A 113,755-nucleotide genomic window follows, 5' to 3' on the forward strand; every position below is an offset into this window, starting at 1 on the left:
CGCACTTTTCTTGGTCGCCAACAGGTCCTGCCATTTGTATCTGGGTTTGATGTGTACGCAGAATTGTGGCGGAGATGTATGCACAGGTAAGGTTCCCTAAGGGCATGAAAGCGAGTGGATGCGCATCATTCCAGCGTGCGAAGGTGGCTAACGGTGGCGCCTGGGAGGCTTGCAGGGCACAGACCTGGTAACGAACTCTGCGAGGCCAGGCCAGTAACCAGGTCTCCCCTGGATAACGGCAGTGCCTGAGGTAAAAATAGTCATTCTGGAACGCGAGGCAGCGATGGCGGCTGTAGAACAGCGAAGGCCGCAGCGCGCCGGCACCACTGGCAGCAGGCGGAGACGTGGCCGCCATGTTGGGCCCCGCCCCGCCCCCGGGCCATGCCGGCCTGAGGCGGCCTCCCAGCCTGCTCTGCGGGCGGCCGGGGCTGAGGCGCCCGCCCCGTGACCCGGCCCGCGACCCGGCCCCGCCGCGGCGGCTGGGCCCACTGCGCACGCGCGGCAGCGGCCGGCACGAGCGGCTCAGTGCGCGCGCGCGGCGGCCCGGAGGTGACGGCGGGGGGCGGGGCGGGCGGCGCGCTCGCGGCTCCTTTGTGCGGGGCGGCGCGGCGCGGCCGGGGCGATGCTGTCGGGGGGGAAGAAGGCCGCGGAGGCGGCGGCGGGCGGCGAGGGCGGGCCTGAGGCGCCGGTGCCGCCGCCCGCCGCCGCGGGGGCCCTGGGCTCCTCTGCCGAGAGCGGCGGGTCTGCGGAGCGCACTCCCCGCAAGAAGGAGCCGCCGCGGGCCTCGCCGCCGGGCGGTCTGTCCGAGCCGCCGGCCGCCGGTGCCGCACCTGCACCCGGCGCCGAAACCACCGGCATCGCCGAGACCCCCGAGGGTCGCAGGACCAGCCGCCGCAAGCGGGCCAAAGTAGGTGGGGTGGGGTGCTCGGGCTGCGGCCCGGCCCCGCCGGACCCCTCCGGCCTGGCGCCGCGGCGCAGTGGGGGTCTGGCGGGGGCCGCGGCCTCGGGCGGGACGTGCCTCGGCTGCTGGGCCCGCTCCTGCGGGGCGCGGCCGGCGGGCTAGGGGCGCTCCGGGGCCGGCTCCCGGGGGGCGGGCTGGGCGCTCCCTGCGCGGGGCCGAGCGGGCTCCCCGGCCTGGCCCGGCTTTAGGCGGTGCGTGTGCTGCGCCGGGGAGGCGGGTGCGCCTCCAGGATAGGCAGGCGGGCGTGGGAGAAGCTAATGCGGATCAGGATCTTGTTTTGTCATACCGCACCTTCACAAGGTTGGGGCAGAAGCGCACTTTCACGAAGGAGAGCGGCCTGCAACAGGTTTTGGAGCTTTGCAGGGCTGCCTGGTCAGATAGCAAGGAGTAAAGAAGCCCCCAAACCACCCCAGCATTGCGTCTGGGTTCTCGTGATCTTATTTTTGTGATTACTGCGGGTGTACGGATGCAGATTCTCTTGAGGCTTGTGTGCATGGAATGATGCTGGTGTTGCAAGACTGGTTACAGAGGTGATGCCCACATTCACTGTGCTGTTTGGCTTCCCCCAGCTACTGTTGGAGAGTTGAGCCAATGCTATGTGAAGGGTGAGATTTAGCAATAAATTTAAAAGCTGTAAACAGTGTCTAGTAATTTAGGCCAGTGGTAGGTAACTCTTGTAGGTTATTCTGAACATGCAAGAGCATCACCTTTTCTCATGAAACTTTTCATTGGTAACCTTGTTGCAGAAGACTGAAGATCTTTGTTGTGCGCAGAGCTGGCTGCGTTTGACAGGGAAGGTGAAGTTACTTTTAGGTGCTCTGTCTGTTGTACTGTGGCATTGAATGTCTTGCTTTTCAGAGCTGTTCTGTGATGTGGTAGCTGGACTGGCTCTTTGCATGTAGGAGCCGTTGGATGGTACAGCCTGGTGCATTTTTTAAACTGAAAGAGGATAGATGTATATCAGACATAAGGAAGAAATTTTTTGCTATGAGGATGGTGAGACGTTGAAACAGGTTGTCCAGAGAAGTTGTGGATACCCCGTCATTGGAAGCGTTCAAGGCCACGGTGGATGGGACTTTGAGCAACCTGATCTACTGAATGATGTCTCTGTCTGTGGGTTGGACCAGGTGGTGTTTAAAGGTCCCTTCCAACCCAAACCATTCTGTGATCTTCAGAGGCAGTGTATCTAGGTTTTTCTTGTTTTATAGTGGTCTGTTAACAAGTATGAGTTGGTGTACTATCTGTGGGTTGTGTTGCGATGATGTTTCTCTGCATTGACCATACCCATTTGCTAAGGTTGTTAATCTCTTTTTAGCACGGTATATCCCCATGGTAGCTTCAGGCTAGCACAGGGTCACCTTAACTATGAATGTTTGTGGTGTGAGCTCAGTTGGGGAGTGTGCAGGTTAAAAATAAACCTAGGTAAAAGCTCAGGGGTTTTTTGACTTGATCGTTTTCTGAAGTTGTGTGAGTTCAAGGAGGATGGGAGACTTTAGAGGGCCTTAGGGCAGAACTAGTTTGTGTTGGTTTCAAATACCTGTGATACTGCGCTTACAGCGCTCTGGGATCATTGTAACTTGCTTCAGAGAGGGAGTTCAAAAAAGATGCTGGTGGTGCAACATTTGCTCAACAGCATGAAAAACTGAATGTGCTTGGCAGGATGGAATGTAAACTTTGAAAAGGTAGCAGATGATGGAGTGTGTTGGTGGTTTACTGAATTTAGGCTTTCCTGTGCTTCCAAGTGCTACTTTGAATCGTCCCCATTATTGCCCTTTCATAATGACTGAACTTCAACTGTGAAAGATTTGTTATTCTTTTGATGAGAAATGCAGAGTTGTTTTTGTCATCTTATAGTAGAAGCTGAACTGTAGGATGTTGGAGGGTCACTAGCTGCTTTCTTTTTTTGTCCCATGGCTGCATATTGTGAAAAGTGCTTTTTTCCTTTCCAGTAGGTAGGTAAATTCAACAGCAATATACAAAGCTTTCTTACTTTGGAAAAAAGCTTGGTTTGTTAAACAGTATGAGATACATCCCTTCTAGGTTATTTCTTGGGGTTTTCTGTGTTCCTTTAAGTTGGAGCGAGTCTTTTTAGCCAGTAATATTATTTATTTTTGCTGGGGAATAGAACAAAAAATATGGCAATAATTTTTCATTATTTTTTTGGAGTCTTGTGTTGAGCCACTAGTGTGATAACCCAGGAGAGGAGGCAAATGTGATCGTCTGTACCAGGGCAAGATTTCCAGTAAACAGAAGACTGACTATCTGTGCAAGATAAGTCTCTGTACATAGATGGGTTTTTTTCAGGAAATCTCGTGTACAGTTTTGGTCACCCACATTTGACTGGAATTCAAGTTGGAATATATGGGTTGTACACAGAGGCGATTTGTTATCCCTCACTTCAACAGGGAGGTGAAGGAAGGGAAGAAAAGTAGAAAGGTTGAACGATCATACAGCAAATACACATAAACTGGGCTCAATATGACTGGAAAGCTCCTACTATCCATCAGTTAGGTACTGAAAACAATTATTTTTTTTAGTGGAGGTAAAAACATGGCACTTGCTAAGCTGTTGAAGGTTTTATAATATGGTGAGACTGCAGTAAGACTGAGTAAGGTAACTCAGGCCTTTTGTTTGAGCTGTAAGTAATTCTGTGCTTGCAATGTTCATTTTAGTAGTGAGACTTAAAAGAGTCTTCAGTGTGTTTATCCTCTATTGTGTTTTTTACAGGTGGAGTATAGAGAGATGGATGAGAGTCTTGCAAACCTGTCAGAAGATGAGTATTACTCTGAAGAAGAGAGAAATGCTAAAGCTGAGAAAGAGAAAAAATTGCCACCACCACCTCCACCGGCTCCTGCAGAAGAAGAGAATGAAAGCGAGCCAGAAGAGCCATCTGGTGAGTAGAGAGAGACCTTCTCCTCAGACACTACTTACCTGTTCTATTGCCAGAAATTAAGCCGGGTCAAGTGCAGCATCATGGATCCCGTGTCTGGTTTTGATCTGGTTTTGAATGATTGTCTCCAGTGTTTTCTTTGCTGGCCCCATATGTGGAAGGAGGGGAAAACCTCAGAAAAGCAGCCTGATAAAGGTGGGAATATGCAGGATCTAATTCTAAACTAAATCAGACCTCTCATACTAGATGCTTACAATCCTTACTGACTTGTCTTTGGAAGCTTATTGACCAGAATAGCCTCTTTGGCACTTTGCTGCCACACCTGCTCATGTACCAACAGTCACTTATTCCTCTGAGAGAACAGAGCTTAGACTTACTGGGGGAGGTTCTGTGCAGGAGAACAGATTTAATCTACAGTGATTCCTGTGGCTTTAAACTATAGCTCTAATCAAGTTCTGGTTGGATACTGTATGCTTAAATTTTAGTGCTTTCCTCATTCATTACCTTTGACAGAGTTGTAAAGCTTCACTTTACATTGGAAAGTTTTTTTTGATCGGTCTTTTCAGGAAGCATCTTTTGAAATGTATGGTATTAGCAGTACCCTGTCCATTCTTTACCTCTGTTGTGTTTACAGCTACCACCGTTAGTTAGGTCTGGTGTTGATCTATCACTTTACTATCTACAAAATCATGCTTTTGCAAAGTTCAGCTGTTGGAGAGATTTCATGAGATGGTGTGTGTGCTAGTTGATTTTAGGCAATAGCTGAAATCTAGTAGTAGGTAAACTTCGGCTGCTTCATGACTGATATGAATAACTGCTGGTCTTCAGTTCTTCTCCTCTTAATTGGCTTCTTTTTGGCTGGCAGGTTTGAGATGTCAGTTTGTGCATACTTATCTTCAGTTTCAGAAAATATATTAAAAGCCACAGTTGTGTTTTATCTCTTAGGACTTGCCCCTGTAATCTCTTTTCAGTTGTGGCTGTTGGCTTCTGGCTTGATGCAGGAATGCTGTAGCTCATCTGTTTGACTGAAGTACTTGCAATGATAAAAATCTTCCCTACCCCTAGTTGTAGCTGATCTATCAAAAATGGAATTTTAATAGGTGTAATGAAGCAAGTATCTTATGTTCACTATTGAATTAGCTTAGACTTAGGGTTTAATCCTTGAGACCTAATAGTAGCACACTTCTGATATTTCTCAGATGCCATTTTGCGCCTCTGAGAATGATTATTGAAATCAGTTTGAGGCATAATCAGTGAATTAGTGTTTTATCCCATGAAGGAATAAACATGGAAGATAGGCAGTGATAGACTCATGCTGTCCTATATACACAACAGTCTGTTAAGCAGTTGTTTTGCAAGCACTATGTTTAGTAGTCTAAATATAACCAATTTTAAAACAAGCTCTATTCAGCTGCCTAGAAATAAGTCGATTTCAGGTTGTCATATCCTTTCTCCGTTCCTAGAAATCCTGTGATATGTATGAAGCAGTGATGTAGGAAGACAACAGATTTTCAGTTGTCATTCTATAGCTAGTCTTGAAACTGTATACGTTGGTGGATCTCCCTATCTTTATTAATGCAAGCATCGAGAGCGTCAGGTCATCTTATGCTGTTGAGCCATCATATGGCTGTTGAGGTGCATTGAAACTTCTAATCTAAACAGCCATTAGGGGTAAGAGGCATGGAGTCTGCTGTATATAGAAGCAGTGTTTATAACTGAGGTCTTCTCTCTTTGTCACTCCTTTGAAGCGAAAATACAAGTGTTCAGTAAGAAATATTAAGTAGGACAGTAATATTAGAGCAGGATTAGTATTGAAAATTTAACAATATCCAAAAAGTTAGCTGTGTATTAATGTTAATTTATTCTCACTGCAGACCTTAATAATTTCCTTTCTATGTTTAAAGCCTGGAATCACATAGGTAATGCAGCAGATGTATAAAGCTGTCACGTTATCGATTATGACCTTTTGTGTTGAAAAGACTTAAAAATGTAATAGTGACAGTAGCTGGTATTTCATTAGTCCATCCTCACAGACAGTTTACAGTAGGAGGAGGTTACTAAGTATCACACTTCAGGTGACAGTGAAATGCTGGTCTTGGTGTGGGTTCCATGAATGTGTTCAGCTGCGGGGAATTCCAGATGTTTTGGCTATGCAGATGTTTATAGTCTGGATTTGCAAGATTTACTGGATGTTTTCGCAGAGCAGTTTTAAAAGGTGTAACAATATTTCACGATTAAGATAATTTCTTTATAAAGTATCTTCCCTCTTTTTTACTTGAGAAATATTGTCTGATAACAAAAAGCTTTCAAACTCACTTCCAGTGCTGAATGACATTTGTGGTGGTTGTCCATATCCCTTTTGAAATCAAGGACCTTGCTTCTTTTTGTTTTTCTCCTCTAAGGATCTTTTTTCTTTGCCCTCACCAAATTGGATTTTCATTTATATAGCTTCCTGAATGTTTTCCTTACCAGCTTCTGTCTTTTTAGTTTTGTCAGTATTCTTACTTTGTGGTAATCTTATGTTTCTAGCTGTTCTTTTCCAAGGAAGTTTGAGACTGATGATCATCCAGGTTAAGGGCAAGTGAACAGTCAAACGTAGTGGTGCTCTGCTTCTGTCTTTCTTCTGGCTTTATCTGTTTTCCTAATTAAATTGAGTACTTGATGATAATCATGTGCCTACTGTTCTTTATTTTAAGACTATTGTTGATTGTATGAAGTGGACTCCTTTTTAAACCTTCTTCCTGGTTGCTGTTCAGCTCATGGTCCATTACTGTGTTACCTTGAGACTTTCGGCAGATTCCGCTGCTGCACATGTTGTGTTCAGCTGCAATAATTTGATGTTAACGTGGATCAGCAGTTTGCTTGCAGCTTTGTTCCTTTGCAGCTGGAACATGACTTTCTTATGGGGGAGGAGAAGCAACCTCTACTAGCAGGGCTTGTTTCCACACTTCAGTACTTAGACTGGGTAGCTTTTAGAATGGTATCCAAGCAAGCAGTAACAGTGATGCTTTTTTTTTGACTTAACGTTGAAAATGGCTTAGCTGTTATTAACAGACGAGGAAAATAGTGATTTCTTTTTGTAAGTAAACCAAGAGCAATTTTATCCCTTGTACTCGTTGTGACTGCTGATTCAGGCATAATGAATGCCACAGGCTGATTTCAGCATTTTTTCAATTTCTTGACTTATGGAAGGTTTTCATAACTTTTCCTGCAAATTTATGGCCTCTGGTGGAGTGTAAATATTAATGTTTGAGTTGTGTTAGTCTCTCCCAGAATGGAAGCAGGTCTTGTAACGTTCCCAGCAAAGTACTTAGTGTAGATGAAGTGAGGAGTATTCTCTTGCTATTTCAGATACGTTAGTTCATAGAATCCCAACTTTGGGTCTTCTGTCTGAGGCCTGTCAGAAGACAATTATTTGTCACAGTCTCTCTTGTAAGTTTCTGAGCTTCCCTTTTGGTAGACTGATTATGTAAAAGTACTGACTATTGCTCCTCTACTGTAGCTGAGTGAAAATGTCTTTCTTGTTTCAGTTCCTATTTATCTGTAGATGTGTAATCTTACAACATTCCAGATGTTAATCCAGGTTATCAAAGTATGAAAACGCTTGGTTTGCTTTCTGTGTCTTGCTTTAGGAGTTAAATTTGTAGTTCAGATGAAATTCTTTTAAGTTAGTGTGTCCCCAGAGAGCCTCAGATAACATTCTGGCAAAATTGTCCACCCAGTCCTAAACTCTAAAGAGTAGCTGTACATGTGAACACAGCCTCAGGTTAGACCTTACTCTTCCCAGTTTGGAGATGACACCTTGAGCAGTTGTGCTCTAGGAAGTGACTGTTGAATTAGCTAACTTGACCTCAGCGGTTTGTTCAGTGGGGGTTTGTTTGGACTTTAGAAAACAAACTTTGCTGACTATTGGAGCACTTGGTTTGAAAGAGCCTCGGTACAGGTGCAGCTGCTGAACAGCGCTCAGCCGTCTTTGAGTTTTCAACAGTGTCCTGCGCTCTGGAGGTGACAAGACTTCAGGCAAACATCTGACTGGAAGAGTAACGCTTAGGAGCTAAAACTCAGAGCTAGCATCTCCTGTGAAGATGAGCAGTGTTCGAGGTGACCTGTATTAGCTTTGTTCCTGCAGACGCTGCAGCTGTATTCATCTCTGTTCTAGAAATGCCCTGCTCCTGGTTGTTGTAGTCCTGTCAAGGCTGCTGTTTAGGACTTAAATGCGGGCTAAGGTAATTTTGAGACTTCCTCGGATCTTTCAAATGAGTGTTTTGCCTTTCCTCATGTTTTCAGCCCTGGATACATTGGAAGACTGATGTCTTTCGGTGCTGGGTATTGATCACATCACTGATCAGTGGTATTGATGTGTACTTGGCTTCGAACGTGGACATAGTTAGAATGCTGTTGGTGTGTCAAGGGTACTGAAGCCAAAATAAGTGGTCTGAGCCTTTCGAAAAATAGTTCCATCATCAAGTGTCAAGGAAGGGTTTATGGGGGGGGGCGGGGAAAAGCAAGGCTCTCTTGAAAGAGGCTTTTCAGAGTGGTTCAAACTATCCCCTTGCACATGGAGAGACTTGGGAATACCAAGGGCGAGATTATCAAATTCTTATGGTTTGAGATCCATAGAATCTGATGCTATCCATCCACCAGATCTTGGCAGTAAGAAATGTAATCCTATTATTCAAATCCTAGCCATTAAGTTGATCATACGTATTTAGCCACCAGGAATGCTACATATTGTGTACTTCTTTATTTCCCATAAAGTCTGATATAAAGCGTTCCAGTAACATGGATAATTCTTTAGAAGACCACAGAGTTCGATGCCCTGAATCTAGGTTCCAGAAGATGGGATTCTCAGAAAATGGGTTTAGTTAGTTGGTGAAATTTAATACCTAAAACGCCAACTGCCGGGCCTTTATGTCCAGTATGGTTTAACTTATGGAGTAAGGTCCCTCAGTTCTCCTCTTTCCTTCCACAGGGCAAGCAGGAGGACTTCAAGACGACAATTCTGGAGGGTATGGAGACGGCCAAGCATCAGGTGAGGGTGGCATTTGATGCTTGCCACTTAGTAGCAAGAGCCGCCAAGTTAGGGATTGATGCTTGCAAGTGCGCATGGGTGTGGTTGTCCAGAATTTAGCAGGAGATGCAGGAGCTGTTTACCCACCTGTTAAAAAAGTGAGGGGTATTTTCAGATTTCAGTTGAGGTCTGTACCAACTGTGGAAAAGGACGCTAACCTATGTTGAAATGCCTCAGGCCGATCTCTCATCCCTCCACTCCTCTCCAGGTTGAGAGGAGTCCAAACATGCAAAAAGACATTTCTTACCTAGCCAGTTTCTACAACATAGAATGATGCAGAAAGCCCTGGGCTTCAGCACAGTAGAGCTTTTTTCTAATCTGCTGAAGAAACAGTGTGGAGTACCTTTTTGCTCCTTTGTTTTTTTCTTTTGAAAGGGTGTCTGTCTGAGCTGGGTGCCGGCGCTTAGCCCAGGAGATTTACCTGTTGGGGGGATTCATAGTCTGCTTCTCAGTGGACTGGATTGTGAATTGCATTTGACATTTGACCTAAGTACTGATGCTAGCAGTATACATTTATTGCTTAATTCACAGAACTGGTGTCTTTACTCTTTAAGTACTTAGAGTGCTACTGAAAATCTTCCTCCAACCCTGCCACTTTTGCTCTCGCTTGAGGATTGAGGGTTAGGGTTTTAAGCAAAGGAGCTGAAAGCTCCAAAACCTATTCTGTACCTCCAAGTTGCTCTTTTTGGAGCAAATATAACTTCAAGATATTCATCTGAGAGTACATCCTTGCTGTTCTAAGCAAAGGAGCCTAGTTATGTTTTGGATCTTGCCACTTGCAGAGAATTTCTGATTATTATCGATTACGGGCTTAATGATGCATTGCCGATTTCATTTTTAGGCAGGCATTGGCTCTTTGGAAATTCCGCATATTTTGATTTTTATATATATGCTGAGGGTATGCTTTAACAGTTGTCCAGTTCAGCAGCCGAAAAGCTTACCTTCAGAGTGTTCTTCATCTGCACATGTTTCAGTAAGTCTTTAAATGAGCAGCATCCCTTAAAATTTCTTCACTAGGGAAGACAATCGAAACTTCAACACATTAGTTGCTAATGCTGAATGTCAGGAAGTGGCAAGTGTGTGTGCGAATGTGTGTGAAGAGGAGATGAGAACCTGGTACAGGCAGACCCATTCCTGCAGTCAGGAAAGAGCTGCCTGCCCCAAGGAAAGCAGGTGTAGTTCTGAACCGGTGCTCCCTTTAAAGTGTTGCTTTTGTGAACCACAAGCAGTAAGGGTGTGGGGTCGGTTGGATTTAATCAGCCTGAACATGACTTAACCTTGAGTTGTGTAGTTGCAGAAGTAAATTCAAGGACGTTTAGTTCTTATAGGATCTTCTGTTGGTTGGGCCAAATACAATGAAATCTTCGCTAGTAACAGCTAAGCTATTTCTAAATTCTGGTGTTAAATCTTATTATGGTGGGGGGGGGTTGTGTGTTGGGTTTTTTCTTTCTTTTTCTTTTTTTTTTTTTTTTTTTTTGTCTTTTCTAAATACTGGTGCTAATCCGGAGCTATTCTGACATTTTGATTTTCAAGTGGTGGTATTGCCATAGAAGACATGTGGTGTTGCAAAAAAAACCAGCCACCAAAAAAACCCACCTTGGAGTTCTTTCCAAGGCTGTTAGGAGCACCAGTTTCTCAGGGTTCTCAATTTGAAGAAATAAATCAGAAAGCTTTTCAAGAAACTGGTGGATTGCCTTAAATCCAAGTCTGAGAGTTTCCTGGTAGTTGATCACTGCGTGACAGTTAATGCTTTTTAGCAGATACCTGGAGAAGGCACACACATTTTAGTACAAGCCTGTAAGATGGAGTGAGGCTCAGCGTTTCAAATCTTTAACTGGCCATTCTCCGAAAATTGTGCTACCGAGTGAGCTTTTTGCTAACGCTTGATGATCTAGAACCTTAATTAAAATTTGTTAACATGAATGAAATATCAGAGATTTGGTAACTTTGGTTTGATTTACAGGCACAGTTTTATGGAGTTCGTAGTTTAGCATATGTACGTGTTCACGCAGTTGGTCCGATTTTAGACCGAAGGACAACAGAAGGGCTGGGGGATGTTTATTGCTGGAGAAGCTGAACTTCTCGCATAGCTAAATATTAGTGTCAAGAAGGGGTGTGGGTGTGTCAGCTTTTCCTGTTGTTAATTTTATTTTACTTTCTTGCAGTGTTCTGTAGCCTCTATTTTTCTCTTGTAAAATTCCTGTAAATTACTATAGACAGTTTTCTTTACCTTGAGTCATCACACAGTTAGATCTTCTAATCTTTGCTTGTGAATGAATTTTTTTAGCTTCACAACTATTTCCGTGCTTAAATTTTTTTTCTTCACCTTTGGGTTGTAAAAATGCTTGAAAATTAAAGGTGTGTGTAGTTGCACCAGAACTGAAAGAAGATAATTCCTTTCCTCAGTACAGCGACGTGTACCTCTCTCTGCACATGAACTTCAAACTTTCAGTTGTCTTTGTTAGTGTTACACACAGCAAGCTTATGTTATCTTTGATATTTATTATAATCTTTTGAACAATTCCAGTTTCAGCAACATCGGATCTTATTCTTACCGCATTACCTGTATTTTTTTTTCCCCTTGGGGATATGTTGGCTTGTATCTTTCCAGATAGAACATCCTCTCCTGTCTGTCCTGATCTTAAGTCACTTTCTAGGACGTACAAGATTTATATTGTTCTTGCTGTATTTCCCATCTCAGTATTTCATTTTGCTCACTGTGCTTGCAAGATTTGCTTTCTGCACTCGTGCTGTAGCACTTTATGTAGCTGTGTCTTGATTTGTTGCTTTATTTATAGGCTAACATTCAAATGAGATTGAGGAATGTAGAGTGCATTATTACATAGCATTAGAGTACTGTATTATTACTCCATTGCTAGTGTTTGGGTTGATAGAAATACAGGTGCCTTTATGAATTAAGTCTTTCCATAAAGAAAATGTTTCATGTATATGTTCAATGTTAGTCTTTTACATGTGGAGCATTTAAAAGGAAAAGTCAGAAATCTGTAGTTGTTGATTGTAGGCAGCACTTGAGGAGGAGGCACAGGAAGAGCACACGTAGGATTGTATTTCATTTCGCTGCCTGTTGTGAATGTATAAAATATGCAAAAGGAGAGGTTAAGACGGTTTCCTCTAGCTTGAATTCAGTGCAAATGAAACCTTGAAAAGCGGGTGAGAGGGGACTGTAGGCATTGTGCTTGTATCTTAAAGATCTTTTGGCTTTGAATGGGTTCAGAAACGTTTTTCATATTGTGGTAGAAACTGGAAACCATACAAATGGAGGACAGCATCTAAAGCAGTTATGTTTTATTTATATTATATACTTTCTTTATGAAATAATATATATTATATTGATATGTGCCTCAGCTCCCCTTATTCTTCAGGGTTGTTCTGTTTTGTTTTCCCTCTGTAGTATAGCTTTTTCATTAACCCTAGATGATACCTGTAATGCAAAGAACTGTTGACTTGGGAACCTCCATGTCTTGCAGAAGTAGGTAAAAGGACTAAAAGTATGATACAAAATTGGCCACTATATCACCTCATGGCTAGGTGCACTGGCTAGGAAGGGTAGTATAAAAATACTTACTTGGCAGTTCCTTTTGCAGTGCCTGTAGACAACTTGTCTTTTTATTGTAGGTGTGGAGGGTGCCGCTTTCCAGAGTAGACTTCCCCATGACCGTATGACATCTCAAGAAGCTGCCTGCTTCCCTGATATAATCAGTGGGCCACAGCAGACTCAGAAGGTGTTTCTGTACATCAGGAACCGCACCGTAAGTTTACTGTGAAAGTATTGATCAAAAAAGGGTAGGATGTTTGTGTATGTTATAAAGACTTCTTGGCAGTTCTCATGTCTTAACAGTTGGAAGGTTTGTTGATTTTGAGGTGGTGGGGTTTCATTTCTGGCATCCTATCATACTCTTTAAGTTGCTAGGGAAGGCGTTACCCAGTTCTTGATTGATGCAATGCTGTGAGGCAGCACGACGAATCTGTAGTATATTTACCGTATCCAAAACACAGTCTTACCAGCCATCAAAACTACATGATTCAGCTAATACAGCTTTTAAAAAGGAAACAAACAGAAAGCTGCTGCAAATGCTCTGTTACTTAATCTCAGCTTAAAGAAGTCTCTGTGGAATACTTAAAAATAATAATCAAATACATTGTTGCTTAGAATACGCCAAACCTCTCAGCTTTTTGTGGGGTTTTTTCACTTTGCATAGCACACAGTTGCTGTAATATTGAGACATCAAGCCAGTCATGTGGCTTATTCTGAGAACCAAATAGTTACTTTGCCAGCTTTGATTTCGTAAAAGAAATCGTAATAGTAAAGAAATGAAACTCTGCTTCTGAATGTTTGTAGCATTTCTTCCCAATTCAAAACTTCCTTACAACTTAAAATACAGAAAGAGGGGGCAATATTCAAATAATTCACTGGGGAGTTGATTCACTTGAGTTCAGGCAAGCATGCCTGAAGTTTAAACCTTAATAGAACTTAAACAGTAGTAGCTTTTGCAGATGATGCTTTTAAATTGTGACAGTGCTTTTAGGTTCCTTGGCACACAAACACGGTTCAGGGCTTTTACCTGTACTTAAAAAAAGAGTGTTTTAGAAAACTTAAGTCATGTTAGAAAAATTAACAGTATGAAAGCAAGAAATATTTCCAAAATTGCTTTGTTACCACAGTTAAAAGATAAAACACCTTATGTATCATTCAGTTTTTTTCACAGACTTAAGACAATCAAAGGGCATCACAGTGTGTAACTATGGTAGCACCCAATGCTTAATAACTTAAAGAAGTTATTTGAAATTTATGCATGGTGGACATCTTTGTGCTAAGAGTATGATTTTTTTTGCTTTTCCTCTGAAATCTCCCTCCAATTAAACCTAAGTTGTAACTTTTGGGAGTCATGAGATGCATAAAAACAGACCAAGTCAAGCCAGAAGGTTTGAACAACATTTTGCTCAAAATGATGGTGAGTAATCCTTTTACAAACACATTAGAAGCAGAAAAGCCTTCCACTGAAACTAGTAACGGACTGGGATTTAAAGGAATGCTTGGAAAGGGTTAGCACTAGCAAAGCTGCATTGCTGGTCTTTGATCCTTATTCACTATGGAGGAACTTCGAGCTCAGTTCCTGAGCAGGAGCCCCTTTCCAAGGGAGTTGTGAGGGGATCTTCTCCGGTTGGGATACCAGAGGTTGTAAAACGGCAGATGGAGCAGATGGTAATATAAACCCAGTGCTCAGCAGAACTCAGGAAGAGCTGTGAACTGCAGTGTGCGGTACCAAGGGATTTGAAAATACTGACGAGGACAAAACCACGCAGAGTTCCCGGAGGTTAGAGGGCTTAGGCTAGTAAGTCTGGTATTTCCAGTTTGCCTGGTAACAAATGGAATCAAGAATTGAATGAATGACCTTGTAAGTAAAAACTTATTTTGGAAGGCTCACAGTAGCTTTCATCTCAGTCCATCCAGGTTCTTCTAAAGGACTCATGACAAAGTGAACAAAGGAGATCCGTTTCATGTGATCTATGTGAATCACCCCCACCCCAAAACAAAAACCAACCAAACAAACAACCCAAAGCAGTAAAAGCTCTTGGTAAATTACTGTTGGTTAAAGCAGATAATAAAAATTTACAAAGCAGATTCTGTAGGATAAATAATCTGTTGTGATATTGCAGGGTAGTTGTGGTTTGAAGCCTTTAAAATCTTCTAAGGCCTTCACTGTTCTTTGTATTCATAGGGGGTCTAAAAATCAGAATTTGTAAAGAAATGGTCATTTTCTGCACATATAAAGTTATTTTGGGTAGTAAAATGAGAACTACAAAAGATAAAGACTTACGAGTAACTGGGCGACAACATAGCAGATAAAAATGAATTTTAAATAAAAGTAAACTAATGTGAATAATGGAAGTAATTTGTTTATATGTATATATATACATACACATAGAGATTTATATATAAAAATACAGATTGTGGGCTTTTCACTCTTCCAACCGAGAATGAAATCTTAACGTTACAGGACTTAGTACTACAAAATGGTTAGTTTCACACTTGGAAACTATCAGAACATTGTTTGAAATGACTTGGAAAATGAGTAGAAGAAAGTACTGTGCTAAAGGTGAAATTCGCTTCCACTGGCTTCCCAAATTATATGGAAATTCCTCCATAATCTTGCCTATTCATTGTACTTGTATGATTTCTACCTTGGTATCCGTGAGGAGCTGTGAAGTTTGGTAGTGCAATTGTAGAGAAATACCCAAATAAATGACTAATTCTGGAATGTAAAATGGTGTGGAGATGCTCTGTATGACCTAGATCTAGGCATTGAACAGTAAAATGTTATTTATTAACTGTTGCTGTCCGTGCCATGAAGTAGGAGTTCTGTTGGGAAAACAGCTGTGAATCTATTATTCTGTGCCGCCTTTTTTTTTTCTAGCATGAAGTGACATAATTAATATTTCACAGGCAGCTCTTCCTGCTTGGTTTTTGAACTGTAACTGTCCTCTAAATGTTTTTTCTTGTGTATGCATGGCCAGTGTAGTCCATGGTAGTGTCTTAACATCAGTGGTGAAAGATGGATTAGATGATTAAAGGTCTGAGATAAATAAACTTTGTAAGACAACAGGTACTTCTGTAGCTTTTACAAAAATAATGTGAAATTTGATGCTGAAGAGTCAGCTGCGGGTGGATGTTGTATGTCCAATTAAAATATCACACATATTGCACTTAGCATGCAGGTGGAAGGAAGGCTGTACATCCAGGCATTCTGGCACTTCTATTTTGTAGCTTTTGTTCTTTCAGTGTATGTTTTCTTGTGTCTGTAATTGGGAGATTGCTAACTTGATGCACCTTGAAGAACACTGGAAGGCAAAGTTCAGTGTGGCTTGGATAGCAATGCCAGAGTTTAACTCATGAGAGGGTTTCATCTCCTTAAATGTATTTGGTAACAAAACACACACACATGGAAAACATCTCTTTGGTATTGCTTAGTATAATGTGTCTTACTGTTTGTTTAAATACAGCTGCAGCTCTGGTTGGATAACCCAAAGATTCAGTTGACATTTGAGGCAACTATCCAACAATTAGAAGCACCTTACAATAGTAAGTCAAGTCTTTTACTGCCAAAACCATACTTTATGTATCATTGCAATTGTTTTTCAGTCTTAGTTGGGGAAAAGCTGCTCGGGATCAAGAGAGGACTTCAGATGCGTCCTTTTGTTCTGTGAGCATTCGCGTACAGAATAGGTATTGCAGTATGCTTATGTTTCAGATTTGTTAGGGTTCATTCGTCTGGTAAAGAAACATATCCCTAGCAGAATTCAAAAAAGCTGGTAAAAAGTGGGTCGTGACAGTACTTCCCTGTGAGTGAATTCTCATGCAGCTTTTAAGGTTCACTATAACTTCATGATAGTTTGCAGCTGTGAGATTTTCTTGAGCATAAGTTTTCTGGGAGGCATTAAAAAGTTACAGGCAGCTTGAACATGAGGGCTGTGTTGAGAGAAGGCAGCAAAAGAGCAAGGAGATACTGCGTGCAAATGTAGGCCATGCCACCCTTCTCAAAAAAGATCCCAATAAAGTAGAAAAGGATGGAGGAGAGCCATAAAGAGAAAGTAATTAAAGAAGAATATAATGCTGAAATGAATGCAGATACACTGTCAAGTATTGCAGAATAGTTAATTACTGTGTTGATAAAAATGTTGCTGGTGTGTTCTGTATGCTTGTGAATATGTTTTTAGTACATACATGCTGCCGAACGTACAGAATAACTTTAAAACATTACAATTTCTTAGGTGATACGGTGCTTGTTCACAGAGTACACAGCTATCTGGAGCGGCATGGTCTAATCAACTTTGGTATCTACAAAAGAGTGAAGCCCCTTCCAAGTAAGAAACTTGAAAATTGTTTCTAATTAGAGTTTTGTTTTAATGTTCTGTGATTTCTTAGGACAAATTTTTGAGTGGTTTTTTTAGGATTGCCGTGCTGAGGGTGGGGGGGAAAGGGCTGGAAAGCCATCTGGCTATAGATGTTCATGGTTTTTATTTTGGCATGGAGAAGCCTTGTGTTAAGTAAATCACTTTGAGAGGGAAAATGTTTGCAAATCTTCTGTAGATAATTTGGTGACTGGCTGTCGCTGTTTAATAAGTTGTCTTTTTCCTCGTTTGAATAACAAAAGACAGAAAAAGAATACCATACTGCATCTGTTACATGCTTTTATGATGCTTGAATTTTACAAGTGCTGAACTTGTCTGTCCTTTCTAGGTTTTATTCTTCTGGGACAGAAAGAAATAAAACTATGATACTTTGTCCCACAGTAGTAAGAATCAGTTTCTTCAAACAGTTGTCCTTCGGAAGTATTTTTCTTCCTGTTTTCTTCCTTGTCACAGATGCGCTGCTGTTGTATTTTTCTTGTACCTGTCTCACTGAGAGAAATGGCAAAGTGTTTTACTGTTGCCATATTATGCACATAATTACTCCAGATTTATTTTGGTGGTATTTGTTTTGTTAAAGTTTTTTCTGTCAGAACGACTGATAAGAAAGCTGTGTTTTATTCTTGGTATCTCTTAAATGCAACTTTAGCATGACTGCTTGCAATGTGCTAATGCATAGATGGAGCCTGTAGCTTATTTTTCCCTTTCTTTAGCCAAGAAGACTGGAAAGGTGATCATTATCGGTTCTGGAGTCTCTGGTTTGGCAGCAGCTCGCCAGTTGCAGAGTTTTGGAATGGATGTCACAGTTCTGGAAGCCAGGGTATGGGTTTCTGTGCTCTCTTACTTCTACGCGGAAACTTCTCCAGTAACCACATTCAGTACTAGGATGAGGCTGGGTATCCCAGCAGCATGCCCAGGATGGGTAAGCCTGTGTGTAGTTACAGCCAGCTGGGATGTATTGCTGCGTACGAAACCTGTTCTTACTCTGTGTTCGCCAGTGCTTTCTCAGGGGTGGACAGGTAAAGTCAGGTGCTAGTGCCATATGCTTGCACCGGTAACAGGCTGTAATCTTCTTCCTTTCATTAACTGGAGCTGGTTTTTCACTGGAAAGCAGAATGGAAGTCTGTGTTTCAAGAACTTGCCCATTAAATAGAATCGTTTCGAATTGCTATACATCAGGCAGGATATTTTTCTTGCATCTTTTCCATCTACATTAATGCCTTCCTTGTTTATTACTGCCTGCTTCACAGAGGCTTTAAAGTTATACAGAGCTATATTTTGTAGTGCGTGAACTAGCTGATTCCAGTAATAGTGTTCTTTTATATTCATTTGTAAGTGGAATTTCCTTCTTTTTAAAGTCAAAGGGTTTTTTTATATAATCTAATCAATAATCAATTGAGAATAGCTCATTTTCTCACATTTAAAATACACATGTTAAATACATATTTAAAATACGTTAAATATGTATTTTGATATACATTTGAAATAATGTGTTTTACATTTATTTTATTTATTTACATATTATTCAATATAGATACCATATATGTATTTACATATTTATTTTTTGTGTGATACACATTTAAAATAAATCCATTCACCAGTTAAATTGGAATTTATGTTTTATTTCCTGACTTCAGTTTCCTTTGTATATTTACTTCTGACATTTTTCTAGCACAGATTAAAATAATCTTCTTAAGATTTTATTAGAGAAACGTTTCAGGCTCTTAATTTTGAGACCTGATGCTCTTGTTGCTGGGGAGCCAGAGCTGCTGTCTCTGTGCTCCACAGGTTCCATACAACTAGAGTGAAGGAGAGTGCAGCAGACTTAATTGTTCAGTCATTTTTCTCTAGGCTGCTGCATCTGTTCTTGAAAGTCTGTATTTATTTGTATTTTTATTTTTTTAGGCTGTCTGGTGTTTTCTTGCATTATGATTTCAGTGATTCAGGTGATAGTTTCTTTGCATCCACTCATTTTCTGTAACCTTTAGACAGTTTACAATCTTCTGAATTGCTGATTTAATTACTAAAAATAAAACTTTAAATTTTTATATGGATTGGTAGCTGTTTGGGATCTTTGCCCAATTGTAATTGATACTTATCTCCAATATCACCCTGCTAGCTAGACTGAGAATAGGGAAAGGTGTCTTTTCTTTTCCTCGTTACATTTAATATGGTAGGAAAATTAATGTTATCCTTAAGTCCGTAGTGTGGGTCAAGAACCAAAAGCTTTTTTTCCTGCTTCTAAGTTGGGCAGTTGATTTGTAGTTATCTTCTTGATTGATAGCTGGCTTTTCTGTGGAGAATAGATATAAATAATGGGTTGATGGTTTTTCTAACCCTAAAATTTAGTTTTCTCAAGCATGGCTGTGGCATTTCCTATGTATCTATTGGATTTTGTGGTAGGAAGTGGAAGGGATTTAGTATGTAACAATCTATCCAGGGACAATGAAGGATTCATTTTAAAATTGTAGTAAATTCTACTGTAGATACAGTTAAATGTGTCCAAATTAGGTCAGGCATCTTTTTTCTTTCCTTTTTTCTTTTTTCAAAAATGCAGCTTAAACATTTTGTTCCTTAACTTAGGCAAATTAATTGAGATCAGGTGTTCCTTTGCTGAGGCTCTTAAGTGAGTTATATTGCTGAATGTTAAGGGAGTTTAATATATTGTGCTTTTAAAAGGACCGAGTAGGAGGAAGAGTTGCTACCTTTCGCAAAGGGAACTACGTGGCTGATCTAGGAGCAATGGTGGTAACTGGACTTGGTGAGTTTTTTCCAAATAAAAAGCAGCGGGGAAGAAAATTGTGGGACAAATGTTACAAATCTGAAACCCGATGCTATTTCCTTTCATGACCAAAATAATTGTATATTTTTAACTGTTAAAAAATAACACGTTCTAGTTCAGCCTCTTTGGCTGAATCTTCTGAACAGATGGCAGCCCGCACTAAAAGCTGGGATTTTTGTTGGTGCCTGAGCTCTCATTGGTCACTGAAGTCACACAGGCGTCTTGTCATGCCATCAGACTGTTGTAGATCCATTCTTCTTTGCTTGTGCTGGGTGGAATTCTTTGGTCTTTCCTTGGCACGCTGTCCTTTCGTGTGTCTGTTCCTTTGCCCGGTTCCTTTAAGGTGGTATCTGAACCGGGTTCACCACACTTGCTGAGCAAGCCTTCCTAAAGCTGCTTTACCCAGCTGCCAGTGGCTTCCCAGCTCAGGTCTGTGAACTCAGTTTCTTGGTAACTCTTGTAGTTGTTCCCTTGGATCTTCCAAAGTACAACCTGAAATTGAACATGGAGCAGTAGGAATGTAGTGAGGGGATTAGATTACTAGCTAAGAGCAAGGTAAACAAGAGCAAATAAATAGCAAAGTTATGGGATGGGAGAGACCCCAAAGAGATGGAATATGTTTTTTCATTTACGTGGGGAAAAAAGGGAGAAAGGGGGATGAAGTGCAGAGCCATAGATAAAGCTGAAGTCAGGATTTAAACCCCAAAAGTCCTTTCTCTAAGTGACTTCAAAAATAGTTGTAAAAATAATGGCAAACAAGCCATGTTTCTTCCTCTTTAATGCTGGTTTATGGGATGGCATCAGTTACTGATACTGATTACTCTGTTAAGAAGAAGTGTGTGTCTTTTCCTTCCCTCTGCTGTACCTACAGAGAGGCTTTGATGTGTAGTGGTTCTGGTTGCTTAAAGTTAATGCTTTCTGCCTTTCTTGTGTTTCTACATGGAATCTCCTAGATTGTTTTCTAATCTGTTTAGTTACATGTCTTCCAGGTACAGTTGGTGTACATGGTTCGTCTTCATAAGTTGTATTCACTAATTCACTTGCCTGAGTTCCACTAAGTTTTTAGGGACTGAATTCTTCAGGTTCCATGTCACCACACTTTCAAAAGCTCCTGAAGTTACTGTGCAGCTCTGGGAGCTTTCCTTTCTGCTTGCAAATGTTTTGAAGTTGTATCTATAGATATAAACTCTCAATCATACTAAGGTTGCTGCCACCTTAGGACTCTGCTTTTACAATCAGCCCTTTTTACATACTATCCTTTAAGTGTTGGTGGGCAGGTGTGCTGGGTTTTTTTCCCCATGACCTTGTTGCAAGGATGGCTGTGAAGAGTAGACCTTTGGCAGTGTTACACTGCTTTAGTGGAATGCATTCACTGGAGTTGGTGTGTTTAGTCTTTGAAATAGCTTTAGCTGTGGAATTTTTATTTAAATGCTGACAAACTTTGCAGAAGTTCTTTGTTAACTATACAAAATATTTTCCAGGAGGAAATCCCATGGCTGTGGTCAGCAAACAAGTGAATATGGAATTGGCTAAGATCAAACAAAAATGCCCACTTTATGAAGCAAATGGACAAGCTGTAAGTCTGATACTGTTTTCATCAACCTTTTAATCTCAGGTGCATTTGTTACCATGCTGTTACTAGCAGGAGATAGCTTCCAGGAAGAGGGACAGGGAGAAATGAAAGCATGTGTCCATTTTTAGGCAGTGTAGTAATATCCTAGCATATCTGCATGTATTCTTCTAAAACCTGTTCTTTCTGTGTGAGTTTTTAACTTAATATGTTCTTAACTTTATTTGTTCTTCCCAAATTTATTACTGTTTTTCCTTACAGTTGTCTGTCTTCTCTTTGAAACAACTGACTGCTGTGCTGGCACTCTAGCTTTTGTTGTTGTTGCTGCTACTCCTTTTATAAGCTCATTCTGGCTATTCATCTGCTGCTTTTTGAAGAACTGACTAACCAATTCCAGCTGGTTGAATGCATTCAATAGTTCAGCAATAATATTCTAGAGCTGGGATTCACAAACCTAATTAGCTTTATTTCTACTGTAGTGTCAAGGAACTCTGTTAGAGAGAGAACATAGTTTAGTGGCAGATCATAGTTTACTGCTGAATCTCACACGTGCATTGACTGGAAGTGTTCCTACATCCTGAATGTTAAAACATGGTACCAAGAGTAACTTCTAAAAGAAGACAGATGAGGATACTGGTCTTCTTGTTAGAGGCCTGTAAAAGTGATCCTTGGCACAAACCTGCTGTAACCTGGCACCCGCAGCCTTTCTTAACTGTATGCAAGTGCAGGGTGCTATAATAAACTCAGGGAGAACTACAAAGACATTGTAGACTGTTCTAGCAGTCAGTCTGCTCTCATGTTGTGAAGCCAGTCTCGCATGCAACATGTTTGCCTCTGCACTGCTGTGATTCTCTTAGAAAGGTAGTTCCATTACAGAGCCATCAGATAGGGAAATTACTTTAATGATGCAGTATGTTTCCAGGGAGATGCTACCTGCAGAATAGTATGCAAGAGTAGTGGAAGAATCCACAGCTTACTATAGGCGGTTGGAAAAGTTGGCTTTTTACATTTATGTGTACCTAGAGATGAAGTGTGATTTTTTTATTAATTGTGAAACTCAGTGTTTCAGTCTGGGCAGATGTCAGACAGGAAGGATCTACAGAGCTAGAAGATGATAACCATTGGCATCAGAATAAGTGGCCAGCTGCAAAGTGGTAGAGGGAATCCTAATAGAGCAGTGAGATGCTGATATAACTTCCCAGTCAACACAGGGTATACTTGGAGCTAGGGGTGAATAACAGTTGGCGAAGAGCCATATATACGATGTAAGAGATAGGCTTAGCACTGTTAACAGCACCACTCAAGCTATTGAATACCATCATTCTGGAAGTATCTTGCAGTGCTTCCTCCGTCATCCTAGGAAAGTTGCATTATAGTTCTTATTCACACCGAAAACACCAAAAGATAAGTTGCTGTCTGTCTACTTCGTGGAGCCATGCTAAGCCTTCTAAAGCCCTGTGATTGTGTAGAGCCATCCTACCATCAGAGTGGTCTTTTGTCCCTTTGGCAAACTGGTGGAGCTTTGATGAACATGCCTTCCAGTAAGGCGATCTTTGTGTGCCCATAAATTGGTTTACTTTCCTCGTGCAACACAGGTTGGTTGTCACTGTGATTTGCCAGCTGCTCTTGTAGCTCTTTGGCCTGACATCCTGGCAAAGCGACTTTGTGTCGTGCAAACCTTGGTGTCTGACTGTTTGAGAGAGTGAAGGGTACTACCTTTCTTTTTACAAAGGCCATTCAGGTACTTTTTTGCTATACTCTTGAAGTGCTGCTCTAGTTTAGGGTATGTGATACTTTGGTTTTTCTGAGCACTGGTCTAAGAATTTATTTGTACTCTGCCTTTCTCATTTCTCTGATTTGGGAAAAAGTAGCATTTTGAGTTTGTTATAAGGTGTCGTGAATTTAGACGGCACTAGAGAAGGTAACCTGTGTCATTGCTCTGGTTTCTTTTAAAATTTTCTCTGTGCTGCTCATGTCTTGTCACTGGGGCTTTGAGTTTGGTGGCCTGTATTTATTCTCTTATTTATGAATAGGCTATTAAGAAGGAAGTTTGTTCTTTTGACTCCTAGGTTCCAAAAGAGAAAGATGAAATGGTGGAGCAAGAATTTAACCGTCTGCTGGAAGCCACATCCTATCTCAGTCATCAGCTGGATTTTAACGTTCTCAATAATAAGCCTGTCTCCCTAGGTCAGGCTCTGGAGGTTGTCATACAGTAAGTGACTTTACTCTTCGTGATAGACTTTCCTATTTTGTGGAGGATTTTCCAAAAGATACCTGAAACAATTGTGATGCTCTTAGAGTGAGCATTAGCTACTTAACACAGTTGTTTGGTCTCTGCTGAGTTGTTTGTGTATGTTCCTTGGTTTTTGAAGCAAAATATGCCAAAGATGGTTAAAAGAGCAAACATCTTTTCCTGAAAGCTTCCTGAAAGTCACTACTACAGTAACTGATAGTGGATAATTGACTTAGTATGAATTGGTGGACATACAGCAGACCGCTTATATTACAAATGCCATTAGCTTTCAAGTAACATACCTTTTAATAATAGTAGGTAACTTCAGACTCATGTTTTAGCTAGTCAAGTATGCCTCATTTACAGAAACTTGTATTAATTTTCCAATTGCCATACAAGCATTTACTAAAATATCCCTTGATGTGCTTATATTGCATTACACGAATTGGATTGTGGTAACGAGTTTTTTCAATAATGTGAGGATTTTATGCTGAACTGACTCTCACTTCTCACCTTTTCCAGGTTGCAGGAGAAGCATGTGAAGGATGAGCAGATTGAACACTGGAAAAAAATTGTGAAAACACAGGAGGAATTGAAAGACCTTCTTAACAAGGTCAGGTGATGACGTTTAGAACAAGAGGATAGCATTGTGTTCCTCAGAAAGGCAAAAAATACAAAAACTTCCATGGAAAAATATCAGAAAGCTGCCATTGATGCTGTTCTTAAACATATCTGTTCATTTAAGACCTGCCTAGAACCACTGTTGTGGCAAAGGAGTCTCTGTTTTTGAGGAGCACATACCTGGCTCTGCAGGAGACTGTAGCACAAATACAGGAAAAGGGGGAGGACAGACATGATATGTTGTGTCATAGCTTCCTTTAGACACGTTGACAATGAGTGAGGCTTTTGGGGGGTTATTTTAAAATGTTTACCTTCTTTACCATAAATCTAATTTGTAGTGTAGAAACAGTATTTTAGGCCTACTTACAGTGTTTTTCGTTGTGGTAGATGACACATTCTCCATGGAAGTTTCTCAGACTAAAAATGTCCTAAAAATAGGATGACTCCCATGTCCTAAATTATTTGTAGTGTATTTTATAAGAAATCTGATGTTGAGTTTAAGCCACGTTCTTCTGGGGCTGGTGGCATTTATCATGGTTTCTTGCATATAAGTAACACCTACCAAAACCAGGAAATCTTTTTGGTATAATGGCATACCTTGAGATGAGTACGCATTTTACACAGAATCACAGACTGATTAGGGTTGGAAGGGACCTCTGGAGATCATCTAGCCGAACCCCCTGCTAGAGCAGGCTGCATAGTTGGCGTCCAGGCAATTTTTTAGTATCTCCACAACCTCTCTGAGCAGCCTGTTCCAGTGCTCCGCCACCCTCACGGTGAAGATGTTTTTCTTTATATTCAGATGGAACTTCTCGTGTTTCAGTTTGTGCCCGTTGCTACTTGCCCTGTCACTGGACACTACAGAAAAGAGCCTGAACCCGTCCACTCAACACTCACCCTTAAGACATTAGTATGCATTTATAGAGTCCTCTCTCTGTCTTCTCCAGGCTAAACAGGCCCAGCTCTCTCAGCGTTTCCTCATGTGGGAGATGCTTCCATCCCCTAATCATCTTTGTAGCGCTCTGCTGGACCCTCTCCAGCAGTTCCCTGTCTCTCTTGAACTGGGGAGCCCAGCACTGGACACAGCAGTGCAGATGCAGCCTCACCAGGGCAGAGTAGAGGGGAAAGGCCCCCTCCCTGGACCTGCTGGCCACGTTCCTCCTCATGCCCCCCTGGATACCATTGGCTGTCTTGGCCACCAGGGCACACTGCTGGCCCATGGGCAACTTGCTGCCCACCAGAGCTCCCAGGCCCTTCCCCGCAGAGCTGCCCCCCAGCAGGTCAGCCCAGCCCGTGCTGGTGCCGTCCCTCCCCAGGGGCAGGACCCTACATGTGCCTCTGTTGAACCTCAGCAGGTCCCTCTGCTCAGCTCTTCTGACCTCTGCCCAGGTCTCGCTGAATGGCAGCGCAGCCTTCAGGTGTACCAGCCGCTCCTCCCAGTTTGCATCATCAGCAAACTTGCTGAGGGCACGCTCTGCCCCCTCATCCAGGGCACTCAGGAATAAGTTGAACAGGACTGGACCCAGCACTGACCCCTGGGGAACACCACGAGCTACAGGCCTCCAGCCAGGCTCTGTGCCCTTGGCCACAACCCTCTGAGCTCTGCCATTCAGGCAGTCCTTAATCCACCTCACAGCCTGCTCCTCTAACCCACGCTTCCTGAGTGCATGTATGAGGATGTTAGGGGAGACAGCATCAAAAACCTTGCTGAGGTCTAGGTAGACAATGGCCACCACTCTCCCCTCATCTACCCAGGCAATCATTCCATCATCGAAGGCTATTAGCTTGGTCAGGCGTGATTTACCCTGGTGAATCCACGTTGCCTACTCCTGATAACCTTCTTTTCCTCCACATGCTTAGAGATGACCTCCAGGATGAGCTGTTCCTTCACCTTGCAGGGGTGGAGGTGAGGCTGACCTGCCTGTAGTTTCCTGGGTCTTCCTCCTTGCTATTTTTGAAGACTGGAGTGACACTGGCTTCCCTTCAGTCCTCAAGCATCTCTCCTCCACGACCTTTCAGAGATGGAGAGTGGCTTAGCAATAACATCTGCCAGCTTCCTCAGCACTGGGGGGTGCATCCCATCAGGGCCCATGGATTTGTGGGTGTCGGGTTTGCTTAAGTGATTTCTAGCCCCATCCTCCTCAACCAAGAGAAAGTCTTCCTTTCTCCAGACTTCCTCTCCTGCCTCTAGGGTCTGGGATTCCTGAGGGCTGGCCTTGGCAGTAAAGACTGAAGCAAAGGAGGCATTCAGTAACTGCCTTCTCTGTATCCTTCTTCACCAGGCACCCACCTCACTCAGCAGTGGGCCCACATCTTCCATCGTTTCATCCTTCTGCTACTGATGTACTTGAAGAAGCCCGTCTTGTCCTCGGTCTCCCTTCCTAGATTTAATTCTTAAACGTAGTAACTTGCACAAAATCTGCTTTCCCTCATACTTCTTTTTTTCTTTTCTTTCTCCCTTTTCCTACTCCACCTGAAAAAGATGGTGAATTTAAAAGAGAAGATTAAAGAACTTCATCAACAATATAAGGAAGCATCAGAAGTGAAGCCACCTCGGGATATTACGGCAGAGTTCCTTGTGAAAAGCAAACACAGAGATCTGACTGCACTTTGCAAGGTAAAGGACATACATACAGGACTTAATTTTTTAAGTCAGTGGTTTCTGAGGACTTCAGCAGCCAGATAAAATTAGTCGATTTAAATTGGCTCAGTCCAATCCCACACTCTCAAGAGAGTGTCATTGATGGTAACTCTGGGTTTAATGCTGATAACAGGGCTGCATTAAGTACCTTTAGGTACCTGTCCTTGATGGCTCATGATGGAGAGTATTAATGTGTTGAAGGCTTAATTTTAGGTAACAGTCTGTGCTGGCTCGTGTCAGACAGCATTTAGTGTTTTGAAGGCTAAATTTTAGGTCAGAGTTGGTCTTTATAGTACTGCTGGGTCTCACAATAGTCGGGAAATAAAATTAGGTTTGAAGAGAGATGCTCTTTATCTAAGATATGAAAGGTGGTTTCCTGAGTGAAAGACTTCTTTCTATCCAAAGGTTATAATTTACAGAGCTCTATTTTGACAAGCAAGAGTTAGTCCCCACCCCTGTGTGTACCTAGATGTAGATATAGGCCTTACAAATGAAACCTTTAAAAACTGTGCTTTCTATGATAATGAGAGACACCTTGCTAACCCAAGGTAGAACCAAGGATTGTTTTTCAGCTGCTATTTCAACAGAAGATAGGTACCTTTATTTGGAAGCTCAATGTGTTCGTGTATACTTAAGTAGTAGCTTTTCTCTTTTGTCAACAATGAACAGCTTTGTGCTCTTGTCACTATTTTTGGACGCTCCGAATTATTCTGCCTGGAAAGCTAATGTCTGTTGCTTTCATTTCTAAAGTAAGTTTTCAATGCTTTTTAAAATAAGTAAAAAAAAAAAACAACCCACCTCTGAAAGAAGCTTGAATTGGATTATGTCTTTGCCTTTTGCATGACTGCTGCTGCTTTGGATGTCTCTTATGTCCGATACTAGCTGTAGTCTTTTAAGAGAGAAGGAAGAATAGAAGTGAGATTTTGTGGAATATGAAAAATCTCCCAGTACCATAGGAATGCTTAAAATACCAGGACTATAACAGACCTTCATGTTCCTCAGATCTGAGTGTTTAAATTCCTGAAATATTAGCATACTAATCTTTTCTGCAGTGTGGCACAGACTTCTGTATATTTGAACGGCGGAAGGGCAAATTATGCTGGATCAACTGTTGAAAAAATAACGAACTTGATTTAAATTCCACTAAAACTATTAATCTTCCACCGATTTCTCTGGAGATTCGGTCTAGTGTGCTGCTACATGATGCCTTTTAAGTCCTTTTTTAAATAAACTGATTTTAATCTTAGTTTTTAATCTTATAAGGAGTATGATGATTTGGCTGAAACACAAGGAAAGCTGGAAGAGAAGTTACAAGAACTTGAAGCCAATCCACCAAGGTAAAGATACGAACTATAAAAATAAATACTCAGGAAAACAGTTTTACTGTTTTTCACTGAGTTTCAAAAATGCTGTGATATGCTTTCTTTCAATTATGGTAGTTCAAGGGGTTAGGAAGGTACCAACATGAAGTTTGAGCTCCCTTGGATTTAGAAATCATCCTCATTTTTAGAGGTGACTTGGACAAACAAGGTGGTTCTTGGCTAGGATGCCTTTCAGTAGAAATCCTTACTGCAACCAGTGCCTGATCTTAGGAAGGCTTTGAGATTTGAAATCCCCGTCAATGACAGCATACTAATCCCACATATTTTGGCAGAATATTATTATTTTGTGCTCTGTGTATTATACTAGCTTTTTAGTCATCTTCATTATAAATGCCATTTAAGCCATTATTTATGTAACTTATTTCTAAAGTTAAGTTTCTAGCTTCACTTAGAATATTTTACGTGAACTCTGCTTTTAAAATGTGAATTTGTTGGGTTATGATATTCAGCTTTCATGAAGGAGGTCTGAATGTTTGAAACAGAATCTGCTTGTGTTCTTTTTTAAGTTTTTTTGATTCTCCACTAAAGAGGGAGGGACTCAAACAAAAATGGTTGTGAACAAATTTTCAAAAGCAATGCATGTGCTACATCCTGCTCTGGCAAACTAAATGTTGTCTTACTTTGGCTTTTTGGTTTTTTTTTCTAGTGATGTTTATCTGTCATCAAGAGACAGGCAAATACTTGACTGGCATTTTGCAAACCTAGAATTTGCTAATGCTACACCCCTATCTACGCTGTCACTGAAGCACTGGGACCAGGTAGCTAAGTACTGTATTCATTCAGCAACACGCTAAAAGCTTAAGCTGTGTTTATTTCATCCTCATGGAAGCTTCTCTGTGTTAACAGTTTCTAAACACTTAAGTGCTATCTGTTTTTATGTAGATGCTGAGCTCTTACATGATTGTTATTTGCTGATGAAATTCCAGACAGCTTTTTGTTAGTGCCAAAATGATCTCTATTAATACTGTCTGCTGAAAGTTCCTATACTTACTGCTTGACTAATAAACAGAGAGGGTTTCAAATTCATTCAACTCACTCTTGGAAAAAAGTTTTTGAAAAAATTTTGCCACTTTGTAGAGTTGCTGGTTATTTTCTGTTGAATCGTGTGATTTTATTATAAATACATGATTTTGTGCATCTTCATTTTAGGATGATGACTTCGAATTCACAGGCAGTCACTTGACTGTGAGGAATGGGTATTCCTGTGTGCCTGTAGCCTTGGCAGAAGGGTTGGATATTAAATTAAACACAGCAGTTCGACAGGTTCGCTATACAGCATCAGGTAAATGAAATCACCTCCTCTGGAAAACTGCTCTGAGGGAGTATGATCACAGAAATTAGATTTCAGTGCTTCTGGAAGCAGATGTGAATATTGATCCCATAAAAACCCTCCCGTTATGCATTTTGGGTTAGATAAACAGACACATATCTTATTGTGATTAATTGTGTAGGATGCTTTTGCCTGCTGGCCTATTAAATGGTTGTTTTTCTCTCCCCTTTCCAGGCTGTGAAGTGATAGCTGTAAACACCCGATCTACTAGCCAGACTTTCATTTACAAATGTGATGCTGTGCTGTGCACTCTTCCCTTGGGCGTATTGAAACAGCAGCCTCCAGCGGTACAGTTCGTGCCGCCTCTTCCCGAGTGGAAAACTTCTGCAGTGCAGCGTATGGGGTTTGGCAACCTTAACAAGGTGACTTGGTCATTGCGGGAGCGGCAGCGGACCAGGGGTTGCCATAGGTAGAATCTGAAACGCGGATGGGATGTGTGGTGGATGAGGGGAAGAATGGGCGGTTTTTTCCCACTGCCGTTTTGCTGGATTTTGATGCTGAAAATCATCTGAAGAACTGTAAGGACCTCTGTTTCCCACACAGTTCTTCAGTAGTTAAATTTCAGAAGTAGGTTGACTCGGTACGTCTGCTGTAGCATGTCAACCAGCGCGTTTGTAAATAGGAGAGCATACTAACCTGTGGAAGGCAGTAGAGCTATACACCTTTATGTGTTAGGTATATGGAGTGTATAGTCATCACATTTTCCTTTCTTGACCTTTCCAGTGCTAAGCAATGAGTCTGATTGTCTTGGGTTTTATTTTTTCTGTGTGCTCTTCCTAAATCTGGATGCTTTTTGGTTTTTGTTTCTAGGTTGTGTTGTGTTTTGATCGTGTCTTCTGGGATCCAAGTGTCAATTTGTTTGGTCATGTTGGTAGCACTACTGCAAGCAGAGGAGAACTTTTCTTGTTTTGGAACCTGTACAAAGGTAGCTGTGGTGCATGTCTACTTTTGCCAGTGTCTTGTTTGTGTAGTTTCAGATCCTAGAAAAGAGCACTTTATTTATTTAACTTCTATGCTGATGTTAATTGTACTAAATTAGATTGTTTGGAAGGTATTGAGTTCCTTCATGTAGCACAGATGACTTAAATCCCAGTGGGAACTCCTATGTGAAGCAAGTGATGCCTTCACTAAAGAAAACCTTTTCTCTCTTCTGCATGCTGTACTTCCTAATGTGTGTATTTACTTTTTAATATATCGATTCCCTTGATAATTCTAAGTAGTACCATAGCATATGTTAAATCATTTTACTTTTGGTAATTCAATATGATGGTAGAAGATCTAGGACTACTTTTTGTTGGGTTTGTTTAGTTTTTTAACCTCGTGACTCAGCTGAAGATCCATGCCTATTCGAGTCCAACTTGTCTGATTAAAATGTTCAACTTCAAAAATTCAGTTGTTTCTTCTCTCTCCTTCACCACTATCCCCAGCACCAATTCTGTTGGCCTTGGTAGCAGGAGAGGCAGCAGGGATCATGGAAAATATCAGTGATGATGTCATTGTGGGACGGTGCCTCGCCATCCTCAAAGGCATATTTGGTAGCAGCGCTGTGCCACAGGTCAGTACAGACAATGTATTTGGGTAACTGCTCTGGATTTCAGAACATACTACAATTCTCATAACCTGACTGCAGTGTGGAGCTGTTTGGTACATGTAACCACCTTTTGTTTGTTCAGGGTTTTCTGGGAGGAAGGGTTGTTTGTGGGTTTGGGTTTGGAGGCAGGGGGGTGAGGGGTTGTTTTTTGGGGGGGAGGAGTGTTCAGATTTTGGGGGTTTTATTGTTTTTTGTTTGGGTTTTTTTGTTCTATTTCATTTTTTTGCAAGATTATTTTACACAAAGTAAGACTCTTTGTGTGTCAAGTACTTCAGTTAATTTTCTACCTTTTACATTTCTGGGATTACAGCAGAGCTATCTATGGCTAGTGACAGGGAGTGCTTAGATACTCCCTGGCACGTTTTGCACCTTCCCTAAAGTACAGTAAAGCTCTTGACCAGTGAACTCCACAAAGAAACTGGTTTGGCTGGAAAATAACTGAAGCATGGAGGAAGGGAGTAAAGGCAGCCTTTCACCTGGATCACTTCCCTGTGCAGCTAGCCAGTGGTTGTTTAGGCACAATAAGTGTAAATGGAATGGTTAGTGAAGGAGTTTTGAAAATACTTAAATATTACTTTAAAAAAAAAGAAAGCTTGTGTACTTAGGACATCAATTTGGAAAGTCTTACAGCTGTTCAACTGTTGAATACTTAACCTTAACTTACAGCTGTTAGTTGAATACTTAACCTCTTCTAACTGGTAGTTAGTGGAAGCAGTTTTTACAAGTGGCACTGGATGTAAATTACTAGGTCTCCTCCACTGGGATTTCTATTATAGTGAAGTGACAGAAAAAGTACACAGTAACTTTAATAGACCGGTTTTCTCTGAACATTTGGCCAGGCGGAAATTGGACTGTTTCCTTCCTTGGTATTTCACATGAGGAATAGAATCAATTTGTTGTCTTTATCCTAGAATAGTTGTAGAGCTCTTTGTGAATGTGGCTTTATCATCCCCGGTATTTTACTGCTTTCTATATGATAGACAAATCCTCACAGCTGACTGTAAGCATGGGTTTTAAGATAATGCGTGGGCCTTACATTTTGGAAATGCTTAATCAGTTGAATTTTATGTCTCAAACTGGAGAACACAAGAGGAGAAAACCCCAGCCTTGCCTTTCTGATAAATCCACAGCTCCTTCTCTGAACTCTCAAAGGAGCTTTGAGACTCTTGTGGCTACTGGTGCTGTAGAAACCGCGCAGCATGCAGAAATCACTCCACGGTGAACCAAGAGCAAAGTGTGTTACTGCGGCTGCTCTCTAGCAGGCTTTTCAGGAGGAGAAGGCACACACTAGCAAATAGCAGAATCTTGAGAAATATGGATTCTACTGTAGATAAACATCAAATTTAGAGAACTTATTTGAACTTTTGAAATACTTCAGTGCATTAACTGATAAGCCTCTCTTATGGAATGCCTCCATATCTGGTCAGTCTTTCAAGATCTTTCGAAGGTTGTCATAAGCGAGATGTCTGAGGGAGTCTCTGTTTTAATGTATTCACAGTTCAGGCGCTTACGTACTACAGGTACTTGATAACGGAGAGGTTTGCTGGAAGCTGTCTTCTGGACAGCCATTCATCAGTCTGGATAAACTGCACCCTCTGTTGTATTGGATGAACAACTTGATCTGAAGTGGAGCTTGCTGTGCAGTGCAGCTCCTTGCGTCTGTCCAAAACAGGGAAGTAGAAAAGCTGAAACAAAATTGGGACTTCAGTGGAATGCGAGCAATCCTGATTCCTGTGCTGCTTCTTGTTCCTGCCATATTTTCTCTTTCTGGTTTGGTTTTCATAACCACTTTTTTCCCCTGTTCAACACATGAACAATTTATCCACCTTGCTGTGCAGCTAACCTCTGCACGCTTCATGTCCTCTGTAGAGTGAGATTCCAGGTTTGTACCACTTCTGTTGTAGTACATGGTTTATCCTCTAGCCATCCTTCTCCCTGTTCACAGGGGATCCTAGTTACAGCATTTGCTTGTCAGGATGAAAAAAATCGTTGACTCACACCCATCCAGGGCTGTATGGGCACGTGAGCACCACAGGTGCTTTCTGGACTTGTGCAGTCTCGGTACTGGGGAACCGATACTTTGGTATTATCCTCTACAATTGTGTCTGAGTTAGCCGTAACTTCAGAACTACCTCAGTGAATTAAAATTTCTCTCTGGCTTTGTTCCCTGTTAGACTGCAATGCTTCACATGATTACTAGGGAGAATAAGGAAATTTACGAAATGTCTCGACATTTTGTCAGACAGACCTGTGATAACACGTGGTGCCATCACAGTGGTCTCCCTCCAACAAGGAGGGAAATGTGAGGTTACTTTTTTCTCCAGAAGCAGTCAATGTGTGAGGGCTGCCTCATCGGTCAGTTTCTTAGCTGTTGGATAAAAATGTGCTGAAAGTTATGGTGTGGAATTTTCTCAATTAAGTCATCAGACCACGCTGGGAAATGTGGTTTCCAACCCCTAGTGGGTGTCTTACACCTGGGAACATCGCCCCAGCCCTCTGTGGCCTCTCCACAGCAGAAGACATCACATACAGTCCAGCTGGGGCCAGCCTCAGAGAGGTCATCTTGGGTCTGTTGGTGTTGGGGTCCAGGAAACTTCCCCTGCCATCGTGTGGCACGGTGCCTGCTGGACTGGTTTCTGGGTGGTAACACCCTTGCTAGGTAGAGCCTTTTGGTCTTCCTTTGTGGGAAGGTCTGTTCTAGTAGAAAGAATTCCATGAAATATCTTCATGCCCAAGGAGAGGAGGCAAGGTTCCTGTTGTCACGGGTTTTGCATTTTGACAGGGTGCAATTCATGTTAAAACTTGGTTAGGCATTTGGACAGTCTGGGCTGTTCCAAGGTTCGCGCTCATCACTTTTCCACGTTACATATGCAAGGATATGAAGGTGTCCCATTTTTTCCTGAATGCTGTTATGCCTTGGAGTGATACTGGTTTGAATCCTAGTGATGCTCTCGCTCTTGTGTCCTTCCATGGAGTATCTTTCATCGTGATCATTACCTTGGCAAACCAAATGGATTGGAGAAATGCAGGTGTTTGTACAAGCGCCCTTTATGCAGTCGTTTTCCCAGATGAGTTACAGACCTCATATAGGCCTAGATCATAGCAAAATCAGAAGAGAGAGTCAGATGAGCTGTGGCTGAAAGAAAGTAAAGCAGCAGGAAGTGTGCATTGTCATTATGTTGATAATAGGAGAAGAAACAGAGCGAACAGTACGCAGCGTGCATGTACAGCTGACTACAAATTCTGCGTTCCAATGCATAAACTGTGTGCAGTAGGTTCTTCTCTTTATATAGTGGAAAGAACTAAGGGATCGCCACCAAAGACAAGTTTTTTACCTTAGTATGTGTTGTCGTGGAATATAAACTTGGAGTTCCACCATTAACATTAGCCTAAGAGACTTTGTGTCTTTTATTCTTGCAGTTTGCATCTTTTGTATTTCGTACTAGCTGTAGAACTTGCACTGTGTCAACAACTGAAGTTTCTGTCTTGTCTCAGCCTAAAGAAACTGTGGTGTCCCGCTGGCGTGCTGACCCGTGGGCCCGAGGATCATACTCCTATGTAGCAGCTGGATCTTCTGGAAATGACTATGACTTGATGGCTCAGCCGATTACTCCAGGGCCAGCCATTCCGGGGGCTCCTCAGGTGAGAAATGTCTGAGTTTTCTAGAAAAGCTTCAGAACGGGATGGCTTCTCGAAGTAATTTGCACACCTATGCAAGCGTAGATAACATGTATCTTTTGATGAATAATTAGAACCTGTAAAATAATTCAGTTTTCCTTCCATGAGTTCTGCCTTCCCAGGTTTGGTGTCATTTGTGTACTAGCAAAAAGAGCGGGTTTATTCATAAAGTCAATTCGGTAATGTCTGAACAGAGGATCATAATATTATAAATGCATTGTGTTTCATACTCCGTATTTATGTTGTCCATTGCCATATTTAAGTGAGTTGCAGTAATTTGCAAGAGGGTGAAGGCCAGAGTGAGAGGAACGGTAATGAAAAGGTCTCTCCCAAACTGGGAGCAAACACAAGGAAGGTGTAAGTCATCTCCAGTTCACTTTGAGAGGATGAAGTTTTGAAAGCAGTAATTGTTCTGAAAGCACTCACAGAGAAGGACGTATGACTTTGGCTTTATTTAGGTTCGTTTTCTAGTGATACAAGTAATTAATAAACATAGCTATGGATAAAATAATTCTCTGCCGAGTATAACATATGAAAGTCTGTTTTTCTCCTACTTGTTATGACACTGTCAGTAGTTGGTTTAGGTCTCAGTTTAAAGAGAAACTGCTAATTTAAGTGAATTGCTGAAGTTTTTGTTTGCTTACTATGCTAGCGTTCATGTCCCAAGATCAGAAACTATCATTCTTAGACAGGATTACCAGTTCGGCTGTAGAGTTGTAGCTGTGACATTCAAATGTCTTTCAGGGTACAGCTGGGGACGTTGATCTCCCCTGTTTATCTGGTTCTGAAAGCACTGGTTTTCAAGCAGAGCTGCATTATCTTTGTATCAACCCAAAGATATTGGCAAATAACTGGAAAATATTTCCTCATATTACAGTTGTTACAAACATGAAACTCTTCTGTGACATTAAAGGTGTATATAAAGATTTTCTTGGTAATTTTGGGGATGAGTTACAATATTTTTAGTATAGACTATTTTATGTGCACCACCTTCATGTTAATGGAGACTGGTGTGATTAGAGGACTTTCAACGTTCTTAAATTACTGGTTTGCTGCAGAATCTGAAAGAACATGGACAAACCTTAACGGTGTTCTCTGTTCCCCCCAGCCTATTCCTCGCCTGTTTTTCGCAGGAGAACACACAATTCGCAACTACCCTGCAACTGTTCATGGCGCTTTACTGAGCGGGCTGAGAGAGGCCGGTCGCATCGCAGACCAGTTCCTTGGGGCCATGTATACTTTGCCTCGCCAGCCAACGCCTGGGGTCCCCCCACAACAAGCTACCAGCATGTAAGAAAAGTAGAAGGGACCAGAAGAGGAGTGACAAGACCGTGGTGCTGCTGTTGTGGATCCTGGGATGAAGATACTCACCTCGTCTGTAACAGCATCTGCTGAAAGGACTCAGCCCTGAGTTGCTGTAGAATACTTCTGTTAGGATGGCCTTACAAAAACTGACCTAACCTTTGCCTTGGCATCCTTTTACAAAATCTGTTATAGCTATTTGAAGTGTCAGCGTACACAAACCTTTAATACCAAGCTGGTCAGGGATTTTTTTGACTCTGCAAATAGCTTTTTGAAAATCAAGCTTATAGCTAGAGGTTTTTTCGTTGTTTTTTTTTTCTACCTATACATGTATTTACAATTCGGTAATTGCACAACACCCTCTAGAAGCTGGTTACTATGAATAGTAGCTTAGTGTAGAATTTATGTAAATTTCTTTGTTGCTGGCTTTTTTATTGTTTTGTTTTGAAGAATAATATTTTTTGACCAATCCTGTTCTTATCTGGCATTCTGGAATTTGCTGCAACTGTTGTCCTACCAGTAACAGCAAATCACCCCCCTCCATAACGGTCAGTTGGCTGCTACACCATATGCATCCTGTTTTAGAAAGAAAGCTGATCTCGCTAAAGGCGTGCTAAGCATACCATTTTATTAAATACTTTCAACAAAAACCCCATCAGAATGAGGTATTTCTAAGTTAAAAATTAGAAAAATTATTTGTATATGTTTATATAGAAACAAAGTGGCCTAGGCAGTAAGTTAGCTGAAGGACCTAATCTCTTGACTTCTGCACACCGCGTGTAGGCACTCTTGTGTACCCGTTGGTTTAGTTTCTGCTGGGTGGTGAGGTGATGTTGCAGCAGACATTGTTAACGGTTCTGAAGAAAACTCTGGTTTGGCTGCTTTTCCAAATATTTTCCTTTTTATTAATTCAGCGCACAGAGCCTTCCTTTCATTGCATAGAGCAGTCTTATTTAAACATTTAGGTCCTTTTTCCCTCTCTTCCTTTCCCCATTTGGCATTAGACTTCTCTTCTTCCAACTTTTCTTATCCTCTTCTCTCTGCAGTTTATTTCATCTAGCCATGGTCTCTGTTCACAGTTTTGTCTACTTTTCAGTTTTTCTGTTCTCATTCTCTCTGACCCCATGTCTGTACACGTGCAGTCCGTTCCATCTTCCTTCTGTCCTTGCACCTTCTGTTCTGCTGGAGGACCAGCACCTCCTCTTGTTCCATGCTCATCCCCCTACAATTACGTTGCCCACACTTCTTCCTGAAGAAGGTACACACACAAACATGACTGCAGCCCCTACTTGTCTGTAGCTGTATTGTCTTTGGCCACAGACTCTTCATCTCCTAGCATGATTGCTTCCGCTGTTTTCTTGTGTCTCCTTAGTAGCTGGAGATCGTTCTTCCTCTGTCTGTTACCTCCTGGTTGCTTTCTCATTAGATGGTGCAGTCTGTGAGGGGGTGTCTCCGTAGGCAGTCCTTCTGACAGGCTGTGAGAAAGGGGAGGACTTTGATGTGGCAGCGGCGATAGTCTGTGAGGGGGCACAGGCTTGAGGTGTCGAGGACTGAGCCTGTTTGAAGTGGTTTTGGGGCCATGGGGGACCCTCTGTCCCAAACCTCTGTCTAATTTAGTGCTGCCTTCCCCGTATCTCTGACTTCACCAGTGTTGTTGCTACTTGAGCCCTTTATTGAAAGGGATATTCTCGGCAACACTACTCATCCTCACTTTCCTTGCCAGGGGACAAGACAGACTTACTGATGGTTGGTCAGGAAACGGCCACTGAAGTGGTGCAGGAATTGCAAGTCCAGCAGGGCGTGGAGGAGGGGTGTCTAGGAGGTGACTAGGAGTAAACAGAGAGTAACTTGGGACTCAAGACTCCCTGCCTTATGTTCAGGTAAAAGTCTATCAGCTCTACTACCCAGAGAAATTGTGCTCCAGGACGAGAGGCATGACAGGCCTTCAAAAAAGCCACCAAGAGCTGATCTAGTCTCTTGGCTGGTCTGACTGAGGATGGGAGAATGATCGGAGAATTGGGATGCTCTGTTCTGTGACCAGGCTTCTAGCATCTGCGGGTGCTCTGTGTCTGTGGGGTGCTTTGCTGTTGGTATTAGTGATGTGCTGTTTCACCGTGGGGACTTGTCATCCCACTTGCTTTAGTGAAGTGTCAAAAACTCAGAAAAGTACTTCTGGCCCACTGGGAAATAAAGTTAGTCCTCAGCTTGACATAGCCAAATGTCAGTCAGTACCAATAACCGGTGTAGCAGTTTCTGGAAATGCATCCCGTTTTGCAGCCAAATAGAATAAAGCAGATACAAGGAAAAGAGCTTTGTCTAATATATTGAAGTGTGGTGCCCGGGACCACGCACATCTCCTCAGATGACGTGGTTGTAGTCACAGGGGTCGTCCTGCACGTGATAGGTGCTAATTGTACCTGTGTATTGCAAAAGGTTAGGAACTGTGAAGGTGACTTTGCCACTTGTGCTGACCTCTGTATCCTCCATCTTCTTCCAGGAGATGGCCAACGGGTCTTGGTTTCCATTAGTCTATATTGGCTAAGTAAAAAAAAAATCTAACAAAGCAGTGGCTCGTTTCCTTCTGTAAGAACGCCCCGCCCCCCCCACCTGCTCTCAGCAATGCCAAGTCCGTGTCACCGCTCTAAGTGGGAGGTGTCACCCGCTCTAAGTGGGAGGTGGCAGCGTTCTACTTGATCTGTCATGTCAGCGTGCGCTGCCTGTGCTTTAAATGCAGCCTAAGAATGGGTGTATGGGATCTGCCTGGATACAGGCAAAAAACTAAGGACAAGGAGCTCAAACCCGGCACTAACGCACAGTGCTGCAGCTGAGCTGCCTCAGCACATCGCCAAGGGGCATCGGTACCTCTGAGTAACGGGCATGGTGCAGGGGTTCAGCCGAAGCTATAAATACCACATCACAAATGTGTAAAAAGAGAAGAGCTTTTATTGGTTATATACTGTAGAGCTGACAGTGTTTGAGTCAGGAGAGACATGCAGATAAAGTGTGTGTTTACATTTGGCATGCAGACTAAGAGCACTGTGTAACTGGAAGGAGGTAAGCACCATCTTTATCCACTGCATGGGCAGCCTGGGGAGGAAAGCGCGGGCTTCCCTCTACGGAGCGTGCTGAGACGGGGAGAGTTTGAGAGGGTGAAACAGTGCTGATAGCTCTATTGGACACAAAGTTTGTATTAGGGAAATAGGCAATACTATAACCCTGGAAAATTCGTTGCACTTGGATGATTCTGTGATTATGAGAAGATTTCTTGCATTATTTGTCTTCTGACTAAGCTGCCCCAGCCCAAATATATGTCTGCAAATACAAAAAAATATTTATTCTCTTAAAAATACATTCCATGCAGCCTGGAGTGCTGCTTCCCCAAGGCAGGAGCCCGCACTGCATGCTGGGCAGCCTAGGAGGGCGATGCTTTGGGTCCGTAGGTTACTGACCATCCGAGGCATCTGCAAACAATGGCTTCATGTTTCATCCCATACAGAGCTGGCCTTGGAGCAGTGCTTCACCACTCCAGTGATGTGCAAGGGTGGCATAGATGAGGTCTACTATATCAGAAATGACACCAATGTGACTATTGCATCGATCTGCAGCTAGGAAATCGCTCATGTCAAGTGTCTCTTGAAGCACCAAGGTGCACCACCTGGCCCTGTGCTTCCTGTCCTGGAGGTACCATCTGCAGAGCTGCAGGGCTCCCTTCGTCCGTGGCCACTGAGCTGCGGTTTGACGATGCGCTGCGCTGGTGGTTGTACCGAGGAGCTGTCACCCCTCCGTGCTACCCAGGCAGGGCAGGGGCTGCTCCGCGTGCTGCAGTGGTGGTTCTGGACACAGGACACAAAGGAAGCTGCTCCGTGAAGCAGCAAGCTGGTGGCCCCGCAGGGTGGTGCCAGCCGTTCTGGGAAAAGCTGCTGGCTCTGCGAAAGGGCCCAGGGTCTCCATTTCCTTGGGAGCAGCGAGCACTGACACACTCCCTCTGTACAGCAAATACATTTACAACTTTGGAATTACCCGAGTGCTTGATGCGCAGCCTCACAGCATCATCAAGCCCACTGAAAAGCCTGTTACATTTATATGCTAAAATTACAAATACTTCTTCAGTGATGGCAATATTTACACATATACTCTATTTTACAGCTGTTCAAAAAAAGTGTGCAATTTGAGTAAAACACATTGTGTTTCCTGAAGTCATTGCTATAAGTTTAATACAATCAGCTCCTATTGCACTCGTGATTAGAGGGCAAGGCCCCTTTCAATTTTAAGGAGGGTTTTCTTTCTCAGATTTAATCTCAGTTGTGGTAAAAACAACCCAGTGTGCAGTTACCGAGTGACATCTGTGTTCTATATTTACAAGCAGCGAGACTGAGTCTAGAGCAACAGCTCAAGGTGTGTGCTGTAAAATACTGAACGAACGACTGAGGCAGCTGGAGAAAGGAGAGACGTCACCTGCGAGAAGCACCTGAGGAGAGCAGTGTGGGACAGATCTGCATGGCTGAGCCAGTAGCTGGGGCTCCTGCCGCGTGCTGTGAGCCGCTGAGCAGCGGGGTGAAGCCCTGCGGTTGCCCAGAGCCAAGGAAAAGCTCGGTCCTGGCTGACGGAAGGGGAGAACCAACAGTTCTTGCTGCTGGTGGTTGTTCCCTTGCACATCAGACGTGGGATTGTGTTACTGGGGGGGTTGAAAAGCCAGTGGGTCAGCCAGTTTGGGGGAGTTACAGGGAAGTCTGTGTTAACCAAGCATGTCACCTCATAGGGACGCAGCGCTAGGACTGAAACCAGTTCCCTCGGAAGGAGCTTTGGGAGCACCATGCTAAGCTGAATCTGTGCCAAGAAGGTGAGAAGATGAGGCTGGGGGATGTGTGTGAGCACCCGAGGGTCCTGGAGGATGTGGACAATCCGCAGCAGGACGGGGCTCACCACTGAGACAAAAGCCGTACAGTCGCTGCTCAAAGCGGTCCTCGTCCTCTTCAGTGCGTGTGTACAGTCCGGCCGGCGGCAGAAGCTGCCGCTTTGGGCAGCAGTGACCCCGGGCGGGGGGCGGCTCCTCCAAGTGCTGCTGCTGTGCCCGACCCAGCTGCAACGCCAGGCGAGTTGTCGGCAGTGGGGTTTCCGCAGTGGCTGTAACTGGGGGCGTTACACGGCTGGGGAGCTGCGCAGCAGCAGCTTTGGGAATGTGAACGGCGGCGATGGCTGGAGAGGCAGGGACAGGCCAAGATGCGAACTCCCGGGTTCGGCGGGCAGGTGCTGCAGGACGCGTTTGGGCTGCTTGCTGCGGCACGGCTGCGCTGCCTCAGAGGGGTTTTGCAGCAGGGTCTCCAATGCAACGGATGGAAGAGGACCTGAGGCAGCATATTTTGTTTTGAAGGGAAGTATTTAACATAAAGATAGAGAGTCAGAATGTAGCATCCTGAGCTGGCAGAGGCTGGCAAGCAAGGCAGCCCTGTGGCAGCACCGTGGGATGTGGCACTTGCGGTCGGGCTGCACTTTGTGAGGGTGGAATGTGGCTCGGCAGGGGAAGCGGATGGCAATCAAGCGTTAATTGATCTCCGCAGCATCTTTTTCTTGTGTGGTGGTGGCGATCCTGCCGTACAGCTGACCCCTGAGCAAAGCAGGGTGCTCAGGGGGGAGCAACTTCACAGGCTCGTTTAAAAAAAAGAATAATAATAATCCACTGTGGTTTCAGATTGCAGAATATGCACTAATTCCTGATAAACGTGGGGCAGAGGAAGGAATTTCAGAAATCTGAATTTTAACTTCAGAATTTCAGTTTCTTTCACTTTTAGTTTGGGTTTTGAGTTTAAAAGTTTTTCCCATTATACTTGGTGATATGTTTGTCCCATTCTCTACTAGCACTGCCATGTCATGAAATGGTAAAGAGATAGCAGTTGATATAATTGAATTTCAAGATTATTAGAGCTGCCACTTAGTACTAATTTAAAAGCATTATCTTTTTGTCTTGTTATGCAACTTGACACATAAGTGTTACAAAATATAAAAGAATAAAATGAAGGGTTAAAAATATAAATTTGGGAAAACATCTAAAAATTGCAAAAGGAAACACTTTTTTTTTCAAAAATAATTTTTCCCTTCCTCCAAACAATCTTTATTTTAAAAAAAATGCATGTCATTGAAGCACTTTCCTTTTTATATAAATGTTTTCATAGATATTTTCCAACCAGCTCTGTTTTTTTGATTCATTTGCCTCTCATAATTGAGGCATATAATTCCAAGGGACAGGGAGGAGATATGGCACGTAGATATGCATGTATGGGCAGTCACACACGCGCTGCTGTGGTAGCTCCTCGTGGAGGGTGGGATGTGGGAATAAGTTTGGGGTGCAACTAAGACGTGGGAGCTGCTGGATCACAGCTGTTCCCACAGCACCTCCAAAACAGGTAGGGGACCTTTTCCCTTCTGCAACATTGTCCTTGTCCCTCCGCAGAGAGGGGCGTCTGTTTCCAACAGGCAGAAGAAAGCACTGCGGGAGGTCAGTGGTGGTTGGATGGGGAAACCATGGGCCAGCCCTGCAGCTGGGTGGTGGGATGTGAAGGAAGGACTGGCGGAGCTCTAAGTGTGTGAGCTAGAGGCAATCACCCTGCTCAGGGCAGCTGCTGCTCTAACACCCGAGCACCTCTTCGAGCTTCAGGGATGGTGTCTCCCCAGTGATGACATCTGCGCTCAGTGGCCTGTGGGCACTGACAGGGTAACGTACCTCTTAGGTGAAGCAGTCTCTGACCATACCTGGGTCCCAGACACAGCAGATGTGGTCCTGAAGAGGGGCACAGACTGAGGCTGCCTAGGTAGCCATACTAAAGCTCAGCTTAGGGTCTAATCTTGCTGTCTCCACCCTGGTTTTGGAAGGAATAAGGACATTCTGCTTGTCTGCAAGGAAAAGCACTTGTTTCTTTTTCCCTTAGAGCTCAACGCCTGAGAACAAGCAGCTGAGTTGTTGCCTGCAGAGCATGATGGACATAAAGCTTCAGGTCAAAAAAAGGCACCCCAGTCCAAGCGAGGAGGAAGTTTCACTGCTGCGTGAACTGCTGTTGGGTTTGGCTCAGTGGATGACTTCTCGATGCAAGATCTCAGCTGGTGATGAGTAGGTCATGCAAAGATTGTTGCACAGGCTGACAGTGATAGGGAAGAAACTGCTTTTAAACAATATTTTCTGATCTCTTTCCCTCTTGCCATGGAAAGCAACCAATGGGGAACCTCTGCCTAGAGACAGAGGGTACTGGGTACACTGGGAACACAGGTAGTAGGTGAGCACAACCCAAGCCAACAGTGGTGTCTTAGGAGAATGCAAACTCTCCCTAAGAACTGAAAGCCATGTGGAGCCGTGAGGGACAGCTGTCGTGGGCTGGTGGACTGTAGTCACAAGGATACTTCTGGGATCTTGTCTAAATGCAAATGATTAACAATAAGTTCTCTCTTGTCCAGGGAGTACCATTGTTCAGAGTGGCTGCGCGGTCAAGGTTTCCATGTGGACACAGACCTATCATCCTATGGAGAATATTAAGATTGCAGGTACAGAGATGAGAAGTGGGAGTCCCCTGAGCAAAGTCTCTGCAGCTGCCTCTTCAGCAATGAAGAAAAAGAATTCACTGGTAAAGCTCCTGTACCTTGCAAATTGCATTAGAAAACTGGTTTCAGGCTAGCTGAAGCCTCTGGAGAGGTTACAAACAGGTGTGACGCCCGTAAGCTTGGTACTATCCTGCCTCTTGCTCCGCTGTGCAGCGTGTTCATTGAGGGGAAGGGAATGCAACTCATCTCCGAGATGTCGTCCGGCAGGCACGGGAAGCACCCTGTAAGAGACAAACCCACAGCATCACAGACTGGCCGGGACACACAGCTGCCTCTGGCAGCAGTTTTTTCTCTGGGAAAGAGTATTGTGATCGCCCTTAGGCAGCCACCCCGAAGCCCATCAGGATCCCAGCCTGATGGTGGGGCAGGGCAGGGCAGTGGCAGGATCTGTTTGGGAGACGGAGGCTCTGTCAGCGCTTACAGCGCAGCAAGCCCAAAGCGGGGTGTCCTGCCCCTGCCCCTGCCCCCTGCCGTAGTGTGCCCTGTACCCGCCTCCACAGCTGCTGTGTGGATCTTGCGCGGAGACGCATGCCGCCAGACAACAGGGGAGAGGGAGCTGACCTGACGGCAGAGCACGTCTCCTTTGGCAAGGTGTTCAGGCTCCTGTTACAGTCGGTGGAGTTCTGGGCAAGGCAGAGGATTCAAATGATTGTGTGTATGTACAGGAGCTGACTTCCCCCGAGTGTTTGTCTGCTGCTGGCCCAGTCTGTGCAGACAAAGGAAGCACGGCACAGCCCCAGGTACGCAAGTCTGCATCTGGCCAGATGAACGTCACTGTGGTAACACCGCCCGGTGACCACACAGAGCATTGCTGTGGTGTCCCTTTCCTCAGCTACCAACAAAGACAGTGTCATTTGACTGCTCCCTCCTGCAAACATTAGCTACCTCTAAATGCCAGACTGCAGAGCTCAGCTGGGACCACATCCCTCCGGGCTCTGAGTTTTGTGCAATTTCACCAAGACGTAGGGCTGTCGGACTCTGTAGGGCTCTCGGCTGCAGCCCTGCCGCTCTCACACCGAGACTCAGCAACTCCTGCGTACATCCAGTGAGATACACTGGTGACAGGGCTGAGGTCTTAAGATATTTCCTGATGTGGATGATCCATAAATGGAAAGATGCGCTTTGCCCTGGGCAGCTGCAGAGGTAAAGAGGGAATGCCAGGAGGAAAAGAAGGTCTTCTGTACAGACACGAGCGTGGCTGTGCCCCTAGGAATTAAAGTCTGCCCACCTTCCTGTCTCCTCTAAAGGGAGCCTCCTGTGAAGAGACTGAAATACATGTTTTTTTCATATTTCAGGCAATAAGTCATAGCCACTATAATGTGGGCCATCTTTCACTTCTTTCTGTGTCTAGAAATATGTCTTTTAGGACGCAGAGCAACAGGTATGTAGCAGCAGACAAGCACCCTAGCAGTACAGCAGCCAGCTGAAGCAGGTAAGTCAGGGGCTCCGATTTTGTCTCTCCAAATGTTTTTTTTCCCCCATCCCTGATTGTCTAATCTGTGTCAGAGGATGAGTAGATGCAGTGCTCTTATTCCCTGGAGAATGTTGTTAGCTATAAAGCTACCTGAAACAAGTTTAGAACAGAAAAATAAGGTAGTACTTTTTTTACCACTAGAGGAAATGAATTGAATAATTTACTGAGGCAATACAGTAGACACTCCACCTCTGGGCAGCGGTAATTTAAGACCGGATTTCTCCTAAAATGTTTACATTCATTTTGGACAAGTTTCTCTAAGTTATGTTAGTGGGAGGGTCAGTTCAGATACTGGCTTCTTGTTCTGTAACTCTGTTTTCTGGATGGTCCTGGAACTCACGTACCTGCTCCTCTACTTGGGGACCCAGTGGTGTGTGAGGGTTGGGTTCAGGGTCCTGCAGCTCCGTCTTGGTGGCTGGCCTTTTCCCTGGTGTGTCAACCTGTAAGAGGTACTCAGAAGAGCTGTATTGTTTTCTTCTGGAACTGGGCACAAAATCCTTGCTTTCGTCCTGTGAGAAGGAAAATAAAAAGGGTTGGGACTTGGGGACTAAGAAGGGGTCTGGAAAAGCATCGGGTTCCTGCTCCCGGCTCTGCAGCGTGAGGTGCTGGCCTGAATCCCTTTGGCAAGGAGGGACACAGGCCACCAGGCCAGCTCTGGCTTGTCCTCACGTATGTGCTATTTCATAAAGATCATTTTTTTAAGCCATCCAGTAATTTTAACCCGAGTTATGGGAGTGGACTTTTCTGTTCAGCTGAGTGACCTCTGTGCACAGACCTGTGCTCAGCCTGCACGGCTCGCACGGCCCAGGGTGGTTGTATCTATGAGGGACTACAAGTAGGAAATCCAACAGTTTAGTGACTGAAGCAGTTTCTTAAAAGTATTGACTCTGAATTTCAGCTACCATCAATGGAGGGTGGCCATCAACCTGAATCTTCCTATTTTCTTGGCAACGAGGATGTGATGCGGGAGAGTCTACACTGGTTTTCCTGCTATAGGCATCTAAATGGCACTTTTAAACTGCCTGATGTTTTCTTGAATGTCTGCAGAGACATTTAGAGGATAATACCCGGGAATCAGATGCCTTAGGTCTGGTATAATCAGCTACCGGGCAAAGTGCAACGGCTGCACGGCGCTACTGAAGGCTTCATCAGCTCTGCGTGCTTTGGGGGTGGCATTGTGTTTGCTGAAACACCGCACGGTGCAGGCACTGGTGGAACAGATTTGGTCCCTGCCCTGTGGCAAAAGGGATAGCAGGGAAGGGAGAGACAGCAGCCCCCATGCCTGGCAGAAAAGCATCTCTGAGATGGACACCAGGCTTTGATGGGCTCTCAGAAAGAAGCTGTGATATCTGGTGGGTCTGGATGGGCAAACATCTGCCCTGAGCTAGGCCTGCTGTGGATGACATCCAGCAGACACTGGACCTGGCCTGCCCCTTGTGATCCAAACCCTACAACAGAAGTAAGACGTGAGCAGCAGCGGCACATTGGTGAACAGGCACAACACAGGGACAGGTCCCACAGGGACCTCCAGCCAAACATGGGTCAGAGATAACCATGGTGGGCCAGACTGCTCAGAAAAATCAGGTGATAATTTTAATTTAATGAATGGCTGTCATCTTGAAGGACATGGTCAGCTAAGCAATAGCTAGGCACTTCTGTGTTTCTGATTACAGTAGTTATCTTTAGAGATGAGGCCAGCGGGTGAGCATACAGGAGCTCCATCCCCTTGGGCCTCCGACAGTGTCAGTCTGTCTCTGCTGTCTGGCAGCACGAGTTGATGACTAGCAACCCAGACACACTGGTCTCAAAGAGTAGGTCAAGTGCTGAGCTGGAGCCGTGACACTGGCTATTCCCCATATGTCAGCAACGCAAACCAGTACCTCCTGGTACCACAGCAGAGCTGGGTCAGTGTGGAGCTCAACATGCTTCATGGCTCCATGTCCACAGGACAAGCAGCTGGGCAGCTGCTCTGAACAGACTGTGACCCCCCCCCAGGATCCACACAGAAGAGAACCACTGGACAAAGTTACTGAGGTCCAAGGGAAGATGAGAACATCGATGTGGCGCAGCTGGCTGCTTAAGGAGAAGCTTATGTGGAGTCAGCCAGGGTGAAATGGTGATGGATGCACTTTATATTCATCCCTAAAGCAGAGGAGAGAAGGGGGGAGAGGCAGCACATCCCAGGATCTCTTTTCCATGAGACCAGCCCACCATACGAAGCCACACAATGCTTCACTCAAAGAGATCCAACTTTTAGGTTTTTACCTAACTTATGCAGCCCACAGCCCAGTTCCACTCGTATTAATGTCACAGCCACAAGAAAAATGAATTAAAGCCATTCATCTTGCATTTAATGCAAGTGCCTTTGGACTAATTCTGCCATTGCAGATTTTCAGCAGTCCAAGTTCACACCAGAAAAATGCAAGCTCCAAAACCTGAAGCACGAAGCCCAGCAGAATGACTGCTTGAGGCCAGCTGCAAGCACCAGAGGGAGCTGGTCCTCAGGCTGCAGCATCCATCCATCCATCAGCACCCACCGCTTCCAGGGCCTCCCAAAGCAGCCTGCAAGAAGCTGACGCTTCTGTAGCACAAGTGTTGCTCAGAGCCACCCATACCTGCTGTAGCTTCATTAGGGACATTTGCCTACATCAGCGGTATAAAAATAGGTGGCTGAAATGACACCTTGTTCCTTGGCATCTCCTTGCAAGAATTATTTCCAGGTGCTCAGTTTGTGTCTGTCCTGAGGGACAGGCTGAGGCAGGGTCTGAACCTCCAGCTCGCTTCAGCCTCCTGCTGTGCTGCAGCAAATGGTTAGGCATCATGAGTATTTCGAGTATTTCGTGGAGGAGAGGAAGATGTATTTTGGCAAAACGAGCACAGATCCTGTGTTTCCCAAACAGGATTCTTAAGGCAATCTCAGAGTTTGGATAGTGGAGCTGGCAAGAGGTGACTGATGCCTTCACAGGAAAGCTGAATATGCAAAGTCAGCACAGACCAATGCCAAGCCTCCTGCCAGAGAAACAGCTACACCTTTAACTGACACACAAATCCTAGCAAATCATATCACAAGATTTGTGATATGAGGCATATTATAATGATACCCTTTCAAAGGCAGGTACTTGGGTTTTTTTTCCCCAAGGGCACATGCAATAATTTGAGCTGCCCAAATGCATATAATTTGGTATAACTGCTATATCTGTGTACCTGTAGTCTTTCAGGGTAACTTCACACCCCTCATTTACAAGCTAGAAATATACTTAATTTATGACCAAGGATTCAGGTTTGTGACTATGTGGTCTCAGGGTGATTTTATTTCAAAATATGACGAGAGAGACACCTACCTCAGTACTCCACAGCCCACCAACTAACTGCGTGAACTAACCACGCGGCCGCTTCCCAGCTTGGCACTGCAGACCAGCTAATTCTGCAGGGATACCCAGGATGGCCACTCAGAGGTAAGGCTGCTCTGCCAGGGACACTTCAGCTGTTGCTGCAGGGACACTGCATAGCTGGCAAATTTGATGTGACAATGACCTTGGGACCCCCTGCAGAACACAGTGCAGAGCCACGCTCAGCCCTGACAGGGCTGCTGGGGGAAGACGGGACAGAACTACGTGAGCGCCCAACCTTTAGGGCTCCGTGACTGGCGACATGAGCCCGGATGAAGCGGAGACCTCTTCAGCAGTGAGGCTCAAGGTCGCAGGTGTGAATTCAAGCTCCTGGGATAAAGGGAGGCCCAGTGATGGGTCTCGTGTTTGCCAAGCACATAAGCTGCTGTTATGCAAAAAAAGGACAACCTCAGTCATATCAGTGAGTTCTGCCTGGATTCATCAAGAGGGAAGCACAGACTGTCTGTGCCCTACAAGTGACCCGAGCCCAGGAGCTGATGGATTCAGTGTCCAAATGTAGCTGGAGGGCTAACCTGCGCTCCGTAACACCAGGTGGAGCAAAGCAACGGTGCAAATTATTTTGTCCTTCTCATCGCCAGAGAAGTGGAAGAGAAGTTTGCAAATATGAAACTGCTTTCACACCTTCACCACCTCAACCGTGTCAATGCCTGACGCATTTGGTTATGAATCTGTCCCCTCTGCCACCAGCCCTGCCAGATTACTCAGCTGGGCTCCTCCAGGAGACCAGCGGCTGTGGCAGGAACCAGCGTCTGGTTTGATGGACTGGAGGGGCACTTGGTGCCAGTGAGCGTGCTCCAAACACGCCCAGGCCTGCAGCTCCAGGGGCGAGTAGAGCTCACCAGACCAACTGTCTGCATACGTCAGACCTGCTTGGAGGGAATCCCCTCACTGGAACCAGCCAAAGGAACAGGAAAAAAGCCAAAGGAATAGGAAAAAAGCACGGCCACCCCTGTGGCTCTTGCTTCTTTTCAGGTGGCGTGTTGACACAGACCAAGGAGGGAGCAGCCCTGTGTAACCAGCCACCACTCATCTGTTTAGGAGATGCCTGGGAAGCGCTTCCAGACCAGAGTCTGGTTTTACATGGGGAAACCATGCAGCTCTTGCCAAAAGCAGCTCCGTTTCTACAGCTGCCGTTAGAGCTACAGCTCTGCCTGAGGCACAGCCCTATGAAGACCTGCTCTTTTCCATCATTTTTTCATTACTACTCCAAGTTGACAGCACCAGCATGCAAAGCCACTCTGAAAAGCATACCATGTCCTACATAAGCTGTGACTATGTCTTCTCTGATCTTGGCAAGACCAAGTGCTACTACATAGTTACTCATATGGCATTACAAGACCCAAGCAGATGGATCTCATTTCAAGAAGTCTAAATCGGGTACTTCACAGATGCTCCACTGAGGATAGCAGGAGCTGGGCAAGGGCAGCACTTCAGGAACTAAGCTGTAAGAATTTCAAATCAGGCACCCTACAACTAACAGGCAACTTGAAAAACCTCATCAACTGAAAGATAGGAGCATTTAACATAGGATACTTACAGGTGGTGTGGTCCGGTGCCAAGCAGAAGCCGCTGTAGGATCACTTGCATAGCTCCTGCGTGTTAGCAGTTCAGATGCACTCAAGTTACTTTTGGTCCTCCGAGACCCCAGTTCAGGGGCACTCCAGGAATTTGCCGTGGCACTGGTTTTTGCTGAGGTCTGCTCCAGAAGGTTTGTTCTTGCACCGCTCCCTTCCATTTCTGAGAGGTCCACCGAGGACCTATACATGTTTGTAGTACTGGAAGCTGCACTTTTCTCCACTTTGGTTTGAGAGTCCTCCAGGGAATGTAAGCCTTGTCTTGCTCTCCAGGAACTTCTCACAGTGACATGTTTTGTTTCAGAGGAAGCTACATCTGAAGAGCCATGGCTCTTCCAGCTGATTGTCTCCGAAGGTGGCTCAATATTCCTCTCTGTGAGTTCAGCAGTCTTTATCATAATGCTGCTTCTGGAGACCACTGCTTCTGCTTTACTTCTCGGCGCTGCCTCTCCAATTCTGTCTGCCTCAGATAATTTCAGAGCACTTTTATTAATTGATACCTCAAAGGGTGGGGGGGGATTGTTTGTTATTGGTGAAGGCTCATTTGGAGCAACTCTGATGTTGCTGGTGGTAACATGCCTTTCTTTTGCTGCTATATCTGCATTGGTCCTCGGAGCTGTTGGCTCAGAAGGGAAGATTGTGATGCTGCTTGTCATTTTATTTGCTACCATTTTAAAAACAGACTTCTGTTTTTCTGACTCTGCCTCAGAAACAGTTCCTCCCATGACTGCCTTCATATCCTTTTCAACAATTGCAGGTTTAATGACAGCTTTTGATCTCAGAGCTTCTCTCGGGCTGAACAACCTCCTGGATTTAAATCCTCCAGTGCTGGCATCTGATGGTTTTATACACTTGGTGGAGTCTTCATCATTTAGAATGTTTTTGTCATTTTCAAAAAGTGATGCTCTAAAAACTCCCCTGGAATTGGAGAACTGCTTGGAGCCAACTTTCTTTCTTCTCTCCAAATCTGAGTGAGTGGTTGGCTTTTTGCTTCTTCCTGATTCTTCATCTGAATTAAGTTTTTCCTGATTACTCTGGATGGTTTTGGAGTCCATTTTTAAGCCCGCATTTACATGATCCATTGCTGAAGTTGAAGACTGCTCCATGTCTTCTTTATCAAGGCCTGTGAGGATCTGCAGAATGTCCTCCTGACTCGTGGAGCGATGGGAAACCTTCGCTAGTGTTGAAGTATTTGCACTTTCAAGTGATGTGTCTGCAAATTCTTTTTCCTGGGAGATTATTGCTCTTTTAGCCCTTGCCTCCGAGGGCTGTCTGTGTGATGCAGCAAAAGTGTTCACTGCTTCCGCTTTACAGCCAGCGGAGTCTGAAGCCGACACCTGGGAGGAGAGGTGGTACCTGTACGCCGAAGCTGTGCCGTTGGAAGAGGTGTGATTGCCCCTGGCAAGCACCATGTCCCCCAAGCAGTCACCGACTTCTGCCTGACTTGTTTTCAGCTTCTCAGTCAAAGAAGCCACTGATTCTCCTCTGCTTGACTTTTCATCCCGTGCATCAGCACCTGTTTGGCAGTTGCCACGGAGCACATGAGATGGTTTTTCAGCCTTTGATCTCAGGCCTGTGTCACCAACAGGTTTGGAAGGTGCTTTCCAAGATTTCTGCTCCTGTGCAGCAGGAGGGTATCGGCTGAGAACAGACGGCTGCTCTTTTGATCTCTTCCCCTCATTCTGGGTGACACAGCCTTCCCTCTGACTCGAAGAAAAAGTGGAAACTAAAGATTTCTCTTCCAGTCTTTTTGTGTCTGTCACAGCAGTGTCTGAAAGGGCAGATGCACCAGATGCTTTTCCTGCTTTTCTGCTCATTAAGCTTGGACTGGGCACCTGCTTACCCCCATGGCTGTAGCTGTCATGACTGCCAGAGAGATCTCTGTTCCTTGCTCTTTCTCGGCGCTGCTGTGGTGAGAGCTCCCTTGGCTTGTGCTTGGCAACTGTCAGATCAGCTGTGACACCTCTGTATTTAGGTCTGTCATGTTTTCCCCGGCTCGAAAAGCTTGTATCTTCATTTTCGACCTCTCCATTCTCCAGATCTTTCTGTTTCTTTATTTGCATTTTTATTTCTTCTAGTTGACCTGTTAAGAGTTTATTTTTATTCTGTTCACTCAAGTAACTGTCTTGCAGGTCATTGTTTTTGGCTCTCATTTTTTTAAGTTCCTCTTCTAAAGATTCAAAACGTTTGATCTGCGTTTTAAGTTTCTCAATTTCTTGAGTGAGATCTTTCACTTTGTTGTCTTCCTGATTTTTATTCTTTTGGTTTTCTGATTTATTCCTGGTTTCATTTTCTACATGTTTCAGGTAATCCACACTTCCCTTCCTCCTGGTCTCCTTAGAGGGCAAGGCAGAAGTCAAGTCATCTTCAATTCTCAAATCATTTCTGTCCAGGAGATTATTTGATGACCTTTCTAGCAAGTTGGATGCATTTCTAGTTTGATCTGCCCTATTTAGTTTATTGTTTTGTTCTAGTTTCTGTGTTAGCTCCTGGATTATTTTTTCATTCTGCTTTTCTCTTTCATTAAAATGTTTTCTTTCCGTGATAAAGCTCAGAGCTAAGGATTTCAGTTTTTCTAACTCGCCCGTTAAGCTCTGCTCGGTTTTATCCAGCCTGTCCTCAGATGCTTCCAGTTCTTTCACTTTCACTCGAAGTATTTCCAGTTCTGTAGATATCTTTTTGGTCAAGTTCTTTTCTTCATTGAGGCTGAGACACAGCTGTGTACAGTCGTTCTTGCTCCTGCCAAAGGCCTCCTCCAGCTTCTCCAGATCTGCCATTCTCCTCTGAAGGTGTTCGATTTCTGACTTCAGCTCTCGGGTGAGGCTCTCTTCCTCTTCAAGTTTTTCTTTCATTAACCGGCAAAGCTCTTCAGCCTTCCTAATTTCTTCATCCTTGCCTTCAATCTTCAGCACTCTCTTCCGCAGGGCTTCAATGTCAGCCAGCATACTGGAGTTGCTGCCTTCTGCCTGGATAACTTTGTCCTGGAGGTCAAGCAGCTCATCCTCAGCCTTCTGCAGATTTTTGGTTGCTTCCTCCAGTTCATCAAGGCGGCGACTAAGGCTCTGCAGTTTGAATCGTAGGTGCCGATTTGAGGTTTCTTTGTAACCTGTAAATTCTGCCATGTTTATTTTTTATTCCTTTTAGGTGAAAGCTTTGCTTAGTCTGGGTGAATAGTGAGGTCTTCAACACCTTGTGTATTCCTGCTACGTAACCGTTTCTTTGAACAGAGGCAATCTCACCCTGAAAGAAAAAAATGCTTAAAATCAATATATGAGCTCAGAATATGAATATCCTCACTGTATAAGTTCGACTATAAACGTTTATATAAATAACTTTTTAATTAAACACATTTCTGAGTGCTAAATTAGGAGAAGTGAAACTGTGGAGAGGAGCCACGGTGCATTTACTTTGGTTATACAAGGTTTCCAAAAATAGCCTGTTCCCGACACCTGAGGGAAGGAAGTGCCCTCCTCTGCTGTCCTGCACAGTGTCTGCACGAGCAGCGGACCCTCACCCCACTCCTCAACAGCCGGTACAAGCTGCCCACGTGCAAGCTCTTCAGCCGTGGAGGTTCGTGCACGTGCAGGGCTGGGGTCCCACGTACGTGCCCACGCAGCAAACACCTCTTCTCAGCACACCAGTCTTCTGAAGATGCCTTAGAAATGAAGGTTCAGGAATCATAAGCAAGACCTGGAAACTAGAGAAATGCAATCCCCAGCCATCTGGTGGCCACTTGGGGGGTGGGGGTGGTGGTAAGTGCCCCCACACTGGCTCAGAGACAGGGTGTGAGAGCTGCTGCCAGCGTCTCCCCTGCAGCCCAGGCTGCTCAGCAGAAATCTCCACCTGGGTTGTAGTCACATCCCAAGGACACTGTGCTGGTGCAGCTTCAAGTTTCTCCCTCCTGTTTCAAAAGCTGCCGTTGCCCTTGGCTTGCCACCCACTTGCCCACCCAGACGAGCAGTTGCAAACGCTCAGGCCTCTCCTACTTGCTGCTGCGGACAGTGAGCAGCGGGTATAACGCACCGGTACACTCTGACGCACCAAATGCAGATCTCTTCCCAGCCCAGCTCGGAGGTGGCAGGGCTTTTTTTTTCAGCAGCCCCTCTGTGCTTGGCAGGGAGTAGCAGGGAGAGGGACCTGAGCAGCCACCATGGCTGGTGGCAGAATCTGAAGTCCCTCTTTGGTGCACAGCATTAGAATCGTCCTGTTCTGGGCCTGAGGCGCATCCCCCGCGTGAGCCAGGGCTGCTGCGGGCTTGAGGGGAGGGAGGTGACTGCAGCTCTGGGGCCTGCACCCTCGTTCAAGCTGTCTGCTTTGAAGCAGGACTTGGTCTCCAGCATTTCTGTGGCGCTTTGTGCAGAGGAAACGCTCGGGAGTTTCCCATTGCGCAGTGCCAAGAGGCGAGGAGCAGGATGCGGGGGGAGCTGGCGCTGGTTCGGGGGGCTGCGCGCCCCCATGCCAAGCCTTTGACTGAAGGTGACTCATATCCTGTGGGCAGCGGGCCCGGGGGGCACTGCCGACACTCAGTGCACACCAGGCACTTGTGACCCCTGTGCCGAGGGACACCCTCGCCCTGGGAGGGCTCAGCAGCCCTCCTGGAGTGGCCTCACACACCTCAGGCAGCGGAAGGAACACTGCCAGGGCTCCTGGCGGAACCGCAGCGCCCTGCGCACGGGGCGCCCGTCCCACCCTCGCCACCACCACTGCATCCCCCTCCAGGGCCACCTGCCCATAGGCCATGGCCCTACTGTACAGCTGTTTGCCAGCAGGAACCAGCAGGATCCCCTCAAGAGACGTCACCGGAGCGTCACAGGGAAAGGCCAAAGTGAGCAGCTTCACAGTGCCCAGAGAACAAAGCCCTGTCCTCAGCAGGCCTTGGGGCTCGGAGTTAATGGTTAACCTGGCGCTGGCCGCCAGCTGGGAAGCGGAAGCAACCCAGTCCCCAGGACAGCACAGCAGGGCTGGTGTGCCACGCTGGTCCTCTGACCACAGCTCCAGCAGCCACGCTGGTCCTCTGACCACAGCTCCAGCAGCCACGCTGGTCCTCTGACCACAGCTCCAGCAGCCACGCTGGTCCTCTGACCACAGCTCCAGCAGCCACGCTGGTCCTCTGACCACAGCTCCAGCAGCCACGCTGGTCCTCTGACCACAGCTCCAGCAGCCACGCTGGTCCTCTGACCACAGCTCCAGCAGCCACGCTGGTCCTCTGACCACAGCTCCAGCAGCCACGCTGGTTCTCAGACCACAGCTCCAGCAGCCACGCTGGTCCTCTGACCACAGCTCCAGCAGCCACGCTGGTCCTCTGACCACAGCTCCAGCAGCCACGCTGGTCCTCTGACCACAGCTCCAGCAGCCACGCTGGTTCTCAGACCACAGCTCCAGCAGCCACGCTGGTTCTCAGACCACAGCTCCAGCAGGCTGTTGCTGCAGTGCTGGGGGACAGGGCTGTGTGTGGCCCCGAGCACTGCACCAGCCGGGAGCGGGGTGGCTCTGCTGCCCAAGCAACAGGCTCCTCACCACATGGTGGCTCCGCAAAGGCCTTTTGCTGTCTGCAGCTACCCGGGGTGTAGAGAAGGAGGGAAGAGTGTAGAGAAGACAGATTTAGGCTCTCCTCTGAGGCACACAGTGAAAGAAGGAAAAGATACAAGCTGCAAGAAGAAAAATTCCAAGTAGATAAGAGGGCTTTTTTTTTTTTTTCCCCACCATGAGATCAAGCACTGGCGCAGGGTCCCAGCGAGGCTGTGGGACCCCCATCTTCTACAAGCAAGCGTGTTGAGAAAAAGTCTTCCAGCAGAAGGCCCTTTAACTTCCTGACATAGCCAGAACTAACCACAGTGCTTGGAAACAGAACCTAGATGAGTTACTATTACGAAGTGCACATTTATAAGACTGAGGGGAATCGGGCAATAGAAAATATTATCTTAGATGTTAGATGTAGTGGGTGCTTTAAGTTGGTTGTCCTTTGAGTGAGGGGTTGGACCAGACACCTCCAGGGGTAATTCCAACCAAAATTACTCTGGCTGTTCATGACTTCTCTTCTCCAGTCTGTCACTGATACCAAAACATCAGAGAAACAGTGCAGGATTCAGACACTAGGACTATTATTCTTACGGCTAATTAATATTGTTGTGTGATGCTTAAACAGGACTTGTTAAAAGAATCTGGTAAGGCAATAACTCGCTCAGCTTGTAAAGGTACTGAACAATCTGACGTGGATGTATGGACTTCAGATTTCTCTCTCTTTTTGGAAAGTGACTAGGTCTCATCCGAGCTCTATTTTACATTTTCAGCAAAAAATGGGAAGAAAAGAGGATGATAATTTTCACAAATAGCAAAAAAACCCCATTGCAGTGGCAAATGTAATAAGGAAAGATCACTTAAGCAGAACCAAGTAATAAATTGAGATCAACACTGAAGGGCTGTATCCTGGAAACACTGAAAAGGCTTCAATGGTCACAGCAGAAATCTTACCTACAGAAGCAGCTGATGCACTGCTGCAGCTACGAGGCAGCCCCTCTTGGCTCTATCAGCAGGAAATAGCGAGAAGTAGGACAGTAGAACTGACATTATTTTGCGTGCAGTACCGGCCTGTGTATTTACACAGCCAAGTCTGATGCATCTCACCTTGCTTAAGTCGCAGAAGAGCGAAAGAGAGACACATACAAGTTGCTCTTGAGTCTTCTAGATTCAAAGAGAAAAAGACACTCAAATGTCTTCATCCTTCCTTCCCAGAGAGACAAGACTTTCAGAAGAGGAATCACCCTCTGAGGGATCATACTCTCTGCCCACTGATGACGAAAGGAACCTTGACATGGGCTCAGGCACAGATACCTGGATGGCAGTCGTCTCCCCTGGGAATGATGCCCCTCCAGGGGCCACTCATCAAAAACACAAGCTGAAAGTTTGGGAAAAGCTGAGGAAAGCTTTGGGAAAGCAGTCATGAGTGCTTTTTTACCCTTTAAAACTCTTTAGAAATCCCTGATTTTACCTGAACAAGGGAAATCCTGCATTAAGCCACAAGCCACAGTAACATCCATTAGGATCTGAGTTCTTGAAAAAATACTTTTCTGATAAAACACATAGGTAGCCTGGGGAATCTCAAACCATCTGTTGTTCAAAGCAAGTATCAAGGCAAAAGGTGTGCCTGGTAAATACCTACACGGAGAAAAGATTTTGTCTGGTCTAAAAGGTTCTTTATTATGGCACAACAAGCCAAAACCCAGTTTCACAAGAGAAACATGGCACACAACTGATTCAAAGTAGTAACTTACTAACAAACACTGCAGTGAATTTACCAGGATTCACTATTTAAATGACTCATTCTGATTCTACTTTTCCCCATGGATTTGTCATTGCGTTTTCTGGTCTTCCTCAACAAGTGTGTGTATCTCCTAGCTTTATTTATGTTTATCATTATCAATTGCATCTTCCCTCTGTTTAGTACAGATTGCCTTTCAGGGCTCCTCTGACTCTCTGTGGTTTTGGCCACGGCATCCTGTTAAACAGCTGTGAGAATTCAGTATTCAGGATATTTACTGTAGTACTTTCATAACTCTCAATTACCCTTCACATTCTTAAATATGATTTTTTCTGCACATTCAAGTTTGTTCATCATTATCTAGTTTTATGAAAACATTTCTTTAGCAGCATCATTGGATGTAACTTTCTACTGGGACTGCATCATCTCATATGCTCAAAACACACACAGTCAATTCACAGCTGGACACAGGGGCAAAAACCCTCTAGCTAGAAACATTTGTGCTAGCTGAAACACTTCATGAATTGGGAGTTAACCATCTTTTATTTCAGAACAGCAATTAAATGAGTACTGCTTGAGACCTACACAGATAATCTCTGCCAGCACTCCTTAGGACCATGACTTTGTTCCCCTCCAGACGCACAGAAATATCTTACCCTAATGTAGTGTTCCTTGCTCTGGATTTGGTGGTTGGTGGGAGTCCCACAGGTACCCCCTACTCAGGGTTTCATGATGTCCCCAACACGTTCATGTGGGAATAACTGCTGGCACCCACTCCTTCTCTGCAATGCCAAGATAAAAATGCTGCCAGCTGCCATGCATGCCTGTTGAGTGCTAGAGGACTGCAATCTCTCACGAGCACATTTTGCACTTAATCTTTGGGGTTTTTAATCTTTTTGCTTGTGTTTTTACACTGATAATGCAACATCCCTCACAGTGGTTGCGGGAGCCAGAGCCCCCAGTGACAGCACTGCTGGTCTTCCACAGTACCCATCACCAAAAGGGTAACGTCATATCATACATGTTAAGTTTCAGCCTTACCCAATCCTAAATATGAATGAGAATTATTATTGCTTTGGCCTACAGCCACTTTTTATTCATTTCTTCTTTTGCTCTTGAACCTGTAGGGGGTTCCAGTAGACTCTGGAGAGAAGCATTCATCACAGGCAATAGAAAATCAATAGATTCAAACACAGCTATAATCAGAGATAAGAATAGTAATTTGTGCCGTTGTAGTTGGTGTCCTTGGGGTCCTCGAACTGTCAAATCCACACAGGCTAAGAGTTTTGCATTCCTCAGCTGAAAGGCAGTCTAGTTTCAGGGGAGGAGCAGAGTGGGGCTATTGTCCATGTTCTTATGGATGGGATGTACAGCTGGTACTACTCACTCCCATCTCTCGAAATGCTGGGGTGAGCTTAGATCCTCCCTGTTCTGTTTTCTGCTAAATTTTTACTCAGAATACCTGTGGGAACTGTATTTTTGCACCGAGCACAATGCTGGGAGTGTTTGCACACACCTGGGGAAAGGGAGCCTCAGGCAATGCAGGTCTCCAGAGGATGTATTCAAATTGCATTAGGAGGCTGACAGTCACTTCAGGCATAAGGACAGCTCCGACGTACATCAGCAGAACCTGGGGCAGCAAGGGGGTTCCTCTTAGCCGTCCCAGATGGCCAAGCAGGACGGGGGTGGGTGGGGGATGATTACAATACGCTCTGATTCTAATTCCACCTGAAATATAGGTTAGATGTGTTTGTTGGATTCTGCTCCATGTGCATATACATCTGCAGTTTTAATTAAAGGGTTTCTGGTGTTGTACACGTATGCAAGGGAGTGTGAACATGTCATGCTCAAATGTGGTAACACTGCTGCCGATTCATGCTTGTATCACAGCTCAACGTGGTGACAGCATCAGCAGGATTTTTCTTCCCTGCCCCAGGGTGGAATGGGGCTGGAGGGAGTCCAGCCTGTCATTCTTCATTTGTAAAGCAAAATTTCTCTGCCATTTATACAGAAAAAGGACATGGGTGTCACAAATTGCAGCAGATGAGAATACTGTGGCCAGAGCCTTCAGTCAGTTGAAGACAGAAGGAAGGAAAGTTTTTCTTAATTTGATTTTGCCTTTTATGAGTTCCTTCCAGCACCTGGTTCTTGACCCCACACGATGATACAGTCATGGGAATGGGAGAAAAATACTCCAGGAAAAAAAAAAAAAAAAAAAAAGGTATAAAACAAGATACTCAGACTAAATAAAAGCCAGAGTCCACCATGTGTCATCAACCCCACACACCACCTGCAGGCACCTAACAACCTCCTGGGGCAGCTGAAGGGAGGCAGAGGATGTGTTTGCTTACACAGGGTGGGGAAAGGGGCACCCTCCCTCACCCCATGAACACAAAGGCAAAATGTTAAGTGACTTTAGGGATGTCTGTACTTTGAGGGATGAACTGTCTCAGAAATGTCTGCATCTCGTGGGAGAGGAAATTCTCAAAGTCAGAACAAACTAAACAATCTGGAAGTGGTTTGAACATTGACTAATACAATGTTAGACTAGAGACGTGAAATAATGAGACAGCAGCCAAAAATAACCACAGCAACCACAACATTCAAGGAGACTAAAACAAAGAAACCAAGTAACTTCTACAGCAAGTGTGGGAGACTGCACTAGACTCTGCAGATGCAGAAGAGGATCTGGCATGTCACCAAGTCACACTGACCCTACGCCAACACTCCAATCATCCACCAAACTCCTCAGTGCTGCTCTGCTACTGGCATTATAAAAGGAATTTCTCTACACAGATCTGGCAGGGCCAATGTAAAAGAAGCAGAGCGTAAAGCCACCCCCAGTTGCTCACAGCAAATGCTTTGAGCAGCACTGGGGTTTGAGCAGACATAGTTGCTGTTGCTGTACTGTGCACAGCCCAGATTTTGCTTCTCTCTACAGAGCTGCTACTGCACTCCTCTGGCTCCCCTTTGAAATCACTGTTTGCCTTGCACTGGAAAGACTTGCAAGTAGAGGCTTGCTGAGACTAGGACTGAGCATTCAGCGACTAGGTGCAGCACCTTCCTTCCAGCAATGTACAACGGTGGTAACCCGCACAAGTGCCATACAGAGCCCTGCAGCTGGTGGCATCTTTGCCCTGGGACCCCCATGGCAAGAAGGATGTTACCTGCACTCCGGATCTCTTGATCAGAAATGGATTTTTACTTTCAAAGCCCATCAGCATGCTGCTCCTATCTGCCAGGTACCAAAAAATACCTTGTATGTGCAGCAGACAGGTTACCCATTTTGACAAGCTCTAGATTTGACTTATATTTGAATTCAGCAACTCATCTTTATGTATTGTAGACAAGCAAAAGAGTTGGTGGGACAACTGGGAACCTCATCCCATCATAAACCTCAAGAACTACCTTCCTGCCTTCTTCACAATGTTTCAAGAAAAATGCCCCATTCTGCAGCAGAATCAAAGCTGAGGAAGATTTTTTCTTCTCTAACTCAGTGTCCCATGCTGCTACTTGTACTGTCCTCAGAAACAGATTTTACTGTCACATTTGATTTCACAAACACTATGTGGGCATCTCTCCAGCGAGCCACAAAATAGGCAGCATCCTGCGGATGGCATGGGAAAAGCAGCCCCAGCTCAGTGGTGCCTTTGTAATATTTGCTGAATGTGGAGGTCTTCCACCTCCTTCACCTCTCAGTCCCTCCCTCCCACCTCCACCAAGCTCCGCATGGCAAGGGCTTTAGGGGCCATGGCTGTCACCATCACATAACCTGTGCTAGCATCAAGGTGCTGCCTGGAGCTGAACCACCCACAGGCTGGCTGAAAGCCACAGGATCTAAACTTCAGGAGAATCTCAGACTAACTGAAGTTTCCCAACTATCCTGCCATGAGGCCAGCATTTTGTCTGTTAGTGTTTTCTACTTTGTACCCAGGTGTCATTGGTTTTTATCTGCAATTCTCCAGCATTGCCCCTTTCAAGGAAAGAGGCCTTGGACTCCTCATGGATACTGCAGTATTTATGAAGACATGGGTTCAGTGTTAACAGCAGTATAAAAACCAAACAGAGTATTAGAGGAGGAACGTAAATGAGGAGTCTCTGGTTGGGCTTGCTCTGTTCAATGCTCTGCTTCTGCTTGTATGTGGTATTGTGCTGGGGAACACCTTGCTGCTGGATGCTGTGGAAGCTAAAAGTCCTTGTGGGTTCATAAAGCAGCAACTAGACAAATCTATGGAAGAAAAAACCCTCAAGGTCATACATACAGGGACAGGGACCCACTAGGAGTGGGTTAGTGAGCTAGGAGCTCAACAAGTCTCTGAGCCAAAACTTGGAGGACGGGAGAATCCTCTGGCCTGCACTGTTGCACATTCCCCCTGTTCCTGTCCTCCCTGGCAGTCCATTTCTAGCCATTGCTGGAGGTGGGATACAGAGTAGATAAACCTTCACTCTCATCCAGTAGAGCTCTCATCATCTTCTTGAGCTCTTGTATTGTCCCATCCCAAGCGCCTATGCAGGTCAGACAGAACTAACACTGCACATCTGACCAGTGCCACACTACAAATGGGCTAAGTACCCAAAAGCATAAACCAACACAATTTATTGTCCAGCAACATCTACAGAGCTGGGAAAGGCATCCTTGGTATGATACACCTAATGAGATCAGCTTCAAGTACCCATAACCATCTCTGAATCATCTTGCTCATAAGGCGTGGGCAGCTTTAACCCTCACATTCCTCCTAGCATTATACCAGAGTGCCACATGGGCACTCGTATATCCTAGTTGGCAGGAAAATTACAGGGTGCTGTATGTTTCTCTGCACCCCACGTGATACAGGATACTCCATTCTCCTAACAGAGCGGTGGAAGGACATACGAGCCAGTTCCTTTGCAGGAACGCTCCTTTGATTGCTCTGAGCTTTCCTGGCCAAAAGCCTGGCTCAGCCATTCAGATGTTTCCACACAGGTCCCTACAAACCCTGCAGAAAATGGGGATTGCTCCTAAGGCCCTCCCAAAACAACGAGCTTTGGACCCAGTAGCCAGGAAACTGGTCATTCTTGCGACTTTCTTCCTGAGAGAACTCAATCAATGAAGTTTCTAAGTGCTAAACCGAAAGCTTTTTAGCTCCCTTACGCCTGCCACAAGAACAGCTTGGGGAGTTGCCATAACTACTGAACGCCCTGAACTACTGCAGCTACTGAACCATCTGTTTTCTGCCTTGGACAGAAATGAAAGGACAAGCAGGCAACCAGCCTGTGTGTGGGTGCCTGCCCAGCCTTGGCAGACAAACGCAATTCAGCAGACTCCCAGCAGATCTCAAAAGCTAGGACAGAGCAGTTTGGAAAAAGGAAGCGGAGAGGCCCAAAAGAAGCTACACTTCACACCTGCACCAGTGTCTGGAGGCCAAAACAGCAAGGTGGCTGCAGGACAAAGCCTTGTGGGGACACTAAGCAGCAAACCACCACCTAGTAACTCCCGGTGTACAGTTCAACGGTGCAGAGAACAAAGGGATGCACCTCTCATCCGCACCCACACAGTCCTAGCTATCCCCAGCATTCAACATATAAGTGTGTGCTCCTAGCTTTCTAATGCATGCCCCAATTTTTTTTCTCTAGGACCAGCAGGGCTGCTGCCTTCATGTTTGAAGTGTATTTCAGAACAAAGCAGTAGCTCTGCTAATCATCCTGAAGTGCAGGGCTCCAGGCTGCTGGGGAGCAACTCCAGAAGCCACAGTGGCACATTTGATTCGCCAAAAAAAGGCTGTAGGGCATTATACTGGACCCCAACCCACTGCTACTGGGTTTCCCCAGCAGACCTGACGGTCTTCTGATGCACTGCTGCCCAGCTAGTCCCATGGCCTATTTTCAACATTGCGCTGGACATCCCACTGAAATAAAGCTGCATTTGAAATTGCTCTCTGGCCCTCAGACTATCCGATAATGTTCCAGAAGGAAGCTGGAACTTCCCAGGTTTTTTGAGTTACCCAAAAAGGTACCTGTTGCTAGTATTTGTTCAAGGATTTCCTCAGGTCCTCTTTCTTCTGCTGCCCATTTGTTACAAGGTTTACAAGTAGTCTTTCCTTATGTCCATGCTCTCATTAAAACAGAAGTTTCCTTGCTTCTGTCACAATCTGGATTCCTACACTTTGTTCTGCTTCAGCCATTTAAACAAATACTGGGTCTTGCTCAGGGATGTCCCAAACTGTCCTAACACTGCAGATGCTGGAGCAGTGCGTGCTGGCTGAGTTGGATGTGATACTTTCTCACTCCCAGCTGCACATTCCCTGCTGTTACACACACTCCTATCCCAAGCACTCACACAGGAGTTATCCGGGCTGAAAACTAACCTCATTAAGGTAATAAATAGTAGACAGAATAATGCTTGTCCCAGTACAAAGGAGTACAATGTACGAACAAGGGTGAAAGTGAGCAGCACAGGAGCAAGCACAGGAAGAGGCAGAAAGCGGCACCATTTCTCCATCAGTGAGATTTCCAACAGCCCACAGCTGCCAGGAGCATTTCTTAAGGAAAGCAGTGGCAGAGCTCCTATTAGCTCTCACCTGCACAAGCACTTCAGCAGAAATAGGTTTACCTCCAGGAAGCTTCCTGGATCTGCACTTCAACTTTGACCTGTCACCTTTCTGGAAAAGCTAGTATCCCCATGTGACGCCAGCGATGCAGGCCCTGCCCTCACTGCCACCCCACATCAATGCATTCCTCCACCACATCAGTAAAAGCAGCGGAAGACACTCCGAGCTCAGGGTCACAGAGGCAAAGCCTAACTCTGAAGATCTATGGAAGGACCTTCCAAGTCTCATCAGGGAAATGACAGATGTATGTCAGTGCAGATCAGCATGAAGTTACAGACATGGTAAAAAACATCCTAACTTTACATGTAAAATAACAAGCTTTCAGCTTACCACAACTATTCAGGAAAATAGCAGCTCATTGCCCCACATTGGTCAAAAATCAAGTCTAATGCTATGAGTTATTAGTAAATAAGTACAGTACACAAAAAAGAAAACATTAATTTGCCACTGTATCTACCCCACAGTGCACCAGCATCTCCAAAGCTGTTTGCAGTTCTGGTCCCATCTCAGCCTCTGCTGCCAGCTAGAAAAGCTATGCAACAAAGGTGGTCAAAAGTATGATTTCTGCAGAGGAAATCATCAAAAACCAAGAACTATTTAATAAAATGAAATTACTCAAGAGGAATAAGAGATATCTATAAAATTATTAATAGTTTGGAGAAGAGGGATATGATCAAATGTTCACTGTTTCTGCAGTGACAAACAAGGAAGACACTGCTCCTCATGGCGTGGAGATAAGCTGTTGAACTCTGCCACAGGATGCTGTGGACACTAAAATTTTCATGGGTTTGGGGTGAACAGATAAAATAACAACACAGATGTCTTTTGAGGGTTGGTAAATCCACAGAAACCACATCCAGGTCTGTAAGTGCCTGTGCCACATGGGGCCGGAGGCTGGGAGAGCATGCAGGAACTATGTACCGCAGGTTTTCCCTGTTTCAATTCCCTTCCCTAGGGCCCTGTTCTTGGCCACTGCAAAAACACCAGGCTAGATGCACTTGTGGTCTGATCCAGGACAAACATAACGGCCTTGGGTGGAAAAGTCAAGCCAGCTTACAATCACAAAAAAAGGAAAAGATCTGTCGTGCTAGATCTGCATCAGGAGCTGGGGGAAACAAGGATTATGGTAAACACGGAAACCACAGATAGTGGCTCTTCATTGACCGGTCTCTGCCCCCTGTGGCAGGCCAGGCCAAGCAGCAGCTATGCTTTGCTTTATGACTTCAACCAGGTGTAAAAACCTTGGCTCCCACATTGCACAACAGCGCGGCTTAACAGTAGGGGTAAAGAATGGGTTCATCTCATCCACACATCGGCCTCCGACACACTCCTGGAGGCGGGCAGAGCCACAAGGTAAAGCCAAAGCAAATCCAGCATCCAGCTCTGCTGGTAAATCCTCTGAGCCTGAAGCAGACTCACAAGGTGACACAGGTGACCTGTTCCTGTCATTGGTGTTTTAAACCCTGAGAGGACTGTCCATCTCCTTGGACAGTACTTGTCCCCACAAAATTTAGCCTTCTAAAGCTATGCATTCAATATAAGAGGGTCCAGGCATCCACCACAGATTAAAAAAAGAAAGAAAGTGGGTAGCACTGTCAGAAAACTGTTCAACTAATCCCTGTTTGCTGCCTAAGGCTGGGTGGGTAAATGGCCCCTTGGAGACTGCACTACCATCCTGCTGACCAAAGAGAGCACTTAACATTACACCTGTATCAGTACATGAGCCTTGCTTCAGTCCGCCCTCTGCCCCATGGCCAACTAGTATTGAACAAGCCCCCCGCACTATTAAAACCACTTTGCCCCCAAGTGAGACATCCCGAGCCATCGCCAGGAGATGCCTGGGAACATCCAGGCCAAGCCCTGCCAAGGACCACACAAACATAAAGCAGCATTGGTGATGGCGATCCGTGGCTCAGGACTGTCCTCTAGCACTCCTTAGTACAAATGGGGAAAATCTTTTAGGAACAGCTTAGACAGCCAACTTTTAGCTACATTTCAGCAAAGGCACCCTGTCCTCTCTGCACACCTTGTCCTGCACTTCCTTCCACTCTGCGCACAGGGACTTGTTCTCAGCAGGCATGGCAGGCACCATACAGACCCTCAGACTGATGGCACAGCAGCACAAGGAAATAAAATGTGACCTGAATTAAAAATTATCATTCAGATGTAAATAAATGTCTAAATTTTAATTTTTCATTAATCTTCACTAACAGCCCTTTAACTCAATAACCCTGAGCAGACATCTAGGACTAATTACTCTGATAAAACTCCATATTCAAGCACAGGCCAGTGTTAACTGCTCTCTTGTAGGTCCACTTCATAAATCATCAGCATTGCTATCCACCCACCGAATAGAACAGCCCTGCCGCTAGAAAGAAACATGATTATCAAAATCCCCCAAACCAGTAAAAGTTTTACTCCAAGTCTCTGGGAAGTTGCTCTTGCTGCAGGGATCCTTCTTCAGGGTATGCTGCTGTTTCCCCTGGCTCGTCTTTGAGAAGCTTGCCCTGGCCTGGCTGACATCCGACACAGCCTCCCTGATGCAAATTCAACACTTGCCCTGCTTGATGCAGATGCAGATGAAATTGCTGGCACCATTTTAGGACACTACACTGGGACACATGGACAGCAGTGCTTCTGCAGGTGCGCTCAGAAGCCTGCCCTGCACTGTGCTGGCAGCCAACACACACGGGGCTGAATGAAGGCTGCAATTAGCAGCAATTCAGGCTTGTGGAAAGGCCCCTGAGGAAGGCAGGGAAGGTCAATCAGGTTACAGGTGCCATTGGTGTTGCCTCTGGAGTAAACCAGGGTTTAGACTTGGGCTGTAAACGTCTAGTGGCGCGGCTGTGCCTTTGTGGGAACCTGCCATGTGCTGCGTGCATGCAGGTTGGCAGCGGCAGGGCTGTAGCAGCTCACACACGTGGAGCCCAGCAGCACCACAAACACTGCGTGACTCTGTAGCTTTTGGACAAGCATTTATTAGAGGGGAGAGACTATCAGCTAGCTGGGGAACAGCAAGGGTTAACCCCACTGGCAGGAAAAGCACAGGAAGAACTGGTCAGCCATCTGAAATGACTCTGACATGAAGGCTGGCCGGCTTGGGTTACACCATGCAGCCTGCAGAACAATGCTGTGGCACCACACAGCAGCATCCAGCATCATTGTAGGCTTGAAGCGAACCTTTTGGCACAGGGAGGAGACTGTCTCCTATCTGCTTCTTTTGCAACCCATGAAACCCACACTTTGCTCTAAAACAAGACCTTGGGTGCTCTTACTAAACCCAGGCCCCGGGGTCTCTTCCACAAGTGCTCGGCATGCCCTGCGGGGAGCAGCCAGCTGAGCCAAGCGAGCCCCTCAAAGGCCGGGAGCCAGGCAGGACAGCAGGCAGGACAGCAGGCAGGCAAGACGAGGCATGATGCCGCAGCAGGAAGCCCTGCCATCAGTTGCGCAGGAGCAGCGGACACCCCACCCACCGCACGCACTGACTCACAAGCAACGCAGCCAAAGCCTGTGTGGTTTCTCCCCAAAGTCATTTGAACCAGGTGGACTGCAGGTACAGCATTTCACAGCAGCGTGTGCGGGGAAATGAAGGCTGGCTGGCTAACTACACTGCGAGTAATCTCCAGATCCTTCACGGCCTCCCAACACAAAGTCCCAGGAACCCTGTCCCCTGGCTATACCACAAATATTGTGATCTTGGACAGGCATTTTTGTTCCCTGCAAGCTCCCACCCTGCAGCTTCAGAATATACCTTTTTGCTCACTGGCAAGCGCAAAGTGAAATGAAAGGAGGTATTCAGGAGCTTATGTCCCTCTCTTAAATGTGAGTCTCTTAAATCTTCAATGAAGACAGTTGGGTGGATTGGAAACTCTAACAGGATTCTTTTGTGTTCAATTTATTGCTGAATACCCTCAGGTAACAAAAAAGTAAATAAAATAACATTCACAAACAGATCACAGCCTGGATCTTTTAAGGGACACGCTGCCTTTGTGTCAGCATGCCTGTAGCTGTGGGGACTTCAACACATTAAGCTCAAAATTAATGCTCCATGGACAATGGGGAGGCTCTAAGACAAGCTGCAAGGATGGTATTACAACACCGTAGTTATGCCATTGAAAACAGCCTACTCAAAACCCTTGATGAATTTATGGACAGAGCATTTTCACCTGCAGACTGAGAGTCTTAAAAGCACAACGGGCATTTCACACATGGGACATACAGTGTTGCACCAGAAGCTGGGCAAACGGGCCAAAAAGGTGAGCACAACTCACTGCACTGGCAGGCAGAGACCAGCCACATACACTGCACTGCAGAACCTGCTTTGGGCAAAGAGCCCTGAAACAAGACTTGATACTCTCCACGAGTTAGAGGTCTGAGGTTGGGTGACTGGCCAGGGGATTCAGCAGCCACTGTTGGGATTCTCCTTTATGCAGAAAGAGATGGCAGAGGGATACCTGGCTTCTGCTCCCTCTTCCCAAAAACGAGCCGGAGTTATTCCCCATTCACTTGCATAAAGTGACTCCTTTGACAAGGGTGGGCACTGCCACAGCAGCAGAATAGCCGTAACTTCCCAGGGAGGAGATCACCCTGAGCATTCAGCTGCCTCCTTCAGCACACAGCTAAGAAGCTGTTTGGTGTCAGAAGCATGGGACAGGACTTCCAGCAGGAAGGTGCTGAGCCGTAGTTTTCCCATAGACAGGGTTGAATATATCACCAACCTCAAAATTCATCCAGCTCCTACCAGCCTCTTGTCCATAGGGCAAGAAAGTGTTAAAGATGCCAACCAGCTCATTACTATCATGGCAGAACTTTGTTCCAAATTCTCAGTGTCATGATGCTAGAAAACCAGCAGTCTTGAAATATCCTATATTAACAAGAAAGAGGCAATTCTACTGGGCAGCCTGCATTTGCTTTTAAGTCCACTGGTACCTAATGGACAGCAGGTACTCTGGACAGAAGAAAGACAAATTCTATTGCTCTTGAAGCACACTCATTCCTGCAAGCATTACACAAGATGCTAATGAGGAAATCTGCAGGCTTAATGCTAAGTGTTAATTCATCTGAATCCCATCCTAAGTGAAGATCAGAGCCAAGAGGACATACGCTTTTCTTACAGCACGTTTAAGAAGTGGAGAGTGAAAAACCGAGCATAAGCCACAAATGGAAGCAGAGGGTCTCCCTCCAGCACTTTTCCAGGGCATGGGTGGCTAACCTCACTCCCTCGCACTGTTATTTATGTGTCCTTTTTCCCCTTGTACTCCCTGGACTGAAGGAAGGAAGGATGTTTCACAGGAAGGACTGGCTTGGCTGTACTGAGATAGGACACACCACTTCCCCCACCGTACTCTTTCTTTCTACAGAGACGAGGAGGAGTGGGAAATTCACATTTTCTGTCTCATCTTGGTTGCCAGTAAGGGGATGAAGTTAACCCCAAGTGTCACAGCCTGGTCCAGCTCCTGCTGCAAGCAGGGTTAGTGTCAAAAGCTGGAGCAGGTTTCTCAGGACTGCATCGTCGTGAAAATCTCCAAGGCTGAAGATGCCACAATTCCTGGTGCCCTGTTCCCATGACAAATCAATTGCATGATGAAAATTATTTTCCTTTACATCCAGTCAGCATTTATCATGTTGCAACTTCCTGCCCCTGGGTTGGGCCAATCTCCAGCATCAGTACAGACTAGGGGATGGATGGTTTGAGAGAAGCCCTGCAGAGGACGACTTGGGGGTACTAGTGGATGAAAAATTGGGTATGAGCCAGCAGCGTGTGCTTGCAGCCCAGAAAGCCAACCATATCTTGGACTGCATCAAAACCAGTGTGGCCAGCAGGTGGAGGGAGGTGACTGCCCTCCTCTGTTCTGCTATGGTGAGATCCTACCTGGAGTACTGCATCCAGCCCTGGAGACCCCAGACTTGTCCACAGGAGGCCATAAAAATGATCCAAGGGCTGGAACACCTGGTAATGAAAGGCAGTAAGAGGTGGGGGTTGTTCAGTCTGGCGAGACCTTAATTGTTGCCTTTCAATATATAAAGGGGATTTATAAGACAGACAAATGGCCTGTAGTGACAGGACAAGGGCAATGATTTCAAACTGAAAGAGCGTAGATTTGATTGCACATAAGGAACATATCTTTTATGATGAGGGGGGTGAGACACAGAAACAAGTTGCTCAGAGAAGTTGTAGGTGCCTCATCATTGGAAGTGTTCAAGGTCAGGTTGGATAGGGCTTTGAGCAATGTGATCTAGTGAAAGATCCACCTGATTTTCATGACACTGCATACACCACCAGTACTGAGCAGAACAACCTTGACCTGTCCACTGTGCTGTTACTCACGCAGCCCCATGTGCAGTCACTGCCATGATGTTTTGCTGACCTTGTCCAGCTTGTTGCTGCCAGACCTGCTTTTGCAGAGGAGAGGTGCTCTGCATGCCCCACCAGTTCACATGCAGCACAGCTGGGCTCCAAGGCAAGGGCTGGCCTGAGCACTCTCAGCCACATGCTACAGCAGTCACAGCACTCACTGGAGGCACACAGGGAAGAGAACGCTAAAAAAAGAAGGGTGGGTTTGTATGTGTGTGTGTGTGCACATGTGCATGTGCACCATGGAAAGAGAGCCCTGCTCTGCAAATCAGCTCAAAATGTAGGCAGCAGAGGAAAAAGTGAATGGAGATGATCTGTGGGTAAGGGCTTGGGAGCATATTTCTGTTGTAAGGCAGAGAAAGAAAGCCAGAGCATGGGGCTTGCCACTACTACTGCTGGGGGAAATTGCAGGAAGGTGACCCAGGCTCAAGGAATGCCACATGGCAATCGAGGCGCCACACGGCAATCAAGGCAGTCAACAGGGCACAACTTTTTCTGCACTCAGCAGTTGCTGTTTTACTCTGCCTGAGCCTAAAGCCAGCTTCACATCTATAGCTATTTAACACCCAGCTACGAGGAGCCCGTTTGCCCTCTATGCTCTGTGGAGACTAAGCACCCAAAGAGCTCCCCGTCTTCCAATCACTGCAGGAAAAAAGTCCCCTGCTTCCACAGCAGACTGTAGCATTGCTCCTGCATTTACCTTCAAACACGCAGCTTCATAGTTTTTCCCAAACATTGATGACAGTTGCTTTCTTCCCCTTTACAGTCCCCCTGTGACAGTTCGTTTCAGACAAAAAGCAATGCCCTATTCCAAACTACGCTTCTGGTTGCTATGCTTTGCCCAATGCAAAAAGCTACCTGGAGACAACATCCAGAGAATTTTAAAGCAAGCAGTTTATAACATACTAAAGCCAAATCTCATATAGAAACACTAACACCCACATATTACACAGGATACCTCTACACTGAAACATTAATCACACTCAACAACACTAAAAATATCGCCACTAAAAAACCCCAACCCCAAACAGTAGCTATGCAGAACGGTATACAAAGGAGTGAGAAGCTTCATTAGGATTTCTTGACTGCTCCAAGTTCAAACTCTCACCACAGTGCAGTACTAGCAGCTATTTATTATCACATAGGAATTATTTATTGTTCTCCAGTAAAAAGACACATTTCCAAATGATTCACACTACCTGGGGAATTAATGTTTTTGCATCTTTGTTCCAGATCCCAGGCCAGGAATCTCCTTTCTATTCTGGTAAATTCCACTAAGATATCACATGTAACAACAAGTTCTTAAAGCAGTTTCATCACATTTTCCCTTTAAGGTAACCCACTGCACTCCCACGTGAGGCACAAGCACCTCAAAGGCACAAGCAGCTGAAAGTGCTGCAGTGGAATCAGATGATCAGCACAAGCCTGGAGCCTCTGCAGCCTCCTTTCACCTTTGGAAACGTATCTTGTGTGTTTTCAAACCAGCCCAACAGGGAAGCCACAAGCCAGTGCTGTAGCTTAAAACCCAGATAATGCATATGAAAGCAATCTATATAAAAGCAATTTTAAGAATGAATGTGAAAAAATTGTCAGATTCTGCTGCAACACGTAAGGAGGATGCAGCACTGCAGCAAAATCTGTCATTCCCAGCTGTACGATGCTGTGCTGCATGCAGCACAGGGTGGCAGAGCTGATGACACCAGGAAGCAGAGAGCTACACTGCCAGAAGCCCACACTGCACAGCCCTGAGCTTTTTCTACCTTTCTGCAAGCACCTGGATTGCATGCAGCAACAGAGGAAAACACGAAAAGTAAACATTCAAGGTAAAGAGAAACATGCCTGAGCTAATTAAAAAGTTGCTTGAGCTTATGTTCATTGTGATCAGTCGTGTAGAAAGGCACATTTTCAGCTCAGGATGAAGCTACCACTTTAGAGGTCAATTAGAACACTGCAACACATACATGAGGAGTACAGACACAGCTCTGATCACATCACACAAGAACGTGCTCACATTTTTGCCCCTACTACACCTTTTCCTACCATGGCTCTTGCACTTCCAATGCAGTGTGCTTGCTGCTGCCTGCTCCTGCACGGCTGGCATAGATGTGAGCAGCTGACAGGATGACCTGCTATGTGTTGCCCACTGGCTCCTGCAGTGGGAGAGGTGCTGTTCTGCTGACAGGGTGGTATGCCACCAGAAAGCATGCTCCTCAGCTGCCCAGCAGGACTGCTATGCCATGATGCTGGTCAGGAAGCCCTCTCACATCACCTGCCTACAGAAGCAGGTGCTTTTCTCTCCTGCCATGCAGGCTAACACATGAGCCCCAAGCTTCAGGGGTTTTGTAATACTAACCACTGAAGACATTTCCTACCTGGGCTACGAAAGCCTCCATTCTCATCTCCTGTTGCTCTGCTTTTTCAGAGGCATGCCGTGCACACTCAAGGATGTGTGCCTGGTCTTGGACACAATGCTGTTTGCAGGGTGTCCAAATGAAATCTGTCCTGCTGCTTCTGAGCCAATCACAAATCCAACCCAGGAACATGGGGTTTCATGGCAAAAGAAATCTTATTTGTATTCACCACACACACACCATCAAGTCTGAAATTGCAAACCTCAAAAACGGCTAAGTTAATGAGTTAATTTGATACTAAATGAGGTCTAGTACTATGGCCTGGGCTGTATGGCAGGTCAAACTATGACTTAATCTATGACTTGGAAACCAATTAGTGAAGTAAATTCAGAACTATAAATGTTTACATGCAGGGCCAGTACCAATTAAAATCATTAAAGCCCACACATTCCCCTTCAAGACTGGAAGGGGCAAAACCACCACACATTCCTCCCAAACCAGGGTAGACGGTGAGGGGTGGTGAGGTAGCGCCTGTACTTAGCAGCACGAGTCCCCCCCCTACTTCATCCTGGAGCACCCAGCAGCCCACCTGTGAGATGTGGGATCTGCCCAGGGAGCCAGGCCAGCCCACCCATGCCTGCTGGCACCAAGCACGGCTGCGCTGTGGACAACTGGTTCCCCAAGGGCCAGGGCAGCACAGGGGATGAAGCAGTCCAGGATGGCTGATGTTAGCTGCAGCGGGCCAAGGAGCAGCAATACAGAAATTTCCAGCTCACAGAAAGTGTTTACACACACGAGACCAGTGCATTTTGCTGAAAGATCAGTGCATTTGGCTGGCTCAAGTTCAATACAGCTGATCAGACACTGGATGATACAGCTCAGAAGTTACTTTGAAAAGATATGTGAGGTTTGCCCAATCCAGCGAAGCTCTGACAAACAGGGCCAGAATTGTTGGGACTTAATAAATACAGAAACTTTTCCACTGAAGTCCTCCAAACGCGCCATCTCTACTCCTGCTGCCCAAACCAAGGCAGCATTTTGCATGAGCTGGAACTTTGCTAAGGCAGCATGTCCAAAGTCACCACGAAAGCCAAGGGGGTGGCAGAGATATAATCACAGGCAGCAATGCTTGATATGCTCAAGGGATGCAATCACTGCACAAGTGACCTCACAGACTTTGGACCAGATCCTCAGGCCAAAGTTTTACGGCCACTTTTGTGGCCCTGCATCACGCCTGCCCCCTTCTAGCTCCGTGCTCCTCTCCCCTGGCCAGACAAAAGCAACCCTGCAGCCAGGGTGGGAATTCAGCAGGGTTGAAGGGGGTGGGGGGACATTGATGGTTAATTTTCACCCAGATCAGCTCTCTCCACACGGCTGAACAGAGTTTGTGTCAGCTGAAGTAGGGCTGGAATGGGCACCCAGAGGAGAATGGCTGGGATGATGGGAAAGGCAAACCCACCTCCTCCAGCCACAGCACCCACCTGTACTGATTTGGCACTTCCCAAAACGGACTGGGAAGGATGTGAAAATCCCTCTCGCCTCCCAAGTTGACAGAGTTGCAGGAGCTCTCATCTGCCAGCTGTCACACAGAAACAAACTTACCAGCTGATGTTTCCTTACACTTTATAGGATATTTTGGCAACTTTGTTCCGAAGTGAATAAATGATACATTTTGCTCCTGGGGCTACTGGTGTGGGTCCTAACGAGTTCCACCATCACCAGAGCTTATCCAGCTCTCAATGCAAAAGGTTGCATAGCAGGCTGATTGCCAAGTATAACATTAAAACTCGTATTTCCTAGGCACCCTCTCTCCTTTCAGTCCTTTCCAGATTGTGTTGCGCTGAGGATCTCAAATGTTCGGGAACGCAAATGTTACACTTGCTGCACAACCTCTGCAAGGAAGTGCTGAAATAGTCTCAGCTCTGTTTTACAGAGAAGGAAACAGAAACTGCCTGTGCATGGTGTTTACGCTCCTGTGCATACTGCTGGTGCGCTTAGGTAAGGCTGCTTGTTGCACCTTGCACATCTTACTCCACCCTGGAGGGGGTTAAAGAACACAGGGCTGAACTGCGCCTTAGAACCTCTTATCAGCTGAGATTAGGGCCTTGGCAGGGAAACATCACTGCCAAAACCTAAGACGACAAAGCCAGAGAGACAAAAAGATTGAGGCCTAAACTGTCACATTTTGGTGGCTGACATCCAATGCCACACTTCATACTTGATCATCTCAAAAAGTGCTCTGATTTTGGAACCAACCCAAACCCCGTTGATTCCATGGGAATGGCATGCTCACTGTGCTTTCCCAGAGTCAGGGTGGTTATGAAGGCTCCTAAATCTGGACAATTAAAGGCAAATGATTTGTGGGTTTTCTACCAAATGGATTCTGTCACCAGCTCTAAACCCTCAAATCCAGAGAGATGTGACTGTCCACAGTGTCTGCAGTGGGTGGCTGCAACCGCCATCAGAGGACAGCTGCCTTCTCCTGTTACACTGGCAAACAGCTGAGCTTAGGGAGATGAAACCCACCTTGGGTGACTACAGAGAGAAGAAGAGATCAAACTAAAGGACTCAAAGCCCTCCAAAGATGCAGCCTGCCTAAAGCAAAGGGAATACAGTATGGAAGGATGAAGCAGACCACCAGCACCAGGGATGCAGGAAGTGCAGGCAAGCAGCACTTGCTCATCAGCTGTCACCAAGTATTTGAAAACACATGCTTCCAACTTCACATGTGCAGATCCAAACATTACCCAAGGCAAAAAGACTGTACAGCAGTGTGCCTTAGACTTGCGAAGACATAATGAACAAAGCCATGACCACAACTAGCATTCTCCCTTACAGTATGTTTTAAAGGTTCCTATGACCTGCACTGCACCAGTTAGTGCAAAACATATTACAGGCTACTAATCATCACCATCATGCGAACCTTCCAACCCAAATGGCACCCTAAAAAGATTATTCGCTTCGTTTTAACGTAACAGGTGTATCAGAATTGTCCTATTTTGTCATTTGGCTCAGTCACACCAGCCACACTTTCTGAAAAGCTTCCATGAGGAAGGCGGCGCACATCGGCTGGTTCCTCATTGACAGCAGACCTCGGTGAGAAGGAAAGGTTTCGTGGAGGATAAGCACAACCTCAGAGTGCCTGTGTACAATGCTATGGTAAGGTCATACTCAAAGATGTGATCACCAACACATTTTAACAAACAAAATAATGTGGTCTAGATTGCAAGGCATACCGGGCTTTTAAACATTACCATTTCTGGTAACAGCCACATTTGACAGTACTCTTTTTTTAACAAAAGCTATTTTTGTCTACACTTCCTAACTCACATTACATAAATAAATACAGTAACATTCTCAGTTGGGCCAAATTCTCAGGGTACAGAGAAATCCAGAGGGCTAGCGAAGAGCCCACTTTGCCATAACTTATTTTAACTTGCCCTATACTGCAGTGAAGAAACTTTACTGTTTATAGGGTTATGGGGAAGCTGAGGCTGAAGGGCAGCTCAGACCAGAAGAGAGACACAGGGGTTAGTTAATGGGACCTCCTCTATTCTCCCTCACCCCCTTGCCCCAATTCACTCCTGCCCACAGGAACTTTCAGCCACACATCCAAAAGAAACACAGCAACCAGCTCTCCACATCCTCCTCCTCCCTGCAGTGCCTCGCCTGGGAGGGGTCCTGCACCCCAGCCCCCTGCCTGACCGTCACTTCCTCAGGCCTCTGGAGCCCTGGGGTCAGGGAGTCAGTGTGGCAGGCAGCACCGAGCATTTTCTGCCCTCCTTACTGCCACGGAGCTGCCACAATGGAGGAATTATGCTTCTGCAGGTGCCGTGGATGCAAAGCAGCCGCAGAGCACGCCGTCCCTGCCGAAACGCGCCGGCTGGCCACAGGCTGCATTAACTGACTGGGGCACACAGCTTTGGGCTTTGTACTCGTGCAGAATGCAGGAGCACTGAGGAACACTGTCCCTCCTCACTATCCAGTGGGCCAGGAGATGTGTATCTCTGCCAAGAGACGTAGGAATGTGGTAAGTAACTGCATTTTTTCCCTAAACCCTGAATGCCTGAGACCACTCCAGGGTTGTAAAAATGCTTCCCCCTTTCGCTGTCATTGCTGTGTGGTATGGCTCAGCCAGGCGCCCGCCCGCCCAGGCGGCTCAGCCAGGGACTCGTAGGAAACAGTGGCACTGCAACAACTAGCGCTCTTTTCCTGGGATTTCTGTGGAAAATTTCAACAGAATTTACACACCAATTAAAATCTAATCCCACTGTGCCAAACTGGAACGTGCCAATCGGTCAGGACGGTCACTTTAACTTGTGTCTAACTGCCTTAAGGGCTTCAGATGTAGCATTGGAAGGGAAAAAAAAAAATTACGCAGCTTTGCAATGGAAGCGCAGTCACCAAGGACAACCACCAAGGGTCTGCTCTTCCACTTGCTTTGCATACCAGCACGTGGGGCACCTGGCAGAGCCAAATGTGGTACTTTAAAGAAATTTTACTAACAGAAAAAGAACAGTTTTGCGACACTCCGTCAACAAATTCCCTCACGACAGGGAGAAAAGAAGGCTGAAACAATTAACAAAGGCGAAGCATCGATAAAGCACACATATAAGAGGGACGACAGTATTGATTGTACGATAAATGTGAGCGGGCTAAGGAGAGAAGGGGGAATTCAGAAGAAATAAGCAACAGGAAAAGGAGTATATGGCTGCAGCAAGGAGAAAAAAGGGTATTCACAGAAATCTGACGCTCTGAGCGCCTCTTGGACACCTCCACGATCTCAGCTGCACCACCGCACGGCGGTGCGCACCGACGGGCGTGGGACCCCCGAGGGCGTGGGACCCCCGAGGGCAGCCCGCCGCCGCCGCGCCCCAGGGACCGTGCCCTTCCCGGGCGGGGAGCGGCCGCCGGCCGGGCCGCTCCGGTCAGGAAAGCGGCGGTTCCGGTCACGTCGGAAGGAGCCCGACGGCGGCCCCATTTCCGAGCGGGGGCCGAGGCCCCGGCGGGCGCCGCAGGGCCGGGTCGCCCGCGGTGTGACGGCGGCCGGGACTGCGGGCACTGCGCCGCCGCCACCGGCCCGGCCCCGCGGCGCCCGCCGGCAGGGAAGGCGGTTCTGCCGCCCGCGGAGACAAAGCGGATGCCTCGAATTCCTCCCCGCCCGGCCGGTCTGGCGGGGCTGCGGCACCCCCTGCCCGCCCGCTCGTCGCCCGTCTCTGCCTACCTGGGCAGCGGGAGCGGCCCGGCCTCCTTCCCGCCCGCGGCGCGCTCCGGCTGGCGGGACAGCCCGGGCTCGGGCAGCCGCAGCCCGCAGGGGGCTCCGGGCTCGGCGGCGGGTGCAGGCGCTGACAATGAGGGGAGGGACGCGGTACCGGGCGGTGCTTGACGTCAACGGGAGCGGGGCGGGGGCTGCCGTGCCCGGCCCGGACGCGGTGCAGCGCCGCGGCGCCCTCCCCCGGCGCTGGGCGAGGGCGGTGAGGGAGCGTCGGCCATTTTGGGGGGAGCGGGCCGGGCCCGGCGGGCCGGCTGCGTTAGTGCCGGGGGCTGCTGCCTTCGGAAGGGCCGTGGGGGGGGAGCGGGGAGGGGGCGAGCAGCTCGCCGCGGGCGGGCGCCGGGGAGCGGCAGCGGGCCGGGGGGCAGCGCGCAGGTGAGGCCCTGTGATGGCTGGCGGCACGGGGGGCTCGGCACCAGCCCCGGGGACCGGGCCCCGCCGCCGCCTCAGGGCTCCGAGGGGCCGCTGGCGGGGCGGGCGCTGCCCCTTGTCCCACCGGGCCGTACGAGAGACCCGCTCCCCCGGAACGGGGCAGGGCGCGGCACGCCGGGTGGCACCGGGAGACTCGTCCTCCGGCGCCTTCGGTGCGTCCCCCGGCCGCGTCACCTCTGACGGTCTGGGGCTTGGGATGGCGTCGAGCGGGGACCCGGCGGGGGTGGGTCCCACCTCCGGTATGTGCAGCCCGAGGGTGTTTGATGGGGTCAGCGAGAAGAGACCTCCCAGCGCTGGCTGCGCCGAGCTGCGCCGAGTCTGCCTGGGCCGTCAGCGCAGCAGCGGGACTCGTGCGGCACTGGCCGGGGGGTGCACAGGGACAGACGCTGAGGAGCGATGGCGCGATGCGTGTTGTACAGCACAGGGCTGCGGCCGCACTGCTGAGCCAACAGTGGCCCAGTCGGCGGCTGGTGACCGCTTCCAGCCTCCCTGCCCGCTGCTGCACTTCCAGCCTCCCTGTGCTTCCAGCCTCCCTGCCTGCTGCTGCGCTTCCAGCCTCCCTGCCTTCCAGCCTCCCTGCTTTCCAGCCTTGCTGCCTTCCAGCCTCCCTGCACTTCCAGCCTCCCTGCACTTCCAGCCTCCCTGCCTTCCAGCCTCCCTGCTTTCCAGCCTTGCTGCCTTCCAGCCTCCCTGCACTTCCAGCCTCCCTGCCTGCCTCCCTGCCTTCCAGCCTTGCTGCCTTCCAGCCTCCCTGCACTTCCAGCCTCCCAGCCCTGCTGCTGTGCCCAGCGGTCCTGGAACACATTGTCCCCAGCTGCCTGTAGGTGCATTAGCTAGAATCATATTTCCAAAACTGTTCTGTTTCAGAGAATAGCAAAGGTGCTTCGAGTCCAACTCACCCTGAAGAGTAAAAGGAAACCAGGAGGGGGGAAAACTACGCAGGGGCTGGAATGGGAAGAGGGGTAGAGGAGCAGGGGAGTGGAGGAGGAGGCATGCCAGAGGTTACGTTGCTGGTGTTGCGCAGTTGCTTAGGGTGGGCTGGAGGACACCACTCTGCTTGTGGGCAGATACGAATAGCAGGGTGGCGTAAAGCTGGGAGGTAAGCAGCGATCTCTTTCTTACCTGGAAGGTTATCATTGGTGGCGTGACAGCCTCCTCTTCTTACGGTACTGGACAGAAAGGTGGTTTAGTTCCAAGGTGCAGGGTGTAAGTAATATGTGCAAATGTGACCAGAGATGATGGGGTGACAAACGCCCATAAAATCATGAAGAATATGGGGAAGCAACAGAAGCTGTCAGCACATCTGACAACAGAGGACCCATATGGGTGTAGTAGGTTTAAATAAACAAAAGTAGCTCATGCAGTTTATGCACAGCTTGATAACGTGAGAAGTAGATGGCTATAGGATTCCACAAACACCAGAGGCATGAAGCTGAAAAGGAATTAGACAAGCTCACAGAGAACAGATTTCTCAGTGGCTATTAAAAATGTCAATCTGAGTCTTCTTCCAGTTCATGAAGTCCCTGAACTGACTCTTCAGATATTCTTGCTATTCTGTACTTGCCCTGTTTCTATGGTGAATTCAAATGAGACATCTAAGTCGATCTAACAGCATGCTGGTGATGATACATGCATTTCTGCTTCCCTCCTTCTGAAACTACTTGTGCATCTGTGCTGCTTCTGTTGTACCAGTTCTGGCATTTGTTCAGTTCATTAAACTGGCAGAAAATTAACGCATGGTGAAAGCTTTTCTGCCAGTTTAGTGAGTTCAATCAGCCCACTGTTTTCTGAGCCAGTGGTATCCACCAAATCAAAATTTCTTGCTTCTCTCTGTAAAGTAAGTCTAGAATTTTTTTCAGTGAAGATTCTCCTGTTACTACCTGATTCCAGGTTTTCAGGCTTTTAAGTATTTATAACATCAGAGTCATGATAAGATCCTGATATTTACTGAATTAGTTTCTAAAAGCTCTTGACAGAGCTGGAGCCTTGGCTGTGCTAGGTGCCAGACGGTTTAGGAATATTACTAAATACAGTAAGCAGGTAAAAAGAAATGGATACATGCCTGTATGGGCAGCAGTGCTGTATAGCTTGCTAGTCTTACATCATTATCAGCACTCTATATGGCAACCAACATAAGTTTTCTTGGGTTTGGGGTTTTGTCTGTGTGTTTGTGCATGTGTAACTGTTTCTTGTTTCTAGGATCAGCAAAATACCACCATTATCTCCCCTAGGAGCCTGCAGCCACATCGAGGTACAGTAACAAAGGTGCTGAGAAGCAAGCAGCAACATCAGAAGCAAGGTGATGTCTTATTCAGTTCATACTGTTGCCATCTTCCCCTTGGTCAAAAAGCATATGCTATGGCACTACAGTGAGAATGTGGTGTCCTCCTCAGCCTGAGGATCTTCGTACCTGTCTTCACCAGCTTCATAAGAAGCCAAAACCTGACATATCTGGATGGGGAGTGGCAGTTGGTGGGAATAAACAACAGGATTTGCACACTTCTGGCTCTTTTTTGAGGTCACAATCATTCCACACTGGCACTAAGCGTATTTTCCTGTTTCAGTTTTGTGCATGCAAAAAATTAAGTAACAGAAGTAGAAGACTGAGGTGCTTTTCAGTAATTTACATGCTATTTATTTTGTAGTATTTCTGCCCTGGCTATTCTATTAATGATAAAATGTGTTAAAATTTTTTTTCAAATAAATTGTCGTCTTTCTACAGTTCACCACGAGCATAGCTTCAAGTGCAGTATTTGTGAAATAATCACAGAACTTACATACACACTATGCCTTCTATGCCCTGCTGGTTATACATAGGCTGTCACACAACTTCTGAAAATGTTAGAAGTCTTACCAATTTCAAATGGATAGGATACATGCCGCAGAAAATGTAGACATCAGATCCAGTTCTCCAGAAAATTTCTCAGCCTACATAAATTGTTAATAATGTACAGCTGAAATACCAATGACCTGCAAATTATGCACACATTTTCCTCCCATCAGGTTACAAAGGCATGGCAGAACTGGGCAATATGTGTCATCTCATCATACAAACTCAGCTTTCTGGTCCACACTCCTTCACTTGTTACAAAGCTTACTTCAGGTGTTGATCTTATATACACGAACAATCACTGCAGAGATCACGGACAAGTTCTGTTATGGGATACAGAATTCCAGACAGAAAGTACCAAATTGGCAGGAAGTTCCAAGTTACATGCATAGCACAGGGTAGCAGCAGAGACGGCAATTAGCACTCTGTACCTTAGGAATAAAAGCACAGAAAGTTTCCAGCTAGGCTGCAAGATTGCGCAAGGGTCAGTGATATAACAGGAGAGGCTCAAGACAAACATTTTTTGAAATGTATTAGTTTTTGGAAAGCCTGTTTAAATTCTTCATTAAAAGCTGTATAAATGACTGGATTGATCAATGAGTTTAAGTAACCTAACCATGTAAAAAAGTCCAGTAGGATGGGATGAAACCAACAAGCATCTTGGCAGATCGGTAGGACTAGGGACATAACAAAAAAAGGCAGCCAGCAGAAAATGAAAGCTCCCAGAATAATGCCTAAAGTTTTGGTAGCTTTCCTTTCTCTTGCAGCAGAAATTCTTTTCCTTTCCAGGACACTATCTGCAAGTCTTATTTTAACATGATTGATAAATATTGGGGACCCACCTGAATGGGAATGCCCTTCATGAAGGCTAGCATTGATGGAGCAGAGGGAAGACCCAGCAGAGCCAGTAATCAGGTGTGCAGTAGTAAAACGTTTCCCATATAATGAGGGTGGCTTCAGAATCCTGGATCGAGCTGCTACATAAATTCTGCCATACAATATCAGGAGCAGCACAGTCGGGATGTAGAAAGCTCCACAAGTGGAATAAATTGTGTAGGATATTTGATCTGTGTTCACAGTACACTTTGCAATTTCTTCATGAGCTTTCACTTGCCTCCAAAAAAATGGTGGCACGGAAATACTAATCGATATCATCCAGACCACAGCAATCATGAGCGCTGCTCGGCCAGCAGTCCGGCGTTTGGCATATTCCAAAGCGTCTGTGATAGCCCAGTATCTGTCCAGTGCAATAACACAGAGGTGCAGGATTGAGGCTGTGCAGCATGTGATGTCTGATGATAACCATATATCACACAACACTTGGCCAAAGGCCCAGGTGTGGGTGACAGTGTAAGCAATACTGATGGGCATTACTAGGACAGACACTAGCAGGTCAGTCACTGCCAAGGAGCCAATGAGGTAATTTGCAGGTGTGTGGAGCTTTCTAGTCAGAAAAATTGTAATAACAACAAAAACATTTGCAAGGATTGTTGCCAAAGTTATAACAGAGAGAAGGACTGACAGTGAAATCTTCAGCCCTAATAGTGTCCTTTCATCCAAAGCCAGCGGTGTTTCAGTGAAATTTAATGTCTTATTTGCTGAGCTCTGGAGAAAGAGCTCTGCTGAATGGTTATACTGAGTCATTCTCCACTCTGATTTCACTTTTCACTTTCCAGGGTAATCTTTCTGGGATGATGACGAAAGATGCTTACTTTTTTGCTGAAATAGAACTTTTCATACTAGAGTCCAACACTGAAGAAAGATTAACTTGTTGAAAACCTCAGCTTGCACAGTAGATGAGGTGTTCTCCTAAGCTAGATTTTCCATCACATTGCACCAATGGCATCACTGTTAAAACAAAATATTAACGTAATCATCCAGACATGATTCTGTTGTATAACAATACAAGCACTACTATACATGGTAGGAATTCAGGTGTTTTTCATTTTCATCTTGCAGATGACTAAATCATTCTTTATTACCTTTTAGTCACACCTCCTTTCTGAACTAATCTTCTGCAAAGCTGCATAAATCAATACTGAAGAGCAAGAGGCCAAAAAAATACCCAGTCTGGGCATGTGATTGATGCCCCTGTGGGTGGGACAAAGCTATTCCTCAAGTGTGTTTTCTCTTTCTCTCTAACAGCTGAATGTCATGTTTTTGATATTTATAAGGGACACTTCATTAGTAAGAGCACTCAAGTTATAAAACAATACTGTCTGGATTCCTTCTGTAAACATAATTTCTGCCAGATTGGTAAACTAAGACCTTTTTTGAAAAGTGCAGAGCTCTATTTTCATTTACTCCTAGAGACCATTCAGGTTTTCTCTTCAACATTCAGTCTTCAAACACTGAAGTCAGGTGTTGGACACCAGAATTCAATGCACTGGCGCTGAAGCTCACAGCATGCTCCAAGTACTGAGATGTTCCTGATCATACACGGGGTGAATGATTGTAATGACTCATGGAGTGGCGAATCCCTCACAAGCGAAAGAATAGACTGGTTAAGGGGATCTGGAAAAAGAAAGCAAAAGTTTCAGTCCAGAATGGTGATACAAGAGTTATGGAAGCTGATGTATCACAGTATACAATCTACAAGCTTTCCATTCTTTTCTTTAGAATCACTTAGTGCAACTCGAAATCTTTGCAAACCTGAAGAAAACATCCCAAGACAGGTTTCCTTGAGACCTTCCACTCAGATCCACCCATGAGTACCAGCGTGGCACGTACATTATGCCAGCCCAAGCTTTCTTGAAAGAGATCCTGAATATGGGCCATGAACTGCTTTGACACACGCTGTGAGGGCCAAAAAGAGATGCCAGACTTCTCCAAGAAGATAATCACCAGGCCAGCCTCCTCCCAGCCACCAAGGAGACGTACCTCTGTGGGTCGTAGCTGGTACAGTTTCATGCCATCTGACACACAACAGAGTCAGGCAGGTAGGGATCTCTGGAGCAAGAGCATCACATATTCTACGTGAAACACCAGCACTTTGGTGTCAGACAGCCTCTCTGGAGCTCCTGCATCCTAACATACGAAACAGCACTTCAGTTCTGCGTGTTTGATTTCTTTAAATACATCCACCTTCTGTGAGTCAAACTTATTTTTAGAGACACTTTTTCTTTTGTATTTTTCCAGTCAGGGGACCTAGAAGAGTCTCGTATTTCACACTAGATCTCACACCATTACTTTATTGATCCCCGGCCCCCACCCCCTGCAAGGCTAACTTCCTAATGACCATTTTGTGACACTAAGCAAAGGTTCATCTTCTAAGAATTTTTGAACATAAGAATGGCCAGAGTGACCAAAGTCCATTAAATCAAGTCAACTGTCTCTGACAATGGCCCACACATTCAGCTCAACCCTGTTGCCTTTTTCTGACACTTTCCCAACTCTGATACGTTCCTTTTGAGACAGAGGGACCAGAACCACAGCGTTGAAGGTGTGGATGCAACATAGACTTACACTGCTGCACAATGGTATTTTCTGTTCTCTTCTCCTTTCTTTCCTAATGATTCCTGAGATTTACTTTGCTTTTTTAACCATTACACAGCACTGATACAGATTCCCACAGTCCCAGTTAATATAATTGCAAAGCCATGAGTGGTAACATCAGCATTTTTTCATGTTTGTTGACTTTTTGCATCTATCTGTATTGTATTCCTTCTCCCACTTTCTAAGATTCTGTGCAATTCTGCACAGGTCAGTCCTTGTCTTTATTACCCTGAAGAGCTTTGCTTCATCAGCAGATGTCATCACCCCACTATTCATGTACTTTCCAGATCACTTAAAGCCTCTTGAGAGTGCAAGTAATTACATCAGTTGGACTTCACTCAATCCAGATACTCATCAGCTTTTCTTAATTACTTCAACAGATTTTTGAGGCACAACCTACCTTTACAAAAGCCATTTTGACTGTTCCCCCAAACACCATATTTACTAAGGGTACAGTAAGACTATTGTTACAATTCCTGCAGACTGGCTAGGTACAGGCATCAGGCTTATGGACAAGCAGATGCCCAGATCTCTTTGGAAACGGGCATTGCAGCAGTGTCCTGCAGATGCAGGTGCAAAGGGAGTGTTAAGCAGTGGCTGAACACCCCGCTGATACCATTGCACCCTGGATCCCGAGCTGAACCGAACTCTTTTGTCTGTCTGATAGCGAAGATGTGCTGGTGGTGTTCACTTTGGCCAGAAATAAAGGTTCCACTTGTAAACATCCTTCAAATTCTCTTCAGTGAACAGGGATGCTAAAGCTGATCTAGTTTCTCTATGATAAATTTACTTTATCTTCTCTGGAGTGGTTTTTTCCCCCATACCTTTAACGATGTGACTCAGTAATAGCTCACTTCAGAGCTGTCACTTTTAGAGCATAAGAAATCTCTTTACCTGAACACTGGGCTGATCGCACATCCCACGCAGGAGAAAATCTAAACCAAAAACACCAGACAGACTGATTAGTAATATTGAAGACAATGACTGGATTACTTAAAAACTAAAGCCAAGTCCAATCTTGATTTCAGTTACTGAGAAAAGCGGTATTGAGCCTTTTTCCCATATATTGCAATTATTGGCTTTGTTCAGTGTTAGAACAATTCCAACAACGTCAAAGGCAATGAAGTGCACATCACCCGCCCACCTGTACAGGAACAAGCCCATTAGTCCTATTGCTTCCAACAGCTGTCAGTCACTGTGGGCAAAAAAACACCTGATGTGAGACATGGGATTTTCAGACAAACGAACTAGTCTACAGTTCGGATGAATTTCTAATCTTCAACACATCAGTAAAGAGGACAGCCTGACAGTGGGAGAAAGTCTTACTGGAACCAAAAAATGACTCAACAGATACTGAGTTCCTGAATTAATTTTTATAAACAAATGATGTTTTCCTGTGATGGGGTCACCAAAGGAAAAGAACCAGGTTTGTTATAAAAATGCTCCAAGTCAGCTATTTATCACATACTCGGAAAGAGTGCATTGGCTGTTTCCTGCCTCACAATAAGGCTGTCACGACTGAAAGTAATTTTCAAGAGTAACTCCAGGTCCGGTTTCTAAACCTCACAACAGACACATCTTGTAGGATTTCTACAGGGGTCCTCAAAATCTAAAGTAGCATATGTTCTTAAGTTTAAGAAGATCATACGCTTGTACACACAGAAGAAATCTTTCGGTTGTGAGTCTTTCACGAAGAAATACATGTAGCACATCAAGCAGCTCTTATCCATTCTGATTGGCAAGGCAGCTCCTCAGTATTATTCGTTGGTTTCAGATTAAAACAGGTTATGAGAGCACGTGGGCCTGACAGAATTTTTGTTCCCTACTTAGAGCTTTATCCTGGGTGTTCACTGTGCTAACACCGAAACGCATTCCCCATGTGCTAAATTATCACCAGGGGCTATAAACTTAAGCAGAATGCTTAGTCAAAATAATCCTTCCCTTACAATCAGTAAGGTGCCACAATGTAGTATAATATATGGAACTGTAAATATGCAAAATAAAATAAAAAACCAACAGTGTAGTATGTGAAAAGAACTGCGACCCACTTCAGCTGGTTGGAAGCTCTTGGGCTGCATGAATGAAATGGGCAGGCAGAGGTCTGCTCGGGGGTGTGCACAAGGTCAGACGGGATGGTCATTAAAGTTTCTTAACATCTATAGCCCCTCTGTTGCAATGGCTTATGCACCTGCTTATTGACATGACTTCATATACTACAAATAACCATTAAATTCAGCTACTGAGAACCCAAAGTTAATTGCTTACATATGTGTTTAGGAATCAAGGACTCTGAATCTACATCTAAATTTTTTTTATGAATGTATTTCCCTGTGATGCCTTTTTTAGACAATCTGTTATTTGTCTGAGCTGGTGATCACTACCATTGATATAATAAGTATAGTTTAGTAATAGGACTCCAGTTAGAATTCGTATATTAGGATGCAGTTAATTTTAGTTACCATCTAGATAAAATGAATGCCTTCCCAGTAACGTAATATTTCAATTAAGTTACCTTATACCGAAGGTAACTTCATCTAGATAAAATGAATGCCTTCCCAATAATGTAATATTTCAATTAAGTTCCCTTTTACTGAAGAAAAAAATCCTGAATAGAGGTTAAATGATTTTCCTGATGGGGGAAGGGGAAGTAATAAAAAAAAATTTAATTTGCTTAAACTACATGCCCTGAAGTTTATCCACACTACCATCCCTGTGGTTTATCCACGCTACCGTGCCCAGAGCAGCGTGCAGATCTGGCAGTCAAGGGAGGGTGGGGTGAACAGACCCACACAGCGAGGATGGTGAGAAAGCAAGGCACAGAGTGACCCTGGGACACTTGACAGTGATGTCGCAGGAAGGAGCACGGTCACCAGTGCCTCTTCTGTAGCCAGTGCGGAGGGAACAGCACCTCTGACTGCAGGACCACCCAGAACAGGGCCGCCCTCTGCAGCTGCCCCTCTCCTGCTCCCAGGTGTGACCTAGGCCACCACGTCCTCAGTGACACACACTGTGACCTGGGCCACCACATCCCCCACTGACACACACTCTGACCTGGGCCACCATGTCCCCCAGTGACACACAGCTCCAGCAGCACTGGGATGGGCACTCTGCTCAGCTCCCAGTGGTTCGTGGGTAAGGCCACGAGGTGAGGAGAGATGCAATCATGCCTGGATACCCTGGAGAGATTCTCTTTCACGCATCAGGAGGACGGGAGGTGACTTTGCACAGCAACGTGGCTTTAAGGGCAGCGCTGTGACCCGGCAGAAGGTGGCTCTGGAAGGCGGAGCGGGGCACACGACGTGAAGGGAACACGCTGTGGCTGTCGGTGGCGGCCACTGGCACTGCCTGCCAGCTCAGGGTCCGTCCCAACAGCCAGGTTCTTCTTAAGCGCTGCCTCGCGCCCCCGCGCCGCCCCCCCGCCCCCCGGCAGCGCGCGCCAACCGGGACGGAGCCCGAGCACTGGCACGTGGCGAGCGGCCGCACCCGCCAGCGGCGCCGCGGGAGGCTCGCTGGGGGCCGAGCGCCATCGTGCGGGAACTGCGGGTACTGCAGGGGGCGGCGGGGGGGAGAGAGGGGGCGGCGGCGGGCTGCCCGAGACACCCCGCCCGGAGCGCACAGGGTCCCTGCCGCAGCGCAGCGCAGGGCGGTGCTTGCAGACACCGCTGCACGGCGGGGGTGCTGGGGCGGCCCTGCGGGTGTGTACAGACGTCGCGTGTCGAAAAGCAAGCACAGAATTTGCTCTTCCACTGCACAGAACAGGAAAAAAGGAGCACACCATGACCCGCCTTTTAATAAGTTGAACGTCTCCTTGAGGTTCACGCTGAAGTTAGAGGAAATAGGGAATTAGGGAATTCATACCCTCCTCTTGTCACTGGGTAACAACCCGGGGGAATCGCAAAGGCATGGCCGGGAACAGAGTTGAATTGCAGCAAGCTACTGAAAATCCATTTTCTCTCCCACCTTTCTGTAGCCGAGTCTAATTTTTCACTGAGATGTCGAATCTGCTATCTTACCGAAATAAACCAGGTATATTCTACCATGCTGAAACCTTGGCCAGTAACAAAGCTACTCCCTGTGCAAGCTGACAAACACCAGATGGCACTCCTGAAGGAATCACAGCCTCGAAAGACAGATTTCATTGGAGAAATTTTTTAATAAGTTCCCGCATATTTGGGACAATTGACTCAAGCATGCAGCATAAGAGTATCAGTGGAGTCCAACGTGGAGACAAGAACCCTTTTCAAGCATCATGAAATACATCTAGGGTAAGCTGTAGGAATCAGCTTGTCCATAGATCATAATCAAATCAGGATGCAGCTTCTGGAAGAAAACCAAGGCAATGCCAATAGTGTATCGCACTGAAAAATGAGATCCACAGAAAAGGTGGTGTGTGTAAAAGTTTTAAAAAAAAGTAAAAATCTTTAAAATTTAATATCAGTAGGTTTGCATGCATCAGTATAAAGGACTGGATCTAACCAGTTTTCTAGCTTTGGATTAAGCTGTCTGAAACACACAATGTTTTGCAAAAGCTGTAAATAACAGAATAAACCTGATGCACACCTTGCACAGTAAAGTAGGATTGGGCTGTGCTATGTACTGAAAAGACTGCCCCATTGCCACCACAAATAAAGAAGAAAACTTATTGGAGGGATTAGTTTAAGAATTGTAATGGGTGCTTGGCTATTTGCTGTCTGTCATGCATAAGCTAATGTGCTGTTTGAATTTACAGTCAGCACCTTGAAAAGAAAGCAGAGTAATCTAGAATAGGAGTAAGAGTAGGATGAGGAGATAATTTCAACACTGGCTACACCTGCTAAAGTCAGAGCAAAACAAAGGGAATCTACAAAATCGTCCCAGTTGCCCTGAGGCAAGCTGCCAAATCCCTGGGAGAAAGGGGTGAGCAAACTGCAACAGCTCATTTGCTTTCTGCAGAAGCAAGGGTCAGGAGCTGGAAGGATGTCACAGTTTTGGGGAGAAGCCAAGAGCACCAGCAGGAAGCGGCAACCCTTGAGGCCGCAGGAAAGCCACGCCACACCTACAGCAAGGTCTGCCTTTGCTCCTCTTCTCACCCTCTGATGTACACGGCAGGGTGATGTTTCCTACATCTGTGCCTCCAGCTCCTCCACAGCCTTGTGCCCCAGCCACGGAGGACTGAGCAAGGTTCAGCTCTGCAGAGCACAGGACGACTTTCACTGCAGGAGGAAACGGGCGCTGCCCAGGGTCTCGGCCTCTCCCTGTGCTCCGCAGCCTCTGCCCGGGGCTGCGTGCTGGGGGTGGCAGCATGGCCTCCTGCCCCTGCCGCAGGCTCTCCCAGCGCCAAGGGTGAATTCTTCCTACCAAGGGTGAATTCCTCCTACAAATGTGCCAGGCAGGTAGTGCACACCCCGTAGGCACTGGCCAGCGCAGGCATGCACATCCAGGCACATAACCTGCCCTACTCACACCTCCATGCACCTGGGGAGTAGTTTTCACATAAATGAAAAAGTACCGATTCCACCCAGACATTTTACCCAGGATCCCGATTCCTGGTTTTTGTAGGTACCTGTGTTAGGAAAATAAATGATTAAACAGACTCTGAGATGAATCAATAAGGGCATGAGTTGGCACCTGAACTTCTCATGTGTTTAGGGAGCAGCAAGGCCACTGTGTTACTTGCTAGACTGGTTATTCCGACTATTCAGATGCTTTTGAGATCTCGGGTGTACTTTGCATCAACACCAAACAACTTTTTAATACTGGAATATACTTCAAGAAACAGTTCTAATACTCCAGTCACAGCTAGTTTGCACCTCCCTGACCTTTCTTTGCTCTGAGATGTATTCATCAGTATTTCTGAATGCTTGTTCCTTTTATTCCTGAATATTTGTAAGGCACTATGAAGTAGCGTTCCCATATATGACCCGTTAAGAGCTCTCCAGCTATAGAAACCTAGGCAAATAAGAATCTGAACAGTTATTGCTCTGACTACAGTGTTTATTGGCAATGAAGATACTTTTTTTTTTCCCTGGTTTATTCTAAACTCCCCTAGCCACCCCAATTTCAGTGAGCTCAGAGATGGTAAAATTTCTAAATCCTCTTCTGCACAATATCTCTGTGCTCATATAGGGTTGATAATGGGCAGGCTGGGAGCTGGCAGGACAGGCAGAAGGACCACCTCAAATGAGTACTGCAGTGCAACTCTGGGGATCGCGGAGGGTGGATCCTCACTTGTGTGCACTCTGAAGGCTGTCTCTCTATACACGCATCTCTTAAGTGCATCGCCAAGGGGGTGGAAAGGAATCTTCACTCAAAAGGCAGAGGAAAACACAGTCAACTTTTTATGCCAACTTTTTATATCAAGATGCATCCCCTCAGAGCTGCATGCAGGACAACTCTAGCTAGGCAAACTGCATTGCCTTGCTGTGCACATGCCAGAAGAGAGTAATCTTTGCCACTGGTTTTTGTTCTACGTTTAGGTGAGGACAATGCACTACCAACACACTTACTCTGTGTTAGACACCGAAAGTAGCCAGGCCCCTCACATCTTCCTGCATTTTGACATGTCTCAATTTAAGAAATACACTTCCCAGATTTCTAAGAAAGCTGCAAACAAGCATTGTTCACACCACAGAGAAGATCTGATTTTTTTTTTTTTCATTTCCTTGTTCTCTGCCATTTACTCACTCATGCCTGCATTACACATGCTCAATTTTTTATCTCCTCCCAGCCCTTCAGAAGTGCGACACAGGAGTGACCATCAGCTGCAAGGGAGACAGAAAATCTGTGATTTCAGGAAAATGGCTGAGTGATGACCGGTGAGGATGCTGCTCTGAGACCGTCAGGATCGGGGGGGGGTAAATGGAAAACCCAGAAAGTGTTACAGGCAACATGAAAAACCACAGATTGACAATTTGTTTGATATTTGTTCATTTTAGTATTTGAAAAGTATGCATGATGTACAGCCTAAATCCTTTGTTATGATGCTGCCCTAACTTCAGGGAGAACATGAAAAACAAAAGCAGATTTGTCTTGAGAAACCTCAAAGATCCCAGCATTGCTTCCTGGAATAATCTGTTTAATACTCCACTGACAAAAGTTCCTGTGAAGAGGAAGTTACAATTACTGGCAAAGCAATTCTCACCACTCTAAAGTCAGTTGTCCACTTAGTTTTGCAAAGGAGTTTTTTTCCTTGGGGTTTATGTCAGGCTCACAACTGGGAAAGGGACTGTCTTTCTGTGGAAATATTATTTTCCTTGTTCAAGACTCATGTGTCACTGCCTACAGTATCCCAGAAAAATCAGGACCATCTCACGGTCACAGGGCAATGCTGGCAGTCCTTATCCTTGGCCGGCTCCTCAAATTTGCTGTAGTACCAAAGCTCACCCCGAAAGCGGTTCACTTTCATCATTTGCTGCAGCACGTGACACGGTGGCAGTCCATTAGCTCCACGTGAGAAAATGGTAGGCTTTGCCCTGGAAATCCTGGCTGGCATCCAAGCAGCTACATAGGCATGGATGGGTGACGACTCCAGGAGTACAACATTACAGTGGGACTCCTGGCTTTGCGCCAGCCCCTACATGGGGGTGACATTTGGTCACCATTGTAACTGCAGCAGGAGCGAGGAAGAAGCCAGGCAGCTGGGTGGCTTGTGATACACAAACCGGGATGCGACAATTGTAACAAGACAAATCTCAGAGCCACGGTCACCCAAAGCTTTACCCCAGGGCAACCCACAGGAAATTACACTTGTAAAGCAGCCACCTCACTCCGCATCACCCTACACCTGGGGGAAGGGTCCTGCAACATCCCTTTGAATCGCTAAACCGCCCGGGAGAGCCGAGCTTCCCCGCAGGGCGAGCCTGCACGACGGACGCCCCGTCCGGCGCAGCCCGGTGCCGCGCTCCGCCGGGGCTCTGCTCGCCTCCGCCCGCCGGCGCCCACCAGCCGGGGAGATGCCGCCGCAGGCCCCGGCCACCCCCCCGCTCCCCTCTCCCGCCCCGGCCTCCAGCGGCGCGCCCCGGGCGGGCGGCCAGCATCCCCCGGCAGCCGCGGGGGCACGGTCGGGCACAGCGGCGGGGCAGCCCCGAGCGGCCCGTCCCCTCCAGCGGGGCCGCGGCGCGGGCGGCACGGTGGGCTCCGCCGTGGGAACCGACTTCAGCCGGCGCCCCCCGCCCGGCCGGGCCGAACGGCGGCGGGAGACCCGCCCCGTCAGCGGGGAGGCATCGCCCCGCGGCCGCGCACTCACCTGCCGTCCCCGCCGTCCCGCTGCCGCCCGGCTCTGCCCGCGACCGTCCTAAATACCGGCGGCCCCGGCGGGGCTCGTCCGCGACAGCGCCGCGCGTCCCGCTCCGCTCCGCCACCGCTCCGCTCCCCTCCGCTCCGCACCGCACCGCACGGCACGGCACCCCTCCGCTCCGCTCCGCACCTCACCGCTCCCCTCCGCACCGCACCGCACCGCACGGCACGGCACCCCTCCGCTCCGCTCCGCACGGCACCGCACCGCACCCCTCCGCTCCGCACCGCACCGCACGGCACGGCACGGCACGGCACCCCTCCGCTCCGCTCCGCACGGCACCGCACCGCACCCCTCCGCTCCGCACCGCACCGCACCGCACGGCACGGCACCCCTCCGCTCCGCTCCGCACGGCACCGCACCGCACCCCTCCGCTCCGCACCGCACCGCACGGCACGGCACCCCTCCGCTCCGCTCCGCACGGCACCGCACCGCACCCCTCCGCTCCGCTCCGCACCTCACCGCTCCCCTCCGCACCGCACCGCACGGCACGGCACCCCTCCACTCCGCTCCGCTCCGCACCGCTCCGCCACGGGCCCGGGCGCTCCTCGGCGCGGCGGCGGTTGGCGCAGCCCCGGGGGCTGGGCTGGGGCTCTGCCCGTCGGGCTGGTCGGGGCAGCGGGGCCCCCGTGACACCGGCCCCCGCGCCCGGGCGGCGGAGGGCAGCTCCGGCGGGAGCACGGCAGCGCTCCCCCGGGGTGCTCCTGACACCGGGCCGCGCTGCCCCCGGCTCCGCGACACATCGCTCGGGCCGCCGCGTTATTTCAGCTGCTCTGAAGATAAACGGCCCAGCGAGACAACGGCGACGCCGCGAAGGGCCGCGGAGGCACCGTCACCTGTGGCCAGCAGCGGGGGGGGGGGCTGGGAGCCTCGCCGGCTGCTCGCCCGGGCTGCGGCGCGGCCGCTCGCATCAGTCCCGCACCGGCTCCGCACCGGTGAGCTCACTGCTACCGCGCAGCCCTCCCGCGCCCGCACCCCGAGCCCCAGCCCGTGAATTCCCGCTGTCTTGGTGTTTCTTAACTGCTTTTGGTTGCTACTGAGAAATAAAAGCAATTTTTTCAGAGAAGCAGAAACTTCACTCATGCTAGAGAAAACATTTATATACACGCAACTCAAACAGAGCCAAGGTCTTGAAAGAGCAATGCTGAAGGCACAGCCCATTCGCAGCATCGTTTGGCCTTCAACAGATTTTAAATTAGCCGTTGCAACCAGCTGTCTCCATTTCCCTCTGGCAGCTAATTCACATATTGCATTATTTTCAAAAAGCAGATGATTGCGTGGGTTTTGAACGCTTACAAACGCGGACAACTCGGCTCTGCTGTCTACACCGCTTTGTCTCAGTGAGACGGGTTGAGAGTCGGTAACACTCAAAAGGCTCCTGCCTGGGCCCGAGTGCTGCAGCTACCCCGAGGTCAGTCTCAGAAGAAATGTCCTGCTCTCTCCGGATATTTTAGAGGGTTTTTTCCCAACTTCAACACCTCAAGCAGCTGGCTGCTCCCAGGAACAGCAGCATTTAATCTATTCTCCATTGCAGTTTAGGACTCAGAAGATGTTTTCCAGCCTGAAGAGGCTGGGTATCACCTAAGTCATAAAGCTACAGCCTCACTTAAGGATGAGAGAAAAATGGGGGCTTTTCAAACTGCACCACTATGGTGTAAACCTTATTAAAAAAAAAACCCAAAAAATTCCCTGCAGCATCACTTCCAAACTGGGAGAGGACACGTGGTGAATTTTTTAAGCCTCCAGAATTTCCTAGAGACAGACTGAAAGGAGTGTAGCTAGAATAGATTTTCTTCGAAAGCCTAGAGAAGATGCCTCTCAGTTTGTTTTCCTTCCAAACAATGTGGGTGTCGTTTCGTGGGTGGAAATGTGTTTGGTGTGACAATGTGCAAGGAAAGAGGTTGGCTCTTTTATACTTCCAACTGGGGAATAAATTCCATCCTGAGGGCAATAGATCCTTCAGGGGATCTTGCCGAGCCTTGCAGCAGGGTGAAGCTGGTCTGAGGTCTGTCCCACCCTGGGTCAGCTCCTGCTGTCCTGCGGTCACTCAGCACTGGGAACTCACGCGCCGGAGGCAGAGGCCAGATTCCTCACAGCACAGGAGAAACATTTGCTGTAAAGTTGTCGTTCTCATGTGCCAGGGCTTCACAGATGTTAGATATTTTTCAGAAACTTATTATCAGGAAGTCTCTGATAGCTTTTCTTAGGCTGGCTGGAAAAAAACCAGAAAGAATTTTGGGGTGCAAAACTAGTCTTCAGATATTTTTTAAAAAAAGAAAAAACACATTTTTCTTCTCCCTCTGACTTTGGTCATCCAGATACCCTCTTGCCTAATAACAGCTATAGCTCATTTCACTCATGCTTTCTAAGGTCAAAATCAGTGTTGTATTTAATATCCTGTGTTGAATGTCCTGCTTAGAAAATAATGCAACTGTCCTTTTTTGAGATATGTTATCTTTTTTTTCTTCAGCAGGGCAGGGGCACAGAGAGAGTTTGTGTATATGCCCAGAGACAGTACGAATGTGCACATAAGGCAGACAGATATACAGATAAAGGAGCTTTTGAAGTGAGTCTACTCTTTGGTTTAACATTAGAAAAAAGATACAGCTGCATTGGCAAGGTTGACGGAGTCACAAGAAGTGTGGTGGTGATGCTCAGCCCATAGACTCCCATGCTGGAGCAGTTGTAGCTGTACATCAGTAGCTCGGGTACATTTGCAACCGCTGAGTGCTGTCCGAGGCAGGTCCTTTGGAGAAGGTCTGGGTTTCACACACAGCTCTTTGTGAATTTCTTCCTTGCATCCATTTACTTGACTTTCACATGGCTGATCCGTTTTCCTTTTCAAATTGAGGCCATTTCAACTGTCCTGCCTTTCTAATTTTGTTTCCTATTATGCATAACTTAAGAGTTTCTCACTACTGTTTGTCACAGCTTAACAATTTCCTCAACAGTCTGAGCCGAAGTTGTGATGCAGCTGAGCCTTGGGTCCCTGGGACACTGGGGGAAGTAAAGGTCACAGACATGTACAAGGGTAATTAAACCTATTCTTCAGAACCTGGAGTGCATGCCTCACCAGTATTGCCTAGACTGTTGATTGCTCTAAGGTGTTGAAGTGCATCTCCTGGGTGTTGGAGTTCAGAAGGCTCAGGGTGTTATTCCCTTGCTGCAGAAGAAAGACAGAAAACTTGAGATTTTTAGTGTGGGAAATAATTTCCTTCCTTGGTGTAGCTGGAAGGTGATTAAAGACAAAATGCATGCTTTCCTTCTCAAGGGTAGGAGAGTGTTGGCTGCCGGGTCTTAGGAGTGAGCTCAGGATCTTGGGTTGTGAGCCCTGCTCTGGTCTGATCTAGCCCAAAATCAAACAAATATATCAGAGTCACGTTGCTTCCCCTGCTGTGACTATTGTGACTCCCCAGGGAAGAGTAATGATAATTATTTAACTTTTCCGGACATGCTAGGGGAGTGTTTTTACTTGTTTGAGCTGATGGGAGGGGTGGCAATCAGTAATAGAGCTCTGCAGCACTGTGCATATGCACAAACCAATCTGTTTCTGCCTTACTTGGACTGCTGTGTTATACTGAACACCAGCACCACTCGCACAAGTCAAGACCAAATCTCTGAGACAGGAATTATTTTGTTGCCCTGGTTGAAACTCTGCAAGAGCTTGACACTGTCATGGCCACACGGCCCCACGGATGGGGACGTCAGCAGGCAGAGCAGCACAAGTGAATTCAGAACAGCGTGGAAACCACCACCTGAATTCATCCTCCTTGGAAGAAGGGAAATGACATTAAAATGGCTACGGCCTGGATGATGTCCAAGTAAAAATACCTCCTTCCTCATTAGCAGCTTGGCTCCCTGCGGATGCATCACAGCCAGATCCATTGCTTATGCGAGCAGAGATAATGCTTTTTCCCTCTGTAAATCTTGCCAAGCCCAGACTAGAGAGGAACGGGGAGGCTGATACTATTCTGAGAATTACAATAAGTACCTCAAAACTGCTTTTGCTCACTGTTAAACTACGGTGAGAACACTAATATAGAAGACCTTCCTCATTTTCAGCCTAAGTTTGCCCATTGTTAATTTGCATCTATTTCTTCTGCGCCCAGCGATGTCCTTCCTTGAGGTTTACCCTTGTGATTAACCAGCCAACTGGTTTTTGAGTCAACAAAATGTACTGGCTTCTTGTCAAAGGAATTTACTTTGTCTAAGGAAGGCAGGTGCATCCAGTGAGGTCCCCCTGTTTGGTTCAGAAATTCTCTCTGCTCTTTGGTATTCGATGTCACCTCGCTTTTAACACTGAAAACTGAACTAAAGACCCGGACAGTCCAAAACCGGAGGAAGCTCACAGTACTTACTTTTCTTACACGAGTAATGAATTCCATGTTTTTGTTACATTCCAAACCTCGCAGTTAGACACTGGCATATGGTGAGTTCTTCAGGCACTGCTTCTCTACGGAGGGTGTATTTTGGCTTTACAAAGCTTTGTTCTCAATCTTTCAAAGGACTCAGCAATTACGGTCGTGGGCAAAACAGACTCGACTTGGGAAAATTAGTTTATTACCATTCAAATCAGAAAAAAACACCTTCCCCCCACCCCTCCCTTCTTCCCAGGCTTAACTCCCCTCCGGATTCCTCTCCCTCCCCGAGCGGCACAGGGCGATGGGGCTGCGGTCAGTCCCTCACACGCTGTCCCTGCTGCTGCTCCTCACACCCTGCCCTGCCCCAGCGGGGGTCCCCCCCCGGGCTGCGGGGGGATCTGCTCCCCGGGGGCTCCCCGGGCTGGGGGCACAGCCTGCCTCGCCGGGGGCTTCATCACGGCTCCGGGGAACCCCTGCTCCGGCGCCTGGAGCCCCCCCTGCGCTGCCCTGGGTGCCTGCAGGGCTGCTGCTCTCACACGGCCTCGCTGCTCTCTCCCGCTGGTGCAGGTTTGTTCATTTGTTGCCCCCCCCTCACCCTGCTGTCCCAGAGGTGCTGCCACCGTCGCTGGTGGGCTCGGCCATCGGTGGGCCTGGCTGGGAGCCGGCTGCGTGGGCTCCGTGGGGCACGGGGGAGCTCATGGCAGCTTCGCTCCGCGGCCGCCCCGGCAGCGGCCCAGTCACCAAAACCTCGCCACGCAAAACGGGGACAGGAGCCCACCCGGTGACTCTGCACGTACCGTGTGGGTTCCCGCTCCAGCTGCAAGGGCTCGGACGCCGTGTGCCAGGGTGGCCGTTCCACAAGCCAACGTTAAAGATGTGCCCTGGGTGTGTTGTGAGGATGTGTCAGGGCGCTGGGGGCCTGAGAAGAAGAAGAACTGGAGAACGATGTGAAGTTTAGGGAGCCAAAATTATTTAGCTTTTCCTTTGGTACATACTTCCCAGTTTCCAGGCACAGCTTAACCAGACCTTAAGAGACTGCCTAGGTGGAAAATGTGACTGTCTGAGTGACATAGCTCCTGAAAAAGTTGGCAAACTGTTAAGGGATTACACGTTGAAGACACTTTACTGAAACCTATTAGTTAGCAATGGCTATACAGAATGTGAAATGGAAAAGCAGTAATAGCTCCCCTGCTTCCCTGGCTCTAGAGATTTACCGATTGCTGATTCCTTTCAAAATATAACCAAAGCCAACTAAGACACAGATGGCAAAAAACACACCCTGGAAAGGCCCCCACAGAGGACCTCACTGCAGAAACTGTTTGCTCCAGTAGGAGATTAAAAACTGTGAGAGAATATTTGTGCATGACCTGGTGGTCCATTCCAAATAGACCCATCCAGGCAGAGCAATACTCGATGAAAACCTTAGACACCTACATCTTGCCATTCCAGGTTCCTTTTCCAGACACAAACGGCTTCAGCCAGCAGAGCATAGGGTGGTTGTTAGGGTCTGTAGCATCATTGATCAGCCTTGGGGACATCTGCCTAAGGATGAAATGAGTTCTAGGTTCTGGATCCTTCTCAGTAGAGGGAGTAGATGTTGCTAATTGGCTGTATTACTGACAGGAGAGCTTAATGTGGCTGCACAGCTAACGTCTTCATTTATATCAATGAACCCCTCCTTGGAGTACTCAGGTTGTTCCATGCTGCCCAGTTCTTACCAGTGCACCCAGCATCAGAGCACAAGCTCCTTCTGGGGCTCCCTGCAGTCCCACAGCACAAAGCCACCTGCCTGCTCATGGCTGTGTCCATGGGCAACATGCTAACTCATGACTACGTGGCTACACGCAGACCGTTTGTAGCCCTGGCTTCTTCCCAGATCTACAGAGCTGGCCAGACTTTTGCTGGCAGCTGAGGAGGAAATGGTGCTTCCACACCACTAGAAGTCCCGTAGAAGAATATGCAACAAAAATAAGGGGCATCAGCCCCCTCTCCTCTTCCAGTTCATGCTTCAACACCAGCCATGGGCTATCTGTTCTCATGCTTAGAAATGTGCCCATAATTAGAATATTTTTTGTCAGTCCCTCCATGAAAAGCAAAATAAAGGAATAATATAGGGCCATATGCCCAAACAGGGTGGGACCAACGTTTGGCAGCAGCCACTCTCCCTCCAAAGCCATAGCAGTAGCCCCCAGACATGACATTACCACGTAGCTGCCAGCCTTTTACTCTACTGGGGAGCTGTACTGGGGCTGTCTGCCAGCCAGACCCCTTCCACCCAGGGGCCGGCAGAGCTTTGCTTAGTTCACAAAGCAAAGAGATAGTCAAAGCCATCGGGTTGTTTTTCTTGTGAGGTGAATGTTGACACAAGGCCAACAGGCTATTTATTAAGTTTTTGTGTTATATTTATATCATACCTTAGATAACACCTGAGTCTGGGCTGCTTTCTATTGTTGATGGAGCTTAGAGAGGTTTTTATATATTATCATCTCCCTTTTTATAACTATGGAGCTACTTTCACTTTAATATCATATTTAAATTCCATGATTTCAAAATAATTGCTTCAGTATCTGGCGTTGTCATTAAAGTAAGGTATTTTGGATGTTTCCCCTGGGTCTGATCCAATTTTTTCCTGAGAAGTTTAGCAAGCGCCCCCAACCATACTGAGGCAGTTCACAATGAAGCTTTAGTGCCTGAGGAATTTAGTAATTTACTTCTTCTAAAATTCTGCAGACAGCTAGAGTAGATAAATGCTTCGCTCATGAAGTTCAACAGATAAAGACATTGTTCATTTTCATAGCACTGGATTAAAATACCTCAGAAACCTTTAAGCACGGCAAAAAAAGAGCTCAGCATTAAAATAACATTTAAATATCAAATTTTGCCTTAGGAATAAAACCACTTGGCCCACAGCTTCTCAGACAGGGCTGTGATGCCCTGTGATGGCAGCAGCTGGCTCTACACAACCCAGGCAGGGCAAAGGGCTGCTGCTTTTGGAGACTCCAAAGACTGGAGACAAAGTTGGTGCAAAGAAGTGGTTCCAAAACCAGGCCAGTTCCAAACCCAGAGCACTCCATCTGTGCTTCCTACTTCCCAGTCAGGAGATAAACTGTAACTGGACAGGTGGAACTGCCGTGGGGCTAGTCTCTGCTAGAAAAAGGTGGGATGGGGCAAGCACTAGCAGTGATGCATGGAGCATGCATTTCTCCTCTCCATTCAAGTCACACGCATGAAGGTAAGGACTGCCTTATATTACATGGTTTAAGGATTAAGCTTAAAGGGACCGCAATCCAGAACACGGTCTCCAGGTGTTACTCTCAGAGAACTGCAGTTACTCAACCTGGCCCAGCAGCTCCCCTGATCACTAACGTGTGAGTATCGCCCGGGAGCAAGGTGAAATCCGCAAAGCAAATCAGAGCAGGTAGCAGACAGAGCATTGCCAGGTAAACGCCCAAAGGATATTTCCTAATTATTACTTTCTTCTTGCATTTGTTGTGCCTGCCATAACACTTGCATGCACAGCAGGTACCTTACCAACAGCAAAATCTGCTGGAAAAGTGGGTGAGTTGAAATGGCACTGCAGCTGCCTGGGGGACTCAGACACTCACCCATCACACTCCTTCTTTGTGGGAATACTGAGGCTGCAGTCATGCATATTCAGTGGCAGTGGCCCATATTCCTAGAAAATACTAGCTTTGAAAATGCTTCAGTTCTTCCATGGTGCAGGAAAGCTCCTCAGTGGTTACCCAGCAGTCCGTAGACACTTCTGTTCTCAGAATGGAAAGATTCTGGCTCTGGGCAGGGCTTTCTCCCACAGTGAGTTTCCTTACAAACTTTGCACAGAGCAAAGAAAGTAAGAGTGGTGCTCCATTTTCCTCTTTTGGTTCCTGCTTCTAGCCAGCACCAGGACTTACCATCAGTTTTCCTTTCAAAGTGAGCGGTGGCATGTTGCTCGGTACTGCCCAGTGTCAGTACAGCTCTCCCGGCAGAGATTTCAGTTTGTCACCCTTGCTGGGGGTGAGGTCACACCCGTTTTGCTCGTTTACCTTCCCTTGTTCTGCTCTCCCTTTTTTTTAGCTTTTCTCATAAAACAGGATTCACATCGCTTGATTTAAGCCTCTACACTGCAGCTGTCTGAACGAGCCACCCTGGCCGGTCAGCAGGAGGTAGACTCCCCCAGGCAGTGACTGGTCTGATCTAGGTCCTCCTCGGGTTTGGCTAACTGCACTGAGTTCACTGCTAAGGGGAGCTCTGGAACGGGCACAACTACCAGTTTCACCCACCACTTCCACAGTGCAACTGGGCCACCCTCCAGCACGCCTCTGCCACCAGCAGCTGCCCTGCAGAAGAGCAGAAGAAACAACAGCCTTTGGAGCTCTGCGTTTGCAGCACCACTTCAATGTGCCAGCTGGGAACCACGTGCCGGGGAGGATGGCCCACCGACCATCCTTTGCATCACAGCAAGGGAGGAGCGAGTCAGGACTGCCACCTCAGCTGGGCTTCTCCCTGTACTTGCAATCCAGATCTACTAGCAAGCACTGGTGACAGGAAAACACTGCAGGGCAGCAAGCAAAGCTCCAGTGAGCAGGTTCAAGAGCAGAGTGCCAATATGCTGCTCAGCCTGGAGCGTGGGTGCGTGTTTGCCTGGCAATCTGGACCTGCTGGCTCTTCACACACAGAAAAGAGCAATAATCCAGGTGAGCTGAGGCAGGTGTGATGTGTGATGCCTTCCTGTTACACAAGTCTGCTGAAGGTACCTACCAAAACCTTCCTTTGGCTGTGGGAGAGTCTGCTTAGTTTCCTTTACCATCCCCCAGGCTGTTGGCCATGATGTTTCTTGGGCTTTTCCTTACCTCTGGGGTCTTGATTTGGCTTTGCCATGGGTAGAGGTTGGGAGAGCTTTGCAGTGAGGAGGGAGAAGGTAGTAGTGGGTCCATCATACAGGAAACATCATAAAGGGAGATGGGACTTGCACAGCCCTGTCCAGGCCACCTGTCCTTCAAAGCCATACAAAATTAACTTTTTTATAATTTCATGATCCCTGAATTTTAAGGGGAATAATCCTGTCTTCTGAGCCGTTTGGGGTTTAACTGGAGGTATAAGTGCTTCTCTGGAGAAGGAGTGCTGGTTTGCCTCCACCAGAGGAAAAGCTTTTCTAAATCTCAGCTGACAGCAAAACAAAACTACACTTTGCAAAGCACCGGGAAATGTTCTCCTGAGCTTCTTTCTCTACCGCTTCTTCAGACCTGCCTACGTGCAACTTTCCACGTGAATCTGCTGCCTCTGGAAACGACTTACCAGAAAAGACTGCTCTAGTACTGTCTCAGGTCAGACTTGGAGATGAATCACTGGAAACAAGAAGAAAGCCAGGATAAAACCAATCTCCAATCTCTGTTTCACAGTACGCCTCTCTGAGTGTCTCCATTTCTAGGATGCTTTTCAAGGTGCCTTCCTGGTGAGACCAGGGCTCAGAGCGCCAGAGTACCCTGCCAGCCATCTGCTAAACGTGACTCTTTCCAGCAGTTCTGCCTGCAGGAATCTGGGTATTTAAAATTGAACATTTTGGCTAGTCTGACCCTCCCAGATCTACAGAGCTGCCATCCAGCTCTCCTTGGGGCTCCTGGGTCACCTCTCAGCATCCATGGGGAAAAGCGTGCCCGCCCCTTTGTCTGGATCCCAAATGGACTGTGATGGAAAACTGGCAGCACTCATTCAGGTCTGACCTCCAAGGAGGCACACGTGTTCCTGCATTTCTTTTGTTGCATGTTTTTTCTTGGTGAAACCTGCAGAATCTAAAGAAGGTGTGCAAATGAGACTGCTAATAAATAAGTTAACTGAGCTTGCTGTTCATTTAGACGCTCAAGTAATGGACCCGTGAGCTTATAATAATGGGTCAGAATGTTTAGGATGTGTAGGAATTGCTTTGTCAGCATCCTCTTCTTCTGAAATACATTTTTTATAACTATAGCAGAGCCTCTGGCATAGTCATGCAGAAATCCCAGCCTGCAGCTTGCCCTGCCTGTACCAGAATCTTGCCCTGTTTCAAGGAATCACAGTTCCCAAACAGGTATTTTCCAGGACAAGAAATTGCACGGAGTGCTGCCCAGGAGGGCCGGAGAGATCATTATGGTGGGGAACTCCACGGAGATTCTCAGCTTCAGCTTCACTGAAATCCATGGACATGTGAACAAGAGTCAAGACAACCTTGCTGTCAGACAGGGGCTGTGCTTCTGTGCCAAGTGTGTCGCATTTGCTTTCCCAAGCAGGCAGGGCGCTGTCACTTCGGATGTGGTAAAGCAAAGGGAAGCTGTGGGGACAAATGGATTATGCCATCAGCTGTAGAAATCACCTGTGCTTGCCTAGGAAAACTTTCCTCTGAGGAGCAACTGGCAAGAAAATGCAAACCAGTCTGTTCTGTGTTACACGATCATTAGAACTAGAACGAAACTTCGCCAAGCATGCAAATGCCACTGCAAGTCACTGACGGGTCTCTGGCATCAAACGCTGCTTCAGTGAAAGCAGTATTGTCACCTTGATAAAGTACCATTGCAAGGCTTTTATGAGACAGGTGACGTTATTCTGTAATTTCATTGAATTTCTAATAAACTAGTCACACTTTTGCATTTGCAGTTCTTCATGCTTACCCTAAATATTTTCTCCTTGAGGTGACTTGTCAACATCTAGAGGAAGAGATCTTCAACGAGCAAAGCAAATATCCTTCTGGAAGAAGAAAGAGCTGATTTGCCAGGCTGAATCCCTGGGGCATCAAATGGAACTCCAGCAGCACAAACCATAGCTCTTCGCAGAAGGCTGTAGCTTGAGCATCAGAAGTCTCCCATGACTGTGAGCTTCTCTGTAGTCCTTGGAAGAGGAGAAGCTGCCGGAGAACTGAAGGACAACATGGAATGGGTCTGCTGTTCCTTGTCCAGCCAGCACAGTGTTAGAGATAGCTGAGGGGTGGAGTAATTGATAACCACTGAAAATAGGGTATTTAGCTGAAAACAATTCCTCCATGAGAGGAAAGATCTCTTTCTGTATTGACCATCTGTAGCAGAGCTGGAAAAGAATTGTTCCACAACTACTACTTCCTTTTCTTGTCCATAGATCACCCTTTGAAGATACTGTGGGGGAGGGAAGAAATTGTGTATGGCTGTGACAGTGCTTTTATATTAATAGATAGTTTCTTTCGGGATATAAACATTTTTCTCTTTTTAAAGAAGTCCATAAAAATGAGCCGTGACAAATTCAGATGGACTCTGAAGCTTGATAATACAATTTGTTAAGAACAGTAAAAGTGAGAAATGGTTAATTCAAGGCAGAGAGTTAAGAAAAAAAATAAGAATGCACACCTGAAAGGGCAAAAGTTAATCTCTCTCACCCATCATAAACCTTCTCCCTAACACACATTCCAGTGATCTCACCCTCACGACGTGCTCCACTGGGAGAGGGAGCTGAGTGTACACCGCTGGGTCTGGCTGAGCCCGGCAGCACCCTCTGGGCGCTGTGCTCGTACCAGCGTGAGAAGGGCAGTGACAACCCCAGGGCTTGGGCTCCTGCCGAGCAGTGCTCCCACAGCACCCAGGCTGACCCTCCAGCTTCCCCCCCTGCACCAGCAGGCTGGGGTGGGCAAGGTCTTGGGAGGGGACACAGCCAGGACAGCTGACCCAGGCTGACCAAAGGGATGTCCCATGCCCTATGACAGATATAAGAGTTAAGAGAAAGGAGGAGGAAGGGTGGGGGGAGCGTTTGTTTATTTACTTGTTTGTCTTCCAGAGCATGTCCTGAAGCCCTGCTTCCTGGGAAGTAGCTGATCATCGCCTGCTGATGGGAAGTAGAGGATAACATCTTTTGTTTTCCTTCAATTCTGCACTCACAACCTTTGCTGTTGCTTCGTTAAACTGCCTTTATCTTGACCCACAAGGCTTGTTCTTCATCTTATTTTCTTCACACACACACACACACCCCAATCCTGCTGAGGATGGGGAGTGATAGAGTGACTTGGTGGGCACCTGGCATCCAGGCAAGGTCAACCCACCACAGGGCAATGTGTGATAACTCCTCTGCCGAGCAGTTACGGGCTGCGCTTTCTGCCTGGATGGCAGAGCCCCTCCTCACAGGCACAGACCACCCTCCTGGGTGCACACTTGGCACAACTTCCAGCTCCCCCTCCGCCGACCCCCTTTCACCTCAATCTTCGTGGACAAGGCCAGAACAAGCCACTTCCAGTCGGAAGAGTATCCCGCAAGGATCACTTTCCCAGGGCAGTTTTTTTTCTTTTTCTTGCTGGCAGAAGGGTTCAAAGCTGTTTCCCACAGGACAAAACCCACTCAGCTCACAAGGAGCAGAGGGAACTCGGTCCTTGATGAACTGCCACTAACACAGCATGTAAATTGCTGACAGAAGCACCCATGGCAGCACAGCTGTCTCCTGGAGAGGGCAGGTGAGGGATCTGAGTCATCAGCTGCAAGTGCTCGTCACCTCCAGTGCCTTCGCTAACTTAAGCACTGTGGTCACTGCCAGAGCAAACCCAGGTTCCTGCTTTGGGGCAGGTGGTCCTTACTCCGTCGCGGGTGGTAGCCCTGAGCAGCCGTGCAAGAGACGGTCTGGCCCCAGCCCCCGAGAGCTGGGTGTCACAGCCCGAGCTGGCCTTCTGGGCTTGCTTGGGAGGCAGCAGGAACAAATAGAGCTGAGGGTCGTGCTTGGGCTGCAAAAGCACCTCATCATCAGGAGGATGAGGTGGATCTGTCCCTCTGGTAATGAAAAGAATTACATAGAGTTACATAAGGCAAACCCCCTCCCCCTTTAAGAGGTGTAAGAAGGGGATTCTATAAATAATTATGCAGCTATGTGATAAACCTCTATCAGAATGATGCCTTCTATCAAGACATTTGCTCTGCCTGACTTTGGAGTGACAAGCCACAAAGGCTCAGTGTACTTCATGGGGGTTTCTCCATGAGCAGATAGGAAGAAGAGTTTTTACATCTCAGTGTTTTGGGATAGTAGCGTTCAAATTATCATTTTTGCACACACTCTCAATCCCTAAGCTGTGTCAGAGACTCACTCCTACAAAACTTTCTGATTCACTCTACTGCCAACAGGGTGTGAATATTTCCTATGCAGTGCAAACGTGTTCCTGCGACAAGCTTATCCTTTGCTCTAACAGAGGGTAAAAAAGGCATGATCAGCTCGAGTTAAAAGTCAGACTGGAGCATCTTACTCTGAAATCATCAGGCTGTGAACCTGGTAGAGAAGGAAATGAGAAGAAGGCACAGCTGTGATTGCTTCTCGTGGCTCTAATTCCATGAAAAACTGAATTCTGGTCATCTGCCAGGTCGGGGTGCCGTGGCATCCTGCATGGTGCAGGTGAGTCCAAGTTACATGTAGCAGCCCGGTGCTGGACAGGAGGAGCTCCCTGCTCCCTGTGGCTGCTCCGCAGGTACTTTCCCAGCAGAGCATTATCACTTCCATGGAGATTGCTTTTTTCCTGTAAAGCCACTTGTACACCTTTTATTTTCCAGTCTCTTCAATAACTACTTCACAAATTATTTTAATCAGTTAAAAAAAAAGGCTTTGAACCAGAAAAAAATTGGTTTTGCCCGAGGTGTGATTTCTTAGCTGTCGTGGGGCCTCATTATAATGATCTTGTCCCTCATATTGCTCAAGAATGACTATATTTATAAACGCAATACAGTAGTCCATCAACAGCCACATACCAAGCGTGGGCTCATTTCACTTTAGACCTTCATAAGGGAATTGTCAGAGTAAGTTATGCGAGGTCCTCGTATAATTACTCTTTAGCAACAGACCACACAGGCCCAGTTGGTGGTGTCAGGATGTCCTGGAAATTCCCATTTTTAAGGTACCAATGGGTCCAAGCCTAAAGGACAAAACAGAAGCTTTAATTACCTGCCTTAAATATGGAAAAAACTGAAGTATAAAAGGATGTAGTAGACTCAAAAACCTCAGTGTGAGAGACTTTGGTTGCAAAAGATGTCAGGGCATAGGATTATTATGAAGATGACAAGCCCAGCATTTAAATGGCCAGAGACCACTTGGTGATCCACTGCTTTAGAGAACTGTGCTCCACCCGACTTAAAATTGCTCCTTATACGTATATAGTTCATCAGAAGATGTCTGAGAAGAAAACTGGGATTTTTCACCTCTGTTAAACACAGCTACAAGTGGAAATGTGCAGCTGGTAGATGCAGAATTGTCCTTGTCTTATCCCAAGAGCTGTTGGTAACTTGGTGGGGAATTTGTACTGCTTTAACGCAGGGGGATTTTCACAACATTCAATGCACTAAATATTCCTGAGAACCCATTTTTTCCCCCCACAGTTGTGCAGTCTTCTTCCTACTGTTAAATGGAACGATGGAGATGACTGCATCTGTTATATTAAAAATATATTGACCTTAAGCTTCTAATTATACAATGACCAATTTACAGAAATGTCGTATTTTAATCAGTCTTCACTATGCCAGAAAAAAATCATTTTTAAAAGGCAGTTCTGTGGGTTTTTTTCGCTGGTGGGAGAAGTGCAAGCCAACGTTTTGTCAGATGTGCTAACTTCACAAGGAGGGAGCTGAATTTAACTTTAGCTGAGGATGCTGCTTGAGGAAGGGCCTGTGCGGAGAAGGCTCTGGCATGAGCGCACGGCATGCTGGCAATGCTTTTGGCAAGAACTACAGGTGCAAAAATCCCATACAAAGTAAAGTTCATCACAGCCTCGTATTTCTCCCCATGCAGCCCTTTGGGACTTCAAACCTGAAAGACCAAGTCATTATCGTTTGCTCTTCAGTTATGAATTGCAGAACTACAGAATAATGTAAGTTGTAAGGGGTTTCTGGGGGCTGCCATCTGGTCCAACCAACTCCCTAAAGCAGGGCCAGCTTTGAAGTTGGATTAATTTTGAAATAGAGCAGGTCGCTGCAGACCTTGCATATTGAATATCTTCAATAATGGAGCCTCCACAGCCTCACTGTGCTTCTTTTCCGGTGCTTGACTCCCCTCAGTGTGGGAAGATTTAGAGTTTAGAAACCTGGAGCTGATCATTAGTTTCCCTCTAACTGCCTGAGCCCACAAGTTCCAGACTACTGGCTGTTTTACAAGACTCAAAAAGTTTGTAAAGCACTCAAAGTAGTAAATGAGATCAAAGCCTCCTGCTCCTTTAAAGCCTGTGAAAATTGCAATTAAATAAACAGCCCATTTTGCTCATGTTTTGGAGGGGGGTTTTCAGCACAAACTGGGCAGCACGCATCCAGATTATCAGAGACAGTCTTCTTGGGAAGAACATGTTAGCCTGCATTCCTTGCTGTGTTCTCTGGAGATGCCCAATGCAGCTTTGAGCCCATGGGCTGTGACTCACTCGCTGGAAGAGGCTGGGGGAGCTCTTGTGGCCAGTTGACTTGCCAGCTGTCTCACCTCTTTCATTTATCCTACCAGCCTGTGAGGACATTTGTATGCAAGGTAAGGCATCGTTGATATGAGAACCAGCTTCATCACAGCCCTCCTGTGGCAGGGAACATCCCAGGTTGTCAGAGTCCAACTCAGTCAGCATCACACAGGTGCCAATTGTTGCAGCACAATCAAACTAGTGGACTGCAACAAAGCTTTACCATTAGTCAGGCTCTACTGTCTGTGCTGTGCCACCACCTACTCCTCCCACACTCCTCAGGGCTATTTAACCACTTAGCAGGAACAAGCTACAGCTGCACATCATCCATGTCCATCAACCCACTGCCTCCGAGGCAAGGCCACAGCTGCAGGTTATCAGTGCTAATCAACCCACCGCGTTCATTCCTCTACAGCAGGTGACCAGATAAAGTCAGAATCTGGTAACTTACCCTTAGTGGTGCCAGATGCTTCGCACCCAGTGCGAGATACCCATCTGCCCAGTAGTACAGGAGCAGACAGACATGTTGTAGCTTAGGCAGATCCAGTCACTCTGAAATGACGTTTGCAGACTCTGGGGTGCAGAGGTCTATCCACATGCAAGGAATGAAAGCCCACGGTGGCTCCTACAGGATCTGGTTGATTGAGCTTTCATGGGAGCAGAGCTGGGAGCTGAAGCAGGCTCTGCACCAAGATTCCCTGGAGCCAAAGGTGCCATCCTATCTCCTGGGACAGTATCGCCTTTTGGGGGAGCCAAGAGACCCTGCTGCATCCGTGTTGGCACAACTGCAGTATTTTTCTGCAAAAAGTTCAAAACAATTCCCACTCTACCAGCCAGCAGGGACAGGTGGGCAACACCTGTCAAGGCTGTCTGAGAGGATGAGGCTGGTGGCAGTGTTTTAGGGTCTCCCCTGCCATGTGGCATCCCCTCAGGTCTCTCTGTCCATCTCTGCCTGCCACCCGTCGGCTCTGTCTCCTGCTCAGCACTGGGGTCGCTTGTGCAATGGCTCATTTTGCACTCGGACAGCCCAGCCTCTCTTTCAACTGAACTCTTCATGCAGGACAGCTTTTGGGAGCTGCACCCCTTTACTTCCCTGTTTTCCTTCAACCCCATGACTTACATCTGCAGGCTCTACCACCATGGATCACAGAGGTTCATCACAAATGGGGGGAATTGTGGGTGTCTTCTTCAGATGCAGGCAGAAGATGAGAGCGCAAGATCAGTTGCAGAGGAACCCTTAAAACTGACCACCATGGTCTGTGAACGTGAGGCTTCTTCTGTTTGTTTGAAGAAGGCCTCATCTACTTCATCTTCATCAGTAGGTTTATAGCAGAAAGATGTTACAACAGTGCCCATGTTGCTCTGTCCACTAAACCTGACCCACAAGCTCTCCGCTGGCTCCAGGCAGAGCTCCCTGTGTTCCTGCTGCTCTTCCACATAAAGGGCAACGGCCTCCTCTTTCTGGCCTGTCCTTCCTTAGAGCTTCTACCCATCCATCGCAGCACTTCAGTCGCGTGAGCCATCCCACCATGTCTCCATGATCCTGAGGGGTCACAGCCCTGTAACTGCACACACACTTCTGATTCCCACCGCTGATCCCTGCGCTGTGTGCGTTAGCGCAGAGGCGTTTCAGAGAGGCACCCAGCTGTGCTGATTCCCCACTACAAGCTTGAGAGCTTTATTTATAGACCTCAATGGGTTTTCCCAAGTATTTGTTTTTAATAGAACTAAGATGTTTGGCTGACATTGATTCTTTCTGGGTCTGACTGAACTGATAATCCTTCTCCCTGAGAAAGCTCCAGCTCAGTTTTGTGCATGCTGGGTTTCTTTGGTTATAAACCGATATTTTCATGTCTAAGCATTGCCCCAAGCCCGCATCCAGAAAATCAACTCAGTTGTTTGGGAGCTCTGTGAACTACATGTACTCGGGAGTGATGACGCAAGGATTTTAACAAAGCGGTGTGTTAGAGACAAGGAGAACAGGAAGATAAATGAGGTGCTGTGATGAGCAGCTGTTCATCTTCCAAAACATAGCTGTGGCACTTAAAGCCTTTTTTCTTGGTTGATCTGTTGGTTATGAAACTATTTGGAAAAATAGCTGCTCCCCACATCCTGCAGAGTCACCCTGCTCCTCATGGGTGACAAGCTATGTGACTGCCTGTACCGGACAGCCAGACCTTCTCACTGCTCTGACTTTGTAGCCTAAAATTCCCAGTAGTCCTTCCGGATGCTCCAAAGACCCACCCTTTAGTCTGAATTTCCCAACACAAAGGACCACACTCAGTCTTTCTTACCTCAGCAATGATTCTCACATAAAACCTGCTCTTCGGGTGGGAGACTGGCACCCCAGCACCAGTTAGGTTAGGGTGATCACTTACCTCAGCAATTTCAAAAGCCTGATTTGTCCTTTCATATTATTTGAGCTTTAAAGCTTTCTCACCTTTCTTTTAAGAGACGTAACTCCAAATATCACAAAACAAAATGAAAACTCGTTTTAACTTCTTTGGAGTAACCTAATGCTACATTGATGGTGAATGGTGAGGACCTATGGGATGATCTCACAAACCAACCTTGGGCAAATAGGTGGCAGATGAGCTTAAGCGCAGATAAATGTGAAGGAAGTCATCTAGAGAAAAATGATCTAAACCATATTTACACAACGTGGAGTCAGGAACATAGAGTTATAATTCAGGAAACTGATGTTGGGAGCATCACTGACACCATCAATCCAGTGTGCAATGGTAGTGAAAAAAAAAAAAAAGTAAATCTTGAGCATCACCAGGAAGAGCATGGAGAGCAGGACAGAGGACACCATCCAGCCCTACCTAAAGCCTTGTTGCACCCTCATTTCAAGGCCCCCACTTTGCAGTTCAGGTCTCTGCATGCCAAACAGGAACAGAGAACGGCAAAAATGGTCTAAAGAAGGGAGTAGTTGCCTTCCAAAGGAAGGCTAAAAAAGCTAGGACTCTCGGTTTGAAGCGGAAAATGCTGAGGAAGGTACTGTGGTCGAGGCGCACAAAGTGCTGCAGGCAGGGGATGTGCTGACAGCGGAGCTGCTCGCCCAGCCCTGCCGCACGCGGGCTGAAGGCGCTCGGAAGCTCAGGGGAGACGGTGGGAGACAGCCGAGAATCCTTCATGCGGCAGGGTGGGAGCTGCCGACCGCGCCGGGGCGGGACACGGTTGCGGGGAGAGGCCGGTGCGCGGGTGGATGCGGGAGGACGAGGCAGGGATGTCCTCTCTGCGGGTGCCCAGGCTCACGCACTCCCCGCCGGTGTCGGCTCCTGCTGCTGCTGGAGATGGGGCTGCGCTGGGCTGTAAGATGCTTCCAGTGCTTTTACGTTTTGGACCTTCCCACTGGTCCCTTTCATTCATTTTCCACCTCTCCACAAAGAGAACATAACTTCTGCTCCTCTCTCAGGGGTCCTGGCATAGCCTGCTCCTGGTTGCTCTCCTGCGCAGGGTCAAACCTGCAGGTCTGCAGCACCTACAGCGTGCGACGGAGGTGTCATTCCAGGAGCATCATACCCGGAAGCAACGCCAGTGCAGGTGACACCAGCCTCTCCCCTGGTTGCACCACAAATCCTGATGAAAAATAACCTGTACAGAAACCTCCGTCCCTCAGCACTGCGTGGTTGCGCTGCCACCAGCATTTCAGCGTGGCCCTTCATGTGAGCGGGTGAAAGGGAAAAGCTCCTTAAATCTTGATGACTACTGGAGTGCCTATGAAATTAGGCTTTTAAAATAATATTTATTAAATACATGTATTATTTAAACTTATAATCAGTGTGATTAAATTTTATATTTTACATAGTATTTCATTAATTACATTTAATATACAGATTAAATCCTAAGGTCACAAAAAGACAAACTGGGAAAGTTTTTGGGGCAGAAATTTTATAAAGGAAAATATTCAACATTTGCTTAGAAAAAACAGCTTCATGTAAAAATTGACACAACGTCCAATGCAAGTTATTAAAGTGAAAGGCTTAATTAACCCCAGAATACAAAGGTGAATATTTATTATGGGCTGAGAAAATGCACTAGGTTTACTCATTTTAAAATCTCCTTAAAATTTCTGCCTGACTTCTTTCTGGGTTGCATTTTCCACCAGATGCTTGGATTGACCACGCAGCCAAAAATGTACTTTTGCATGATGAGATTTAGGTGACGGTGACTCATAGGGGGTTACGCAGGGTTAGGTGTAGACACATTTTGGGGAATGATTGTGTTGGCCCTTCTCTCCTGTGGGATAGAACCACTGTAGGAATGAGACATCAGCATGAGTCTGGGATGTCTAGGAGAAGGAATGATTCTGTAACAGCCTATATTTGTCGCAGCGGGTATGTGAGCACGTACAGAAAAAGCAGTTGACACACATGACACATTTAGGTTTTCTATACATAGAGTGGATGAACTTTCCTAGCTGTGCACCAATATAGATCCAAGTGCTGCATCATGGGGCTCTCTTCGGCTAGAAAGCTCCTCTGCAAGACTCAGTTGACACTCCGGAGTTAGGCAGCAAGATTTTCACTGACAAATGCCTGTCTGTGAGACCCGCGGATGCCTTTGGCCTTATCCCAGCAGCGTGAAGGGGTCTGCATCCCCCCCAGTGCTCTGGCTTCTCTCACCCAGCCTAAGCCTGTTCTAAAGGGGCTTAGTGGCCATGCCCTGGGAGGGGTCAGTGTGGTGCCAGGCAGGCAGGTCATCTCAAGAGGAACCCAGCCAAGCTTTGCTGGCAGGTGGCACCAAGATCCCTACTGCCTCAGCCAGTAATTCAGCCAGGCTGGAAACACTGGGAAAAAGTGACAAGATGAAGAGGGAATCAGTGGTCACTTTTACCAGGTGCATTGTGCTGCCTTCACCTGGCCCCAAGTATCACACCATCCCTGGTACCACGGCCAAGCTAGAAATGAGACATTTTGCAGCAGGCAAATACAAGCAGCTGTGATGCTCACTCTGTGGATTAGAGAGCAACATACCTCAATGAACAGGACCGAGGACCAGTTTGGCAAAACAGAGAAGCTCTTGAGCACTGAAACGCTCCTGGGATCTCTAGAAGCAGCTGTGTGCAGCCCATGGGGGTAAGTTGCATATTGCTCTTTAGAGATCCTCTGACTTTCATGGTCC

The 113,755-nt window shown here is 46.6% G+C and overlaps 3 protein-coding genes across 5 annotated transcripts; 1 reads left to right on the plus strand and 2 right to left on the minus strand.

Annotated features, from left to right (window-relative positions):
- The first annotated feature begins 581 nt into the window (after window positions 1–581).
- Window positions 582–38,190, plus strand: KDM1A (lysine demethylase 1A). 2 transcript variants are annotated; one of them, XM_055798433.1, is made up of 20 exons: window positions 582–907; window positions 3,689–3,854; window positions 8,824–8,883; window positions 12,559–12,692; window positions 15,946–16,024; window positions 16,714–16,806; window positions 17,565–17,671; window positions 19,531–19,612; window positions 21,115–21,209; window positions 23,273–23,415; window positions 23,959–24,049; window positions 26,540–26,674; window positions 27,962–28,035; window positions 28,727–28,838; window positions 29,230–29,362; window positions 29,585–29,772; window positions 30,221–30,335; window positions 30,838–30,965; window positions 34,497–34,643; window positions 35,788–38,190. In XM_055798433.1, the coding sequence occupies exons 1-20, from the start codon at window positions 623–625 to the stop codon at window positions 35,971–35,973; spliced, it is 2,553 nt and encodes an 850-aa protein (XP_055654408.1). In that variant the 5' UTR covers window positions 582–622; the 3' UTR covers window positions 35,974–38,190. The 2 variants fall into 2 exon arrangements, with proteins under 2 accessions (XP_055654408.1, XP_055654409.1); XM_055798434.1 differs by lacking the exon at window positions 8,824–8,883.
- Window positions 38,191–38,906: 716 nt separating this feature from the next.
- On the minus strand, window positions 38,907–77,934 carry LUZP1 (leucine zipper protein 1). 2 transcript variants are annotated; one of them, XM_055798431.1, is made up of 4 exons: window positions 77,802–77,934; window positions 49,990–53,266; window positions 45,387–45,551; window positions 38,907–43,789 (listed from the first exon to the last, which is right to left on the minus strand). In XM_055798431.1, exons 2-4 carry the CDS (start codon window positions 53,146–53,148, stop codon window positions 43,751–43,753), a joined length of 3,363 nt encoding a protein of 1,120 aa, XP_055654406.1. In that variant the 5' UTR covers window positions 53,149–53,266; window positions 77,802–77,934; the 3' UTR covers window positions 38,907–43,750. The 2 variants fall into 2 exon arrangements, with proteins under 2 accessions (XP_055654406.1, XP_005235134.2); XM_005235077.3 differs by lacking the exon at window positions 77,802–77,934 and adding an exon at window positions 53,541–54,590.
- A 2,843-nt stretch (window positions 77,935–80,777) lies between these two features.
- Window positions 80,778–85,543, minus strand: HTR1D (5-hydroxytryptamine receptor 1D). Its single transcript, XM_027783338.2, has 3 exons — window positions 85,501–85,543; window positions 83,992–84,138; window positions 80,778–83,625 (listed from the first exon to the last, which is right to left on the minus strand). The coding sequence occupies exon 3, from the start codon at window positions 82,753–82,755 to the stop codon at window positions 81,619–81,621; it is 1,137 nt and encodes a 378-aa protein (XP_027639139.1). The 5' UTR covers window positions 82,756–83,625; window positions 83,992–84,138; window positions 85,501–85,543; the 3' UTR covers window positions 80,778–81,618.
- Window positions 85,544–113,755: the final 28,212 nt, after the last annotated feature.

Source organism: Falco peregrinus, chromosome 3 (assembly GCF_023634155.1).
Source record: "Falco peregrinus isolate bFalPer1 chromosome 3, bFalPer1.pri, whole genome shotgun sequence".
NCBI lineage: Eukaryota > Metazoa > Chordata > Aves > Falconiformes > Falconidae > Falco > Falco peregrinus.

Bases quoted from the DNA above. Each gene is read 5' to 3' on its own strand.
- KDM1A (XM_055798433.1), top strand. From the start codon at position 623: ATGCTGTCGGGGGGGAAGAAGGCCGCGGAGGCGGCGGCGGGCGGCGAG. The intron at 21,210-23,272 runs GTAAGTCTGATA...TTTGACTCCTAG, and splicing joins ATGAAGCAAATGGACAAGCT to GTTCCAAAAGAGAAAGATGA. The intron at 30,966-34,496 runs GTCAGTACAGAC...GTCTTGTCTCAG, and splicing joins GTAGCAGCGCTGTGCCACAG to CCTAAAGAAACTGTGGTGTC.
- LUZP1 (XM_055798431.1), bottom strand. From the start codon at position 53,148: ATGGCAGAATTTACAGGTTACAAAGAAACCTCAAATCGGCACCTACGA. The intron at 45,552-49,989 runs GTAAGTATCCTA...TCCTTCTCACAG, and splicing joins GGCACCGGACCACACCACCT to GACGAAAGCAAGGATTTTGT. The intron at 43,790-45,386 runs GTACGTGAGTTC...TGTCTCTTACAG, and splicing joins GTCCCCAAGTAGAGGAGCAG to GGTGCTTCCCGTGCCTGCCG.
- HTR1D (XM_027783338.2), bottom strand. From the start codon at position 82,755: ATGACTCAGTATAACCATTCAGCAGAGCTCTTTCTCCAGAGCTCAGCA.